This window comes from Ranitomeya imitator, chromosome 8 (assembly GCF_032444005.1).
Source record: "Ranitomeya imitator isolate aRanImi1 chromosome 8, aRanImi1.pri, whole genome shotgun sequence".
Taxonomy (NCBI): Eukaryota; Metazoa; Chordata; class Amphibia; order Anura; family Dendrobatidae; genus Ranitomeya; species Ranitomeya imitator.
In genome coordinates this window covers 179,497,155-179,609,687 of record NC_091289.1, presented here as the reverse complement: position 1 = coordinate 179,609,687, position 112,533 = coordinate 179,497,155, and the positions used below count along the sequence as shown (strand labels likewise).

At 46.1% G+C, this 112,533-nt stretch overlaps 3 protein-coding genes and 1 long non-coding RNA gene across 6 annotated transcripts; 2 read left to right on the top strand and 2 right to left on the bottom strand.

Moving 5' to 3' along the window:
- Positions 1 to 11,669: 11,669 nt before the first annotated feature.
- LOC138647538 (uncharacterized) lies at positions 11,670 to 14,649 on the top strand. Its single transcript, XR_011314992.1, has 3 exons — positions 11,670 to 11,723; positions 13,356 to 13,643; positions 13,801 to 14,649. It is a non-coding gene; the product is annotated as an uncharacterized lncRNA (long non-coding RNA).
- Positions 14,650 to 21,799: 7,150 nt separating this feature from the next.
- NASP (nuclear autoantigenic sperm protein) lies at positions 21,800 to 30,227 on the bottom strand. The gene is made up of 15 exons (XM_069738021.1): positions 30,037 to 30,227; positions 27,390 to 27,437; positions 27,203 to 27,313; positions 26,655 to 26,735; positions 26,473 to 26,579; positions 24,881 to 25,930; positions 24,648 to 24,688; positions 24,410 to 24,483; positions 24,033 to 24,106; positions 23,769 to 23,957; positions 23,520 to 23,677; positions 22,377 to 22,427; positions 22,220 to 22,300; positions 22,014 to 22,133; positions 21,800 to 21,935 (listed from the first exon to the last, which is right to left on the bottom strand). Exons 1-15 carry the CDS (start codon positions 30,075 to 30,077, stop codon positions 21,885 to 21,887), a joined length of 2,277 nt encoding a protein of 758 aa, XP_069594122.1. The 5' UTR covers positions 30,078 to 30,227; the 3' UTR covers positions 21,800 to 21,884.
- A 6,325-nt stretch (positions 30,228 to 36,552) lies between these two features.
- AKR1A1 (aldo-keto reductase family 1 member A1) lies at positions 36,553 to 70,644 on the bottom strand. Of its 2 annotated transcripts, XM_069738018.1 has the most exons (9): positions 70,506 to 70,644; positions 45,959 to 46,060; positions 42,494 to 42,613; positions 42,265 to 42,416; positions 41,383 to 41,578; positions 41,097 to 41,296; positions 39,553 to 39,625; positions 38,312 to 38,398; positions 36,553 to 36,794 (listed from the first exon to the last, which is right to left on the bottom strand). In XM_069738018.1, the coding sequence occupies exons 2-9, from the start codon at positions 46,046 to 46,048 to the stop codon at positions 36,729 to 36,731; spliced, it is 984 nt and encodes a 327-aa protein (XP_069594119.1). In that variant the 5' UTR covers positions 46,049 to 46,060; positions 70,506 to 70,644; the 3' UTR covers positions 36,553 to 36,728. The 2 variants fall into 2 exon arrangements, with proteins under 2 accessions (XP_069594119.1, XP_069594121.1); XM_069738020.1 differs by lacking the exon at positions 45,959 to 46,060 and having other exon boundaries at positions 36,607 to 36,794; positions 70,506 to 70,590.
- A 28,769-nt stretch (positions 70,645 to 99,413) lies between these two features.
- On the top strand, positions 99,414 to 110,536 carry PRDX1 (peroxiredoxin 1). Of its 2 annotated transcripts, none has more exons than XM_069738016.1 (6): positions 99,414 to 99,507; positions 105,245 to 105,361; positions 106,119 to 106,272; positions 107,190 to 107,312; positions 107,499 to 107,629; positions 110,262 to 110,536. In XM_069738016.1, the coding sequence occupies exons 2-6, from the start codon at positions 105,256 to 105,258 to the stop codon at positions 110,345 to 110,347; spliced, it is 600 nt and encodes a 199-aa protein (XP_069594117.1). In that variant the 5' UTR covers positions 99,414 to 99,507; positions 105,245 to 105,255; the 3' UTR covers positions 110,348 to 110,536. The 2 variants fall into 2 exon arrangements, with proteins under 2 accessions (XP_069594117.1, XP_069594118.1); XM_069738017.1 differs by lacking the exon at positions 99,414 to 99,507 and adding an exon at positions 102,896 to 103,066.
- Positions 110,537 to 112,533: the final 1,997 nt, after the last annotated feature.

The window sequence follows — 112,533 nt, the reverse complement described above, 5'->3', positions numbered from 1 at the left end:
AATATAACTACTATAATACTGCTCCTATGTACAAGAATATAACTACTATAATACTGCCCCTATGTACAAGAATATAACTACTATAATACTGCTCCTATGTACAAGAATATAACTACTATAATACTGCTCCTATGTACAAGAATATAACTACTATAATACTGCCCCTATGTACAAGAATATAACTACTATAATACTGCTCCTATGTACAAGAATATAACTACTATAATACTGCTCCTATGTACAAGAATATAACTACTATAATACTGCCCCTATGTACAAGAATATAACTACTATAATACTGCTCCTATGTACAAGAATATAACTACTACTAGATGGTGGCCCGATTCTAACGCATCGGGTATTCTAGAATATGCATGTCCATGTAGTATATTGCCCAACCACGTAGTATATTGCCCAGCCACGCAGTATATTGCACAGCCACGTAGTATATTGCCCAGCCACGTAGTATATTGCACAGCCACGTAGTATATTGCCCAGCCACGTAGTATATTGCCCAACCACGTAGTATATTGCCCAGCCACGTAGTATATTGCCCAGCCACGTAGTATATTGCACAGCCACGTAGTATATTGCCCAACCACGTAGTATATTGCCCAGCCATGTAGTATATTGCCCAACCACGTAGTATATTGCCCAACCACGTAGTATATTGCCCAGCCACGTAGTATATTGCACAGCCACGTAGTATATTGCCCAACCACGTAGTATATTGCCCAGCAACGTAGTATATTGCCCAGCCACGTATGTCTCAGGTAAAAAAAATAAACATATACTCACCTTCCAAGGGAGCCCTTGTAGTCATGTCGCCTGTGTGCGGTGCACGTGGCAGCTTCCGGTCCCAGAGTTGGATGAGCGCAGGACCTGTGATGATGTCGCGGTCACATGACCGTCACGTCATGGCAGGTCCTTGTCGCATACCATCCTTGCCACTGGAACCTGCCGCTTGCATGGAGCGGTTACCGGAGCGTCGCGAGGAGCGGGAAAGGCGGCGGAAGGTGAGTACTGTATTTTCCGGCGTATAAGACGACTTTTTAACCCCTAAAAATTGTCCCAAAAGTCGGGGGTCGTCTTATACGCCGGGTACGGCGTGTGCAGGGAGCGATCCTGGATGGTTCCCAGGGTCTGAAGGAGAGGAGACTCTCCTTCAGGCCCTGGGATCCATATTCATGTTAAAAATAAAGAATAAAAATAAAAAACATGGATATACTCACCCTCGGACGGGCCCTGGCTGTCACCGCTGCTAGCGTCTCCCTCTGTTCCTTAGAATGCAGAGTGAAGGACCGTGACGTCGCGGTCACATGAGCGGTCATGTGACCGCGACGTCACTGAAGGTCCTTCACTCACCACATTCTCAGGAACAGAGGGAGACGCTAGCAGCGGTGACAGCCAGGGCCCGTCCGAGGGTGAGTATATCCATGTTTTTTATTTTTATTCTTTATTTTTAACATGAATATGGATCCCAGGGCCTGAAGGAGAGTCTCCTCTTCTCCAGACCCTGGGAACCACACGCCGTATAAGACGACTGGGCGTATAAGATGACCCCCGTATATGGAAAAGTTGGGGGTCGTCTTATACGCCCAGTCGTCTTATACGCCAGAAAATATAATGATTTTTTATTTTTATTATTATTTTTAACATTAGATCCTTTTACTATTGACACTGCATGGGCAGCATCAATAGTAATAACTTGGTCACACAGGGTCAATAGCGGCGGTAATGGAGTGAGTTACCCGCTGGCATTAACCCTGTGTGAGCGGTGACTGTGGGGAGTACGGAGCGAGCACTGACTGCGGGGAGGAAGGAGCGGCCATGTTGCCGCCGGACTGCACCTGTCGCTGATTGGTCGTGGCAATGGTCGTGGGCGTTTTGCCACGACCAATCAGCGACTTGGATTCCATGACAGACAGAGGCCGCGACCAATGAATATCCGTGACAGACAGAAGGACAGACAGACGGAATTGACCCTCAGACAATTATATAGTAGATAATACTGCCCTCATGGGCAGGAATAATGTTGCCTAATAATAAGTGATGTTTGTTCCTGCAGGTAATTCGCACTGGTGGGAAGGGAATGTCCTGCATTATGTCGGCTGTCAGCTCTTCAGTCCAGAGCGGCTGCTTCATTTTCGGAGAACAGCAGGTAGCGTCTACATGGCGGTATTATGTTGTTTCTATGATGTGATGTGATATAATACCGTTATCAGAGTAATCTGCACTCGGTGCCTTGGATACGTCTCACTAGCAATTTACAGGAAATACATATTGATGAAAGATGTGGGCACAGTTTTAGGAAGAGACCCTCAGTACCCCCTTTTATGCGGTGCCCGGACCCCCATCTCTAGCACAGGGCAGGAACATTTCTCTGGAGATATCAGTGTGGTGAATGTTCCTATATTACATAATGTACAGGACAATGGCGCCCCTGGTGGCGAGTCCTCCTTCCCCCCAGTATCAGGTACATATTGCTGTTTTGCACTTCCAGGCGGTATTTGACAAGGTTGATCCGGAGGAGGATATGCTGCTGATGCTGCGGTTCTACCACTGGCCGGGAGGCAGCACCGCCTGGGCTCCATGGCAGTACCGGAAGAGTCTGCAGCCATTGCTGGCCACTGAAGAGTGGGCCGTAGCCTGGACGGTCGTCGGACTTACCAGACGTGGAGCAGGTGAATACGGGATTGTATCACACATCATAGGCTTAGATACACAACACTACAGACAGTATGACACATGATGGGCTTAGATACTTCAGAACAGCTGACGGTATCACACATGCTTGGATACATGGGCTCAGGGGACAGTATCCCATACGGTATAATGGGAGAACGAGCAGTGGGCTCAGGGGACGGTATCGCACAAGATTGGCTTAGATACATCAGTATCTGATAATCCTCATTGCTGATTTTTGATCTCCACCATCTTCAGGTTCTGCCGATTCTGGAAGCCGCCATATCGAGTGGAACACAGGAATTCACGATCTCCCCCTCTACCACAGTCCCGCGCCCCCGATGCCCCAGATCTCTGCCATGGTGAGTTTCATGGCTAATAATAATCCGACAGATAGGAATCTGATGTAATCTGTGTCCAGGCTGCGCTCAGCTCTGCTGCATCCCGGCCCGGGCTCTTCATGTTATTACTGAGCTGACATTGAGGTTCAATGCAAGATTTTTGGGCCCTGATACTAAATCTTTGCAACTAGACTATCACCATATTACTAGCCTGCTAACAGAGCAGCGGGGCACTGTAAAGCATGGGGGAGAGGCACAACATGCCAGGACCGAGTCGCTATCACTGGTCCGTACACCTCATCATTCACACCCCAGTGTAAAATAGCGCCATCTGCCTGTGTACTCAGGTCATTGTCTTCTTCCGTCTTAGCGGTCAGACGGCTACGGGGAGATGTTTGAGCCGTATGGTGGCGCCAGGATAAAGCTCTACATGTTCAGCACAATTCCACCAGATTTCCCTTTTCCTGACGAGACTCCAATCGCCGATGACGAGGATGGCAGCGTCCTCCCGGAGGTGAGATCACCCGTCCTCCACCTCTTGTATCCCTTACTCCTATGGTGAGGAGTCTTAAGGCTGATTGTGGATGAAGCATTGCTAGGAGCTGGCGATCACCTGACCAACAAGAAAAATGCTCATTTGTCGGATAGAATTCTTTTTCCATTTGGTCAAAAGATCATCATTCTCGGCAGCACATCGTCCTGTGTAAACAGGACTCGTGCTGCCGAGAACAATGACAGCGTATGCCAACTGAACGGTCTATTGCAGATCCGTCAGCGCACGTCTGAAGCACAGTCCGCCTGTCACTGTAAATGCCCCCGACTCTTCCTCCACTTCTTGTATCTCCTCCAGACTGTAACCTCCAGTGGTCAAGAATGTTAAGATCCGTTTACACCAACGAACCATCGGCACTAATCCACCGCCGATCAGCGTCTGGATTGCTGATCAGTGCGCGTTTAATATTCTGTTTACACCAGCAGATGAATGATCTGTTATCGGCAGCACAGGTCTTGTTTACACAGGATCATGTGCTGCCGAGAACGATGAAGTTTGAGCAAACCCAAAGATGGTTTCTCTCAGTGAACGTGCATTTTGCTTGTGTGTCGGATGATTGGCGCCTTTTTTAGACAGAGACGAGTGTTTCTAGGATTGATTGTTCCGGATTTTCTCGCAGTGTAGATGAACCTTTAGGCTACGTTCACACGATGAGTTTTTTTACACTGCGTATTTTTGAAAAAAATGCAATTAACTTACTGAGTGCAGAAAATCTGCAACATTAAAGCCTCACCAAAAGCTCATTGTGTGAACGTGGCCTTACTCCTGCACCACCTCTGGCCATGACATTGACTTTCCTGCCTGTCTCTTGTATAGGGCGTGTACCTCCATCACTCCCGGAGCGTCCCCCCTGCAGAGTCTTACCGGCCTAATGACACCATCAGGCTCTTCGTTGACGGTGCGCGTTTCCTACCAGACGCTGTGACGGTCACTCGGGTCACTGGACGGATATTCGACAGGAACTATGACCAGTAAGCAGAGACTCCAGGATGGTGCCATATACGGCTGCCCCTCAGGGTGTCGTAGACCCCCAACCTCGTGATGTCACCTGAGCTCCAGGTGAAACCCCCAAAAGGACCAGCAGAACCCTCGCCTGATGTCTTATTCGCGGCATCTCTCTTCCCAGGATCGGGCCGGATATCTGTACCGGGATCGATTTAACCAGCGACATTGTCCATCCGTCCTATAATTACACCGTAGAGATTAATTCTCCGATCATCGCACCCACCGCCACCCTGCTATTAAAGGTACCAGACACGGCGTAGAGGGGGTGTCATTTGTGCAGTGTTTGGGGGTAACAGCCCCTGTATTGATTTTCTGTCCTTCTGTTTCCCAGGTTTATACCGTAGATCGCTTCACCAGGGATCCGGCGCTCATCGGTTGGGCAGCCATTAACCTCTTTGTTGAGTCTTGTTCCCTTGTAGCCCCAAAATCCGATACCGGAGACTTTCAGGTGACGTCTACATTTACATGGGCGAATGGGACAACTGCAGCGAGGCCTTCACAAGCCGCCATAGGGTCTTATATCATGGCGCCAGCTGCGGTGTAATGATCAGTTTATGGCGCCCTTACGCGCACAGTATAGCGGTATGTTTTGGGCACTACATATATGGTACGGTGTGTGATCCCAGTGGGCATTGTACACCCACACTAGTAAGTAAAATACTGCGACAATATCACAATGTCCTACGGTTAAAATAATAGTGCTATATAGTGACGGAGCGACAATGATACAATGTGACGGAGAAACAATGATACAATGTGACTCATCTTTGCTTTCAGTGAATAAGTGAATTGCTGCAAAACATCCTGACCCGGTCCTGCTCATACAACTGATCGGTTTGTGACAATGTGTCAGTGAGAGCCATTAATCTGGAGTCCGGGAGAGGAGATACCCAATTGTCCTTTTAGAGAAGCCAGGACAAGTGTTCGTAGGATATATCATTCCCCATGATCAGTGCCGCCACACACAAGATGAATGAGCAAAATGCTCGTTTGTCCGGTGCGATAATTTTTATGTTGGCACAAAAATAATTGTTCTCGGCAGCACATCCTCCCGTGTAAATGAGACGTGCTGCCGATAATGATGATATGCAGGGTGATCAAACAGACACATAAGGGCCATTACAGACCCCCCAGCTGTGTGAACAGGATTAGGGCCCGAACTCCCCTATATTTCCCATTCTGATGATCACATATCTTCCAGGTGTCTGTAAATGAAGGCGCGCACCAGATCCGTGTCTACCACCTTCCCCCTCCCACTGACCAGGCCTTCTCTGTGGAATCACTGACCTCCTCAGGACGGTGAGAATGATGAGAGTTGTAATCATAAGTAACGCACTAATGAGAGAACTGGCGATATGTGATATTACCTTGTGATCATGGGGGGAAGGGAGATATTTAGGGTCACTCATCCTATTAAAAAAAAACATAATACTTTTTCCGTGGCTGATAACAGGGAACAATAAATTGTATTCCATTTTTTTTTCTACTTTTGGACTAGGAGTACAGAAAAAGTTTTTATCCCTGTAATATAAGTCTTATGTTTGCCAACATCAGGCAGAGATCTATACAATGCTGAGAAAATTGGACCAGAAAGAACAGCGGGAGCAATCACATCTAACATGGGATTAAGGGGGCTGTCCGTCCCCTCTTTAATTAAGTGAATCGCCCTTGTAAAGTACAAATAACACATTCACCTCGGGTCTCCTGCATGAGCCCTGCAATCAGCGGCTGCTGCGCTCTCACCGCTTCCTACTGGCGGCCGCAGGGCTGGAGTCGCATCACAATGTCAGCGAGCCGCGGCGCCGACATCGCTGCAGAAGGCGACTGTATGTCACTTCATTTTCCAAGGGGGGAACTACTTATGTTAAAAAGGGGTTTCCAGGAACTGCACAATCCTGATATTAGGAAAATGCCAATTTCATGTTATTTCCCTTCCATGTTTGTGCAGTATCGTCCCCTGCGCCACATTATTACTCCGCATCATGAAGGCTGGAACCACAACCACCACTATGGAGCGTCCTGAATACTCTCAGGGGGTGTACTTATCCAGCACGGCGCACCCCACCGCAGGGGAGACGCAGCTGTACCGGGCAATGGGGAACAGGTAAGGTTATTACTTCACCAGCAGAATAGTGAGTGCAGCTCTGGGGTATAATACAGGATGTAACTCAGGATCAGCACAGGATCAGTAATGTAATGTATGTACACAGTGACTGCACCAGCAGAATAGTGAGTGCAGCTCTGGAGTATAATACAGGATGTAACTCAGGATCAGTAATGTAATGTATGTACACAGTGACTGCAACAGCAGAATAGTGAGTGCAGCTCTGGAGTAAAATCCAGGATGTAACTCAGGATCAGTAATGTATGTACACAGTGACTGCACCAGCAGAATAGTGAGTGCAGCTCTGGGGTATAATACAGGATGTAACTCAGGATCAGTAATGTAATATATGTACACAGTGATTGCACCAGCAGGATAGTGAGCGCAGCTCTGGGGTATAATACAGGATGTAACTCAGGATCAGTAATGTAATATATGTACACAGTGATTGCACCAGCAGAATAGTGAGTCCAGCTCTGGAGTATAATACAGGATGTAACTCAGGATCAGTAATGTAATGTATGTACACAGTGACTACACCAGCAGAATAGTGAGAGCAGCTCTGGAGTATAATACAGGATGTAACTTAGGATCAGTAATGTAATGTATGTACACAGTGACTACACCAGCAGAATAGTGAGTGCAGCTCTGGAGTATAATACAGGATTTAACTTAGGATCAGTAATGTAATGTATGTACACAGTGACTGCACCAGCAGAATAGTGAGTGCAGCTCTGGAGTATAATACAGGATGTAACTCAGGATCAGTAATGTAATATATGTACACAGTGATTGCACCAGCAGAATAGTGAGTGCAGCTCTGGGGTATAATACAGGATGTAACTCAGGATCAGTAATGTAATGTATGTACACAGTGATTGCACCAGCAGAATAGTGAGTGCAGCTCTGGGGTATAATACAGGATGTAACTCAGGATCAGTAATGTAATATATGTACACAGTGATTGCACCAGCAGAATAGTGAGAGCAGCTCTGGAGTATAATACAGGATGTAACTTAGGATCAGTAATGTAATGTATGTACACAGTGACTGCACCAGCAGAATAGTGAGTGCAGCTCTGGAGTATAATACAGGATGTAACTCAGGATCAGTAATGTAATGTATGTACACAGTGACTGCACCAGCAGAATAGTGAGTGCAGCTCTGGAGTATAATACAGGATCAGTACTGGATGATAAGTTTGGCACACACTCTGCTGTCCGCTCACCATCATCAGGCTTAGTTTTGTTCTTTAGTTTATTTAAAAAGTCACAATTCTTTTAGTACAAATATGGTGAATCCCAACATTTGCGGCTTTTCCGTCTCAGAAATCCGGTATAATTCTTTGCTAAAGTTCCACTATAGTTGTATCTGATGCTCGCATCTCCATGTGCCGTATGTTCGGTGTGTGCAGGTCGATGGTGCGCGTCAGGGAGGTGATTCCTCTGCTCGCCAGCAGCTCCGCTCAGGGTCTAGTGACAGACAAGCTACTTTCTGATTGGGTGTATAAAACTTTTGCTGAGATTAAGGAAGCCCCCCGACCCTTCCAGCTGTGCTGTGTCTCCCCCTATCTTGTCAAGTCAGGCATGAAGGTGAGATGTAACCAGTGATGAATCTATACACAACTTTCCAGAGTCTGACACTGGGGGTTGTGTTGTAATGACCGGAGTGTAAAAATAATCCTCATGTTTATTTTCCCATCACTCCAGGTCTCAGTAGACGCAGCCCAGAATTTGCCATGGTTGGGTTTCACCTTTGCTCACGTTTGCTTCAGCCCACCAGCAGCCTATTATTACGGGCACCCGTGGATGCGGTACGACCGCGCCACCACCGTACACGACATCGATCTGAGCAGTGATCAGAGGTGTCCGGTGTGGCAAGATGGATTCATGGTGAGTTGGATGCAAGTTCTGTTCAGCTGTGACGTTACATCTGGTTATCCACTGCCCGGAAATCTGCAATAAACCCGCTTCCTAGCGACCTATTGAAAAATCTGCTTTTTCACTGCCCTTCTAATCTGCTATAATCCTTCTCTCCATCTCCCTTGCTAATCTCCCACCTTCCTACTTGTTTAGTGCCCAGTAGATCCGCCATCATGTCCGCTATCCTTGTACCCTGTAGATCCGCCCTCATCTCCGCTATCCTTATGCCCTGTAGATCCACTATCATCTCCATTATCCTCGTGCCCTGTAGATCCGCCATCATCTCCGCTATCCTCGTGCCCTGTAGATCCGCCATCATCTCCGCTATCCTTGTGCCCTGTAGATACACTATCATCTCCATTATCCTTGTGCCCTGTAGATCCACCATCATCTCCGCTATCCTTGTGCCCTGTAGATCCGCCATCATCTCCGCTATCCTTGTGCCCTGTAGATCCACCATCATCTCTGCTGTCCCTGTGCCCTGTAGATCCGCCATCATCTCCGCTATCCTCGTGCCCTGTAGATCCGCCATCATCTCCGCTATCCTTGTGCCCTGTAGATACACTATCATCTCCATTATCCTTGTGCCCTGTAGATCCACCATCATCTCCGCTATCCTTGTGCCCTGTAGATCCGCCATCATCTCCGCTATCCTTGTGCCCTGTAGATCCACCATCATCTCTGCTGTCCCTGTGCCCTGTAGATCCGCCATCATCTCCGCTATCCTTGTGCCCTTTAGATCCGCCCTCATCTCCGCTATCCTTGTGCCCTGTAGATCCGCCATCATCTCCGCTATCCTTATGCCCTGTAGATCCACTATCATCTCCATTATCCTCGTGCCCTGTAGATCCGCCATCATCTCCGCTATCCTCGTGCCCTGTAGATCCGCCATCATCTCCGCTATCCTTGTGCCCTGTAGATACACTATGATCTCCATTATCCTTGTGCCCTGTAGATCCGCCATCATCTCCGCTATCCTTGTGCCCTGTAGATCCGCCATCATCTCCGCTATCCTCGTGCCCTGTAGATCCGCCATCATCTCCGCTATCCTTGTGCCCTGTAGATACACTATCATCTCCATTATCCTTGTGCCCTGTAGATCCATCATCTCCGCTATCCTTGTGCCCTGTAGATCCGCCATCATCTCCGCTATCCTTGTGCCCTGTAGATCCACCATCATCTCTGCTGTCCCTGTGCCCTGTAGATCCACCATCATCTCCGCTATTCTTGTGCCCTGTAGATCCACCATCATCTCCGCTATCCTTGTGCCCTTTAGATCCGCCCTCATCTCCGCTATCCTTGTGCCCTGTAGATCCACCATCATCTCCGCTATCCTTGTGCCCTGTAGATCCGCCATCATCTCCGCTATCCTTGTGCCCTGTAGATCCACCATCATCTCTGCTGTCCCTGTGCCCTGTAGATCCACCATCATCTCCGCTATCCTTGTGCCCTGTAGATCCGCCATCATCTCTGCTATCCTTGTGCCCTGTAGATCCACCATCATCTCTGCTGTCCCTGTGCCCTGTAGATCCGCCATCATCTCCACTGTCCTTGTGCCCTGTAGATCCACCATCATCTCCGCTGTCCCTGTAGATCCGCCATCATCCCTTTGTCTCTACCCTGTAGATCTGCCATCATCCATGTCTCTGTTGATCTGCCATCATCCCTTTGCCTCTACCCTGTAGATCCGCCATCATCCCTCTGTCCCTGTAGATCCGTTATCATCCCTGTCTCTACCCTGTAGATCCGTTATCATCCCTGTCTCTACCCTGTAGCGCCACCATCATCCCTCTGTCTCTACCCTGTAGATCTGCCATCATCCCTTTGCCTCTACCCTGTAGATCCGCCATCATCCCTCTGTCCCTGTAGATCCGCCATCATCCCTTTGTGTCTACCCTGTAGATCCGCCATCATCCCTTTGTGTCTACCCTGTAGATCCGCCATCATCCCTCTGTCCCTGTAGATCCGTTATCATCCCTGTCTCTACCCTGTAGCGCCACCATCATCCCTCTGTCTCTACCCTGTAGATCTGCCATCATCCCTTTGCCTCTACCCTGTAGATCCGCCATCATCCCTCTGTCCCTGTAGATCCGCCATCATCCCTTTGTCTCTACCCTGTAGATCCGCCATCATCCCTGTCTCTACCGTGTAGCGCCACCATCATCCCTCTTTCCCTGTAGATCCGCCATCATCTCTGTCTCTACCCTGTCAATCCGCCATCATCCCTTTGTCTCTACCCTGTAGGTCTGCCATCATCCCTCTGTCTCTACCCTGTAGGTCCGCCATCATCCCTCTGTCTCTACCCTGTAGATCCGCCATCATCCCTTTGTCTCTACCCTGTAGGTCCGCCATCATCCCTCTGTCTCTACCCTGTAGATCCGCCATCATCCCTTTGTCTCTACCCTGTAGGTCCGCCATCATCCCTCTGTCTCTACCTTGTAGCGCTGCCATCCTCGCGCTGTCAATAAAACAAGAATTTTATATAGCAAGCCATAAAAAAGACAAACAGGGTTAAAAAACGGATGCGTTTCTGGCGTCCAGGACACCCTTAATCTATTTTCCATCTGTTGTCTCATCGCGTAGACCTTCACCCGCAGAATATTCCATAAACATCTTACCATCATTATCCACCTGCATGAGATCGTGACACAAGAATCGGAGGTGAACGTCTCAGGCTCTGAACAGACGCGGCCTGAAGTATCATCGCAGCGATCAGTACCAGTGTTCAGACCAGTGTCACAGGCATGGACGGCACTGGGTGTCTTCTACAAAAGTTACTGTAACCTGGGGGTGTACCAGCTGCCGCTGTACCAAGGAGCCCCCAGCCAGGTAACGACAACCCATCTAATTACTGTCATCACCACAACCCACCAAAGAAAATCTACTACTAAAATCTACGGCAATCTGTGGTCTGATCGAAACGTAAAGCATTAACTGTGGATTTCACCTGTAAATAAAACTACAACTTTCTACAAGTTCCAAGTTTTCCAAAATCGGCATCACAAGGATCAGCTATTTCTAATTTGTGACCTCTCCCACCTTAGGCTGTGTTGCGCGCCCTGCTGTCAGGAAATTGTAGAGAAAAATTGCAGGAGTTGGAAGAGAAGAACACGGTAAGGAAAGCTCCTCGGGGCCGAGGGGCACGGACTGCTCTGCGGAGGTTGGTTTAATAATTTGTATTAAAAAAAAGTGACGTATAAGGACGGATAGCAATACTATAATATCATATTCAAATATGTCCAACTATCTACCTCTAATGGTACTTCCTCAGTACATGCAAATAACCACAAGATGGCAGTAAAATAACTGTCACCTTAAAGAAGCCAACCATACATAAAAATTAGAATAAATTTTATTTAAAGAAACAAAATAATAACAATACACAAATGTATAAAAAAGCTACTATAAACTTTCCAGGTCATACCCCTAGGTTAAAGCCAGGAGAAGCACACCATTATGAACCAATAAGATACAAATATCCCAGACAGAGAAACAGCACATAGCCTATATATAGGGTATAATACGTCTCCCCTTACTAATGCCCGTGTCTCATGTTTTCTAAGGCAGCTCTAAAATGTCATTACTTCCTATACGGTTTAACAGAAGCTAGCCATTATCTGGGCCACATTCGGATAAATCCCATACCACCAATACTCATATTATTACCTGAAGCGGATCTTTCTGTAGTGTGCCTCCTCTCCTGGCTTTTCCCTGCGCCCCGACGCGTGTTTCGCCCTAGCTTCTTCCGGGGGCGTGTCTAATGCCCGGCATAGTGACGTATATATAGTATAGCTACACCAATCCCCAGCCGCTGCCATTATGAATATTACCGCCCGTTCCGCATGACCTTCCGGCGCATGCGCAGATCTCCTCCACTCCGGATACAATGTCACTTCGGCACATCCGCCCGGTGGACCGCAAGCTGCATGGCATGATTGTGCGCATGCGTGGGTCCCTCTCTCTGTACGCTTCGGGCAGCGCCAATGGTGGTATCGGCTTGCGTTGCAGCTTGCGGTCCACCGGGCGGATGTGCCGAAGTGACATTGTATCCGGAGTGGAGGAGATCTGCGCATGCGCCAGAAGGTCATGCGGAACGGGCGGTAATATTCGTAATGGCAGCGGCTGGGGATTGGTGTAGCTATACTATATATACGTCACTATGCCGGGCATTAGACACGCCCCCGGAAGAAGCTAGGGCGAAACGCGCGTCGGGGCGCAGGGAAAAGCCAGGAGAGGAGGCACACTACAGAAAGATCCGCTTCAGGTAATAATATGAGTATTGGTGGTATGGGATTTATCCGAATGTGGCCCAGATAATGGCTAGCTTCTGTTAAACCGGATAGGAAGTAATGACATTTTAGAGCTGCCTTAGAAAACATGAGACACGGGCATTAGTAAGGGGAGACGTATTATACCCTATATATAGGCTATGTGCTGTTTCTCTGTCTGGGATATTTGTATCTTATTGGTTCATAATGGTGTGCTTCTCCTGGCTTTAACCTAGGGGTATGACCTGGAAAGTTTATAGTAGCTTTTTTTATACATTTGTGTATTGTTATTATTTTGTTTCTTTAAATAAAATTTATTCTAATTTTTATGTATGGTTGGCTTCTTTAAGGTGACAGTTATTTTACTGCCATCTTGTGGTTATTTGCTTATACTATAATATCAGCCTAGAGGGAACGCGTGGTTAATCTGGCGGCTTAGTAGTAGCAGGCTATAAGAAGCCATATTGCCCGTTACAGGTTGTCAGGTTAGCGGCAGCGTCTGTCATTGTGCGGATCGCAGATGGTCGACGCCAGGAGGAGGTGACAACCTACAATCCGCAGGTAAGGACAGAAGACATTGCGAGTCACATGGCGAGCGACTTCTCACGCTGTGCGCTCCTATAGGATGTAAACCGGACGTACTTACCAGAGGACGCCATCGCCTCGTACACGGCACAGCCGAGCGGCAGGAGCGTAGCGGAGCTCGTCCCAGGTACGCAGCAGCCAGACGCTTTCAAGAGCCTCCTAGTGAGATGGTACCGGAAGGTAAGAGGAGCAAAAAAATAAATGATCTGCCTGTATTATGTCATATCTAAGCCTGCTATTGTGATAAGTGCATGCTGGGGCTTGTAGTGCTATGTGGATCTGCAATGTGATACATGATTGCAGAATATATCACTATTGATTTGTAATCTTGTTTCAGTACGTGACGGAAGCCGCCACAGATCAGTTCTCTAGTGGATCGCAAAGTGAACCACTAACACCCCCCAAACAGTGACCATGAATCTGCTCCCATCAGCTATTGCCTGTTTACTCCCAACTCTGGCAGAAGATTCTCATGTTTGCTGCAGAAAATGTGTAGATTACTGCACCACAGCTCATTTATACCCACCTTCCCTGGCGCCTAGTGGTAATGGTAGCCTGGGCCCTAAAGCCAGAGGACAGACTGACATTCTGCAGGAACCACAGGGACGGAGTTAGTTTCTCTGATGAAGGCCCCTTCAGACTGTTCAGATCAGTCTTCCAGTTGTCCAAAAGAAAATGTGTGCACTACCAGGAGTCCTGTATCATCCGATATTAAAGCATGCCGAGACGATGGGTGTAGGCTTCTCATCCATGGAGCCACAAAGAATGGGATCTACCGTAAATGTTCTCCAAGAGCAACTACTCCAGCGATCCAGAAGCAGCGTGGTGGTGAACCGGGCTTTTCCACCATGATAGTGACAATGTCACAAGGCAAAAGTGATAACCAAGTGGTGGGGTGAATCAGAAGTGACTTTTTTTTTTCTTTTGAGTCCAAGACAATTTAGCTCATATCCCAATTTGAGAACCTGCAGTCCATCCTCAAAAAGCAGAAGTTTCACAGCTGTCATGGCAAAAAGGAACGTCTTGAAAAATAAGGAACACTAAGTATTGAGTCTTCGTATTAACTATTATTATTATTATTATTATTATACATTTTTATAGCGCCATTTATTCCATGGCGCTTTACATGTGAATACGGGGCAAATATAGACAAATACATTAAACATGAGCAGATAACAAGGCACACGAGTACATAAGGAGGGAGGACCCTGCCCGCGAGGGCTCACAGTCTGCAGGGGGTGGGTGAGGATACACTAGGAGAGGGAAAAGCTGGCTGTGCGGCTGTTCAGTAGGTTGAGGATCACTGCAGGCTGTAGGCTTGTCGGAAGAGATGAGTCTTCAGGTTCTTTTTGAAGGTTTCTATGGTAGGCGCAAGTCTGATGTGTTGGGGTAGAGAGTTCCAGAGTATGGGGGAAGCACGGGAGAAGTCTTGGATGCGGTTATGGGAAGAAGAGATGAGAGGGGAGTAGAGAAGGAGGTCTTGGGAGGATCGGAGGTCGCGTGTAGGTAGGTACCGGGAGACCATGTCACAGATGTATGGAGGAGACAGGTTGTGGATGGCTTTGTATGTCAGTGTGAGGGTTTTGAACTGGAGTCTCTGGGCGATAGGAAGCCAGTGAAGGGCTTGACACAGGGGAGAGGCTGGGGAATAGCGGGGGGACAGGTGGATTAGTCGGGCAGCAGAGTGTAGGATGGATTGGAGTGGTGCCAGAGTGCTAGAGGGGAGTCCAGAGAGTAGGAGGTTGCAGTAGTCGAGGCGGGAGATGATAAGGGCATGCACTAGCGTTTTTGCAGTGTTGCGGTCAAGGAAAGCACGGATCCGGGAAATATTTTTGAGTTTGAGACGACAGGAGGAGGCAAGGGCTTGGATATGTGGCTTGAAAGAGAGGGCAGAGTCGAGGATCACCCCGAGGCACCGGGCGTGTGGGACTGGGGATAGTGAGCAGCCATTGACATTGATGGATAGGTCTGGTGGAGGGATAGAGTGAGATGGGGGAAAGATGATGAATTCTGTTTTGTCCATGTTCAGTTGTAGAAAGCGAGCAGAAAAGAAGGCTGAAATGGCAGACAGACAGTGCGGGATTTTGGTAAGCAAGGAGGAGAGGTCAGGTCCGGAGAGGTAGATCTGCGTGTCGTCAGCGTAGAGATGGTACTGCATACCGTGGGATTCTATGAGCTGTCCCAGGCCGAAAGTGTAGATGGAGAAGAGTAGGGGTCCTAGAACAGAGCCTTGAGGAACACCGACTGACAAGGGGCGAAGTGAGGAGGTGGTGTGGGGGAGGGAGACACTGAATGTTCGGTCTGTCAGATATGACGAGATCCAGGAAAGGGCCAAGTCTGTGATGCCAAGGGATGAGAGGATTTGTAGCAAAAGAGAGTGGTCTACAGTGTCAAAGGCAGAAGACAAGTCCAGGAGAAGGAGGACAGAGTAGTGTCGCTTGCTCCTGGCAGTTAGTAGGTCATTGGTGACTTTAGTTAGGGCAGTTTCAGTTGAGTGATGGGAACGGAAGCCTGATTGTAACCGATCAAAGAGGGAGCAGGAGGAGAAGTGGGAGGACAGTTCAAGATGGACGTGTTGCTCCAGCAATTTGGAGGCATAAGGGAGAAGAGATATTGGGCGATAGCTAGACACAGAGGATGGGTCGAGGGAGGGCTTTTTGAGGATGGGTGTGATCTTGGCATGCTTGAAGGATGAGGGAAAGACACCTGTTGTGAGTGAGAGGTTGAAGAGGTGCGTTAGGGTTGGGATGAAGACCGTGGAAAGGTTAGGGATGAGGTGGGATGGGAGCGGGTCAAGCGTGCAGGTGGTGAGGTGTGATCTTGACAGGAGGGTGGAGAGCTGATCTTCTGTCATGGTGGAGAAGCTGGTTTTGGAGGAGCAGGGTTGAGCAGCTAAGAGGGGCAGTGGGCGCTGTGGGCCAAAGCTTTCTCTGATCGTATCGATCTTCTGTTTAAAGAAAGAGGCGAAGTCATCAGCAGAAATGAGGGGGGAAGGAGGAGGTGCGGGGGGACGGAGTAGAGAATTGAAAGTGTTGAAAAGCTGTTTAGGGTTGTGGGACAGGGAGGATATGAGGGATGAGAAGTAAGTTTGTTTTGCGGCAGTGAGCGCAGACTTGAAGCTGGCGAGGGACTGCTTGTATGCAGTGAAGTGGTCGGCAGAGTGGGATCGCTTCCATCTCCGCTCAGCAATCCTGGAAGCCCGTCTCAATTCTTTGGTCAGGCTGGTCAGCCAGGGCTGCCTGTTAATTGTACGAGTTTTACTATGCATGAGTGGGGTAGCCGAATCGAGTGTTGTTGTTATTGTGGTGTTATAAAAAGTGGCAGCAGCATCTGTGTCATGAAGGGAGGCTATGTCTGTGAGAGGGAGAAGGGACTCCGAGAGTGATTGTAAGTTGAGATGTTTGAGATTTCTGCGAGGGTGAGTGAGTTTGTGGAGTGGGGGTTGCACACTAGGAGAGGAGAGGGACGAGAATGTCAGTAGGTTGTGGTCAGACAGGGGGAGGGGTGTGTTAGTGAGATTAGTAAGGGAGCAGAGGCGGGTGAAGATGAGGTCCAGCGTGTGGCCATCTTTGTGAGTGGCCTCAGAGGACCATTGAGTGAGGCCAAAGGAGGCAGTCAGTGATAAAAGTTTAGAGGTAGCTGAGGTGAAAGTGTCAATGGGGACATTGAAATCACCCATGATGATAGTGGGGATGTCAACAGAGAGGAAATGAAGTAGCCAGGTGGTGAAGTGGTCGAGAAAGGTGGAGATGGCTAGTTCTGGGGGGCGGTAGATGACAGCCAGCTGGAGGTTGGAGGGGGAATAGATGCGGACAGAGTGCACCTCAAACGAGGGAAGAGTAGCGGAGGGTGGTAGCGGGATTGGAGTAAAGGAGCAGGTGTCGGACAGGAGCAAGCCAACTCCTCCACCGCGTTTGTTGCTGGGGCGAGGGGTGTGAGAGAGGTGGAATCCGCCATAGGAGAGCGCAGCTGGAGAGGCCGAGTCAGAGGGGGTGAGCCAGGTTTCAGTGAGGCCGAGGAAGGAGAGTTTGTTGGTGATGAAGGGGTCATGGATAAATGGCAGTTTGTTGCAGATGGAGCGTGCGTTCCATAGTGCTCCAAGTAGGGGGAGCGGGGGAGTGGGGGCTGGATGAATGGGTATGAGGTTGTCGTGGTTGGGAAAACGTGCGGAGGATCGTGGCAGGGGGTTAGAAACGAGTGTGGGGATGAATTGGGGAGGGCCGGGATTTGGGGATATGTCACCAGCAATGAGGAGTAACAGACAGATCATTAGAAGGTGGGAGCAGGATAGGACATGATGTGGCCGTGTGTGTCTGGATAAAAAGGATTGTATGTGGAGGAACAGTTCTGAGGGGAAGGTGAGATGGCTGGGGAGTATGCAATTCATCAATTAATTTCAACTTATTATTATACATTTTTATAGCACCATTTATTCCATGGCGCTTTACATGTGAAAACAGGGGCAAATATAGACAAATACATTAAACATCAGCAAAGAACAAGGCACACAGGTACATGAGGGAAGACCCTGCCCGCCAGGGCTCAGTCTGCAGGGGATGGGTGAGGATACACTAGTGTTGAGGGAGGATCCGAAGTGACCCTTCACGGTTGACTCAGTCATTTTCAAATTATGGTAATCCACAGAGTTTTGCCGGCAACTGAAAATGACCAGACAGAGACGTGCGGTTTTTTTTTTTTTGGGGGGGGGGGCGGGGAGGGGGAGAGAGAATCAAGCAGATCTGTTCTCTGACCCCTGTTTATTGTGTCGCACTTTTCATAATCTTAAGTTATACTTCAACCAATAAACATAAGAACACGCTCACAGTTCTTAACCTATAAGAATGCAGGAACAGTCTTCACGTCAAGGTCTCGTAGAACAATACACCTTCATGCTCATGTCTTGTTCAGGTTGAAACAATCAAGGTCTCATAACTATGAACTTTTACCTAGCAACAAAATTTCTCTCAAAACAACAAGATGGAGTCGAAAAGCACAAAATGAAGCCTGCTTTAATTTTTTCTTAGTTTAACCCTTCACAGTAGCAGAGTTGATTGTGCAGCGGTTCAGTAGGTTGAGGATCACTGCAGGCTTGTTGGAAGAGGTGAGTCTTCAGGATCAATTTTAAGGTTTCTGTGGTAGACGAGAGTCTGGTGTGTTGAGGTAGAGAGTTCCAGAGTATAGGGGAAGCACGGAAGAAGTCTTGTATACGATTGTGGGAAGAAGAGATAAGAGGGGAGTAGAGAAGGAGATCTTGAGAGGATCGGAGGTTGTGTGTAGGTAAGTACCGGGAGATGAGGTCATAGATGTATGGAGGAGACAGGTTGTGGATGGCTTTCTATGCAATTGTAAGGGTTTTGAACTGGAGTTTGGTCAATAAGGAGGGGAGGTCCGAATAGGTAGATCTGCGTGTCATCAGCGTAGAATTGATACTACAAACCATGGGATTCTATGATATGTCCCAGGCCGAAGGTGTAGATGGAGAAGAGTAGGGGTCCTAGAACAGAGACTTGAGGAACACTGACAGACAAGGGGCAAAGTGAGGAGGTGGTGGGGGAGGGAGACACTGAATGTTCGGTCTGTCAGATATGATGAGATCCAGGATAGGGCCAAGTCTGATGCCAAGAGATGAGAGGATCCGTAGCAGATGGGAGTGGTCCAGTGTCAAAGGCAGAAGACAGACAGTAGTGTTGCTTGCTCTTGGCGGTTAGTAGGTCATTGGTGACTTTAGTTAGGGCAGTTTCAGTTGAGGGATGAAGCTGGAAGCCACATTGTCTTCTGAAAATGTTTATAGTTGTACTTCAGAAATAAGAGGTCTCATATAGAAGTGGTAGACACTGGATGTATTGAGCACCCCTTAATGAGCAGCTGTGGCTTTTGTTCCCTGGAGGAACCATCTAGCCTTCTGCCAGATATATACATCCTCCTACACATTGTTCATGGCTTGAGAGCGGAAAGACATTTATATGAAAGGTATGTGAATTCTTAAATTTAAGCTGCCATTCCCTTTATCTCTTTTAACATGACACTATCGTGTGTCAGTCCATGTGGGCTCAAAAGTGCAAGAATGGAAGATTGTCTCTTTGGATAGAGTTCAGGCCTGATCCAATGGCTAGGTGGATCTTATCTAGAGTAAGGGTACCGTCTCAGTGAAATTTCGATCGCTACGATTCGTGACGTTCCAGCGATATCCCTACGATCTTGCTGTGTCTGACACGCAGCAGCGATCAGGGACCCCGCTGAGAATCGTACGTCGTAGCAGATCGTTTGAAACTTTATTTCGTCGCTGGATCTCCCACTGAATCGGCGTGTGTGACGCCGATTCAGCGATGTCTTCACTGGTAACCAGGGTAAACATCGGGTTACTAAGCGCAGGGCCACGCTTAGTAACCCGATGGTTACCCGGGGGCTTCGGATCGTTGGTTGCTGCAGAGCTGTATGTGTGACAGCTCTCCAGCGACGCTGCAGCGATCGGCATTGTTGTTGTATCGCTGCAGCGTCGTTTCAGTGTGACGGTACCCTAAGGCATACCTGCATCCTGGCGCCACTACCAGTTCTAAGTTTATACAGTTTGTCTGATGACTGGGGCCAGGTAATGGGAAGTTGTCTCCACTGTCAGGAGGGTCTGAAACTTTAGATACTACTAAAGGTTTTCCCAAAGTTCAATTTAAATCAATAAACTTGAGTTGTTTCCACAGTTGGATTGAGTAAATGCAAATGTTCTCAGAGGGAGAAAAAAAAAAAAGTTGTGTAAACTATATGAAGTAGCAATGCTAAAAGTAAATATTGACCAATGAGCCATGTCACAACTTAAGGTACCGTCACACTTAGCGACGCTGCAGCGATACCGATCCGGATCGCTGCAGCGTCGCTGTTTGGTCGCTGGAGAGAGCTGTCACACAGACCGCTCTCCAGCGACCAACGATCCCCGGTAACCAGGGTAAACATCGGGTAACTAAGCGCAGGGCCGCACTTAATAACCCGATGTTTACCCTGGTTACCAGCGTAAAAAAACAAACAGTACATACTTACATTCAGCTGTCTGTCCCTTGCCGTCTGGTTCCTGCACTGACTGCTGGCCGTAAAGTGAAAGTGAAAGCACAGCGGTGAGTCACACAGCGGTGACTCACCGCTGTGGCTGTGCTCTGCTTTCACTTTACGGCCAGCAGTCAGTGCAGGAACCAGACGGCAAGGGACAGACAGCTGAATGTAAGTATGTACTGTTTGTTTTTTTACGCTGGTAACCAGGGTAAACATCGCTGAATCGGTGTCACACGCCGATTCAGCGATGTCTACGGGGAGTCCAGCGACGAAATAAAGTTCTGGACTTTCTTCCCCGACCAGCGATCTCCCAGCAGGGGCCTGATCGCTGCTGCCTGTCACACTGGACGATATCGCTAGCGAGGACGCTGCAACGTCACGGATCGCTAGCGATATCGTCTAGTGTGACAGTACCTTTAGAATAAAAGCCCAAATCAGTCTTCAGACTGTCAAGAGTAATGCCCCCCCCATCAGTGCAGAGTGAGACCTGGCTCATCTAGGTGACAGTAGTCTTAGGCTATGTGCACACGTAGGAAATGTGGTGCAGAATTTTTTGCACTAAATCTGCATCTCCTGACAGAATCCGTAGGTGCGTTTAGGTTTTGTGCGCAGATTTTACCACTGTGGATTTCTATAACGGAGGGGTGCAGAAATGCTGCAGAACTGCACAAAAGTAGTGACATGCACTTTGAAATCTGCAGCGTTTCTGTGCAGATTTTTGTGCACAGCTTTTTTTTTTCACATTGTACTGTAAATCAGTGCATTTCTGCTGCGGAAAAATCTGCTGCAGTTCTGCACTAAATCTGCATTGTGTGCACATACCCTTACAGGGATCCTTTGGGGGTGTAATGCTCCTCCATGCAGAAAGGATCATGTCAGCATTTTCCCCTTGAACAAACTTTAGTTCTACTGTACAGGAATTCAGATAAAATCCCGCTGCACATGGGACTTGCTATCCCAACTTCAGTTCCTCTTGACTCCAGAAGTTAAAGGACCTTTAGTGGCATCATGGTCACATGCCTGAGATGTCACCAGAAGGTCCATAAGAAGTCTTAACCTTGGAATTGCTGTGGGGTCTGGGCAATAGCCGAGTCCCAACCAAGGCTTGTAGTCAGATCCTGTAACATGCTAGGTTTATTTTGGGGGTGACCGCTAGGTGCATCCCACACCCTGCTAATTGTTCCCCTACATGTACTTTTACAGGCGAGTCTCTGGACCCTTTAGCTTTGATGTGTCCGCACTCTAATTTTGTACAAATAGTTATCACCACAGATGTGAAGATGACACAGGCCGCTACAGACATTGTTTAACGCTTTATTTGTTTTACAAAAAGATGCTCAAAACCAAAAGTGTGAATCTATATACAGTGTGATGAGGTAATAATCATGCAGTGCTCTCCACTGTGGCTGTGTCCATGGGAGTCTGGTTCTCTGCCTGCAGGTGGGAGATAAAGGCTGGTTACTACAGGACAGGTCTAATGGAGGGGCCCAGATGGCACAGCCCTGCACCCACCTCTGCCTTCTCCACCTGCTCGTTCGTGGGCACCACAGCATCGCCGTTGCTAGATCCATTCTCGACAGGCTCAGATTTGCACTTCTTGGCTTCTTTCACAGGACTCTCCTCAGGTTTCCTCTTCAGAATTAAAGGCAGTTAGTGCTCAGCCCCCATTTACCACCACCCAGCGTTCACCAGCTCTACAGATGTAGAGGAGCATTTACCTTCTTTCTTACGAGATGAGAAATGTCAGATACACAGTTGGTTACTGGTACGGTGCAGTCCCCGCTCTTCTCTGCTTCAGCCTGGAAAGACAGAGGCTCAGTCCCAGGGAACAACATCTGACATTAATCTATAGGGATAATCCTCATTGTTACTTACAGATGTGGATGTGCTACCATTCTCCTTTGGAAAGCTTGATGATGTGCCACCCTGTAAGAAATATTGGCTGTCACCATGACTGTGCCAGACACTGAGCAGTCATGGACTTAGACTGGTATTTCATACGAGGGCCTCAAAGGAATAAGATGGGCATGCCTTATAATAGCATGGGCCTCAATGAAGATTGGTATAATGCTCTTAAAGGGTTTGTCCATTACCTGGACAACTTAAAGCAATCCCCTTGTAATAGAGCCAGCTACTCCCTTTCCAGCAATTTGAGCCAGGTCTCAAGTGACATTATGCTCCCTCATTGTTGGAATGAGTACAGCTGGGGAAGGAGTGAATCTTCAATACGGGGAGGGCCGACTACTTCATTTAAAAGCCAGTTGTACAGGTAGTGACAACCCCTTTAAAAGGAATTTACTTTCCCTCGATTGAGATGATTGCTATTAGATGCTGCTGAAGGGTGGGAGTCACGACCATATAACTCAGATGGGGATTGTAATGCAGTGCTCAGACTAACCGACAGCTGCAGACTTAAATGAAGGTGTCCTGCTCAGGTGAGTCACGGACAGTCTGAACCTTGCACCAGATCCATTTTATATGGCCACCTGAATCTTCCAAGCATTAGCAATGCAGGTTTGTTAGCTGTGCTCCATACCATTTGCAGTGTGACAAGCTGCATCTTAAGATCCTCTTAAGGCTTTTCACACTTGTCGGTATGGGGCCGTCAGTAAGCGTCAGTGCAACGCACCGACGGACGTTGTGCAAATTCTGCACAGTGTGGGCAGCGGATGCAGTGTTTCAACGTGCCCACTGTAAAGTCCCAGGGAGGAGGGACGGAGTTCCAACTGCACATGCACGATAGGAAATGCAGGACACAATGTACAAAAACACGTTCCCTTGAACGTTTTGATACGACGGCCTGCCAGATACCGACACATCCAGTGCACAATGCATGGAACGTGTGTCCATATGTTGCTATGTGTCAGTAATACAAGTCTATGCAAAAAACGCATCCTGCGGGGATGCGTTTTTTTCCACAGAACGACGCATTGCGATGGCCCCTAAACGATGGAAGTGTGAAAGAGGCCCAACATTCACAACTGCTGTCTCAGCCATGTCAGTGCAGTGACTACTAACCAGAGTCTCCTTAAGCACTTTGACCGTGTCTTCCATCGATTTCTGTGCTTCTTTGGAATCTTCAATCTTTTCCTTAATATCAGGCAGGAGACCCTTCAATTCTTCCATTTCCTTCTGTGACTCTTCCTTAGACTCCTCTGCAGCCTTCTCAAGCTGTTCTGTAGTGACCATTGAAAAATTTTGAGTGTTCCATTGTTACCCAGAGGATTAGTTTGGGGGCTGTACAATATATACCCTGTGACTGCTCACCCATTTTCTTCTCTATCACCGCTATGGACTGGTTGAAGTGAGAGATGGCTTCGTCGTGTTTGCTGCTATACTGATAGGCCAACCCCAGCTGGTAGTGAGTCTCTGCAAGTAGTCTGTTATGTTCTACTAGATGCTCCTTCTGGATGGCGAGACACACCAGGAAGTCTTCCACAGCTTGGATGTAGTTCTCTGCAGACAGAGTGAATGTCAGTGACCATTGTAGAAGGATGTTAGCTGCAGTAAAGCCTCAAGGCGAGCACTCACCTGACTCAATGCTGACTTCTCCCAGCTTCAGATAAGCCTGTGCTGCCTTCAGCTGTGATTCCTTGTCCTCCTGCCTGTGGATGGATCAAGACATTTGTTAAATTGAAAGCGAACCCTCATATTGCTTTAGTTGCACAACATCCCTCAGCACGAACACCGGGAATTTGTTTTGCAAAAACTGGAGCCATGTTGTCCACAGCTCATCTTAAATTCAAAAAAAAAAAAAAAAAAATAGATATGCAACACAGGAGTCTTGCTGGATGACAGCAATCTGATCTGGACCTGACGTGGTGCAATAGTGACCCCCAAAACTTCTAAAAGCACATCTATGGAGAAGACTGACAAGTTTGTATCTGCACAACATGGAGTCCCCTTACCTTTTAAATATCATCTTTGACAAATCCAGCATCTCCCAGGCCAGCTGCAGGTTATCAACTTCCTCTTCGTTTTCCTGGAACAGGACAGATGTCATCACCTAAACAGTAGTATAGAGCCCCAACATGCAAAAAACCCTGTACAGCTGCACTGATCTGTGCCAGCTCCAGAGCAAGAACAAGATTTTCTTCATTTTTTTAACCCACCCATTGGGGCTACAAACATCTGCAGCGAATTTACCTTCTCGTCTGTCTCTTCATTGTCAGATTCAGCATCTTCCTCTAGTAAAATAAATAAATGTCAGTCTCTGTGTGCGGGGTGCAGAGTGAAGCATCATGCATGCAGTGTGCAGAGAGCCATCGTGCCACCACCAGACTGGTACGACCAGTATCTCAGACTCAGGTGCAGGAACACTCCAGACCATCGCTGCCAGGTCACTAGATAATTGCGCCCAAGTCTACCACCCCTGTTACCTTCTGCCCCTTCCATAGGCTCTGCTTCATCACATGCAGTTTGATCTTCCTTCTCTACAGCTGTTGCAGTTTCTTCAGGTTTAGCTGCAGTGTCAGAGTTCTCAGTGTCTTTGGGTTGGTCATCAGTCTTGTCCTCTGGCTTCTCAGATTCCTGGGCAGAGCCAGTCTCTACATCTTCAGTCTTGTTCTTCACAGCTTCAGTTGAGACCTCAGCTTCTGGTGAGACCTCTGGTTTGGTCTCTACCACTTCCATGGCTTTTTCCACCTCTGCAGAATCACCTTCAGCCTTCTCTTGAGTCTCCGCTTCACCTTTCTCTTGGGTCCCTGAAGAGTCACCTTCAGCTTTGTTCTCTGCAGTGTTACCTTCAGCCTTCTCCTGGGTCTCAGCTTCAGCTTTCTCTTCAGTCTCAGCAGCATCACCTTTAGCCTTGTCTTGGGTCTCTGCAGCTTCATCATCAACTTTCTCTTGGGTCTCAGCAGAGTCACCTTCAGCCTTGTCTTGGGTCTCCACAGCAACATCTTTCTCTTGGGTCTCAGCAGCATCACCTTTCTCTTGGGTCTCAGCAGCATCACCTTCAGCCTTGTCTTGGGTCTCAGCAGCAACATCTTCAGCTTTGTCTTGGGTCTCCGCAGCAACATCTTTGTCTTGGGTCTCTGCAGCATCACCTTTAGCCTGGTCTTTGGTCTCTGTAGCAGCAACATCCTTCTCTTGGGTCTCTGTAGCAGCACCATTAGTTTTTGCATCATCACCTTCAGCATTGTCTTTGGTCTCTGTAGCAGCAACATCCTTCTCTTGGGTCTCTGTAGCAGCACCATTAGTTTTTGCATCACCACCTTCAGCCTCGTCTTGGGGCTCAGCAGCACCATCTATCTTCACAGTGTCACCTTCAGTTTTTTTGTCTTGGATCTCTGGAGCTTCAGAGGATTGCTCACACTCCATCTCTTCAGTATCAGGTTCTTTGGAGTCTTCACCATTCTCCTTTTCAGATTTTTCCTCCTTTTCTGCCATGGCGTCATATACCTGCTCTCTTAACTCCTCCCTTTCTTTCTCTAGGGGGTTTGAGAAAAATCCCTCAGTTTTAGTGAGAGCCATGAGCATTACACATCTTCAGTAACGTTACATCTTCTAACAGTAAGTGATGGTTGTGGGACATTAGTGAGTCTGATCACTGCATACAGTTGTACTACACTCTGCTTATTCATATCACTATTAGCAGGACTAAATATTACAGCATAGCTGCACTTTAGGCATCTCTAAAGCTGAACCCATAAGACATCCCTGGTAGACTGAATAACCAGATCAATCTTAATGACTTGTGAGTAAGAAACCAAGCAATACCCAACGCCATATGTATTTACACTATCCACAGGGATCTCTAATGGGTGCAGGTGTAAGGCAGCCTGGTACTGTAGATGGGACACCTAAGCAGAAAGCAAGCAAGCAAAAATAGCAGACTTGGTGTGACTTCAGCTTTTGGCTGAAAGTGGAGGACTACCCAACTATGGTTGCCATAAGATGCAGACCAGGCAACAGAGCTCCAAGACACCGCCAAAAGCTGAATTCTCAGAGTCACTTTTCTGAGGATACATACCATCAAGGTTGGACGCACTGGGGACAACAGGGTCCTCCTTTTCGGAGTCTTCATCTTCCTCTTCTGGCATCCCCTCCAGAGCATTTCCCAGGACATTACTCTCCATTCTGCATGTATGAGTTAGAAGGGTCAAAGATAAGGAAGATAACTAGTTACCCCCTCACTAGGTTATGACCCCTTACCTTGCCATCTCCAGGAGAGTTGTGCCATAGAGGTAGAAGGCATCTGCACACTGGTCGGCAGTCTCACCATACTTCTTCCCACTATGGAGAACAGAAGGTCCCATTAGAGACCACATCTGAAGGGGGAAGGACCTGACCAGCTGCCTTGCATGCACAGCAGGGAGAGGACCATTGGCAATATAATAGAAGTGGGCAACACTTCAGTTTTACATCCAGAGGCAATGCAGACAATGAAAGAAGCATCAATGCAGAAATCAATCTTAGGTGCCTCCCACCTCATAAGTTGGCCCAGATTTGTGCAGATATTCCACATGTAAAGTCTGTATCATCTCTAATGCCCCATTGGGAACTTGAACCTGTGATCATCTGGTGTCACAGTATATAGAATTAATCAAAGAATTTCTGTATGCAGAGAAAACTGCGGTGTCCCATGATGATCGCAAAGCCAGTTTTCATTTAGAGCTGGAAGTTACAAGCTCCTCAATGAAAAGGCTGACAACAGGGAGCAATAGTACACATTACAAGAGCCACGGCCAGTCTCCACTTACAGAATGCTGCTGGCCTCCTGGAAGGCATTGACGGCAGAGCGGATGTCCTTCATGACTAGATTCCTTTTGCCCACTCCCATCAGCCGCTTCACTTCAGCATCCGCATCATCCCTGCAGAGGAAGAAACATCATTCATTGCATGTGACAAGACACCAGGGCCCCACAGATGCCAAAACATAGATCTTACCCATCAGCTTGTTCTGCGGATGTTGAAGGCTCAGAAATTTCTTCCATCCTAACAGAAAAGGAAAAACAAAAAGTTACCTCCAACATCACCCGGTCATCCTATAACCCCTAGATGCATGTACTGAAGTAGCGATGATCGGTGCTGCAGGTTGTAACCCTGTAAAGGGAAGGATCAGAAGCAGCTGCTGGTGTCACTGACAGCCACCACAAACGTCAGTGTTATAGGTCAGGTACTACTCATTTAGACTCCAAAACAAATTCCCTCCCAGTTGAGTTTGTTACAATTCTCCATATGGCAAACAGCACTTGTTACAATGTATCCAACTAGAACAGACACAGTAGTAACAAGTCCTCATTATGGCACCAGTAGTGTTTCTCACAGATGTCTGATGGGCATTGCAGACCCCATTATATATGGGATCCACTGGGAACCAGTGCCAGGCATGGAATGGATCCAGCATCAGCTATCCACATCACTGCAGGGAGTGGATTGCAGGAGGAGCTACAGGGACCCAGATCAGCCTGCTTATACATGTAGGAGGCCCAGGGTGGTCGTTTTATACTACACTTGATGCCCCTAAAGAAGAGAAAGTGCAACTTCTGCTTACAGAGCGAGGAGAACCAGAGCCCACCCAAATTGTGAGCATGGAGCAAACGTGAGGCACCGACGGTCAGCTGGGGCCAGGCAGACATCCTACAATGGGGCCCTTACAATCATCATACAAGAGGGCGCGACTGCGCAGGAGGGGTGCAGACACCAGTCACACCTGGACCGGGTCAGAAGCTTCCCAGTGAGTGAATGTCAGATATCGTGCTGCTGACTAGAGGACACCGTGCACCTCTGGGGAAGGAGAACAGGACATTGTACCAGGAAGGAGGAAGCTGGTAAATGAGGGCATTCATGTCTATGCAGCGCCCCAGAGTCCTGGTCGTTGCAGTAATGTTGTTCTTCCACCAGGGGGAGTGATGTTACGTCTGAGGGCAATGAAGGAGATCTTCTGTCCAGGCATCACAACCACAATACACACTTCAGGCCACCATGGGGAGCCATGCTTCTATCTATTAGGGCACTCCTCACATTTAAGTAAAATTGGTAGTCTGAGCAGAAAGTGAGAAGGAGAGCAGACGGAGGTCTGTGGGAGAACGAAAGTTCACAGAGGTGCGGCAGCATCCAGAGAAAGACATTGAAAGGAATTGCGTTGCAGTGAGAGAAACGGTCATAGCAAAGGAATGGAATATCAGGGAGACCAGCTAGAAGCAGGTTGCCTCCTTCTGAGGCACAGTAACCGGTAGCATGAACACCGAGGGAGTAAGGATCTCTGTGCCATTACTTCAGAGACTGGCAGGACAGTTAGCTGCCCGACCATTTACCCAGGAGGCACGGTGGCAACTTGTGGGGGCCAGGGAGTCTCTAGGGTCCCTATAAAAAGCCTCAGGCCACCAGTCATATGGATTTGTCCAGTCCGTCAAGGGGACAGAGACATTACATCTAAGATAGTTGTGAGGACCTCACTGAGGAGCTCAGCAGGGAGGAACTACAACACCCAGGCGCTAGAGGAAGGCTATTGAATTCCTCCTGGATAAGGGGACTCTGGATTTGCCTTCAGACCAGCCGGACTCTGCCTGCCCTGTGGTCCCTACCCTGGACTGTGGACGCTGAAGTCTTCAGTAAAGGTAAAGAGACTGCAACCTTGTGTCCTCATTCTTCTCTGCGCCTCACACCATCCACACTCTGGGAAGCCCTGGGGATATACTTCACCTGTGGGAAGGTATACCATCTAGCTGCCATAACATCACCCCAGCGAACCCCTAAGCAGCATCGGTCACTCTGACCGAATACCACAGGTGGCGTCACAAACATTATCCCTTTAAAGACCTACTCCACCCCCCCCCCCATTTATTAATGAACATCCCCTAGGGCCACAGACCGGGTCAGCCACCGTGAAACCCCCGCAGAGAACCGAAGGGCCCGACTCCAAGTACTCCATTGGCCTAGTGTGGGGGCGATCCAAATCTACATAGGCTCCTACATCTGACCGACATACAGGTGGGGGCCAGGCCTCACACAGGCCCATCTGGCTCCAGCTCCGAGTAGGAGCCCCACCAGGGCAGAGGTGAGGACTAGGTGGCATGATGAAGCACCGCGGCCCCCCACAGGAGGAGGAGCAGGCGCCAGGGACCACCACAAAGGAGCGCAGGCGCCAGGGACCACCACAAAGGAGCGCAGGCGCCAGGGACCACCACAAAGGAGCGCAGGCGCCAGGGACCACCACAAAGGAGCGCAGGCGCCAGGGACCACCACAAAGGAGCGCAGGAACTGGCGCCAACCTCGCTGCCACTGTCACCTGGTCACACACAAAGCAGAGCGCGCGAAGGTTCAAGCAACCAATGAGAAGGCGAGCTGTCGGCGGGCCTGTCTGCCGCGGCCAATCGGATAACGAGGATCGGCTCTGTTGCCAGGAAAGCCCCGAGCCCCGCCCCTATCACTATGTGGCCGGAATAAACGATAGAAACAAAACACGGAACTCCCGGTAACACCGGACAAGACGGAGACTCGTCTCCCAGGAGACGTCCGCCGCCTCCCGTCCTCCATGTGTCCCGTACACCTCTCCGCCTTCACACACACTGATTCACCAAACCCGCCTTACTTCTCTGCCTCGGTCGGTACCGTCGCTGTGTTTTCGGCCATGATGACTGGAATCCACTGGCTGCGCTCCGCCGACCACGACTGGAGGAGAGAAGATGGCAGATCGTATCCCCCGCGCCGGGCGCTGCTCTTATACCGCCTGCCTTTAGCCCCGCCCCGCGTCACGTCCCCGCCCCCCGGCTTCCGAGGACCTCTGACCTCTGAGCAGTTTCCCGCGCTCCCGGCTGCCTATTGTCTGCGGGTCACGTGACGCGCAGACCGGAAGTGGCGGCTGCCTGCCCCTAGTGGCTCTAGTCACGTCCTCACCATTCCCAGCCTCTGCTTCCTGTCACTGAATAGACTTGTGAATGAGCATTTTCTGGGGATTTCTTCTTCTTGCTTATTAATAACTATTATTATTACTTCAGAAAGGTCCACACTCGGGACTGAAACGTTGCACATGGGCCAATAAACTGCACTTGTTTTTTCATTTATTGGTGTGCTGCCTTCATTTCCCTGGATTTATTATTATTATTACTGGTGGCCCAATAACCCCTATTATATGGGGCCGGGGCGACATTGGCTGCTCATGCGCCATCACAGGTGAAAAGAGTTGTATTGTCACACAATAGCCACCTGGTTCTGATGATTTGCAATTTCCTTGTCCGTAGGAGGACTACAAGGCCCAGACTGACCTCGCAGCTCCTGACTCGGGCTTATGGCCTCAGAGGCACATATAAGGCTGTACGACCTGGTTTGCAGACTCGCGGTAGCACTGGACACCGCCGTCCGTGTACAAACCGTAAAATGCGCCTGTCTGAACACGGCCCTATGATAGGAGACGCTTCCGAGACCTTCCCGATATACGTCACTTTCTGGCTGAAAAAAATCAATAAATATATACAACACTGCAGGATGCTATGTGCACACGTTGCGGATCCGCAGCGTTTTTTGCGGTGCAGAAACTGCAGATCCGCAATTGATTTACAGTACAATGTAAATTAATGAGAAAAAATGTTGTGCACACTTTGCCGAAAATCCGCTGCGGAAACGCTGCTGTTTAAAAGAAGTAGCATGTCACTTCTTTTTTTGTGAATCTGCAGCGTTTTTGTACCCATTTCATCATAGAAAACCGCAGCAAAAACGCACAAAAAACGCTGCGGAACTGCACAAAAAACGCGACAAATCCGCAGCTGCGTTTTCTGCCAGGAGAGGCAGAATCCGCACCAGAAATTCCTAAGGCTAATCCGCAACGTGTGCACATAGCCTAAAAAGAAGGATTTTTTGCTGTGTAGGGGGCAGTTTTCCTGCTTCATTTGAGGCAGTAGTAAAATTTGGAGAGATTATTTTTTTCCAAAATAAACGGACTTAAGAAGTGACATTTTGCTTCTTTTCCTCATTGAAAGTATTTTAAATCATTTCTCCTGTAGATTTTACAGATAAATTTGCTCCATAATCCACATAAAAAAAACAACTTCTAATATTCTTTGATGTGGATATCGAAGAGGATCCATCTTGGAAATACACATAAAAATAAAGCTCCCAGAAGATCGAATCTACTAGTGATGAGCGAACGTGCTGGGATAAGGTGTTATCTGAGCATGCTCAGGTGCAAACAGAATATCTTCGGCGTGCTCAAATAATATGTTCGATTCCCCGCGGCTGTTAGGCAATCCCTGCATATGTTGCGGCTGTGAAACATCTGCAAGACATGCAGCCGCAGGGACTCGAACATATTATTCGAGCACGCAGAAGACACTGTTAGCACCCGAGCATGCTCATATAACACCGTATCTGATCATGTTCATTCATACATTGTGAGACCTTCAGCTCTCAGCATCTGTATTAGAATTCTCGGACGACGTCAGTTTTCTGGCGGTCAGAATATCACGGCGTGCCGCAGTGTTGTATCCAGTGATTCATAAATCAAGTGATTCGTAGATAAAGGGGTGTCACTATTATGAGATACTACATGCCAAAATATAATCACCAGCACTGAAGATAAATGATTGGTGTGAGTGTTGAATGATGGACCCCCATCTATCTGATAGTCATAATGTAGCTTAAGGAAAAATCCTGGAGAATCCAATCTACTATATAATTGTCTAAGGGTCACTTCTGTCTGTCCTTCTGTCTGTCACGGATATTCATTGGTCGTGGCCTCTGTCTGTCAAGGAAATCCAAGTCGCTGATTGGTCGCGGCAAAACAGCCACAACCAATCAGCGACGGGCACAGTCCGGAAGAAAATGGCCGCTCCTTACTCCCCGCAGTCAGTGCCCAGCGCCCGCATACTCCCCTCCGGCCACCGCTCACACAGGGTTAATGCCGGCGGTAACGGACCGCGTTATGCCGCGGGTAACGCACTCTGTTACCGCCGGTATTAACCCTGTGTGTCCCCAACTTTTTACTATTGATGCTGCCTATGCGGCATCAATAGTAAAAAAATGTCATGTTAAAAATAATTAAAAAAAACAAAAAAAAACTGCTATACTCACCCTCCGTAGTCCGCTGAGCCGCGCATGGCCTCTGCCATCTTCCATTCCCATAGATGCATTGCGAAATTACCCAGAATACTTAGCGGTCTCGCGAGACCGCTAAGTCATCTGGGTAATTTCGCAATGCATCCTGGGAACGGAAGATGGCGGCAGCCGTGCGCGTATCGCCGGAGCTTCGGTGGATCCCGCCAGAGGGTGAGTATATAACTATTTTTTATTTTAATTATTTTTTTAACAGGGATATGATGCCCACACTGCTGTATACTACGTGGGCGGTGTTACATACCGCGTGGCTCTGTGCTGTATAGTACATAGGCAGTGTTATATACTATGTGGGCTGTGTGATATACTCCGTGGTCTGTGCTATATATTACGTGGCCACTGTTATATACTACGTGGCTGGGCAATATACTACGTGGCTCTGTGCTGCATACTACGTGGCTCTGTGCTGCATACTACGTGGCTGGGCAATATACTACGTGGCTGGGCAATATACTACGTGGCTGGGCAATATACTACGTGGATGGGCAATATACTACGTGGCTGGGCAATATGCTACGTGACTGGGCAATATACTACGTGACTGGGCAATATACTACGTGGCTGGGCAATATACTACGTGGATGGGCAATATACTACGTGGCTGGGCAATATGCTACGTGACTGGGCAATATACTACGTGACTGGGCAATATACTAAGTGGCTGGGCAATATACTACGTCACTGTGCAATATACTACGTGGCTGGGCAATATACTACGTGGCTGGGCAATATACTACGTGACTGGGCAATATACTACGTCGCTGGGCAATATACTATGTGACTGGGCAATATACTACGTGGCCGGGCAATATACTACGTGAGCTGTGCAATATACTATGTGACTGGGCAATATACTACGTCGCTGTGCAATATACTACGTGACTGGGCAATATACTACGTCGCTGGGCAATATACTATGTGACTGGGCAATATACTACGTGGCCGGGCAATATACTATGTGAGCTGTGCAATATACTATGTGACTGGGCAATATACTACGTCGCTGTGCAATATACTACGTCGCTGTGCAATATACTACGTGGCTGGGCAATATACTACGTGACTGGGCAATATACTACGTCGCTGGGCAATATACTACGTGAGCTGTGCAATATACTATGTGACTGGGCAATATACTACGTCGCTGTGCAATATACTACGTGAGCTGTGCAATATACTATGTGACTGGGCAATATACTACGTCGCTGTGCAATATACTATGTAGCTGGGCAATATACTACGTGACTGGGCAATATACTACGTCGCTGGGCAATATACTACGTTGTTGGGCAATATACTACGTGGCCGGGCAATATACTACGTGAGCTGTGCAATATACTATGTGACTGGGCAATATACTACGTCGCTGTGCAATATACTACGTGAGCTGTGCAATATACTACGTGACTGGACAATATACTACGTGAGCTGTGCAATATACTACGTGAGCTGTGCAATATACTATGTGACTGGGCAATATACTACGTGGCTGGGCAATATACTACGTGGCTGGGCAATATACTACGTGGACATGCATATTCTAGAATACCCGATGCGTTAGAATCGGGCCACCATCTAGTGTAAATATAATACTGTCCGTAGCTCTGCAGCCAAATAAAGCCCAATCCTAAAAGTCAATATCGATTACTAGCCAAATCAGATCTCCTGCTTTGCACTGAGGAGGGGAAACATCCCCGAAAGACGAGTCTTCAAATGGAGTATCTGCTTCTGATCCTAAGTCATGTGGCCAGGCTCGGTGAGAATTGCTACATCCATTAGGTGGCGCCGGAGATAAAGTCTTCTTCCTTCTGAAGTGGCTATTTGCATATTTATATTCCCAGAGGGTCATTGCATGGCCTATAAGTCTCTACAAAGTGGGGAGAACCCCATAGAAATCCCTCTCTATCAAACTTAGCTTTTATTAGTATTTACATTATATTATGATGGCTAAAGGTAGAAAATATTGTCCCTAATCAGCCTCAAATTATTATTTTAATAGTTATCACTTGTGTATGTACATTTGATGACACCCTGGGGGTCCACCACCTATATAGCAGACTAGGGTAATCAATACTTATATCACAAGTCCCCCAAATGAACACATACAAGCGATAACTATGAAAATAATTTGAGGCAGATTAGGGACAAGATTTTATACCCTTATGCATTTTACTATAATAAAAATACTAATAAAGCTAAGTTTTGTGGTTTGATAGAGATTTTTAGGGAGTTATTCTCACTTTGCTAATATTTAATATATTCCTCCCAAGCCATGTTTGGCCTATAAGTCTCCTTACACCGGCTTGGCATTCTCTGCAAGGAGAAACGTTGCCCCTTTAAAAAGTAATAATGCTCCAAGTGATTCCTGTAAAGTAATAATGCCCTTTCAGTGCCCCTTATCAAGTGATATTGTCCCTAGTGACCCTTCAATGCTATAAGGCTATGTGCACACGTATAGAGCTCCTCTGCGGATTTTTCCGCATCGGATTTGATAAATCCGCAGCGGTTGTCCCTGCGGATTTATTGCATTTTCTATTGCGGATTCCGCTGCGGATTTACATCTGCAGTTTTATATTGGAGCAGATGTAAAAACGCTGCGGATTCCGCACAAAGAATTGACATGCTGCGGAAAATAAAACGCTGTGTTTCCGCACGTTTTTTTCCGCAGCATGAGCACAGCCTTTTTGGTTTCCCATAGGTTTACATTGTACTGTAAACTCATGGGAAACTGCTGCGGATAATAATCTTTATCCGCAGCTGCGGATCCGCAGCAAAATCTGCATCGTGTGCACATACCCTAACAGCTCCCGCTCTTCTGGGAAGAGTTTCTACAAGATTTTGGAGGCGGCTGTGTGAATTTTTGCCCCTTCATTCAGAAGAGCATTTGTGAGGTCAGACACTGAGGTTAGGGTCAAGAGCCGGCTCACAATCTCTGTTCTAGTTCATCCCAAAACTGATGGATGAGGCTGAGATCTGGGCTCCTCCATGTCTGTACGGACCTGGTGCACTGGACACAGTCATGGGGAACAGAAAATGGTTTTCCCCAAACTGTTCCCTCAATGCTAAAGCTAGTCGTCCACAATGTATTATGATGGAAGCTTTAGGCTATGTGCACACGTTCCGGATTATTCGCACGTTTTTTTCGGCGGCTTTCCGCGGCAAAACGTATACATTAAGCATCCCATCATTTTTAATGGTTTCAGCAATTTTTGTGCACATGTTGCGGTTTTTTTTTTCCACAAAAAAAAACGCATGCGGAAAAATACGCAGCATGTTTATTAATTTTATGGATTTTAAGAGGATTTCCCACTATATTATTGCATTGGGAACCTCCGGAAAAAAACCGCGAAAAATCTGCACAAAAAAAAAAAGAGCAAAATACGCGATAAAAACGCGTGCAGAATTCCTGCAGAAATCCTCAGGATTTTCTGCATACTTTCCGGACGTGTGCACATAGCCTTAAGGTGTCACTGGAACTAAGGGGCCAAGGCCGCCCCCTGATAACAGCCTATAGCATTATCCTCTACCATCTGTACAGCCGGCACAATGCAGTCAGGAGGGTAACCTCCTGGAATCACCAAAATCAGACGCCAAAATGGAGAAGTGGGATCCATCACTGCATAGAACACATCTCCTCCAGAGCCCTGTGCTGGCGGTTTTACACCACTCCATCCAACGCTCAGCATTGTGCTTGGTGATGTACGGCAGCTGCTCGGCCATGAAGCTCCCGGCGGGGGCGCAGTGTTTGTGCTGATGTTATACCAGAGGTCTGGACGCTGCAGTTATGGAGTTAGTACAGCGTTGGTGACTTTTCTGCCCTTTGCTCCTGCTAGAGATCTGAACAGAATCACTGCTTCACAGAAGTCTTTGTTTCTGAGGATCCAGCACAGACAATGCTCTGTGAGGATTGTTATGGTGCATTAGTTTTCGTACATCTGTCATTTTTCTGTTGTGGTAATATACAAGGAGCAGAAATATCAACTGCACCCGTCCCCAGAATAATTTACAGCAAGGTGATTTTTAATTGAATTAAATTATACGACCACAACAAGTTTTTTTTTTTTTTTCATACAAAGCTCAAGATTTATTACAAAGCGTTGAACATTATGACCTAAGACTGCTGCACAGAAAACGGCGGAGACTGGCAAAGCCAGTGCAGATTTCGGGTGACGCCACTTAGTACGGGTCATTGAACGGATACATGGGGTGTCCAGCATCCCGGGCAACAGACTTTCCATCAACCTGCAAAAGATAAAATAAAATCTGGTGTGACTCTAAATATATGGCAATGAATACTGCGAGAAGGACCGACAGACATTGGTCACTACAGGGCATGAAATGTCTGACCGGGCAGGGAAATTGCATTATGAGCGAGTCCCAAATATAGGATTGTAGCGGTTATTTTCACATATTTTATAAATCTTAACATTTCCGCACAGCCACAAAGGTTTGTTGGACTCTCTGCAGCTGTAAAAGAAGTAATTTGGATGATATTGTGAAATTGTCCAATTTTCCAATATGATCCCTAAAGGATCTCCAAAAATAAGTTTCCATTACTCCAATAAATAAGATAATAAAAATGAAGGTGGCTCACAGCATTCCAATATTGGACAATTACAAAGGGCACATAGTCAAAAAAAGTTCCAATTCAGGTGAAAAAAAAAACGTCATGGTTCCATTTATTCTGCTATAGATGCTATTTATGGCAGAATAAATGGAACATGTACGGTTTTTTCAACTGACTTGGACTCTATCTCTTTCTTCCAATAAATAAAGAGTCAGATCCTGAAAATAAGGGTGATACATACAGTAAGGCTGTGTGCACACGATGCGGATTTATTGCGGATCCGCAGCGTTTTTCCGCGCAGAAACGCTGCAGATCCGCAAAGTGATTTACAGCACAATGTAAATCAATAGGAAAAAAAAAATGCTGTGCTAATGGTGTGGAAACGTCCGCATGAAAAACACTGCGGATCAAAAGAAGGAGCATGTCACTTCTTTTGTGCGGATCTGCAGCGTTTCTGCACCCTTCTATTATAGAAATCCGCAGTGGTAAAAAACGCATGTAATTCGCACAAAATCCGCAACAAAAAAAAGCACAAAATCAGCATTAAAAAAAACGCATCAAATCTGCACTTGCGTTTTCTGCCAGGAGATGCAGATTTTGTGCAGAAAATTCTGCACCCCAATCCGCAACGTGTGCACACAACCCCTTCTGCTACATTTAGGCTGTGTGTCACTATAATTGAGAAGAGCTTGTCATGATGCAGCCTGTTCTCCAAAGGACAGTAGGTAAAAACCCGGTAAAGTGCATAATCATAACTCCATTATTGGATTAGGATTTAATGACTAGGTGTAAGGGTATATGCACACTTTCAATATGTGCACACTTCTGCAAATCTGATGTGTTGGGATAAAAAAAAAACGCAACATAAAATACTTGTCTCTTTTGCATGCCTTCTTATGCATTTTTCCCACTCATTAGTATGGGTAAAATCTGCAGCAAAAACACTGAAAGGATTGACATACTGTAGATTTAAATGTGCATCAAATCTGCAAGTGAAAAATAAGCAACTAGTGCATGAGACTGCAGGAATCTCACTTTGCTTGTACTAGGAAATCCTTCAGGTTTTGTGGCAAATCTGGGCAGAAAAAAAAAAAAATACATGATAAAAACGTAACGTGTGCACAGACCACAGTGTCACCTCATTTCTCACACAGTGTCCCCCACAACCTGGCCATGATCTCAGCAGACTCACAGTGATTAGAGGAATGATGTATCTCCAGTTCTTGTTGAGGGCTCCAATCTGCTTCATCTCTTCTTCTGTCAGACTGAAATCAAAGACCTGGCCGGGAAACAAGATACGGTAAATAAAAATCACCATCCGCATTAATGTCCACCCATATCAGCCAGGCAGGATGTAGATACGGTATCTATGTATCTCCGTAAGTCTCCATCCCTTTAATGTTCTGACATAAGAAAGGTTAAATTAACCCAATGTATACAGTGCCCAAATCATGATCATCACTGAAATGCCAGCGGCGATCCGACTCATATTGACCCACATAAACATGTACACTGCTCAGTGTGAACCTGCTTTCATCTGTGAAGAGCACAGGGCGCCAGTGGTGAATTTGACAATCCTTGTGTTCTGTGGCAAATGCCAAGCGTCCTGCACGGTGTTGGGCTGTGAGCACAACCCCCATCTGTGGACGTCGGGCACTCAGACCTTCCTCATGGAGTCAGTTTCTAACCATTTGTGCAGACACATGCACATTTGTGACCTGCTGGAGGTCATTTTGCAGGGCTCTGGTAGTGCTTCTCCTGTTCCTCCTTGCACAAAGGCGGAGGTAGCCGTCCTGCTGCTGGGATGTTGCCTCCTTCAGCCCCCTCCACGTCTCCTGGTGTACTGGCCTGTCTCCTGGTAGCGCCTCCAGCGTCTTGACACTACACTGACAGACACAGCAAACCTTCTTGCCATAGCTCGCATTGATGTGCCATCTTGGATGAGCTGCACTACCTGAGCCACTTGTGTGGGTTGTAGAGTCCGTCTCATGCTACCACGAGTGTGAAAGCACAACCAACATTCAAAAGTGACCAAAACATCAGCCAGAAAGCATTGGTACTGAGATGTGGTCTGTGGTCCCCACCTGCAGAACCACTCCTTTATTGAGGGTGTCTTGATAATTGCCAATAATTTTCATTTGTTGTCTATTCCATTTGCACAACAGGATGTGAAATTGATTGTCAATCAGTGTTGCTTCCTAAGTGGACAGTTTGATTTCACAGAAGTTTGATTTACTTGGAGTTATATTCTGTTGTTTAAGTGTTCCCTTTATTTTTTTGAGCAGTGTGTTTGTTCCTCTGATTCTTCAGATGCTGTGAAATTAACTCCAATTTGTTCTTATAGTGACATGACTTGCTGGGATTTGTAGTTTCACAGCCACTGCAGAGACCTCCGAGTCATATACTGAATATAATATACAGATGTTTGCTCACCTGAAAATTCTGAAGGATCCGGGAAGGGGTGACGCTTTTTGGGATGGTAACGACTCTCCTCTGCACCTGAAACCTGGAATATAAAGACGGCCGCTATAGTAATTAAACATCTGTAGTTCACTACATCCCAGGGGATCAAATATCGATGTGTTGATAAAAATCACATATATTTTGTGAATGTTCTAAACCAAATATCCATAGGAGGAGAAAAAAAAATATTTACCGCCTCGGCTAGGCAACTGGGTGCAGGTATGGGACCCCAAAGTACAACGGCCAATAGCAATTATAGTATTAATAAGGACTATACAGTGCCTTGCAAAAGTATTCGGCCCCCTTAAACTTTTTTACCTTTTCCCACATATCATGCTTCAAGCCTAAACATACCAAATGTAAATTTTTGGTGAAAAATCAACAACAAGTGGAACACAATTGTGAAGTACGAAATTTATTGGTTATTTAAAATTTTTGTGGAAATTCAAAAACTGAAAAGTGGGGCGTGCAATATTATTCGGCCCCTTTACTTTCAGTGCAGCAAACTCACTCCAGAAGTTCATTGTGGATCTCTGAATGATCCAATGTTGTCCTAAATGGCTAGTGATGATAAATATAATCCACCTGTGTGTAATCAAGTCTCCGTATAAATGCACCTGCTCTGTGATAGTCTCAGGGTTCTGTATGAAGCACAGAGAGCATCATGAAGACCATGGAACACAACAGGCAGGTCCGTGATACTGTTGTGGAGAAGTTTAAAGCCGGATTTGGATACAAAATGATTTCCAAAACTTTAAACATCCCAAAGAGCACTGTGCAAGCGATCATATTGAAATGGAAGGAGTATCATACCACTGCAAATCTACCAAGACCCGACCGTCCCTCTAAACTTTCATCTCAAACAAGGAGAAGACTAATACAGGACCAATCTTGAAGAAAACCTGTTGGAGTCTGCAAAAGACCCGAGACTGGGATGGAGATTTGTCTTCCAACAAGACAATGATCCCAAACATAAAGCAAAATCTACAATGGAATGGTTCACAAATAAACGTATCCAGGTGTTAGAATGGCCGAGTCAGAGTCCAGACCTCAATCCAATCGAGAATCTGTGGAAAGAGCTGAAAACTGCTGTTCACAAACGATCTCCATCAAACCTCACTGAGCTCGAGCTGTTTGCCAAGGAAGAATGGGCGAGAATTTCAGTCTCTCGATGTACAAACCTGATAGAGACATACCCCAAGAGACTTGCAGCTGTAATTGCAGCAAAAGGTGGCGCAACAAAGAATTAAGTTAAAGGGGCCGAATAATATTGCACCCCACGCTTTTCAGTTTTTGAATTTCCACAAAAATGTTAAATAACCAATAAATTTTGTTCAACTTCACAATTGTGTTCCACTTGTTGATTCTTCACCAAAAATTTACATTTGGTGTCTTTATGTTTGAAGCATGATATGTGGGAAGAGGTTGAAAAGTTCCAGGGGGCCAAGTACTTTTGCAAGGCACTGTAGATGCACGGAGCTACAGGTAATGTTTCTTGTCCTCTTGTCGTGTACCTGAGAAGGATCTGGGCCTCGGATTTGGAGTATTTCTTTGCCATCTCCAAGATGCAGGGCTCCTCCAGCAGAACCGGGTCCTCGGGTTTCCTCCAGCTGCGGTCAGGAGATCCGAGTGGACTGTAACCAATGAAGACGAGACCGTTCTTGTGGCAGAAGGCGATGAGCTCGTTCTGAGCCAGGTACGGGTGACACTCCACCTGCACACAAAAAAAATTTACATGACGTTAAAGGCCAAATACCAGACACGGATCCGGGGCCACATGAGGCCTTACCAAGTTTATACCTGCAGCACAGCCGGCTTCACAGCAGCGATGCTCAGGATGTCCTCAATCTGCCTCTTGTTGAAGTTGGACAGACCGATGGCCTTGGTCAGACCCTTCTCCACCAGCTTCTCCATGGCCTTCCACGTGTCTTTGTAGTCGGTGTAGTCATACTGCAGGGAGCCGTCTGGGTTTTGTGGAAAGATATTATCTCCTCTCCTGTAGCAAAGGAGGTGATGATGTAGCCGAGGATCACTGCATTGTGCTGCAATACCTCTGATCTGTACAACAAGTACATTACCTCCAGACAATGCAGCCGACCTCACCACTGCCGCCATCCACAACCAGTCCATGCTCACCACATATGTCTGTCTATCCTATACATACTCTACTCCATCTTCTAACCTAGACAATTAAGCCATCCTCTACTCCTAGCTCATGCATCCCCACCCCCAACCTTTCCATTCTCCACCCCTTCTATACATTTATCTATACATCCTACACATTGAGTTCATCTATCCATCCTCTAATCCATTGCTCCATGTACCCTAGCCCATCATACCCTCTAACCTCCGTTCAACCATCACCCCCAGCCCATTGATCCACTCTTCACCCCTAGCCCATTAATTCCATCCTCAAACCCTATACCACTGATTCTTCCTTCACCCCTCGGCCATTGATCCATCCTCTACCCTAAGCCCGTTGATCCATCCTCCACCCAGAGCTCACTGATCCATCCTTCACCTCCATCTCATGGATCCATCTTCCACCCCTATCCAATTGATTCTATCTTTGCCCATTGATTTATCCTTCACCCCAAGCCAAATGATCCCTCCTTTATTCCAGCCCATTGATCCCTTCTTCGCCCCCTCCATCTTCCACCCTTAGCCTATGTACTCACTTACTTGAAGGCATAAGGCCAGTGCATGAGGTACAGGTCCAGATATTCAAGCTGCAGATCTTCCAGGGTCTTCGTCAAAGCTCCTTCTACATCTTCAGGGTGATGCTTGTTATTCCACAGCTTGGAGGTTACAAATATGTCTTCTCTTTTTAGGCCCTGCAAGCAATAGCCGGGACAATGATATTTTCTGGGTAACAAAAAATATCAGAGAACTGTAAATCCCCAAATTTTACCTGATCAGAGCAGAGACTCATTTTTATGGCTTCTCCCACTTCTGTCTCATTTCCATACACAGAGGCGCAGTCTATGTGGCGATATCCAACTCCTAGTGCATATTTTACTGCATCTCTCACCTGTCAGCAAGAAAACTGTCATTAATACGCAGGAACATTTTGGGGGTTATCAGAAGGCCATAAACATAGACAAACACTGCAATGCTCTCGTGTAGATCTGTATGTGCTACATGGTGTGTATTCAACGGAAAGGCTAATGTTGGACATGAGTATTAGCAGCCAACACGTCCTCTGCAATGCCAGAGATGGTCGCTGCTCCACATCACTGCAGTGATGTTATCTAGGGCACAACTTTACTACTGTGATGGCGGTTGGGGAGCACCAGTAATAAAAGAGGTGATGCTTCTGGAGGTGAAAATGCAATGATGTAGTACATGCGTTTCTCCACCAGAGGGCGCCTGCATGATGACTAATCTCCAGAGCAGTCACTGATTTGGGGACCCTATTATCACAACAAATCTAAGAAACTTTATATAGAGAATACCCCATAGAAAAGGGACACTGGAACCCAACAAAATAAAACATAGATCCGTGTAGTCAATCATATTCGTTTATTCTAAACATAAAATGCACTTTTTTTTCCCTTCATTGAAAAGCATCAATGTGAATGTGATTCATCATCACCGACTGCAAGAGGATAAAAGACAATGAGAAAGACATTCTACAGAAAGCAATGGAATTGGTGGACTGAACAAAAAAAAAAAAAAAAAATACTCCAGGATCATTGAAGGTTGCAGTTTTCTGCTTTCTTGTTATGTCATATTTAATTCACCTCCAGAGCTGCACTCAAAATTCTGCTGATTAAATACACGGAAGAACCACACAGCGCACTATAAGATAAAAGCGGGAAAATGTGCGTTCTAGGCTGACATGCACCAGTCTTCTGATCATCACCTCTACTGGCAAATCTGTGGGTAAGGCCGGAGTCACATTACCGTAGAATACAGGTGAGTGATATGTGAGAAAACATCGCACAGTACTCGGACCAGTGTTAATCTATGGGGCAGCTCACATCATCGTAATTGTTTTCAGGCATATTAGACGTGCGTGTGAAATCGCAGAATTGTGTGATTGTACGCATATATCGTCCAAGAATCGCCAATGCAAGCCTATGGGTGCGAGAAAAACTCGGACACCACACGGACCATTCGTCTAGCTTGCGACAAATACGCACACATTTTCCTCATTTCAGCCCATTAAGCCATTAAATTCAATGAGGAAAAGCAGTGAGAATGTAAAGTCATACAGAGGTCATACAGATACATAGGAGCGAGAAAATCGCACCATCGCATTGCAAACGTATAACACACGGATGACCATACGGAGAACACTTGTGCGACTCTCGGCAGGGAGACTCAGACCGATTTTCCATACATTAAGGCTATGTGTACACGTCCGGAATTACCGCGGAAATTTCCGCGGCAATTCCGCAACTGTGCTGCGGGTAAAACGCATGCGGAATTGGCATGCGTTTTCCCACTAAACACTAGCATTTTACAAGCGTAACTAGCTTGCAGAATGCTAGCGTTTTCCAAGCGATCTGTAGCATCGATTGGAAAACTGATTGACAGGTTGGTCACACTTGTCAAACATAGTGATTGACAAATGTGACCAACTTTTTACGATTGATGCTGCCTATGTAACATCAATAGTAAAAAGATCTAATGTTAAAAATAATAAAAAAAAAAAATCATGATATTCTCACCTTCCGGCGTCCCCGGCAGCCTTCCCGCTCCTCGCGATGATCCCGTTCCCAGTAATACCTCGCGGCAATGACCTCAGATGACATAGCGGTCTCACGAGACCCACGTAATCACAGGTCATTGCCGCAAACCATTACTGGGAACGAAGCATCGCAATGAGCGGAAAGGCTGCCGGGGACGCCGGAAGGTGAGAATATCACGATTTATTTTATTTTTTTTTAACAATTATATGGTTCCCAGGGCCTGGAGGAGAGTCTCCTCTCCTCCACCCTGGGTACCAACCGCACATGATCCACTTACTTCCCGCATGGTGGGCATAGCCACATGTGGAAAGTGAGCAGATCAATGCATTCCTATGTGTGCGGAATCCCTGCAATTTTTTTCCGCAATGCGATTCCGCCGCGGAAAAAAAACGCAACATGTGCACAAAAATTGCGGATTGCATTCTAATAGGATGCTTAATGTATGCTTTTTTTTAGCGGTTTTATCACGTTTTTATAGCGAAAAACGCAAAAAAAAAAGTGAAAATTCCTGAACGTGTGCACATAGCCCTAGTGTGACCCCGACATAAGAAGAAGCTCATGTAACGTATGAACACAGTACCTGCCAAATAGTGAGTGCAGCTCTGGGGTATAATACAGGATGTAACTCAGGATTAGTAATGTATGTACACAGTGACTGCACCAGCAGAACAGTGAGTGCAGCTCTGGAGTATAATACAGGATGTAACTCAGGATCAGTAATGTAATGTATGTACACAGTGACTGCACCAGCACAATAGTGAGTGCAGCTCTGGAGTAGAATACAGGATGTAACTCAGGATTAGTAATGTAATGTATGTACACAGTGACTGCACCAGCAGAACAGTGAGTGCAGCTCTGGAGTATAATACAGGATGTAACTCAGGATCAGTAATGTAATGTATGTACACAGTGACTGCACCAGCACAATAGTGAGTGCAGCTCTGGAGTAGAATACAGGATGTAACTCAGGATTAGTAATGTAATGTATGTACACAGCGACTGCACCAGCAGAACAGTGAGTGCAGCTCTGGGGTATAATACAAGATAAGTAATGTATGTATACAGTGACTGCTGTTTATGGAGATTCATTTTGTATGTGATATGTAGGTGATAAATTAAAATGTTAATTTTTTTTTTATTAAAAAAAAAATAAAAAAATAAGTCCCTCAGCTCATAAATGGCCACAGCTCATTCACTCTACAGAATACAATGCAGGGTATGTTTTTGTTTTTTTTTCATTTTGTGCCTCTATAACACTGACCCCGCCATTGTGATGAACAGATGCGGCCCGCCAGACCCTCAGCATCAGAAACAGACATAATAAGGGGCTTCACTTCAGATCCTATTCATGCATTCCCCGCTCGCCATTGTGCGCCTCTCACCGGGATGATTGTGTCACTGATCTGTGCTCCGTATGTAGAGCCGACAGCTGCACTCACTGAATAAGGGCAGGAAACACTTTTCCTGAGATCAAAGCAAAAGACTGGAATAATCACCCCGCGCCAAAGTGAAAATATGATGAAAGCGACAATCACCTGGAAAGATTTCCTACAAGCTCACATACATTAGATCATGTATTCTCTTCCTGGGGAGATCCATCGCAGGGCATTCTGGAGATCACACTGCTTTCTAGGAGTCCAGAGAGGCAGATGATAGATACACCCTAGTCTAATCCTTACCTGGCCAGGTGCGCTCTTCCAGGTGCCCAGTCCGATAATGGGTATCTTCTGGCCGGTGTGTAAGGTCTCATATATAACTGCTGACGCCATGTTCACCTTGTACTGGGAAAAAAAGGGAGCAGAAACCAAAATCAAGAAGACGATCATATCGCAGAAAACTTAATACAGACTCCTGGGAAATCTTAGGTGAAAGGCAATATGGCCGCCATCTCCCTAAATATAAGGGTTGAGTGGTTGTAGTGATAGGATTAACTAAGACAGCGGAAGGTCCTGAGCCCCGATATTTCTTGACCTGCACTGCGGCAATGAGCAGTGCATAGAAAGGGTTAATAATGTCCGTTTTCCTCCTGAATACACATCACATGAGCGTCCAGACCTCACCCATCACTTCCCATTATACTAAATGGTGAGTCGCACGGCGCCCGCGGCCACTGTGTGGCACCGATGAATCAGGAGACGGTACCGAGCTGTGGTATGATGCCAAAGATTACGGCTTTAAAGGGACATTACAGCTGCACTGTTTACTGCACAGTTTAATACAACCTATTACTCCCTGTTATCAGCCATTTCATGTAGCAAAGAGGCAGATTGCAGAACAAGTGCATACAGCCTGTTGCTCCCTGTTATCAGCCATTTCAGGTTGTGGAGAGGTTGAATCTAATGTTCTTCAGCGCGATGAGTGATAGAAAGTGGAGCAATGCCCTGCCCTATAATCAGTTCCTTCGGGCTTGTGCAGACGACCGTATAACTTGGATGAGTTCTCTCTCTTGTTTTGACGGCTAATACTCGTCCCCATGTAATTCCATGGAGCTGTTCAGATGTGCGATGTTTTCATCAGACCAACTGACAAAGATTGCAGGATGCGCGATTCACCTCCGACATTCATATGGCACTCGCCTGTTCCAACTCTATGGGTCCACGGGGAAAAAAAAAAAAAAATAAACGGTCTGCACTCGGATGACATCTAAATGCAGACTGATTTTCACCAACTGATATTATACAGAAGTTAGAGAAACTTTTTTTCTCTCCACTTCTGAAAAAAAAAAAAAAAATCAGATTACACTGTGATCAGCATACTCGGACCGATTTTACAGAGAGGAGTACAAAGATTTGTGGGACCCTGCTCCGGCATCCACTTTGTTACTCCTTGGCAGCTGGACCGGGGCAGTGCACGCTTCCTTGGCTGGCACTCAAATGCTGGCATCCTGGGCGCTTCTTGCAAGGATTACTAGGCTGCCTCCGCAATGTGAAGACCTCGTCACTGGCACTCATGTGACATCTTGATGTGCCTCTTGTCAGCCGCTCCTTTTATAACGATCCAGCACTATTAAAGACATTGGGCTTAGTATGCTAGTGGCCCTTTAAAAAGTAAAATAAAATTAAATGGGCATCAGTGATGCAATCCTCCAGACTACACTTCCCATCATGCTCTAGCGTCTGTCCTGGCGTGCTACAGTCCATTATTGCATAACAACCTTAAGGCCACAAGTTCCCAGTTTTTTCCTCATTTCTGCTTCTTCTGTGCAAAATACTGAGTGCACACAAGTGCAGGAGGATTACAGGAGGGGCTTGTGTTACATAATGAGGGGAGTGCACCAAAACAACCGTTACATCTGTAGAGCTCATCCAGGAAACCCTACAGACTTTATCAATAAATCTTACAAAGTTAAAGATGAAAGAAAACAGATTCTGTACAAATCTACAAAACCTTTCATCCTGATTCATGAATAGAATGCCTGAAGTACAGTAAAGACTGACACTAGATAATATGTAATTTGTGTATATGTAATTCAGGACATGTAGAAAGCTTGGTGAGGAGCCATACAGGCACAGTAACTGGGAAGGAGTGGAAGCTTAGGCTCAGAGCCAGCCCTCGCCTATTATAACAGGATGGCGTCACTATGGCACTGACTATACACAGATACAGGACCGGTCTTGCCTGGCACAGGTGGGTGAATGTCAGTAGAGGAGGGGCAGCGGTGGCTGGGAGTGTCAGGTCATACCAGGTAACAAAACCACCAAAAATCCAGCAGAGTCAGGACAAAGGACTGATCAGAGAGAAAGCGCTGCCCGACGTGCCAGGCAAGCATTACCAGCATTGCTAGATGATGCCCAGCCCATCGGAGTAGGTGCAAATGCACATCCAAGTCTAAACCAGGAGTGGATCCTAAACACAGAGAAATAATGGAAACATTTACATGTTTTCTTTTCTCAAGAAAAATTCTGACCAAATCTGCAACGTGTGCATGAGGTCTGAGGGTGATCGTCCTGATCTCCTGTGCGGAAACACAGGGAAATAAACATGATCAGGGCCTTCCTGTCCAGAGATTGGGGGAAGGGAGGTCCAGCATGAGGACCCTGGTCATAATGAGAGCGTTGGAGCCCGCACTCCTCCTTGTGCTCCCCTCTAGGCTTCTCCTGTCCATCATTCGCTTATTTCCAACTCATGAAAATTTCATATTGCACAAGATCCCAGAAAAGGGTGAAATAAGACGAAAGTAGCAAGAATTCCTTACAGGAAAAAACAACATCCTGGCCATTCGCCACATATTTACTAAGGGTGGTTTCACACTTGCGTTTTTGTCTCCAGCGTTTTTTGCAAAAAAAACGCATGCGTTTTTTTCCCTATATTTAACATTGATAACGCATGCGTTTTTTGTTGTACGCGTTTGGTCGCGTTTTGAAACGGCATGCGTTCTTTTTCAGAAATGCAACTTGTAGTATTTTTGAGAGGCGTTTTTTTGACACATAAAAACGCATGCGTTTTCATGCGTTTTTTTGTGTCAAAAAATACATTGGAGTCAATGGAAACGCATGCGTTTTTATTTAAAAAAAAAAAAAAAACAGAAAACACACTGATATGCCACCCCCCACCATAAAGGTGATAAAGGGATCCTAACCCTAACCCTAAAGGGATCCTAACCCTAACCATAAAGGGATCCTAACCCTAACCCTAACGGGATCCTAACCCTATCCCTAGCCCTACCCCAAACCCTAAAGGGATCCTAACCCTACCCCTAACCCTAAAGGGATCCTAACCCTAACCCTACCCCTAATCCCTTTAGGGTTAGGATCCCTTTAGGCTTAGGGTTAGGATCCCTTTAGGCTTAGGGTTAGGATCCCTTTAGGCTTAGGCCGGCTTCACACTCAGCGTATGAAAATACGGTCCGTATATTACGGCCGTAATACGCTGAAATGTCCCGAAAATAGTGGTCCGTAGCTCCTCCGTAGGCAGGGTGTGTCAGCGTTTTTTGCGCATGGCATCCTCCGTATGTAATCCGTATGGCATCCGTACTGCGTGGTTTTCTCGCAGGCTTGCAAAACCAACATATCGCTATAGAAATGATCCATGTGTCCCAAAAAGAAAAAAAAAAAAAAAATATATATATATATATATATATATATATATATATATATATATATACTGTGTATGTATATGTATATATGTATGTATGTATGTATGTATGTATGTATGTATGTATGTATGTATATATATATATATATATATATATATATGTCATTAGACACATATATGTATATATATTAATATTTTTTCCAGCGCTATACAGCTTGAAAGCCGGTAATTCAATTACCGGCTTTTTCTTTCTCCTTCCTAAAACCCGACATGATTTGAGACATGGTTTACATACAGTAAACCATGTCTTCTCTCCATTTTTTTTGCAGATTCCACACTACTAATGTCAGTAGTGTGTATCTGCAAAATTTGGCCGTTCTAGCTCTTAAAATAAAGGGTTAAATGGCGGGAAAAATTGGCGTGGGCTCCCGCGCAATTTTCTCCGCCAGAGTAGTAAAGCCAGTGACTGAGGGCAGATATTAATAGCCTGGAGAGGGTCCACGGTTATTGGCCCCCCCTGGCTACAAATATCTGCCCCCAGCCACCCCAGAAAAGGCACATCTGGAAGATGCGCCTATTCTGGCACTTGGCCACTCTCTTCCCATTCCCGTGTAGCGGTGGGATATGGGGTAATGAAGGGTTAATGCCACCTTGCTATTGTAAGGTGACATTAAGCCTAATTAATAATGGAGAGGCGTCAATTATGACACCTATCCATTATTAATCCAATTGAATGAAAGGGTTAAATAAAACACAAACACATTATTTAAAATTATTTTAATGAAATAAAAACAATGGTTGTTGGAGTATTTTATTCTACGCCCAATCCAGTCACTGAAGACCCTCCTTCTGTGAAAGAAAAAACATAATAAACCAACAATATACTTACCCTCCGCAGATCTGTAACGTCCAACGATGTAAATCCTTCTGAAGGGGTTAAAACATTTTGCAGCAAGGAGCTTTGCTAATGCAATGCTACTCCTCGCTGCAAAACCCCGGGGAATGAGTCTAAATATAGATCAATGAGCTATATTTAGCTTCATTTGCGGTGAGGCGCCCTCTGCTGGCTGTTCATAGATCGTGGGAACTTTCCTAGAAAGCTCCCAGGCTTTCTAGGTAAGTTCCCACGATCTATGAACATCCAGCAGAGGGCGCCTCACCGCAGATGAAGCTAAATATAGATCATTGATCTATATTTAGACTCATTCCCCGGGGTTTTGCAGCGAGGAGTAGCATTGCATTAGCACAGCTCCTTGCTGCAAAATGTTTTAACCCCTTCAGAAGGATTTACATCGTTGGACGTTACAGATCTGCGGAGGGTAAGGATATTGTTGGTTTATTATGTTTTTTCTTTCACAGAAGGAGGGTCTTCAGTGACTGGATTGGGCGTAGAATAAAATACTCCAACAACCATTGTTTTTATTTCATTAAAATAATTTTAAATAATGTGTTTGTGTTTTATTTAACCCTTTACTACAATTGGATTAATAATGGATAGGTGTCATAATTGACGCCTCTCCATTATTAATTAGGCTTAATGTCACCTTACAATAGCAAGGTGGCATTAACCCTTCATTACCCCATATCCCACCGCTACACGGGAATGGGAAGAGAGTGGCCAAGTGCCAGAATAGGCGCATCTTCCAGATGTGCCTTTTCTGGGGTGGCTGGGGGCAGATATTTGTAGCCAGGGGGGGCCCAATAACCGTGGACCCTCTCCAGGCTATTAATATCTGCCCTCAGTCACTGGCTTTACTACTCTGGCGGAGAAAAGTGCGCGGGAGCCCACGCCAATTTTTTCCGCCATTTAACCCTTTATTTTAAGAGCTAGAACGGCCAAATTTTGCAGATACACACTACTGACATTAGTAGTGTGGAATCTGCAAAAAAAAAAAAATGGAGAGAAGACATGGTTTACTGTATGTAAACCATGTCTCAAATCATGTCGGGTTTTAGGAAGGAGAAAGAAAAAGCCGGTAATTGAATTACCGGCTTTCAAGCTGTATAGCGCTGGAATAAATATTAATATATATACATATATGTGTCTCACTGACATATATATATATATATACCTATTCTATGTGTACACATTTATTCTACCTATTCTACTGTAAGCTGTCAGTGTGATTTTACTGTACACCGCACTGAATTACCGGCTTTTCTCTCTAACAGCGCTGCGTATTTCTCGCAAGTCACACTGCTTGTCCGTGTGTAATCCGTATTTTTCACGCTTCCATAGACTTTCATTGGCGTATTTCTTGCGCAGTACGGTGACAAACGCAGCATGCTGCGATTTTGTACGGCCGTAGAAAGCCGTATAATACTGATCAGTAAAATACGGCAGATAGGAGCAGGGGCATAGAGAATAATTGTGCCGTATTTTTTGCGAGTTTTACGGATGTAGTTTCTGCGCTCTTACGTCCGTAAAACTCGCAAGTGTGAAGCCGGCCTTATGGTTAGGATCCCTTTAGGCTTAGGGTTAGGATCCCTTTAGGCTTAGGGCTCATCTCCACTTGCTAGGAAAACGGACGAGTGCAATCCGATAAAAAAATCGGATTGCACTCGGACCAATGTTAATCAATATGTGACACTCCATTTGCGATTTTTTTCCCAGCCGAAATCGGACTGAGAAAAATCTGTGTCGGCTGAGAAAAAAAAAAAATCGCAGCATGCTGCGTATTGCTGAGATTCTCGGACGAGACTCGCCAATGCAAGTCAATGGGTGCGAGAAAAAAAAACGCACAGCACTCGCACCATGCGAGTGCTGTCCGATTTTTACGCACCCGTGTCCTTAGAAAAGCCGGCAATTCAGCGCAGAGTACAGTAAAATCACACTGACAGGTTAGATGAGAGTAGATATATACACATAGAATAGGTATATATACATATATATATATATGTCAGGGAGACACCTATATATATATATTTATATTTAATGCAGCGTGAGATTGAATTACCAGCTTTAAAGCTATTACCGGCTTTTGCTTTCTCCTTCACAAACCCGACATGATATGAGACCTGGTTTACATACAGTAAACCATCTCATATCACCATTTTTTTTTGCATATTCCACACTACTAATGTTAGTAGTGTGTATATGCAAAATTTGGGCGTTCTAGCTATTATATTTAAGGGTTAAATGGCGGAAAAAATTGGCGTGGGCTCCCGCACAATTTTCTCCGCCAGAGTAGTAAAGCCAGTGACTGAGGGCAGATATTAATAGCCTGGAGAGGGTCCATGGTTATTGGCCCCCCCCCCTGGCTAAAAATATCTGCCCCCAGCCACCCCAGAAAAGGCACATCTGGAAGATGCGCCTATTCTGGCACTTGGCCACTCTCTTCCCATTCCCGTGTAGCGGTGGGATATGGGGTAATGAAGGGTTAATGCCACCTTGCTATTGTAAGGTGACATTAAGCCTAATTAATAATGGAGAGGCGTCAATTATGACACCTATCCATTATTAATCCAATTGAATGAAAGGGTTAAATAAAACACAAACACATTATTTAAAATTATTTTAATGAAATAAAAACAATGGTTGTTGGAGTATTTTATTCTACGCCCAATCCAATCACTGAAGACCCTCGTTCTGTGAAAGAAAAAACATAATAAACCAACAATATACTTACCCTCCGCAGATCTGTAACGTCCAACTATGTAAATCCTTCTGAAGGGGTTAAATCATTTTGCAGCAAGGATGTTTGCTAATGCAGGCTGCTCCTCGCTGCAAAACCCCGGGGAATGAGTCTAAATATAGATCAATGAGCTATATTTAGCTTCATTTGCGGTGAGGCGCCCTCTGCTGGCTGTTTATAGATCGTGGGAACTTGCCTAGAAAGCCTGGGAGCTTTCTAGGAAATTTCCCACGATCTATGAACAGCCAGCAGAGGGCGCCTCACCGCAAATGAAGCTAAATATAGCTCATTGATCTATATTTAGACTCATTCCCAGGGGTTTTGCAGCGAGAAGTAGCCTGCATTAGCAAAGCTCCTGGCTGCAAAATGTTTTAACCCCTTCAGAAGGATTTACATCGTTGGACTTTACAGATCTGTGGAAGGTAAGTATATTGTTGGTTTATTTTTTATTTTTTGTCACAGAACGAGGGTCTTCACTGAGTGGATTTGGCGTTAAATAAAAAATTACAACAACCTTTGTTTTTATTTCATTAAAATAATTTTTAACCCCTTAATCCCATATGACGTACTATCCCGTCCAGGTGACCTGGGACTTAATTCCCATGGACGGGATAGTACGTCATATGCGATCGGCCGCGCTCACGGGGGGAGCGCGGCCGATCGCGGCCGGGTGTCAGCTGCCTATCGCAGCTGACATCCGGCACTATGTGCCAGGAGCGGTCACGGACCGCTCCCGGCACATTAACCCCCGGCACACCGCGATCAAAGATGATCGCGGTGTGCCGGCGGTGCAGGGAAGCATCGCGCAGGGAGGGGGCTCCCTGCGGGCTTCCCTGAGACGATCGGTACACGGTGATGTGCTCACCGTGTACCGAGCATCTTCTCCCTGCAGTCCCCGGATCCAAAATGGCCGCCGGGCTGCATCCGGGTCCTGCAGGGAGCACTTCCGGGTCAGGATCAGGCTGCAGCTGCAGCTCTAATCCTGCCCGGCTGTATGTTAGATCACCGATCTAACAGAGTGCTGTGCACACTGTCAGATCGGTGATCTGTGATGTCCCCCCCTGGGACAAAGTGAAAAAGTAAAAAAAAAAATTTCCACACTTGTAAAAAAAAAAATAAAAAAAAAATTCCTAAATAAAGCAGAAAAAAAAAAATATTATTCCCATAAATACATTTCTTTACATAAAAAAAAAACAAAAAAACAATAAAAGTACACATATTTAGTATCGCCGCGTCCGTAACGACCCGACCTATAAAACTGGCCCACTAGTTAACCCCTTCAGTGAACACCGTAAGAAAAAAAAAAAAAAAACGAGCCAAAAAACAACGCTTTATTATCATAACGCTGAACAAAGAGTGGAATAACACGCGATCAAAAAGACGGATATAAATAACCATGGTACCTCTGAAAACGTCATCTTGTCCCGCAAAAAACGAGCCGCCATATAGCATCATAACCAAAAAAATAAAAAAGTTATAGTCCTCTGAATAAAGCGATGCCAAAATAATTATTTTTTCTATAAAATAGCTTTTATCGTATAAAAGCGCCAAAACATAAAAAAAATGATATAAATGAGGTGTCGCTGTAATCGTACTGACCCGAAGAATAAAACTGCTTCATCAATTTTACCAAACGCGGAACGGTATAAACGCCTCCCCCAAAAGAAATTCATGAATAGCTGGTTTTTGGTCATTCTGCCTCACAAAAAAATCGGAATAAAAAGCGATCAAAAACTGTCACGTGTCCGAAAATGTAACCGATAAAAACGTCAACTCGTCCCGCAAAAAACAAGACCTCACATGACTCTGTGGACCAAAATATGGAAAAATTATAGGTCTCAAAATGTGGAGACGCAAAAACTTTTTTGCTATAAAAAGCGTCTTTTAGTGTGTGACGGCTGCCAATCATAAAAATCCGCTAAAAAACTCGCTATAAAAGTAAATCAAACCCCCCTTCATCACCCCCTTAGTTAGGCTAGGTTCACATTGCGTTAATGGGTTAACGCTAACGGACAGCGTTGCACGGCGAAAATGTCACAATTAACGCCGTGCAACGGGTCCGTTAGCACAACCATTGACAGCAATGTGATTTTCAGGTGTAGCGCATCGCTAGAGCGTGCCATTTTCGGCTCGCGCTAGCAAGGTGCCATTCTTTTGTGGCGCGCCTCAGACGCTGCTTGCAGCGTCCGCGGCGCGCCCGAGGTCCGATCCCCGATCTTCCAGAGCGGGGACGTTAACGCGACCACTAAACACGACACCTAAAAAGACATTGTGTTAGCGCAATCCGCTAGTGCTAAACGGATTTCCCTAAGGCTAGGTTCACATTGCGTCAAGTACATGGCGTCAAACGGATGCGTTAAACGCATGTACAGAAACGGAGCAAAAATATGTGAAATTCGTCGTCACGGTAACGCTAGCGTTAACGCATGTGATCGCGTTTTTTCATTTTGATGTCCGTTTACGAAGTATCCGTTTGTCTGCGTTTGTCACTGTCAATAAAGTTGTTCTTTTTTTTTTTTTTTTTCCCTTTTGTCATTGTCGGGTGTGGGCACAGACTCATTCTCCATTTTGAAAGCATTGAGTGAACTTCTGCTAGCAAGATGTTTGTGTCTGAGCTCGTCAGATTTCGCTTGATGCGGTTGCGACTTCGGCAGAGAAAGCGTAGTTCGCAAAGGAGATATTGGATCCACGAAGTGAATTTCTTGCGGAGTACATATGGTGCCTTTCACACCCTGTATGTGCAGCTTCGGGATCATCCCTTCAAATTCCAACGCTATCTACGGATGTCCATTGAGACCTTTGATGTTCTGCTCTCACATGTGAAGGATGAGATACATCATCATCGCAGCACTTTTCGTGAAAGCATCAGTGCGGAGCAACGTTTAGTAGTGACTGTGAGGTAATTATACATTTTTTGTATCATTCTATTGACAAAGACTAGATCTCGGTATCGTGTGGCCTAATGTTCATTTTGCAATTGTATATTATATTGTCAACTAGCCTTTAGATGATCATTAAAATCCTAATTTTTTTTTTTTTGTTTTTGAATGTCAACAGATATCTGGCTACCGGAGAAACTTTTGCGTCACTGCATTACCAGTTTCGACTTGGGAAGTCAACAATTTGTCAACTGGTTCGGGAAACTTGTGATGCCATTTGGAACAACTTGCAACCACTTGTGCTACCAACACCAACATCAGAAATGTGGCTAGCAATTTCCCAACAGTTCGAGGATGTGGCTAATTTCCCCAATTGTATTGGTGCCGTGGACGGAAAGCACATTCGGATTCAGAAACCTGCACATAGTGGTTCCCTCTACTATAACTATAAGAAATACTTTTCTATAGTATTGATGGCGATTGCGGATGCCAGGTACCGTTTTGTTGCTGTGGATATTGGAGCTTATGGCCGGACTAACGATTCCAGAGTATTCAGAGACTCCAACATGGGCCAATGTTTGTACAACCAAAGTTTAAACATACCGTCATCACGACCTCTTCCGGGGACCGAAGGCCCAAGTTTGCCCTATGTTTTAGTTGGTGATGAGGCCTTCCAACTAGGACAAAATCTCCTCAAGCCCTACTCAAGCCGTAGTCTACACTCCAGCAGGCGCATTTTTAATTATCGCTTGAGCCGGGCTAGACGTTATGTGGAGTGTGCCTTTGGGATTTTGACATTAAAATGGCGGATTTTACTAACCTGCATGCAACTGCAACCAGACAATGTGGACCGTGTTGTGAAGGCATGCATCTGTCTGCACAATTTTGTGGCGAGACATGAACCCCAGTTGGTAGACCCCAATGATTGTGAGTCGAACCTCAGTAGCATTGAATCGACTACAGTTCGTTCTGCATCACAAATAATGAGGATTCGTGATCAATTTGCACACTACTTCACACATGAAGGCCAGGTTCCATGGCAAGACAGACACGTGTGAAAATAATTTAAAGTCTTCCTGATGTCGTGTAAAAAGTTACGTAGTGTAAAAAGTTATGTTGTTTAACCTGATGTCGTGTAAAAAGTTACGTAGTGTAAAAAGTTATGTTGTTTAACCTGATGTCGTGTAAAAAGTTACGTAGTGTAAAAAGTTATGTTGTTTAACCTGATGTCGTGTAAAAAGTTACGTAGTGTAAAAAGTTATGTTGTTTAACCTGATGTCGTGTAAAAAGTTACCTTATGTCGTGTAAAAAGTTAAAGTTAAAGTCATACAAGAATCTGAAATTTGAAACAGTTTACTAAATGTTTTTGTATTTTCCCAACAAACTGTTGGTACACAGGTGTAACATATGATATCCCATAGGGATGAAAAAAAAAAGGAAAATAGAAATTAACAACAAAACCCCCCCCCCAAAAAAAAAATTCCAACGCGGTAATTGCACCTGGCTGTGGACAGTGAACTGTACTAAAGACTTTGGTACTGCACGGGAGTATTGTCTGCCCAACTATATGATGGACTACTACATTGTCTTTGAGGTTCCACGCTCGTTTCACCCCGGCCTCTATATTGAGGGTTGTAGGGCGGCATGTCCAGTCTTCTTCTTCCCGATGGAGCGGGTTCCTCGGTGCCCACAAATTCCTCTACAAGCTCGTTAAGTCTTTGTCGAAACATAAGGTTTCTATGTGCCGGGATATTTTGTACTACAGGCACATAGGATAATAAAAGTAGCTTCCACTCATTAGCAGAGTAGACAGACTCGCGTGCTTGCAGCTCGGTAATTTCTCGTCTCAGGTCTTTGAGCTCACTGCGACACATGTCCTCTACCCGTTGGAGTCCATCCACGATAATTGCATCTGCTTCATCTTTTTGAGATGCTCGCTTGCGTCCACGCTGTGATTGCAACCGGGCACTCACACCTGCAGCAACAGTGCTTCTATCCGCAGATCGTGGCTCGGTGATGCCAGACACATCTTCAGGTTGCGTTGGTTCCACTGAAGAAGGCTCAAGTTCCTCTGCTGGTCTAGGAGCAGCGGTACTGCATATCGTGCTGTAACCCAAAAACAAAAATTACTTATTTTCCTTTAAACAATTTAGTCTCGCACACAGACCTTCTTGTACTTACGAGCGCTGAGACACTGTTTTCTGAAGAAAGAGCAGTTGGTCATAATGCACATACGGTGTCACCCGTTTGCCACTTGATCCGCTTGGTGCATTCTGACTGTTCCGGTAGTCACGGACAAAGCGATCGCGGATGGACTTCCAACGGGTATGGACAGCATCGGCTTTAAATTTAAAAAAAAAAAATATATATATAAAAATAGTAGATTGTGTTAAGATATAGGAAAAATTGTTCATAGTTTGCTACGATAGTTGATATATAAATAGTAGATAGATAGTTGTTAGATAAGAAATAGTGTAGAAATAGTGTATAGATAGATAGATATATAGTGTACAGATAGTTGATAATTGAGAGATAGATAGCAGACAACAAGTGGATAGGTTGATAGGATAGAAAATTTTTTTTTTTTTAAACATTTTCCGATGTTACGTCACCAATATTTACCAATTTTTTTCTTTGAGGTTGTCGACTTCTCCATGTATCGGGGATCAAAGTGACAGATTATTTGATCCCACAACTTCCGGTTCTTCACGATGTCATGGTGGGAGCTGTCGCTCTGGTCCCATATGGAGGGGTTGGCTTCCACAAGGTTAATAAGTGTCTCATTGTGGATAGTCAATGGCTCTTCGTCAACGACAATCCTTTTTTTTTTTGGCGCTGACTTGGACTATGTAAACACAAAACGTTATGTTGATAGTGTCAATTTCACTGGATGGCCATATTCATATATACAGAGATAGATAGATACATAGATATAGCAATATATAGATATATAGATAGATAGATAGATGTAGATAGATAGATATACATTGATAGATAGATAGATAGATACATAGATATTGATAGATAGATATATAGATAGATAGATAGATACATAGATATTGATAGATAGATATATAGATAGATAGATACATAGATAGATAGATAGATATAGATTGATAGATAGATATTGATAGATAGATATATAGATAGATAGATACATAGATATAGATAGATAGATAGATAGATACAAAGATATTGATAGATAGATATATAGATAGATACATAGATTTAGATAGATAGATATAGATAGATAGATACATAGATATTGATAGATAGATACATAGATATAGATAGACAAATAGATGGAGCGATAGATAGTTGATAGATAGTTTATAGGTATAGTAGATAGAAAGTGAATAGATAGATTGTTGGTAAATATTGGATAGAATATTTCTATTTTATATTTACCACTGGCAGTTGTGGCGACGACAGACGGCTAGGGACCTTTTTTCTTTTTTGTCCTCCTTGTGCCACAACCTATTGTGTATGTAAAATGTAAAAAAAAATATTTTAACATTAAATAATGTTAACATTCATTGGATCAATAAATTTATGCCTGAAAAATTCAACATGTGTGCTATGTACCTTTGTTGTTTTTGCGTGTTTTTTTGGGGGAGGTCTAACAGCCTTGGGCTCAGAAGACTCCTATTCACAATAAAACAATAAACAGGATTGTTATGCCTAGCTCAATACAATGGAGTTTCACACAACATGGTTTTTTAAAGTGCAAGCCTACCGACTCAGAAGAAAAAATCGCAGACACGCTGCTGCTGCTGACATCTGTATCCGACATCTGTGTGCAACAAAACAATACATTTTTAGTACACACACATCCGACGGACATTACAGACTCCCATGATGTATACAGAGATATATAATATATAGAAATGTACTTACAATTTAGCTACGGCAAAACACTCTGTCACGTGCAGGAGACTTTGTGTGAGTGGGATATTTTAATGGCCGAAGTCACATTTCCTGTCACATGACCACATGTGACCACCTTCAAAAGCTATTAAAACGTGTGGTTCTATTTGGAAATTTTTCATGATTTGCGTCTGACTGCGTTTGCCATAGCCTTCTATGGCAGAATGAACGCTTCCGTTAGTAGTGCGTTAGCTTGGCCGGACCCGAAAACGCTGCAAGCCGCGTTGAAGGTCCGTCAGAAAAAAAACGTTATGTGACAAACGCATACCAATTTAGGGATGCGTCACGATGCGTCAGACAATGCAAGTCTATGGGCGCGTTAGTATGTGCGTTACATTGCGTTTTTACTACTTAAAAACGAGTCCGTTAGACGGACACACCTAGCGCAATGTGAACCCAGCCTAACGCAATGTGAACCTAGCCTTAGGGAAAAATAATAAAATTAAAAAAAATGTATTTATTTCCATTTTCCGGTTAGGGTTAGGGTTAGGGCTAGGGTTGGGGCTAGGGTTAGGGTTTGGATTACATTTACGGTTGGGATTAGGGTTGGGATTAGAATTAGGGGTGTGTCTGGGTTAGGTGTGTGGTTAGGGTTACAGTTGGGATTAGGGTTAGTGGTGCGTTTGGATTAGGGTTTCATTTATAATTGGGGGGTTTCCACTGTTTAGACACATCAGGGGCTCTCCAAACGCGACATGGCGTCCGATCTCAATTCCAGCCAATTCTGCATTGAAAAAGTAAAACAGTGCTCCTTCACTTCCGAGCTCTCCCGTGCGCCCAAACAGGGGTTTACCCCAACATATGGGGTATCAGCGTACTCGAGACAAATTGGACAACAACTTTTTGGGTCCAAGTTCTCTTGTTATCCTTGGGAAAATAAAAATTTGGGGGGCTAAAAATCATTTTTGTGGGAAAAAAAAGGATTTTTATTTTCACGGCTCTGCGTTGTAAACTGTAGTGAAACACTTGGGGGTTCAAAGTTTTCACAACACATCTAGATAAGTTCCATGGGAGGTCTAGTTTCCAATATGGGGTCACTTGTGGGTGGTTTCTACTGTTTGGGTACATCAGGGGCTCTGCAAATGCAACGTGACGCCTGCAGACCAATCCATCTAAGTCTGCATTCCAAATGGCGCTCCTTCCCTTCCGAGCTCTGCCATGAGCCCAAACAGTGGTTCCCCCCCACATATGGGGTATCAGCGTACTCAGGACAAATTGAACAACAACTTTTGGGGTCCAATTTATTCTGTTACCCTTGTAAAAATACAAAGCTGGGGGCTAAAAAATCATTTTTGTGAAAAAAAAAAGAATTTTTATTTTCACGGGTCTGCGTTATAAACTGTAGTGAAACACTTAGGGGTTCAAAGTTCTCACAACACATCTAGATAAGTTCCATGGGAGGTCTAGTTTCTAATATGGGGTCACTTGTGGGGGGTTTGTACTGTTTGGGTACATCAGGGGCTCTGCAAATGCAACGTGACTCCTGCAGACCAATCCATCTAAGTCTGCATTCCAAATGGTGCTCCTTCCCTTCCGAGCTCTGCCATGCGCCCAAACAGTGGTTCCCCCCCACATATGGGGTATCAGCGTACTCAGGACAAATTGGACAACAACTTTTGGGGTCCAATTTATTATGTTACCCTTGTGAAAATACAAAACTGGGGGCTAAAAAATTTTTGCGAAAAAAAAATAAATTTATTTTAACGGCTCTGCGTTATAAACTGTAGTGAAACACTTGGGGGTTCAAAGCTCTCAAAACACATCTAGATAAGTTCCTTAGAGGGTCTAGTTTCCAAAATGGTGTCACTTGTGGGGGTTTTTAATGTTTAGGCACATCAGGGGCTCTCCAAACCAACATGGCGTCCCATCTTAATTCCAGTCAATTTTGCATTGAAAAGTCAAATGGCGCTCCTTCCCTTCCGAGCTCTGCTATGCACCCAAAAAGTGGTTTACCCCCACATATGGGGTATCGTCGCACTCAGGACAAATTGCACAACAACTTTTGTGGTCTAATTTCTTCTCTTACCCTTGGGAAAATAAAAAATTGGGGGCGAAAAGATCATTTTTGTGAAAAAATAAGATTTTTTATTTTTACGGCTCTGCATTATAAACTTCTGTGAAGCACTTGTTGGGTCAAAGTGCTCACCACACATCTAGATAAGTTCCTTAAGGGGTCTACTTTTCAAAATGGTGTCACTTGTGAGGGGTTCCAATGTTTAGGCACATCAGGGGCTCTCCAAACGCAACATGGCGTCCCATCTCAATTCCAGTCAATTTTGCATTGAAAAGTCAAATGGCGCTCCTTTCCTTCCGAGCTCTGCCATGCGCCCAAACAGTGGTTTACCCCCACATATGGGGTATCGTCGCACTCAGGACAAATTGCACAACAACTTTTGTGGTCTAATTTCTTCTCTTACCCTTGGGAAAATAAAAAATTGGTGGCGAAAAGATTATTTTTGTGAAAAAATATGATTTTTTATTTTTACGGCTCTGCATTATAAACTTCTGTGAAGCACTTGTTGGGTCAAAGTGCTCACCACACCTCTAGATAAGTTCCTTAAGGGGTCTACTTTCCAAAATGGTGTCACTTGTGGGGATTTCAATGTTTAGGCACATCAGGGGCTCTCCAAACGCAACATGGCATCCCATCTCAATTCCAGTCAATTTTGCATTGAAAAGTAAAATGGCGCTCCTTCCCTTCCGAGCTCTGCCATACGCCCAAACAATGGTTTACACCCATATACGGGGTATCAGCGTACTCAGGACAAATTGGCCAACAATTTTTGAGGTTCAATTTCTTCTCTTACTCTTGGGAAAATAAAAAATTGGGGGCGAAAAGATCATTTTTGTGAAAAAATATGATTTTTTATTTTTACGGCTCTGCATTATAAACTTCTGTGAAGCAATTGGTGGGTCAAAGTGGTCACCACACATCTAGATAAGTTCCTTAGGGTGTCTACTTTCCAAAATGGTGTCACTTGTGGGGGGTTTCGATGTTTAGGCACATCAGTGGCTCTCCAAACGCAACATGGTGTCCCATCTCAATTCCTGTCAATTTTGCATTTAAAAGTCAAATGGCGCTCCTTCCCTTCCGAGCTCTGCCATGCGCCCAAACAGTGGTTTACCCCCACATATGGGGTATCAGCGTACTCAGTACAGATTGTACAACAATGTTTGGCATCCATTTTATCCTGTTACCCTTGGTAAAATAAAACAAATTGGAGCTGAAATAAATTTTGTGTGAAAAAAAGTTAAATATTCATTTTTATTTAAACATTCCAAAAATTCCTGTGAAACCCCTGAAGGGTTAATAAACTTCTTGAATGTGGTTTTGAGCACCTTGAGGGGTGCAGTTTTTAGAATGGTGTCACACTTGGGTATTTTCTATCATATAGACCCCTCAAAATGACATCAAATGAGATGTGGTCCCTAAAAAAAAATGGTGTTGTAAAAATGAGAAATTGCTGGTCAACTTTGAACCCTTATAACTCCCTAACAAAAAAAAATTTTGGTTCCAAAATTGTGCTGATGTAAAGTAGACATGTGGGAAATGTTACTTATTAAGTATTTTGCGTGACATATCTCTGTGATTTAAGGGCATAAAAATTTAAAGTTGGAAAATTGCGAAATTTTCAAAATTTTCGCCAAATTTCCGTTTTTTTCACAAATAAACGCAAGTTATATCGAATAAATGTTACTACTAAAATGAAGTACAATATGTCACGAGAAAACAATGTCAGAATCGCCAAGATCCGTTGAAGCGTTCCAGAGTTATAACCTCATAAAGGGACAGTGGTCAGAATTGTAAAAATTGGCCCGGTCATTAACGTGCAAACCACCCTCGGGGCTTAAGGGGTTAATAATGTGTGTGTATTTTTTTAACCCTTTCTTTCAATTGGATTAATAATGGATAGGTGTCATAATTGACGCCTCTCCATTATTAATTAGGCTTAATGTCACCTTACAATTGCAAGGTGCCATTAACCCTTCATTACCCCATATCCCACCGCTACACGGGAATGGGAAGAGAGTGGCCAAGTGCCAGAATAGGCGCATCTTCCAGATGTGCCTTTTCTGGGGTGGCTGGGGGCAGGTGTTTTTAGCCAGGGGGGGGCCAATAACCATGGACCCTCTCCAGGCTATTAATATCTGCCCTCAGTCACTGGCTTTACTACTCTGGCGGAGAAAATTGTGCGGGAGCCCACGCCAATTTTTTCCGCCATTTAACCCTTAAATATAATAGCTAGAACGCCCAAATTTTGCATATACACACTACTAACATTAGTAGTGTGGAATATGCAAAAAAAATGGTGATATGAGATGGTTTACTGTATGTAAACCAGGTCTCATATCATGTCGGGTTTGTGAAGGAGAAAGCAAAAACCGGTAATTGAATTACCAGCTTTAAAGCTATCTAGCGCTGCATTAAATATAAATATATATATATATAGGTGTCTCCCTGACATATATATATGTATATATACCTATTCTATGTGTATATATCTACTCTAATCTAACCTGTCACTGTGATTTTACTGTACTCTGCGCTGAATTACCGGCTTTTCAAAGGAGACCCGTGCGTAAAAATCGGACAGCAATACGGATGTCATACGGATGTTGCGATAAAAAAAAAAAAAATCGCATGACACTCGCATGGCACTCGCAGACGTTACATCAGTTTTTTCGGTCCGTAAATCGGACCGTTTTTTTCTCACACAAGTGGAGATGAGCCTTTAGGGTTAGGATCCCTTTAGGCTTAGGGTTAGGATCCCTTTAGGCTTAGGGTTAGGATCCCTACCCCTAACTATTTCTGTTTATAGTGGGTTTTTTACTTTATTTTGATGATTGGCAGCTGTCACACATTTCTCAGCATGCGTTTAAAAAACGCAAACGCATGAAAAAACGCATGTAAACGTGTCAAAACGCTGCGTTTTTTTCACCACATGCAAAAACGCATGCGTAAAAAAAACGCAGCGTTTGCACGCTTTTACATGCGGTTTTTTTTTTTTTTAAATGCATGCGCTTTGAAACGCAAGTGTGAAACCAGCCTTACACCAAGGTCCCTCAAACTTCCCTGGATACACCTGGAGAAGCACATCTGCAAAAACTCTTCTTATTTTACAGCCTGTATTAAACGCCAGAGCTGCACTTACAATTCAGCAACCAAGCTGTGACAATGAAGGCAGGAGAGCTAAGTTTTTTTTTCTTACACTTTCCAGAATACAACTCACTAAAGGTAGCACAAAATACTGGGATGTTAAAGCTCCGAAGTCTACAGAATAGTGAGTGCAGCTCTGGGGTATAATACAGGATGTAACCCAGAATCAGTAATGTAATGTATGTACAAAGTGACTGCACCAGCAGAATAGTGAGTGCAGCTCTGGGGTATAATACAGGATGTAACTCAGGATCAGTAATGTAATGTATGTACACCGTGACTGCACCAGCAGAATAGTGAGTGCAGCTCTGGAGTATAATACAGGGTGTAATTCAGGATCAGTACAAGATAAGTAATGTAATGTATGTACACAGTGACTGCACCAGCAGAATAGTGAGTGCAGCTCTGGAGTATAATACAGGATGCAACTCAGGGTCAGTACAGGATCAGTAATGTAATGCATGTACACCGTGACTGCACCAGCAGAATGGTGAGTGCAGCTCTGGAGTATAATACAGGGTGTAATTCAGGATCAGTACAAGATAAGTAATGTAATGTATGTACACAGTGACTGCACCAGCAGAATAGTGAGTGCAGCTCTGGGGTATACTACAGGATGTAACTCAGGATCTGTACCTGTGCTCACAATTTACACTGTGACCAGTGTAACTTGGAAACTTGGGCTGAAAGGTGGCAGATGAGGTTTAACAATGATAAATGTAAGGTTATACACATGGGAAGAAGGAATCAATGTCACCATTACACACTGAATGGGAAACCACTGGGTAAATCTGACAGGGAGAAGGACTTGGGGATCCTAGTTAATGATAAACTTACCTGGAGCAGCCAGTGCCAGGCAGCAGCTGCCAAGGCAAACAGGATCATGGGGTGCATTAAAAGAGGTATGTATACACATGATGAGAGCATTATACTGCCTCTGTACAAATCCCTAGTTAGACCGCACATGGAGTACTGTGTCCAGTTTTGGGCACCGGTGCTCAGGAAGGATATAATGGAACTAGAGAGAGTACAAAGGAGGGCAACAAAATTAATAAAGGGGATGGGAGAACTACAATACCCAGATAGATTAGCGAAATTAGGATTATTTAGTCTAGAAAAAAGACGACTGAGGGGCGATCTAATAACCATGTATAAGTATATAAGGGGACAATACAAATATCTCGCTGAGGATCTGTTTATACCAAGGAAGGTGACGGGCACAAGGGGGCATTCTTTGCGTCTGGAGGAGAGAAGGTTTTTCCACCAACATAGAAGAGGATTCTTTACTGTTAGGGCAGTGAGAATCTGGAATTGCTTGCCTGAGGAGGTGGTGATGGTGAACTCAGTCGAGGGGTTCAAGAGAGGCCTGGATGTCTTCCTGGAGCAGAACAATATTGTATCATACAATTATTAGGTTCTGTAGAAGGACGTAGATCTGGGGATTTATTATGATGGAATATAGGCTGAACTGGATGGACAAATGTCTTTTTTCGGCCTTACTAAGGCTACGTTCACATTAGCGTTTCCCGACGCAGCGTCGGGAAACGCAGCGGCGACGCACGCGTCATGCGCCCCTATGTTTAACATGGGGGACGCATGCGTTTTTCGCGTTGCGTTTTCCGACATGTGCGTCGTTTTTGACGCTAGCGTCGGACGCAAGAAAATGCAACAAGTTGCATTTTTCTTGCGTCCGATTTTCGTCAAAAAACGACGCACGCGTCGCAAAACGCAGCGTTTTTGCGTGCGTTTGCACGCGTTTTTGCGTGCGTCGTGCGTTGCGTCGCCGACGCAGCGGCGCGCAACGCTAATGTGAACGTAGCCTAACTATGTTACTATGTTACTATGACCATACATTCTTATGGTTACTGCTAGTTTCATCTATTGAGACCCATTACTGCTCATTACAATGAGGATGTCAGAGCCTTGCCGCCATTTTAATTATATTGTAATTGCAGATGTAGAACTATTACGAGTTAATAATTGGACATTTACTTCAGGAGTCCAGGTATATGCTGACACATCACCATCTTGTTCCACTGTCCTCACACAGGAACTTCTGTTGGTCTCGGACAAGTGATTTTCCTGATAAACCTGCTGATCTGGATTTCTGGGCGGTGGACTCTCAACATCATCACATAATTATTAACCTCTCCAAGCCCAGTCTCATCCCATGGGCATGAAAATTGCTGAGTAAGAGGAAAATGTGCACAAGGGCAGCAGATATCACTGAATACGGTTAGAAGGAAACCAGCAGATGAAAGCCACCAGTACCATCAGGTTACCAGAGGCAACATCTCCGTCCTGTCAGATTGTCATGAGCGCCATAACTATGACTAGGCTAATATGACCACTAGATTGCAATGATAATAATATGGAGATTACAGCTTTCCCTGATAATACGGCCGCAGTCTCTTCCACCCCAGGAGTCTCTATAAGTAGGTGTCATGGTTTTATGGAAACCTAGGCCTCAAATATCACAGTTGCCATGTTGGCCATAGCAACCAATCACACTGCAGCTTTCATCTTTCCAGAGCAGAGTAAGCCATGAAAGCTAAGCTCTGATTGGTTGCTATACGTAACATGGCCTACTCTTTATCTCAACAGGCCAGATTACCACAGTTTGTACTATGAGGCTGTTAGTTCAGGTTATTTTGTCCCCCACTACTAAGAGAATATTGATACGAGTTATTATTGTGGCATTTGTTTTCACTGTTTTTAGGTATTTACATGATCACAGCAACACCATGGCAGTTTTTACAAACATGACACTATTTTGCCTCAATTACGAAAATCACAGCAAAAAAAACAAACAAACATAAAAATCCCTCATGAGAATCTATCCAAAGGAAGATTAATTAGGCTATGTGCCCACGTTCCGGATTTTTAGCTTTTTTTTAGCGTTTTTGCGGTGGTTTTCCACCACAAAAACGCTTTAAAAATGCTTACATAAAGCATCCCATTATTTTAATGCATTCCGCAAATTTTGTGCACATGCTGCGTTTTTTTTTCCATAAAAAACAGCATCGCGGGAAAAAAAAACACAGCATGTTCATTAATTTTGCGGAAAATCTGCGGATTTGCTGCTATATTATTGTATTGGGACGCTCTGGAAAAAAAATGCGAAAAAAAATTAGCGAAAAAAGGTGAACAGATTTCTTGAGAAAGGAGTCCGGTTTTGATCAGGAAAATTCTGCGAACATTCTGCAACATGGGCACATAGCCTAAGACTATTTATATCACTGAAATACCCCCAAACTTAAATAAGAGGTTATCAGTGCCCCTCCAAAAACACTGGTGACCTTCAAACTAATTAGGAGGTAATCAGCGCCCCCTCCAGAACACTAATGACCCTCAAGCCTATTATAACTGATCAGTTCCCCCTCCAGGATACTAGAGACCACAAACCTAATTTATGAGATTATTAGTGCCCCCTCCACAGCACCAGTGACCCCCAAAGCTAATATAGCAGATCAGAGCCTCCTCCAGAACACTAGAGAGACCGCCAAACCTGTTATCAGATCCCCCTCCAGAACACTAGAGACCACCAAACCTGTTATCAGAGCCCCCTCCAGAACACTAGAGAGACCACCAAACCTGTTATCAGAGCCCCCTCCAGAACACTAGAGACCACCAAACCTGTTATCAGAGCCTCCTCCAGAACACTAGAGAGACCGCCAAACCTGTTATCAGAGCCTCCTCCAGAACACTAGAGACCACCAAACCTGTTATCAGAGCCCCCTCCAGAAGACTAGAGAGACCACCAAACCTGTTATCAGAGCCCCCTCCAGAACACTAGAGAGACCACCAAACCTGTTATCAGATCCCCCTCCAGAACACTAGAGACCACCAAACCTGTTATCAGCGCCCCCTCCAGAACACTAGAGAGACCGCCAAACCTGTTATCAGAGCCTCCTCCAGAACACTAGAGACCGCAAAACCTGTTATCAGAGCCTCCTCCAGAACACTAGAGACCACCAAACCTGTTATCAGAGCCCCCTCCAGAACACTAGAGACCGCAAAACCTGTTATCAGAGCCTCCTCCAGAACACTAGAGAGACCACCAAACCTGTTATCAGAGCCCCCTCCAGAACACTAGAGAGACCACCAAACCTGTTATCAGAGCCCCCTCCAGAACACTAGAGAGACCGCCAAACCTGTTATCAGAGCCCCCTCCAGAACACTAGAGACCACCAAACCTGTTATCAGAGCCCCCTCCAGAACACTAGAGACCACCAAACCTGTTATCAGAGCCTCCTCCAGAACACTAGAGAGACCACCAAACCTGTTATCAGAGCCCCCTCCAGAACACTAGAGAGACCACCAAACCTGTTACAGAGCCCCCTCCAGAACACTAGAGACCGCCAAACCTGTTATCAGAGCCCCCTCCAGAACACTAGAGAGACCACCAAACCTGTTATCAGAGCCCCCTCCAGAACACTAGAGAGACCACCAAACCTGTTATCAGAGCCCCCTCCAGAACACTAGAGACCACCAAACCTGTTATCAGAGCCTCCTCCAGAACACTAGAGAGACCACCAAACCTGTTATCAGAGCCCCCTCCAGAACACTAGAGAGACCACCAAACCTGTTATCAGAGCCCCCTCCAGAACACTAGAGACCACCAAACCTGTTATCAGAGCCCCCTCCAGAACACTAGAGACCGCAAAACCTGTTATCAGAGCCTCCTCCAGAACACTAGAGAGACCACCAAACCTGTTATCAGAGCCCCCTCCAGAACACTAGAGAGACCACCAAACCTGTTATCAGAGCCCCCTCCAGAACACTAGAGAGACCGCCAAACCTGTTATCAGAGCCCCCTCCAGAACACTAGAGACCACCAAACCTGTTATCAGAGCCCCCTCCAGAACACTAGAGACCACCAAACCTGTTATCAGAGCCTCCTCCAGAACACTAGAGAGACCACCAAACCTGTTATCAGAGCCCCCTCCAGAACACTAGAGAGACCACCAAACCTGTTATCAGAGCCCCCTCCAGAACACTAGAGAGACCACCAAACCTGTTATCAGAGCCCCCTCCAGAACACTAGAGAGACCACCAAACCTGTTATCAGAGCCCCCTCCAGAACACTAGAGACCGCCAAACCTGTTATCAGAGCCCCCTCCAGAAGACTAGAGACCACCAAACCTGTTATCAGAGCCCCCTCCAGTTGTAAAGAAATAACGATCCCACTCTCCAAAGTAACAAAACAAGCAGAGCAGGAAGTGTCTGACGCCCCTCACCCGGCACACAGGTGGTCCCAAAACCCAAAACTGCACAGAACCGCGCCTCAGTAATAGCGGAGATGCCTGCTCTTCCAGGGGACCCCAAAACTTCATAAAAGAGCCCCCGTAAAATAATAAATAGCTGCCCCCTCCCCAGCTGTGAGAACCGCCTCTTCTCAGGACACCATGCGCCCCTCATCCTGGAGCCGTCCCCTGCTGCGCCCTTCCTTCCAGGACCCGGGCCCCTGCACCCTTCCTTCCAGGACCCGGGCCCCTGCACCCTTCCTTCCAGGACCCGGGCCCCTGCGCCCTTCCTTCCAGGACCCGGGCCCCTGCGCCCTTCCTTCCAGGACCCGGGCCCCTGCACTCACCGTCCGGGCACTGCAGCCTGGTGTTGCGCTCCCAGCACTCGGCCGTCACTGTGCCAGGCTGCTGCAAGGAGCCCGTAGATATGAGGGCACGGAGGGTGTGGAGACAGCAGGGGGAGGGAAGCCCCAAAACGGCGCCCACATCCTGCACATAATATTAATCCCAAAATGTTACATTGTAACCAAGGCCGAGTAACCCCTGCCTGCCCGGCCAGCTCATCATCCCTTCCTGCAACAGTACCAGCTACTACCAGCTCCAGTATGTTAGGAGAACTACAAGTCCCAAGCACACTGTGAGGAATTACAAATCCCATCATGTTCTGGGCTTGAGGAATTGAATCCACCCGTGGTCTGTCTGTAAGGAACTACAAGTCCCAGCATGTTTTACCTGTAAGGGTACTTTCACACTAGCGTTTTTTTGTAAATCCGTCACAATGCGTCGTTTTGCAGAAAAAACGCATCCTGCAAAAGTGCTTGCAGGATGCGTTTTTTCCCCATAGACTTCTATTGGCGACGCATTTGCGACGGATTTGCACACTTCGCATCCGTCTTGCGACGGATGCGTCGTGCTTTGGCAGACCGTCGGGGAAAAAAAAACCCTACATGTAACGTTTTATTCTCCCGACGGACCACTTTTTCCGACCGCGCATGCGCGGCCGGAACTCCGCCCCCACCTCCCCGCACCTTACAATGGGGCAGCGGATGCGCCGGAAAAATGCATCCGCTGCACCCATTGTGCAAAGCGTTAAACGCTAGCGTCGGAATCTCTCCCCGACGCATTGCGACGGGGAGATTCCGACGCTAGTGTGAAAGAAGCCTTAGACCTTCTCCACACGTCCGTTTTTCAAGGACCGCAGATACAGACATACGCACTCGCTGTATTCAATGGTGATGCGCACATGTTAGATTTCTCACACGATGTGTCCACGTGAAAAGTCTGCAGACATCTCAGGGGTTTTTTGCGCAGCACGACAAAATGCGTCCCGCACACGTGCAAACTGATGACGTATGGATGACGTGTGTGTGTCCTCAGCGTGACACGTACCAGCGCCTGGGAGGAAGCAGGACAGTTCACCCTGTTCCCTAGTACCAGCCGGCTGCTGATGGCATCTCATCATTGTCTCCTGCTCTCAGCACGACCAGGTGACAATGATGGGGGTTGTATTCAGCAGCAGCTGGGTAATTCCTGAGTTAAGTAAAGAAATAGCAAAAAATAGGTAATTCTTTATTTTACACAGCCGCTATACAGCACTGTTTTTCCCAGGCGCCGCCACTTGTCACACGAACACACAGACGGCACACGGACAGCACACGTATACACGGATGTCACACCCCCGACATATGGATATCACATGGACATGGATCTCACCAGTACTCGTTTTTCCTGTACAGGAATCACCAGGACGTGCGAAGAAGGCCTAAGGTTGTGGAATATTTCATTTCTTTCATTTTGCCTGGGGGGGCTTATGTTACAGAAAGTACAAAACATTTCAATCTTCACCTATTTTTTCCTAGTCTAGGTTCAACTGGAACCTTGTAAAAGCCTCCAGGTACCATGTAAAATACTGGGATCTTCTTGTAGTAGAGGGGAATTTAAACCGGGTGCAACATGACTTAAAGGGAACCTGTCACCCCAAAAATCGTATATGAGCTGCGGCCACCGGCATCAGGGGCTTATCTACAGCATTCTAGAATACTGTAGATAAGCCCCCGATGTATCCTGAAAGATGAGAAAAAACAGGTTATATTATACTCACCCATGGGCGGTCCCGGTCCGGGTCTGATGTGTGTCGCGGTGTGGTCCAGGGCCTCCCATCTTCTTACGATGACGTCCTCTTCTTGTCTTCACGCTGCGGCTCCGGCGTACTTTGTCCTGTTGAGGGCAGAGCAAAGTACTGCAGTGCGCAGGTGCTGGGCCTCTCTGACCTTTCCCGGCATCTGTGCACTGCAGCGCACAATCGTACCGGGACCACCCCTGGGTGAGTATAATCTAACCTCTTTTTCTTATCTTTCAGGTTACATCCGGGGCTTATCTAAAGCATTACAGAATGCTATAGATAAGCCCCTGATCCCGGTGGCCGCAGCTCATCTTCGATTTTTGGGCTGACAGGTTCCCTTTAAGTGCATCCACTTCTTAATAACACTGCAGCCCCTGTGGAGACCCCATCACAATTCTGTAGCATGGACCACCAGTGCCCGAAGTAAATTAAAGGAGTTTTCTCAAGTTTGGAAGTTATTCCCCATTCATAGAAAAGGGACTATCTTCCCAACCAGTGGGACCCCCACCGATTCTGAGAATCCCCACTAATCTGAAGAGTACCAGGTGAATTATTATTATTATTATTATTATTATTTATTGTTATAGCGCCATTTATTCCATGGCGCTTTACATGTGAGGAGGGGTATACATAATAAAAACAAGTACAATAATCTTAAACAATACAAGTCATAACTGGTACAGTAGGAGAGAGGACCCTGCCCGCGAGGGCTCACAATCTACAAGGGATGGGTAGAGCTGGTCATGCAGCGGTTTGGTCGATCGGTGATTACTGCAGGTTGTAGGCTTGTCGGAAGAGGTAGGTACTGTAGGTAGGTCGTTCATTCTTAGACTGTCAGAGATAACTGACAGCAGCGTTCAGCTGGTCTTCAGCACTCCCATAAGAATGAATGGGGCATGATCGACCACTGCTTCATTCATATGGGGTTTTTCAGAACCACAATTCTATGGATTGGCGGGGTCACAGCAGTCGGACCCCAAGCAATTGGGAAGTTATAACTTCCAAATTTGAAACTACCCCTTTAAGTATTTAAGACTGTCTTGCACCTCTTATCCCCCAAAAACATGTATTGTATTTTATCATTATAATTTACATTCCAACATGAAATTTAGATGGCAAAAATATGTCCCATCCCCTGATGACACCACTAGCGCGGTGAAACTTGTTGGGGGAACGCTGGTGCTAAAATTTGTTGTCCTGTTCTGCCAATATGTATTAGCATCCCGGGTGCTATACACTATATAAATATAAATCAGCAGGAATACTGCATAAAATAACTGGAGATTTTTGAGACAGATTAGGCACAAAACATGTTATACCCTTTGTATATACTTTATTTTAATTAATAGAAATAAAAGTTAAATTTTATGGTCTTCTAGTGAGGGTTTATTTGGGGTTCTCCCCGATTTGGAAATTTTCAACTTGCAATTTTAAATATTTGACAGTTCTAAATCGTTTTATATATATATATATATATATATATATATATATATATATATATATATATATATATGACTGTGTTATTACCCTAGCCCCATATCTAACCCTATCACCAACTTTAGGGTTTGAAAAAGTATGGACAAATATTAAATTTATTGGTGGATTTGGGGGACATCGCACTTTATATAGGGGTCTGTTGTGGACATCATACTGTGTATATTGGGGGGCTGTGGTGACAATCTTACTGTGTGAGGGGCTGTGGGGCATCATACTTTGTGTAAGGTGTGTGGGGCAATCATACCATGGGGGGTCATCATACTTTGTGGGGGCATAATACTCTATGGGGTCATGAAAGGGGTATTGTAGTGAGTGAGACCACTTAGGGGCTTCAGTAGGGGCAAAATAAGTGTCTGTGTTCTGCAATACATTGACTTTTCTTTGTCTGGACTTTTCACCTGTTATTTCTATGCATGACCCTGCTAAGGAGCATTATTACAAAACAAAGGCACTGAGGGTTTTTATTATAAGGCACGATAGGGGGATCGTTATCATTTTTAGGGGAAGCTAGGAGTCATTATTATTAGGCCGGAGTCACACTAGAGCATAATACAGAGCATAACACTAGAGCATAAAAAATCGTATAGCACTCAGACCGATGTTAATCTATGGGGCAGCTCCTATCATCCGTTGTTTTTTCGGCCGTATAATATGTGCGTACGAAATCGCAGCATGCTGCGTTTGTCACCGTATTACGCCCAAAATATGCCAATGCAAGTCTATGGGTGCGAGAAAAACTTGCACACCACACGGACCATCAGTGTGACTTGTGAGAAATACGCACATGTGTCCTATAGAAAAGTCGGCAATTCAGTGCGGTGTACAGTAAAATCACGCTGATGGGTTAAAAATAGATAAAATAAATGTCTACACATTTTATAGGTAGATATATATATATATATATATATATATATATATATATATATATATATATATATATATGTGTAAGTGACACATATCTATATACATAATTGTCTAAGGGGTACTTCCGTCTGTCTGTCCTTCTGTCACGGTTATTCATTCGCTGATTGGTCTCGGCAGCTGCCTGTCATGGCTGCCGCGACCAATCAGCGACGGCCACAGTCCGATTAGTTCCTCCCCTACTCCCCTGCACTCACTGCCCGGCCCCCGCTCCATAATCCCCTCCACTCACCGCTCACACAGGGTTAATGGCAGCGGTAACGGCCCGCGGTGTAACGCCCTCCGTTACCGCTGCTATTAACCCTGTGTGTCCCCAACTATTTACTATTGATGCTGCCTATGCAGCATCAATAGTAAAAATAGGTCATGTTAAAAATAATTTAAAAAAAACAAAAAACCTGCTATACTCACCCTCCGCCGCCTTTCTCGCTCCTCGCCACGCTCCCGGGACCGCTCCATTGCAAGCGGCAGCTTCTAGTGAGGTCCCGTCCCAGGGCTGGTGTGCGACAAGGACCTGCCGTGACGTCACGGTCATGTGACCGCGACGTCATCACAGGTCCTGCTCACACCAGCAATGGCACCGAAAGCTGCCGCTTGCAATGGAGCGGTCCCAGGAACGTGGCTAGGAGCGGGAAAGGCGGCGGATGGTGAGTATAGCAGGACTTCAACGGGCTATAGGTGAGTATATGTTTTGTTTTTTTTTAAGTCTCTATACTACGTGGCTCTGTGCTGGCCAATATACTACATGACTCTGCTATATACTACGTGGCTCTGTGCTGTATACTACGTGACTGCGATATACTACGTGGCTGGGCAATATACTACGTGGCTGGGCAATATACTACGTGGCTCTGTGCTGTATACTACGTGACTGCGATATACTACGTGGCTGGGCAATATACTATGTGGCTGGGCAATATACTATGTCGCTGGGCAATATACTATGTCGTTGGGCAATATACTATGTCGCTGGGCAATATACTACGTGGCTAGGCAATATACTACGTGGCTGGGTAATATACTACGTGACTGGGTAATATACTACGTGACTGGGCAATATACTACGTGGCTCTGTGCTGTATACTACGTCGCTGGGCAATATACTACGTGACTGGGCAGTATACTATGTGGCTGGGCAATATACTATGTCGCTGGGCAATATACTATGTCGCTGGGCAATATACTATGTCGCTGGGCAATATACTATGTCGCTGGGCAATATACTATGTCGCTGGGCAATATACTACGTGGCTGGGCAATATACTACGTGGCTGGGCAATATACTACGTGACTGGGCAATATACTACGTGGCTGGGCAATATACTACGTGGTTGGGCAATATACTGCGTGGACATGCATATTCTAGAATACCCGATGCGTTAGAATCGGGCCACCATCTAGTATATATATATATATATATATTTATATTTCATACAGAGCTAGATAGCAGACAAGCCGGTAATTCAATTATCGGCTTTTGCTAAATCATTATCGAATCTGACAGGATATGAGAAATGGTTTACATGCAGTAAACCATTTCATATCCGCTCTATTTTTACATATTCCTCACTAATAATGTTAGCAGTCTGTGTGTGTAAAATTTGGGAGCTGTAGGTGTCAAATTAAAGGGTTAATTCACGGAAAAAACTGGTGTGGGTCCTGCGCCATTTTCTCCGCCAGAGTGGGAAAGCCAGGGACCGAGGGCAGATCTTAGTGGCCTAGAGAGGGACCATAGTTATTGCCCCCCCCCCTCCCCCGGCTAAAAACCTGTAATCTGTAAGATGTGCCTATTCTGGCACTTAGCCACTCTCTTCCCACTGCCCTGTGGCATTGGCATATGGGGTAATAAAGAGTTAATGTCACCTTGCTATTGTAAGGTGACATTAAGCCTGGCTAATAATGGAAAGATGTCAATAAGACACCTATCAATTATTAATCCAATAGTAGGAAAGGGTTAAAAATACACACACATTAAGAATAAAGTATTTTATTGAAAGAAAGAAACACGCAGGTTTTTAATATGTTTATTGTACGCTCAATCCACCTGAAGACCCTCGTTCTCCTGTAAAAAAAATCCAAAATAAAAAAGTAGCAATATCCCATACCTGTCCGCCGTACAGTCATGTCCCACGCTGTAAATCCATCTCAACGGGTTAATACAGTTACAACCTGGAGCGCTGCTAATGCTGCCGCTCCCGGCTGTAAAAGACTGGGGAATGAATGAAATGCAGGAGGCAGAGCTTCGGTGAATAGCGGTGACGTCAACTAAGCTCCGCCCCCTGGCGGCATGAACTCATATCAACTGCAGCATGGGAAAATATTCAGAAACAGTTATCATTGGCTGTAAGCCATAATCATCAACATTAACAGAAATAAAGACGTGAAATAGATCACTCTGTTTGTAATGACTCTACACCGTGTTCCAAATTATTATGCGAATTGTTTTTAAGTGTCATAAAGATTTAATTGTTTTGTTTTTCAAACAAACTCATGGATGGTATTGTGTCTCAGGACTCAATGGATCACTGAAATCAATCTTAAACACATGTGATAATTAGTTTTCCAGGTGATTCTAATTAAAGGAAAACTTAAAAATGATGTTCCTTGTTATTAAGCAGGCCACTGGTTTCAAGCAATATGGGAAATAAAAAGGATCTCTCTGCTGCTGAAAAGCGTTAAATAATGAAATGCCTTGAGCAAGGTATGAAAACATTAGATATTTCACGAAAAGTTAAGAGTGATCATCGTACTGTTAAGAGATTTGTGGCTGAATCTGAGCACAGGCAGAGTTCATGCAGATAAAGGCATAATGAGGAAGGTTTCTGCCAGACAAATTCATTGGATTAAGAGAGCAGCTGCCAAAATACCATTACAAAGCAACAAATGGTTATTTGAAGCTGCTGGTGCCTCTGGAGTCCCTGGAACCTCAAGGTGTAGGATCCTTCAAAGGCTTGCCGTGGTGCATAAACCTAATATTTGGCCACCACTAAACAGTGTTCACAAGCAGAAATGGTTGCAGTGGGCCCAGACATACATGAAGACTAATTTCCAAACAGTATTTTTTACTGATGAGTGTCGAGCAACCCTGGATGGTCCAGATGGATGGAGTAGTGGATGGTTGGTGGAGGCCACCATGTCCCAGCAAGGCTGTGATGTCAGCAAGGAGGTGGAGGAGTCATGTTTTGGGCCGGAATCATGGGGAAACAGCTGGTAGGGCCATTTAAGGTTCCTGAAGATGTGAAAATGACCTCTGCAAAGTATATATAGTTTCTGACTGACAACTTTCTTCCTTGGTATAAAAAGCAGAAACGTGCCTTCAGGAGCAAAATCATCTTCATGCTGACAATGCCCCATCTCATGCTGCAAAGAATCCCTCTGAGTCATTGGCTGCTATGGGCATAAAAGGAGATAAACTCATGGTGCGGCCACCATCTTCCCCTGACTTCAACCCTATAGAGAACCTTTGGAGTATCATCAAGCAAAAGATCTATGAGGGTGAGAGGCCGTTCACATCAAAACAGCAGCTCTGGGAGGGAAGAAATACAAGCAGAAACTCTCCAAAAACTCACAAGTTCAATGGATGCAAGAATTGTGAAGGTGATATCAAAGAAGGGGTCTTATGTTAACATGTAACTTGGCCGTTTAGGATGTTCTGGAGTTAAATAGTGATGACTTTTATTAGACTGACTGCCATTTGCACCGACCATTTAGGAAAATTCAAGAAAAATATCATTTGCATAATAATTTTGAAAATGGTCTATATAATATATGAGCTTCACTTTTTGTATTGAAGAACTGAAATAAATTAACTTTTTGATGATATTCTAATATTGTGAGAAGTACCTGTATAAGGTCTGCAGAGCGCTGGTGTAAACCTGATATCACCATTATATGGTCACTGTATGGCGGTAATATCAATCTTAGTACCAGGGCCGGCGTCAGCACCCGGCGTACCCGGGCAAGTGCGAGACAGGGGGTCCCATTCAAGGCCGGCGTTAGGGGCAGGCAGCTGCCAGTGCCTAGGACCACCGCTCCCCCAGGGGCCCTCAGCTAACGGCACATCACGGAGCTGACTCGGCGGGGAGGGGGAGCGGCCGGGGGCTGTCTAATTATACTCACCTACTCCTGGCGGCTGGCGTGGTCCCTGCAGGTCCCCGGCTCCCCAGCTTCCTCCTGTACTGAGCGGTCACATGGTACCGCTCATTACAGTAATGAATATGCGGCTCCACCTCCCATAAGGGTGGAGCCGCATATTCATTACTGTAATGAGCGGTAACGGTGACCGCTAAATACAGGAAGAAGCTGCCGGCGCCAGGAAGCAGGGACTGCACAGCACCAGGAACAGGTGAGTATAACGGGGAGGGGAGCGCAGCGCTGTGCGATATTCGCCTGCTCCCCGTTCCAGCCGCCGCTCCGTCTTCCACGTCCTCTGCAGTGACGCTGAGGTTAGAGGGCGCAGTTACGTGGTTAGTGCGCGCTCTCTGCCTGAACGTCAGTGCAGAAGACGCTGAAGAAGATGGAGCGGCGCAAATGGGGCAAGTGTCTGTATGGAGCATCTTATGGGGCAATAACATTTGTGCAGCACTATATGGGGCAAGTGGCTGTATGGAGCATCTATGGGGCCATAACGTTTGCGTAGCACTATATGGGGCAAGTGTCTCTATATACTACATGGCTGTTCTATATACTACGTGGGCCGTGTTATATACTTCGTGGCTGTGCTATATACTATATGGACTGTGCTATATACTACATGGCTGTGTTATATGCTACGTGGCTGTGCTATATACTACGTGGGCTGTGTTATATACTACATGGCTGTGTTTATATGCGATCATGAATCGTGGTATGTGTTAAAGGGGGGGCCCACTGAGACTCTTTCGCCCGGGGCCCTCAAAAACCTGGAGCCGGCCCTGCTTAGTGCAGTGTTTTTGGTTAAAGTAGTTGTCCAAGTTTGAAGTTAAAGTCCACAGTGACTCTATGTGACTGCGGACTTCTGAATCTTCACAGGGGGTACACATTGCACGCTGTGAGGATTCTCTGATGGTGGCGCTGGGAGTTAGTAATCATGTGCAGTGGAGTAACATGAACAGCATGTGCCCCAAAGCAAAAGATCTAATGGGCCCAATTATTGCAAGTCTTTAATAGCATTGGTCTTCTTATATAGGCCAAAGGGACTTTTGTGGCCCCCTAAGCTGCAACCCCTGTATCTACTGTAGTTATGCCAATGATTATGTTACCGCAAGTATAAGATTTGCATTCATGCCATCACGTGCTAACTAGACGTGCACAGTCTCGCTCAGTACTTGTGAAATCAGCAAAGTAGTCAGAATGTGGCCGGAGGTGTGAAAATCGCATATTACGGTCACATGATGGCTGCTCCAAAGTCGGCTCCGGAGAATCCTCACAGTGTGCGATATCAGGATCCAGAGTTACAGAGACTTTAACCTCAACTTCTTTAATGATCAGTACAGTGGTATTATCAATACTGTACATGATGGTAATATTTGTTTATGGTTTGTTGGTATTTGTCTGTATTATTGCAATATTATTATTTTGATATTATAATTATTTAATCTTATATAGCAATAGTATTGACGTTATTAGAAATAGAACTCTAGTGCCACCTATTGGAAGTAGCAATCCTAACAGTCAGTGTCGACACTTTAACGAGTCTTGTCACATGACTTAGGATAAAAGCCAAACCAGATCTCCACTTTGCACTGACGAGGGACAGTGCCCCGAAACACAGTGTCTGCAAACTGAGATCTGGTTTCAAGGCTCCTTAAAGCAGGGGTGTCAAACTGCATTCCTCGAGGGCCGCAAACCATGCGTGTTTTCAAGATTTCCTTAGCATTGCACAAGGTGCTGCAATCATTATGTGTGTAGGTGATTAAATCATCACCTGTGCAGTACAAGGAAATCCTGAAAACATGACCTGTTTGCAGCCCTTGAGGAATGCAGTTTGACACCCCTGCCTTAAGGGTATGTTCACACTTTGCAGATTCCACTGCGGATTTTTCCGCAGCAGAATTCCAAAATCCGCAGTGAAAACCCGTCGCGGTTTTTACTGCGGATTTAGCGCGGTTTTTACTGCGGTTTCTTCTGCGGATTTTCATCTGCAGTTTTCTATTGGAGCAGGTGAAAATCCGCAGAAAAGAAGTGACATGCTGCGGAATGTAATCCGCAGCGTTTCCGCGCGGTTTTTTCCGCAGCATGTGCACTGCGTTTTTTGTTTCCCATAGGTTTACATTGTTCTGTAAACTCATGGGAAACTGCTGCAGATCCGCAGCGGTCAAATCCGCTGCGGATCCGCAGCAAAATCCGCAAAGTGTGAATATAGCCTTAAGGGTCGACACTGACTGTTAGGATTGCTACTTCCAATAGGTGGCACTAGAGTTCTAGTCCTCTTCCTCTCTGAAGAGACAATTTGCAGAATTCTGGCATGAAATGTTTGATTAATTTGCCCCATTGTTTTGACCCCTGGCAGCAACATTTTCCTTTATCCTTATCCTACAAGTTTTATTAGGTGGCTTCATCTTTACTAGCATATCTCATGTGATGTGTATTTATAGCTAATTTTTTCCATGGAAAACTATATAGTCTGGCCATATAAAATCCGCCTTTCTGCACCCCGTCTGTGACATGGAGTCGTCCTATAGGAATATAATCACATACTGGAGATTTGCTGCAGTGATTTTTGCTACTGCAAAATCCCTTCCAGACATCCGACTGGGGTTGTTTCTGCAGCAGGTGCATGGATTTTTGAAACGTATCAGGCGGGTGTGATAATATAAGTATATTACATAGAAGGCCTGTAGAGATAATGTATCTGTCCTGCTCACAGAGCCCCAACAGCCACTTATAGAGCGCACCCCATTGGGTAGTGATATCGCTGCGCCACCTGCTGGCAGTAAAAAGACCAGGAATGCACAGGAAGTTCTTAGGCTACGTTCACATTAGCGTTTTGCGCGGTTGCATCGGGCGCACCCGCGGCGACGCATGCGTCATGCGCCCCTATATTTAACACGGGGGGCGCATGGACATGTGTTGTGCTGCGTTTTGCGACGCATGCGTTTTTTTGGCCGCAAGCGTAGGGCGCAGAGGACGCAGCAAGTTGCATTTTTTTTGCATCCATTTTTCGGCAAAAAAGGACGCATGCGTCGGAAAACGCAGCGTTTTAGCGTGCGTTTTGTTGCGTTTTTGTTTGCGTTGTGCGGTGCGTCGCCGACGCAGCCCCGCACAACGCAAATGTGAACGTACCCTTAGCTGGTGCTCCACTCCGCAACAGAGACACCTGGTGGCTGCTCAGCAGAATGCACTTACAGTCCATGACAATTATATCATGCGATGCAGCGAAAGGGTCATGGAAACTGCAGAGATTTATCTTTTATTTATATCCAAGCTAAACATTCACAAAATTCCATTGCACAGCTGCATCTATATTTCCTCCACTGCACAAAAGAGGCAAGAAAGAGAAGGCTAATGTGCAACAATCATTACATTCTTTCAGAGGCGCAACTAGGGTTTTGGTTCAGGGGAGCGAAACTTCTGAGTGCCCCCTAACCAGGTAAGCTTGATTACAACTGGGTGATGCACCATTATAGTGGAGAGAACCTCAGGAGATGACCGCACTGTTGCTGAAAATAATCTCTATACAAAGACCAACACTGATATTACCGCCATAAGGTCAGTGGTAGATACCAGTCCTGCAGAACATATAAGAGATCACAGCACAGTTATAGATGGTGGCTTACCGCTGACGTTCTCTGATGGAATTGTTAACTTTTCCTGTCTTTTACATCTGGCCCAGACCGACATGACAACTTCTCCAGCCAGGACTCGGCTGCAAAGAATATAACAGAGACACATTTCACTTCTCATATTCCAGCCCCATCACCATCTATTCCCAACCTGCACAAACTCCTCATCCTACTGATACCCCAGTACTGAGCCGCTGCTGCCGCATGTGTCCCTATTACTGCCCCTGATACCCCAATACTGAGCCACTGCTGCCGTATGTGACCCTATTAGTGCACCTAATACCCCAATACTGAGCCGCTGCTGCCATATGTGTCCCTATTACTGCACCTGATACCCCAATACTGAGCCGCTGCTGCTGTATGTATCTCTATTACTGCACCCGATACCCCAATACTGAGCCGCTGCTGCCTTATGTGTCCCTATTACTGCACCTGATACCCAAATACTGAGCCGCTGCTGCCGTATGTGTCCCTATTACTGCACCTGATACCCCAATACTGAGCCGCTGCTGCCGTATATGTCCCTATTACTGCACCTGATACCCCAATACTGAGCCGCTGCTGCCATATGTGTCCCTATTACTGCACCTGATACCCCAATACTGAGCCGCTGCTGCCATATGTGTCCCTATTACTGCAGCTGATACCCCAATACTGAGCCGCTGCTGCCATATGTGTCCCTATTACTGCACCTGATAGTCCAATACTGAGCTGCTGCTGCTATATGTGTCCCTATTACTGCACCTGATACCCCAATACTGAGCCTCTGCTGCCGTATGTGTCCCTATTACTGCACCTGATACCACAATACTGAGCCGCTGCTGCCGTATGTGTCCCTATTACTGCACCTTATACCACAATACTGAGCCGCTGCTGCCGTATGTGTCCCTATTACTGCACCTGATACCCTGATACTGAGCCGCTGCTGCCGTATGTGTCCCTATTACTGCTCCTGATACCCAATACTGAGCCGCTGCTGCCGTATGTGACCCTATTACTGCCCCTGATACCCCAATACTGAGCCGCTGCTGCCATATGTGTCCCTATTACTGCACCTGATACCCCAATACTGAGCCGCTGCTGCCGTATGTGTCCCTATTACTGCACCTGATACCCCAATACTGAGCCGCTGCTGCCGTATATGTCCCTATTACTGCACCTGATACCCCGATACTGAGCCGCTGCTGCCGTATGTGTCCCTATTACTGCTCCTGATACCCAATACTGAGCCGCTGCTGCCGTATGTGACCCTATTACTGCCCCTGATACCCCAATACTGAGCCGCTGCTGCCGTATGTGTCCCTATTACTGCACCTGATACCCCAACACTGAGCCGCTGCTGCCATATGTGTCCCTATTACTGCACCTGATACCCCAATACTGAGCCGCTGCTGCCGTATGTGTCCCTATTACTGCACCTGATACCCCAATACTGAGCCGCTGCTGCCGTATGTGTCCCTATTACTGCACCTGATACCCCAATACTGAGCCGCTGCTGCCGTATGTGACCCTATTACTGCCCCTGATATCCCAATACTGAGCCGCTGCTGCCGTATGTGACCCTATTACTGCCCCTGATACTCCAATACTGAGCCGCTGCTGCCGTATGTGTCCCTATTACTGCACCTGATACCCCAACACTGAGCCGCTGCTGCTGTATGTGTCCCTATTACTGCACCTGATACCCCAATACTGAGCCGCTGCTGCCGTATGTGTCCCTATTACTGCACCTGATTCCCCAACACTGAGCCGCTGCTGCCGTATGTGTCCCTATTACTGCACCTGATACCCCAATACTGAGCCGCTGCTGCCATATGTGTCCCTATTACTGCACCTGATACCCCAATACTGAGCCGCTGCTGCCGTATGTGTCCCTATTACTGCACCTGCTGTGTGCCCCTAGCTTATAAAAAAAAACCTCTATAATATAGTATTGCCGGGTGCAAGTGTCCTAGAAACAGTGCCCACATTTTGCACCCCTAGAAAGTAGTAATGCCCTCTGTGTACCCCTTTGACAGTCACAGTAACCTGAGTTCCCCTATTTCAATAAGTGCCCACTATACATTTAATAATGTCCCGAGTCTCCCCTTGTACAGCTCCTCTCTACACAGTATGATGCTCTCTTATACACAGTAAAATGCCCCCTCACTGTGTAGTAGTAACCCCCACACAGTGTACTGACCCCTTAGTAGACCTCAAACTGTTTGATCGCTCCAACACTATACAAAAACCCTATATTATCTCCAACACTGTATGATGGCCCCCTCATTGTAATCCCCACACTGTATGATGGCCCCCTATATAGCCTCCATATATAACCACACAAAGCAAAAACAAAGAGCAAAAAAAGTCCTAAAATTAAATACAATATTCAAAAAACATACACAACACAAATAAAAGTAGTAATGGTCAGTTGAGAACAAAAGTGAAATAGATTTCACAGGTGTAAAAACACTGAGTCTACCAGAACTGTCAGTGGAAGGGGGAGCAGAGAGTAGCAGCAAATCAGATAAAATGCAAGTACAGCTCGAAAATGGGTATTCCCATCATAGTATACGTATAGCCTCCATATAGTATAATGCACCAGATAGTCCTCCATATAGTATAATGCACTCCTCATAGGCCTCTATAGTATAATGCACTCCCCATAGGAAGACTCTATATAGTATAATGCACTCCCATAGGCACACTCTATATACATAGTAACATAGTTAGTAAGGCCGAAAAAAGACATTTGTCCATCCAGTTCAGCCATCCAGTGTAATGCACTCCACATAGGAAGACTCTATATAGTATAATGCACTCCTCATAGGCCTCCCTAGTATAATGCACCCCCATAGGCAGACTCTATATAGTATAATGCACTCCTCATAGGCCTCTATAGTATAATGCACCCCCATAGGCAGACTCTATATAGTATAATGCACTCCTCATAGGCCTCTATAGTATAATGCACCCCCATAGGCAGACTCTATATAGTATAATGCACTCCCCTAGGCCTCAATATAGTATAATGCACCTTCCAATAGGCAGACTCCATATTGTATAATGCACCCCATAACAAAAAAAATACAATACTCACCACTCCTCCTCATTCGCCTGCTGCTCCGTGCACCCACACATCTCAGGACAGCGGGCGCCAAGTAATGACGTCATCGCGCCTGCTGTCAGCGTCTGCGTCAGTGACGTCATACGGTGATTGATGGGAGAGGGAGTGTAACGCTCCGTCTCACTAATGCGGTCAACTGTATCGGCATCCATCAAATACAGTTGAACTTTCTATGATGAGTGGGGGGGGGGGCGTTTCGGGCACCGGCCTCCCCACCAGGTCACGGGCCCCATAGCGGCCGGGTGGCAGAGCAGAAAGATCGAATCTCCCTGCTCTGCTGCAGAATGTAACTGTATTGACACGCTGTGCACGTCAATACAGCTGCAGTAGCTTAGCTTCGGGTGGGCCCCTCGGAGAGCGGGGCCCGGGGAAACCGCCCCTTCTGCCCCCCGGTAGCTACATTACTGCATTCTCTCCAGTGGCAGACACAGACAGGAGAGGGCCACTGTGTAAAGACAATATTGGGGCCCTCTGCTCATTATAAAGCACAATCCCACCTGCTTTGGAGGTGGACGTGGCCCCTTACCTCCTGCAGGATGCCCCAATCACACGTCCGCCCCTGATTCTGGGCTCTCTCCTTCTGTAATCTGTCACCTTTATGCTTGCAATAGTTTTGCTTTGATAATCTTTATGGTTCCAAATTACTAAATGATGATGCTGCACCCGTAATAATCACCATTATAAAATAATTCAATACAGGCTGGAATGTGCATTTCTTCCTAGAAGGTGGGCTCACTTCAATGCCCTTAGCTGCTGCGGGGTATTTATGCTCTTAAGTTATATGTCTGATAGTGTCAAAGTCTGGATAGATGCCTGTCATACATGGGCTGCAATGGTACCTGGGCCCTGGAGCCTAGGGGGCCCAAAAGGCCCTATTGGGCCATATGACAATATTAATATTAAAGGCCTGCAATATTTGGGGTCCCTGTTGGAACTTTGCATTGCAGCCCACAAGCTTCATGCTATTGCTGGCATGTGCACACCTGTCTTCTAGCTCAATTTAGATTGTCCCCCATTCATTGGTATTGAGGGGCTTCTTGTGACTTTATGTGCTACAATTCTTGCACTTTGCAGGGCTCTTGAGAATTTATTGGACGCCACAATATTCAATGACGTCGATGCTACATACCAGGGTTACAGCGCAATCCAAGACCCCTGATCTTTGTGGGTCCTTTATTACGATTTTTCCATTGGATCCCAGGAGCTTCACACTCTATAATGGATGGATCATTATTATTATTTGTTGGCTCCAGTGCAGACAGTGGACGTGCAGCATTAATTTACATAAAGAGACATAAAGAATATTACTTTACAGACTTCTCATATGAGCCCAGACACAACCCCCATATTATCTAGGTGCCCCCGCGGACGGGCGCAGGTGGCAAGTTCACACCTCCTCCCGGCCAACACATCCCCCGAGGATTCTGCTTGTTTCATCATGACAAGACAAGGAGCAAATGGCATCTGAACCCCGAGTCCTGGGAATAAACTGAACCCAGAGCAAGAGAGGAAACAAAGTAACAGAAGATTATTATCTGCGGAATGACAAACAGCAGAGCCCTCATTATAAAGTCCTGTGATTCCTGGCAAGGAACCATTCACTGGCTCATCTGCTGAAACAATACCTGCCCGATGCATTGTGTAAAAGAAGCAAATAACGGCCACCACTGCGGCACCGAGAATTGTATAGGGGATGGTATCGATCCATTTCCCCTGCAATACCCAGTGTTTTATAGGGTGATAAAGAGAATTGGTGGAAATAGATTTGTAGGACTTGGGCCAGCTGCCATGTCAGTAATCTGTGGTCGCTGGACGAGAGCCCCGAGAACTGACTCCTACATGACGACATCTGCAGTTCTTCTTTTGATTAACTGGCCTGGCATGACAGAGTGGAGGACATTATACCAATATGGGGACATTATATCAGGATGGAGGACATTATACCAGGATGGGGACATTATACCAGGATGGGGGACATTATGCCAGGATGGGGACATTATACCAATATGGGGACATTATATCAGGATGGAGGACATTATACCAGGATGGGGACATTATACCAGGATGGGGGACATTATGCCAGGATGGGGACATTATACCAGGATGGGGACATTATACCAGGATGGGGGACATTATGCCAGGATGGGGACATTATACCAATACTAGATTGTGGCCCGATTCTAACGCATCGGGTATTCTAGAATATGCATGTCCCCGTAGTATATGGACAATGATGATTCCAGAATTCGCGGCAGACTTTGACTGTCGCTGATTGGTCGAGGCAACCTTTATGACATTATTGTCTCCATGGCAACCATTATGACATCATCATCGCTGTGCCCGTTGCTGATTGGTCGAGACCTGGAGGCTTCGACCAATCAGACGCGGGGTGTCTACGTCCTTTATGACATCATCGTCCCTGTGCCTGTCGCTGATTGGTCGAGGCCTGGCGGCCTCGACCAATCAGAGAGGCGGGATTTCCAGGACAGACAGACAGACAGAAAGACAGACAGACAGACAGACGGAAAAACCCTTAGGCAATTATATATATAGACTAGATTGTGGCCCGATTCTAACGCATCGGGTATTCTAGAATATGCATGTCCCCGTAGTATATGGACAATGATGATTCCAGAATTCACGGCAGACTGTGTCCGTCGCTGATTGATCAAGGCAACCTTTATGACATCACCGTCGCCATGGCAACCATTATGACATCATCGTCGCCGTGCCCGTTGCTGATTGGTCGATTGTGGCCCGATTCTAACGCATCGGGTATTCTAGAATATGCATGTCCCCGTAGTATATGGACAATGATGATTCCAGAATTCGCGGCAGACTGTGCCCGTCGCTGATTGGTCGAGGCAACCTTTATGACATCATCGTCGCCATGGCAACCATTATGACATCTATGTCGATACTGTGCCCGTCGCTGAATCAGAAACGTGAGATGTCTACGTCCTTTATGACATCATCGTCGCTGTGCCCGTTGCTGATTGGTCGAGGCCTGGCGATGCTGTGCCGCCAGGCCTCGACCAATCAGAGAGCTGGGATTTCCAGGACAGACAGACAGACAGACGGAAAAACCCTTAGACAATTATATATATAGACTAGATTGTGGCCCGATTCTAACGCATCGGGTATTCTAGAATATGCATGTCCCCGTAGTATATGGACAATGATGATTCCAGAATTCGCGGCAGACTGTGCCCGTCGCTGATTGGTCGAGGCAACCTTTGACATCATCGTCGCCATGGCAACCATTATGACATCATCGTCGCTGTACCCGTTGCTGATTGGTCAAGGCCTGGCGGCCTCGACCAATCAGACGCGGGATATCTACGTCCTTTATGACATCATCGTCGCTGTGCCCGTCGCTGATTGGTCGAGGCCTGGCGGCCTCGACCAATCAGAGACGCGGGATTTCTACGTCGATGCTGTGCCGGTCTCTGATTGGTCGAGGCCTGGCGGCCTCGACCAATCAGAGAGCCGGGATTTCCAGGACAGACAGACAGACAGACAGACAGAAAGACAGACAGACAGACAGACGGAAAAACCCTTAGACAATTATATATATAGATGGGGACATTATATCAGGATGGGGGACATTATATCAGGATGGAGGACATTATACCAGGATGGGGGATATTATGCCAGGATGGGGGACATTATACCAGGATGGAGGACATTATACCAGGATGGGGGACATTATGCCAGGATGGGGGACATTATGCCAGGATGGGGATCTTATGCCAGGATGGGGACATTATGCCAGGATGGGGGACATTATATCAGGATGGGGATATTATGCCAGGATGGGAAGCATTATACCATTACGGGGACTTTATACCAGGATGGAGGACATTATACCAGAATGGGGGACATTATACCAGAATGAGGGACATTATACCAGGATGGGGACATTATACCAGAATGGGGGACATTATAATAATAATAATCTTTATTTAATAATAATCTTTATTTATATAGCGCCAACATATTCCGCAGCGCTTTACAGTTTAACAGTTTCAAACACAAAAGTCATAAGTAACAACGTTAACAATACAATAATTAAAGCAAAATAAGACGACCCTGCTCGTGAGAGCTTACAATCTACAATGAGGTGTGGGAGATACAAAGTACAAGTGTGTATTTACAATGATGTATTTACAATCATGGTCCAGCCATCTTCAGGGGTTGGGGAATAGATGGGGATAGTGAATAGGCTACACACAAACATAACATAACTTTGATTAGTGAACGTGATAGGCCGCTCTGAACAAATGTGTTTTGAGCGAGCGCCTAAAACTATGCAAATTATGGATGGTCCTAATATCTTGGGGTAGAGCATTCCAGAGGATTGGCGCAGCACGGGAGAAGTCTTGGAGTCGGGTGTGGGAGGCCCATTATACCAGAATGAGGGACATTATACCAGGATGGGGACATTATACCAGAATGGGGGACAATATACCAGAATGAGGGACATTATACCAGGAATTAGCCCATGATGGAGGATAAACATGTATGTTTTTATAGGATCTAGGATGCTACAAGGGCCCATACATCGGATGAACATGTAGGTGGGGGCCAAGGTCCAAATTTTGCAATGAGGCCCACTGGACTCTAGTTACACCACTGTCTGTGGCTTAGGAAAGATACATCATAATCATACTCTACAAAATGCTTTCTGCTGCATGAGCAATACATTGTAACTTGTAGGGTAAGCTAATAGTGATTCAATAGAAGATTTACTATAAATTTCCTTTTTTCATTCAAATCCTTGCTCATTTGGGGCTTAGGAGTCCAGTGGGCGGTCCTCATCAGCGATTGACGGTGATCTCTTTATGTACACTTACACAGGAAAGCCTCTCGTTCATTGACTAGGACCGCCCACTGGACTCCTAAGCCCAGGATGAGCAGGGATGTCAATGAATCAATGCAAGTTATATTGCATCTTCTCCAATAAACCCATATATCAATCTGCTGTGCTCTTCCTGTTCTATAACATGCTGCAGACAGCATGGGACAGGTTCACTGTAAGGTAATCCCTGTCCATATGCCTGGATATATAGATATTGGAGTGTGTATAGCACCTTGGTAGCTCCTCATACTGGTGTTTGAGATTTCTTTGTGTCGCTGTTGGATATTATTTTTGGCACGCTGTCTGAGAGGAAATGAAATCCTGACGGTTATTAGACACGACTGGTCTGACGTCGGATGATGGGAGTCTGACCTGCGTCTGCTGTTATCCTGAGATCCGTATCCCTGGTAAGACAGCGGACGCTCATTATGGGATCACACCTCGTACTCGTTAATCTTGTATAATATTAACAGCAGGTGATGGCTTGATACAAAGACAATGACTTGAGTATCATGAGAATATACTAATTGTTTAATTAACACATTTTTGAGGACCAGCATGGTCCCCGATAGCCTAATTTAAATATGTAATAAAGGATAAAAAATTTTGAATTAATAAATATAGAGATAATAAAGTATGATGCCAACAAAAGTGCCCCCCAAACACAGTATGATACCCCCCCAGTGAATTCCTCCATAGCACACTCCACACACATGGTATGATGACCCTACTGTACTCACCCCAGCAAAGTATGGTTACCCAAACAAAGTATGATTGCCCAACTGTGATGCCCACGCATGCCTCCATACAGTATAATAGACCCCGCATAGTCCTCCATACAGTATAATGGGCCTGCATAGTCCTCCATACAGTATAATTAACTCCACATAGTCCTCCTTACAGTATAATGGGCCCCGCATATCCCTCAATAAAGTATAATGGGCCCCACATAGCTCTTCATACAGTATAATGGCCACACATAGTCCTCCATACAGAATAATGTGCCTCACATAGTCCTCTATACAGTATAATGGGCCCCACATAGTCCTTCATACAGTATATTGGACCACACATAATCCTCCATACAGTATAATGGCCTCACATAGTCCTCCGTACAGTATAATGGGCCCCACATAGCCCTCCATACAGTGAAATAGGCCCACATAGTCCTCCATACAGTATAATGGGCCCCACATAGTCCTTCATACAGTATAATGGACCACACATAATCCTGCATACAGTATAATGGCCTCACATAGTCCTCTGTACAGTATAATGGGCCCCACATAGTCCTCTATACAGTATAATAGCTCCACATAGTCCTGCATGCAGTATAATGGCCCCACATAGTCCTCTATACAGTATAATGGCTCCACATAGTCCTCCATACAGTACAATGGGTCCCACATAGCCCTCCATACAGTGAAATAGGCCCACATAGTCCTCCATACAGTATAATGGGCCCCACATAGTCCTTCATACAGTATAATGGACCACACATAATCCTGCATACAGTATAATGGCCTCACATAGTCCTCTGTACAGCATAATGGGCCCCACATTGTCCTCTATACAGTATAATAGCTCCACATAGTCCTGCATGCAGTATAATGGCCCCACATAGTCCTCTATACAGTATAATGGCCCCACATAGTCCTCTATACAGTATAATGGGCCCCACATAGTCCTCCATACAGTATAATGGGCCCTGCATTACAAAAATAAAGAAATATTCATCTCTCCTCATTCCCCACTGCTCTGTTCTTGGCAGCGAGCGCTCTGAAGCTCTTCACTGGTTGGCACAGCGGGCATGAAATAGAGACATCATTGCGCCTGTTGCGCTGAGACATCAAACTCAGAAGAAGAATGGTGGGGGAGACGTCTTTCCTCTTCCATCATTGCTTTCAATCGTATCGGCATCCACTATGTGTAGTACAGAACCAGGCAGATTTGGACCCCTGGACAGCAGGGTGGCTGCAGATTTAAGACTTGAAAGATTGTATCGGCCATGATGAGCACCTCCCAGTATACAATGCATCAGATCCATGACTGCAGCTCCGGGCCCAGGTGAGGTTGGCCCTGGCATTCCGGCAGAAATAATTTGGCATCATTATGAAGATTCCCAAGAAGTTCTTGGGAATAAACACAGTTAGATCAGATAAGATTATTTGCAGTGACAAGTCGATCACAGCCTTCCCGCCCGCCAGTGGGTTGAGAATTCTGCCCCCTGGAAAGACAATGGCGACATTCTGCTCCTTGAAACCTCGATTTTCTCTCTTTTGTTGATCTTTTCAGTTCCTGAAATATTTCAGTGCTGACAATGGCAGCGGAGTCACACAATGGAGGCATTCATCCGAGCTAATGCCAAGCAAATCTACATGGGATCAGTGCTGAGCCGAGGCCGGACATCACGTTTCATCCCTAAATTACTTCTATAGTTAGAATCAATGGAAACGGTGCAACTACAATGGGTACAGGGGTTGTACTTGTCCCCGGACCATTGAGCCAATACGAGCCCAAAAGGTCCCTTTGGCCTATATAAGACTGATTCTATTAAAGACCGGTGATAGTTGGGGCGTTGATGGAGATTTTGCTTTGGGGCTTGTAGTTACACCAATGAATGGACACAAATATAGCCTCTTGTATATAATGGCAGCTCAGATAGGGGTAGTATTACTATGCCTAAATAATAATAATAATTAAATAAATAATAATGCCTAGAGCTATGGGAGGGCATGATATTATGACCAGGGTTAGGGGTCAAAGTGCAAAGGTTGCAATGGCATCTGGAGCCTGAAGGGGGCCTCATACGATGAGACTAAGGGCATAGTCAGATGGCTGTATAAATCGGGGCCAGATCATATCACAGTGCACGGACTGGCTGGCAGCTCTCCTCACCCAAGTGAGACAGCCAGGGGCATCACAACAATAGGGTCAGGGATTGCAATCATACCTGGGCCCTGGAACCTAGGGGGCCACTTTTCAACCTATATGAAAAAAGACTTGCAAAAATTGGGGTCCATGAGCTTCATGTTTTACGCCAAATATACAGTATTTTTATGCAGCTGTCGCGCTCGGGTCGGGAGAGCCGCCGGCCAGTCCGAGCATTGTGATCCGATCTCAGTCCGATTTATACGGCCATCTGACTGCGCCCTATAAGTGATGTCTCATGGGGCCCTATTGGCTACCAGTCATTGCTCGGATCCTTGGTAAGCTGGGTGACAATCCCTGTTGGCAGCCATTCCGGTTATCACCCAGTTTTCCATGGAACAGATATGATCTTTAGTAACCTCGCAGAAGATGCGACTCCAGGACTTATTTTTATCGTTATATCCTGATCCACAGACAATGAAAGCTAACAGGGAAATTATCTGCAGCTAATGATATAAAACAGGTTTTTCAGCTTTCCCAGAGACGCTCGTAAGAACAAGCCGCGACAGGTTGAGGATCTTCTCTAGAAAAGTCACAATATCGTAATATTTGTATGACGCAATGGAGGAAATAATGTGTGAATTCTCCTGCGGAGCAAGGCACGTACTGGAGGCCGCAGCAGCAAAGTGCCAAGTCATGCTGGCTGTGCAGGCCGAGAGCCATCAGGAGGGAGAGGATAGTGGGGGGCACTTCCCTGAGGAAGGAGAGGATAGTGGGGGGCACTTCCCTGAGGAAGGAGAGGATAGTGGGGGGCACTTCCCTGAGGAAGGAGAGGATAGTGGGGGGCACTTCCCTGAGGAAGGAATGGAGACGCTCTGCAGACACCATGACACTGCACAAGAGCTGACACTCACACAAAGACACAGAATGCAGCATATGTTCTGTCAATGAACTAGTAATGGAAATTCTCGGGTTTGTATGATTTTGAGGTCGGTCATTGGTATTTTCATGTTCTCCATCCTCTTACTGAGAGCAGAATGAATGGGAGTTGTGGAAACCATGAGCAATGCTGTATAAAGTGTCTTAAAGTTCTGACTCATCAAGGTTCCTTAAAGGGCCAGTAACCGTACATTGCTGGGGGTTGTAAGAGGAACGGCTGATATCAGTCACATGTATGGATGTAAATATGCCTGCAAGCTCTTAGCACTTGAGATTTGTGATATATATTGGGGGGATCGCGGGGGATCTACACTTCGTATTCATCTAATTAAAGAATATTACAGTCAGTCTCTCATCAAAATGAAATGGTTGATAATAGAAGGCAAACAATTTTCCATCTTCTCCATTCCGTCAGTCCGTGAAAATCAGACTGCACCCAGATGGCATCGGAGTGCAGTCCAATGGTTTCCACAAACTCATTGATTTGCATGGATGAGTGTGAGTGATCCGAATAGCCGATCAATCTAGGGCTTGCTGCCATTTTTTCCGGTTTCACACGTCCTGATATTTCCGGTACTGGAATAACTGGTACCAGAGATATTTGTGTACTTGTGTGTAATACTTGTGGCACACGTGTGCCGCCCGTTTACTGCATCAGTACCACGCTCACCAGTGCCAGGGAAGAAGACGTACTGTTAGCGCTGTTCCCCGGCACCGGGTGCTGAAGACGGCTCTCATCATTCTCAGCGCTCTGATGGTGCTCAGCGCTAGCAGGGGAGAATGATTAGCGCTATTTCCAACTGATACCAGCGACAGCAGGCTGTGGTTAATGGGACTATTACTCCCATCGGCCTGCACCTGCTGCCGCTAATAACAGTGAGAGCAGGCGGGGGCTGATGAGAGTATTTATCACTTGCTGCCTGCGATATAAATAATGAAAAATCCGGCGTGGGTTCCCCTGTATTTTCTATAACCAGCCAGGCAAAACTGACAGATGTCAGCTTCAGCTAGGCTGGTTATCAAGAATAGAGGGGTCCCCACACTGTGAGATTTGATCTGCGGTGAACTCACGGCGTGGGGTCCACCCTTTTTTGACAACCAGCCTTGCTAAAGCTGACAGCTGGGGCTGGTATTCTCAGGCTGGTAAGGGGCCATGAGTATTGAACCCCCCAGCCTAAAAACAGCAGCCCACAGCCGTTCCATAAAAGGCACGTCTATTGGATGTGCCAATTCTGGAGCTTCGCCCGGCTCTTCACACTTGCTCTGTAGCGGTGGCAAGTGGGGTTCATATTTGTGGGTTTGATGTCACCTTTGTATTGTCCGGTGACATCAAGCCCATGGATTAGTAATGGAGCGGTGTCTATCGGACACCTATCCATTACTAATCCTATTGTTATATAGTAAATAAAGACACAGCCAGAATGAAGTCCTTAATTAGAAATAAAACAAAACACAGTTTTCCATTTTTATTTTAAAATAACAAACACAATTATACTGACCTAACGCCCATTCCACTGAAACTCTCGTCTCCTGTAATAAAGCAAAAATAAAATAATATCTCCACCTATCCATTGTTCTGTCCCATGCCGTAATCCATGTCTGGGGATAAATAGTTTTCAACCTGGACCATGCCAAAATGCGACGGTCCAGGCTGAGAACCACTGGTGATTGAGCTGCTGCCAGCGCAGCATCAGTGACCAGTGGTGACATCATCGAGGTTACTGCCGGTCACTGAGGCTGCGTTCCCAGCAGGTCTGAACAGCGTTGACCTCAGCACTGTGGGAAAAAATCACTGAGTTCACCACAAATCAATTCTCATGGCGTGGGGACCCCTCTAATCTTGATAACCAGCATTGCTGAAGCTGACTGCTGAGGGTTGCAGCCTACAGCTGCCAGTTTTTGCTGGCTGGCTATAGAAAATACAGGGGAACCCACGCCGGATTTTTTTGGTGATGATACTCCCATCAGCAGCTCCAGCTCTCACTGTTATAAGCGGCAGCAGGAGTAGGCTGATGGGAGTAATAGTCCCATTAGCTCTCTTTATTACTTGAATACAACTGTCATCATTCTCCACTGCTCGCGCTGGCAGAGCAAGGGAGAAAAATGAGAGCCGTTTTCAGCATCTGGCGCCGGGGAACAGCACTAACTGTACCGCTGCTTCTCAGGCGCCACTGTGTGTCACACAGATGACATCCATGTGTGTTGTCGGCGTGCGGGGACGTTTTGCGACCCGTGCTGCTGGTAAAAATGGTCCGGGGAAACACACTGACATGTGCACAGACCATTCACTTCAATGGGTCTATGTTTGTCTGTGTCTCTGGTACGTGTGAAAGCTGTCAGCACACATACCTGGCACACTGATGTATGAAAGAGGCTTAACAGCATGTATGTATCACCCTTTTATGGTAATTAAATCCTTACCTTGCTTCTAGAATTTCATTCTGAAGTTTTAGGGAAATCCATTATTTAAATGTCATGCTAATGAGCTGCAAGTGCAGCGGGGCGGGCACTGCACTCACAGCTCTCCTGCACTCTCGCCCTTTTCCTCATCTGCCGGCTGCCTCCAGTTTTTGATTGACAGGTCACTCTTGCGTCAGAGACCGGCCTCCCCTGCACTTGCAGGTCGTTAGCATAACATTTAAACACTGAATTTCTCTAAAATGAAGTTCTACAAGCAAAGTAACTAGTTAATCAGCGTTAAATTGTAATTACACACATAGTGCTAGTTAGGGGTATAATATCCGGATGTCGGGCCCCTTTTAATCAGATTGATATCTAGTACGTGAGGCCCTATAGCTCCTTCCCCATATCCTATTTGGGCACTGCACCACGTTATATGGGCACTCTCGGAATGATATTACCTGGGCTTTTCATGATACAATGTGAGCGCGGTGGGAACGATTCATTCAGCATTGAAGTCAATATTTATCTGCCTGTTTGGGCTCTTACAGCTGCAGGGCCAAGTGGCAGCAGTCAGTGTCAACGAGAAATGCATAGGCAGCAAATATAATGTTATCTGTCTGGAAATATATTGTTAGGTCTCATCATGAATGTGGGGAAAAATGGTAAGGGGGATTCAAAGATGGTCACAAGAGTAATACATGGGATGTTCAGTACCCTAGACCACCAGGGATGTTAGCATTATCCCCTTCAGTACCCTAGACCACCAGGGGTGTTAGCATTATCCCCTTTCAGTACCCTAGACCACCAGGGATGTTAGCATTATCCCCTTCAGTACCCTAGACCACCAGGGATGTTAGCATTATCCCCTTCAGTACCCTAGACCACCAGGGATGTTAGCATTGTCCCCATCAGTACCATAGACCACCAGGGATGTTAGCATTGTCCCCATCAGTACCATAGACCACCAGGGATGTTAGCATTGTCCCCTTCAGTACCCTAGACCACCAGGGATGTTAGCATTGTCCCCATCAGTACCATAGACCACGAGGGATGTTAGCATTATCCCCTTCAGTACCCTAGACCACCAGGGATGTTAGCACTATCCCCTTCAGTACCCTAGACCACCAGGGATGTTAGCATTATCCCCTTCAGTACCCTAGACCAGGGGTCCCCAACTCCAGTCCTCAAGGCCCACCAACATGTCATGTTTTCAGGATTTCCTTAGTCTTGCCCAGGTAATAATTGCATCACCTGTGCAATGCAAAGGAAATCCTGAAAACATGACCTGTTGGTGGGCCTTGAGGACTGGAGTTGGGGACCTCTGCCCTAGACCACCAGGGATGTTAGTATTGTCCCCTTCAGTACCCTAGACCACCAGGGATGTTAGTATTGTCCCCTTCAGTACCATAGACCACCAGGGATGTTAGTATTGTCCCCTTCAGTACCCTAGACCACCAGGGATGTTAGTATTGTCCCCTTCAGTACCCTAGACCACCAGGGATGTTAGTATTGTCCCCTTCAGTACCCTAGACCACCAGGGATGTTAGTATTGTCCCCTTCAGTACCCTAGACCACCAGGGATGTTAGCATTATCCCCTTCAGTACAATAGACCACCAGGGATGTTAGCATTATCACCTTCAGTACAATAGACCACCAGGGATGTTAGCATTATCCCCATCAGTACAATAGACCAGCAGGCATGTTAGAAATTAACCTATTTATTATCCTAGATCTCCGAGGATCTTAGCATTAACTCTTTTACTACTGTAGACCACCAGGGAGGTTAGAATTATCCCCTTAATGGGATGTTTTTATTAATAATTACAATCTTAATTTATATAACGCTGGCATATTACGCCGCAATTAACACTTCATAGGAAACATGTACAAACACAACCAGACATTACATTGTATCCCTGATCATACACACAAGGCGTGGGGACACAAGAGCTGGCGATCCTTAAAGCCCCAAATCACCGGGATGTGAGCGTTATAGGCGAGGTCTAATGATGGCAATGAGGACAATGATGGCGATGAGGACAATGATGGCGATGAGGACAATGATGGCAATGAGGACAATGATGGCGATGAGGACAATGATGGCGATGAGGACAATGATGGCAATGAGGACAATGATGGCGATGAGGACAATGATGGCGATGAGGACAATGATGGCGATGAGGGCAATGAGGACAGCGGCCCCAGAGAAAGCAATCCGCAGGATTTATGTCTGTAATGTAAGGCACATGCAACCTCTGCCTGTACAGAGGGGAGAGATGGGGGTCCACACACTGGTCTGCCACAGGGGGCTTCAGTTGTTGCTGTCCATCCTGGGGAGAGATATTATACAGCTGGAAAAAAGGTGAGATGCTCTGCAATAAGAAGACCAGGGTGAAATAATCTGCAGAAGAAAAAGACTAAAATAGGCTGCAGAGGGAAGATGAGATGGTCTGCAACAAGAAGACAAGGGTGAAATAATCTGCAGAAGAAAAAAACTAACTAGGCTGCAGATGGAAGATAAGCTGGTCTGCAACAAGAAGACAAGGGTGAAATAATCTGCCGAGGAGAGAAGAGTAAATAGGCTGCAGATGGAAGATGAGATGTTCTGCACTAGAATGAGATGCTCTGCAGTAAGAACACAAGGGTGAGCTGCTCAGGAACAGGAGGAAGATGTGTTTTTTTATATTAGTTTTTATTGTAGGAGAGGCAGGGGAAGCCGAGATTGTTCATACTGGAGCCGGGAGGGAGAGATGCTCTGCAGAGGGGGCGGAGCCGCCCGGGGGGCGGGGCCAGGCATCAGCAGGATATAAGGAGCTCCCGCCGCTTCTCCTCCGCCTGCTGCACCGACCGAGCACCCGCACCGTAAGTGGCACACCGGGGTCCCCGGACCGCCAGGGCCGCAGAGCCGGGGATGGGGAGCACTTGTGTGGGGTGGGGGAGGTTTCCGTCCTTCATCTTGCGGCACGTGTCTGTGTCCTCCCCGGCTCATCCGTCTCCTCTTCCGCGCTCTGCGCCTTGTTTGCACCTGTCCTGGCGCAGAGAAGACGCAGCCTCCACACACACAGAGCCCATTGTCCGGGGCTGCGGCTTCAGCTCACATTCCTGCACTCCCCGCTCCTGCCTCCAGCCATAGGCCGGCACACGAGGGGTTAATGATGTCAGTCCACCATCATCATCATCATCCCCGGCCCCTCCCTACTGCTCCTGTGTGTGGTGACATCCGCATGAATGACTGATGTGATTTGTGGCTCAGCTTCCTCTAACTCTATAGTGTCCTGTATATAGGAGACGTGTGCCCTCACCCGCCCCGTATAGTGATATCTCCTGTATACTAGTGACCTGTCCTGTATCACTCGCCCCGTATACGGGGAGACGTGTGCCCCCACCCGCCTCGTATACGGGGAGACGTGTGCCCCCACCCGCCCCGTATACGGGGAGACGTGTGCCCTCACCCGCCCCACATACGGGGAGACGTGTGCCCTCACCCGCCCCACATACGGGGAGACGTGTGCCCTCACCCGCCCCACATACGGGGAGAGAGACGTGTGCCCCCACTCACCCCGTATACGGGGAGACGTGTGCCCTCACCCGCCCCGTATACGCGGAGACGTGTGCCCTCACCCGCCCCGTATACGGGGAGACGTGTGCCCTCACCCGCCCCGTATACGCGGAGACGTGTGCCCTCACCCGCCCCGTATACGGGGAGACGTGTGCCCTCACCCGCCCCGTATACGGGGAGACGTGTGCCCTCACCCGCCCCGTATACAGTGATATCTCCTGTATACTAGTGACCTGTCCTGTATACAGGGAGACGTGTGCCCTCACTCACCCCACATACAGGGAGACGTGTGCCCTCACCCACCCCGTATAGTGATATCTCCTGTATACTAGTGACCTGTCCTGTATACAGGGAGACGTGTGCCCTCACCCACCCCACATACAGGGAGACGTGTGCCCTCACCCACCCCACATACAGGGAGACGTGTGCCCTCACCCACCCCACATACAGGGAGACGTGTGCCCTCACCCACCCCACATACAGGGAGACGTGTGCCCTCACCCACCCCACATACAGGGAGACGTGTGCCCTCACCCACCCCACATACAGGGAGACGTGTGCCCTCACCCACCCCACATACAGGGAGACGTGTGCCCTCACCCACCCCACATACAGGGAGACGTGTGCCCTCACCCACCCCACATACAGGGAGACGTGTGCCCTCACCCACCCCACATACAGGGAGACGTGTGCCCTCACCCACCCCACATACAGGGAGACGTGTGCCCTCACCCACCCCACATACAGGGAGACGTGTGCCCTCACCCACCCCACATACAGGGAGACGTGTGCCCTCACCCACCCCACATACAGGGAGACGTGTGCCCTCACCCACCCCACATACAGGGAGACGTGTGCCCTCACCCACCCCACATACAGGGAGACGTGTGCCCTCACCCACCCCACATACAGGGAGACGTGTGCCCTCACCCACCCCACATACAGGGAGACGTGTGCCCTCACCCACCCCACATACAGGGAGACGTGTGCCCTCACCCACCCCACATACAGGGAGACGTGTGCCCTCACCCACCCCACATACAGGGAGACGTGTGCCCTCACCCACCCCACATACAGGGAGACGTGTGCCCTCACCCACCCCACATACAGGGAGACGTGTGCCCTCACCCACCCCACATACAGGGAGACGTGTGCCCTCACCCACCCCACATACAGGGAGACGTGTGCCCTCACCCACCCCACATACAGGGAGACGTGTGCCCTCACCCACCCCACATACAGGGAGACGTGTGCCCTCACCCACCCCACATACAGGGAGACGTGTGCCCTCACCCACCCCACATACAGGGAGACGTGTGCCCTCACCCACCCCACATACAGGGAGACGTGTGCCCTCACCCACCCCACATACAGGGAGACGTGTGCCCTCACCCACCCCACATACAGGGAGACGTGTGCCCTCACCCACCCCACATACAGGGAGACGTGTGCCCTCACCCACCCCACATACAGGGAGACGTGTGCCCTCACCCACCCCACATACAGGGAGACGTGTGCCCTCACCCACCCCACATACAGGGAGACGTGTGCCCTCACCCACCCCACATACAGGGAGACGTGTGCCCTCACCCACCCCACATACAGGGAGACGTGTGCCCTCACCCACCCCGTACACAGGGAGACGTGTGCCCTCACCCACCCCGTACACAGTGATGATGTGTGTGTGTGTATATATATATATTCCCTCTATGTACTAACCCATATAGTCACAGGTCTCCCCCTATAGTGTACACTAATGATCTGTCCTGTGCCCCTCACTTTAAATAGTCAAGTCTCCATTTATACTAGTGACCTGCCCTGTATGGAGACCCTCATACTAGATACCTATATACAGGAAGGGCTGGTGTGGCCCTTGTCCTATAAAGGCACAGATGATTGGCCTCGAGGAGACCAAAACATCCAACACCGCGGAGACACCATCACGTGTTTCTCAACGCAAGCAGTGAATAGCCAGGTCTTTCACCGGGAAGGAACAACCACGGGAAGGGCAGCATCCTATGAAGGAAAGCCACCTATGCCAAGCATGGTATCCATCCACAGACAGCTGTTTCAGGGTTTTTGCCCCTCATCAGTGTGGAGTAGGAATCTGGCTATTAGGAGCAGTGCCTAGTAAAAAGGCTATAAAGGCCCTTGTCCTATAGTCACATGCCCACTGTATATTACTGACCTGTGTCTATAGGGAATGCGATATATACTCTCATGTGCCTCTATGTACTACAGTCACACGTTTCCTACATGCCACCATCTCGTCTATAGTAGTGAGTCTTGTGTATACCAGTCACCTGTCCTGTATACTGTCTCCCTCCTCTCCTGTATATAATGTGGATTAGTTACATTACTGTTTATATACCATCTCTGGATACTATGATACCTGCCACCTGTTATGAAGCTGCGGCTCCCTGTATGTTACTGTCAGAGCATGCTGGGAGTTATAGTGTCTGCAGAACCTCCTGTAAGCTCAGAGGCAAGTTTCTTGCCCAAAAGAATCTGCAGCCGGAAATTTGCCCTATAAACCTAATCTTCAGATAAGAGACTTCCAAACGGGTGAGGTCATTGTCAGTCTACACCCCCAGTGCGGATGTATAATTACTATATCACATTCCATGATTCACAAACTGTGGGGGAGGGGAGGCAGACTGCACCTTACTGCTCCGCATGTTGTGTGCCGGTATAATGAGTATCCGGGGGCCCCAGGGTGCTGCTCTGGGACGGGGCCCGCTCCATCCACTGATAACGCTGCTACTTCTGGCTCTACACAGATACTTGGTTCCAGTGATGCTGATGACACTGAATTTGGCAGGAAACTGGGATTGAGGAATTCCCTTCACTGTCTGCAGCGAGGTCACTGGAGAGTTCAGTTACATTGTATCTAATACTGTTTATAAACACCGCGGCTGTGACATTGTATCAGGATGTATGTTTATATAGTATTGTCTATAGGTTCCGTGATAGTGTTACATTGTATCAGGATGTGTGTTTATATAGTATTGTCTATAGGTTCCGTGATAGTGTTACATTGTATCAGGATGTGTGTTTATATAGTATTGTCTATAGGTTCCGTGATGTGTATAGTTCGGTGTTACATTGTATCCATGTGTAGTATTACCAGCCATGTGTGTGGGATTATGGCCAGATCTCGGCTGTATCTGGATTATCTTCCTACTCGTCACCTTTTGACTATTGGTAACTGAATATGAAGTGACTGTAACACTGATTCCTGGAGAGGAGGATTATAGGTTTACAAGACTTTGATTCTTGGGCTGTTTTCAGTTTACATTGTGACTGGGGGAGATTAGTGAGATTTTCTCCCTGGGGGTAAATGCAGTTTACCTACTGGCAATCATTTTACATAATGCTACTTGGTGAAACGTTTTCCAACTGTTCATTGTTCACCTCTGCTTGCTGTCAGGGAATGGAAATACTTCTTAACATCAAGGCAAACTTCTTCTGATCAGTAAAACAGAAACTGATACTAACTTTAAAAAATAAATAAATTAAAAATGAAAAATCCTAGAAAGATTTGAACTTGGTTGTATAAGCCTGATCAATCCATCCTTGGCTACATCGCTGCTGTACGGTTCATTGTAGAGACGTCTGATCCTAGATCTTAGCATGTCTGTAATTCCCTTAGACTTTATCAGGGCGATCAGTGGCAGGTCAGGCCTTCTATCTGCTTCATGATCAGTTGGGTATTTATGACTTATTCTATGGATATTGATAAATCTGTATGGTTTGCACACCCCTATAGGATTTTACACGACAGATCTCCAATACTTCTAGCATCTGTGATCAGGACCACGGCGCCCATGATTTTGATTCACCGCCATTAAGCAGATAATGAGGAAGTGAAACACGAAGTTGCAGAACATCTTGGTAGAAGTTACTTAACATTTAAAGGGGGTTTCTACTTTTATCATCTTTGTGCTTTTCCACTTCTCACTTGCGTCCACATGACCCCATTTACTGGGATGTCCAGGCTCGGGGGGGGGGGGGGGGGGGGGGTGTCAGGTTTTGTGTTCGCCCCTTGGAATCAAGAATGCCAATATTAATGCTTAGAATATGTAAAGGCGGAAGACGTGAACCTTGACCGTAAGTTTAAGTTAATAAATGACTTCCTATGCGGCATGAAATGCATAGACTGCAATTACCGCCAGCGCTGACGCTTCACATTTCGATGCTGCAAGGTTCCAACGTAACATTGGTTCTTGGAGACATCACGACTCCTGTCCCACAATCGGTATCAAACGGGTAGACCGCGGTTTTGTGAAAAATAATCAATTCTCAAAATGCTGAGAAAATATTTGCGCCATGACTTTCCATACCTTTCCCAGAATCTTCTCTTGCCTGTGATTTATAGAGGGGCCTCTCTGGAGCTTCTATGGGGGCAACACAACGGGAACATGGATTAGAGAATAAGAGGGTCCTGGGAAAGGGACTGTGTACAAACTTACAAGAGGGGTCTACATCATAGCGGACAGCTGTGTACTGTCTACAGCCAGACACTATGCATTTTCCAATAGTGACATGGAGATTGTTTCTACAACTTGTTGAGCGTTGCTGGAGATGGAATTTATACAGTAAGGGGGGGCACATATACATGGACCATAAAGCACTCGCCCTCTGCAGAGTGAATATGTCCAGTACAAAAGACCAATAATGAAAGGTCCGCACATCCCTGACTGCCGGAGAATCCTGTTTAATAAACAATCTGTTGCTCTGGTTATAACTGCCATTCATTTATGTTGGCGGGCGCTGTGCCTTTTAAATGCTCCCCCCCCAAGATCTGGTTTCCAGTGATAATTTAGGGAATAATGAATGATCTCTTCTGTGTCCAGGATGGAGCACCGCTTTACATCTTGCAACTCCAGATCCTGAAACTTCAGCCGCTTCCTCATTCTCATCCTTGGGTTGCATGTTCCCTATTAATTTAGCAGAATTGCATTTTAATGAAGATTATTTGAGCGCTGATTCAACTATAGAGTGAATTGAATTATGTAATTTATTTATTTTTCTTCCTAGATTAAGTCATCATGTCTGCCGGAAACGCTAAGATTGGTAAACTCGCTCCTGACTTCAAAGCAAAAGCTGTGATGCCCGATGGACAATTCAAAGAGCTGAAGCTCTCGGATTACAGAGGTGTGTGGATTACAAAGGGTTAATGCAGTAAATGGGCAGCGACTGGTGGAAATGGATTTGTCCCTGACATGGCTCCTTCCCTTAGTACATATAATAATCTTTATTTTTATATAGCGCTAACATATTACGCAGCGCTTTACAGTTTGCACACATTTTCATCCCTGTCCCCGTTGGGGCTCACAATCTAGGTTCCCTATCAGTATGTCTTATATGGCTGTGATGGTTCCCATAGATTAGTAGAGGCTGGACCCAATTTGGGGACCTGCCTCATCCTAATGATTACCCTCCTATAACGAGGGGCATAGTATATAAAGTAGAGTTTGTTCATCCTGCTCAGACAACCTGAGCTCAAATCTAATGGTGCACAGGAGTTGTCTGTCCCCTTCCCCCATACACAAGCCAAAGATAACCATCAGGGTGAATTTACCAGTTATTCCAGTACATAGGAGTGAGGGGGAAATGCACACAGATCCTGTTTAGCTATTTTTTTTTTTTTTTTTTTTCACCTGTACTGCAGGTCTGGGGGGTGCAGTAGGTGCTGGCCTTGACCGGTGCATACACGTGGCATCTTGTCCCCTATATCGATGGGGACACAGAGCCAGTCATGTTCCCAATTTCCAGATCTGGCTGCCCCGAGTGTCACACTGCCGGTCTGATCTTAACCTTACAAGTTTCCCAAAGAGTGCAGAGCTGTGTATATTGCAGATGGCGCCACGTTAGTGGGCAGAGGTAATCTTAAGTTGTCTTCCATCTGTAGGAAAGTATGTCGTGTTCTTCTTCTACCCCTTGGACTTCACATTCGTCTGCCCCACGGAGATCATCGCTTTCAGTGACCGTGTGGAGGATTTTAAGAAGTTAAACTGTGAGGTCATCGCTGCGTCGGTGGACTCTCACTTCTGCCACTTGGCCTGGTAAGTTGAATGGTGAAGGGTCATGTCTGAGTTCTGGATGTCTTGAGATGATGCTGAAGTCTGTGCTCTAACCCGTACAGGGCTTGTGTCACTCTTCTGCAAGTAACAGGCTACTCCTGGAAGTTATCCACGGAGCACGAGCCTCTACTTTCTCCAACAGACCCAATGAATGGGGCAGAACCTAAATGTGCAGACCTGTTCCGTTCAGGACTGGTCCGCACTGCCTGTTCTTGGCGTTCCAGAAAACCTTTATTAAAGGGACTGTCACCTGAATTTGGCGGGACTGGTTTTGGGTCATATGGGCGGAGTTTTCAGGTGTTTGATTCACCCTTTCCTTACCCGCTGGCTGCATGCTGGCTGCAATATTGGATTGAAGTTCATTCTCTGTCCTCCATAGTACACGCCTGCGCAAAACAATCTTGCCTTGTGCAGGCGTGTACTATGGAGGACAGAGAATGAACTTCAATCCAATATTGCAGCCAGCGGGTAAGGAAAGGGTGAATCAAACACCTGAAAACTCCGCCCATATGACCCAAAACCAGTCCCTCCAAATTCAGGTGACAGGTTCCCTTTAAGATTGCTGGGATACCCAGCGATCATCCCAGCAATCAGTTAGTTGGCTCCTATCCTTAAGATTAGGGGTAACTTGTGATTTTGGGAATGACCCTCTGGTTTGCAGCTTTCCAGCACTGTCTTGTATTTTCTTAAGGCCATGTGCTTGCTGTCAGTAAAGGTTATATTGTTTTGTCCACACTGAAGATTTTCTGCACACAGCTGACGACTTGTTACAGTGTGCAGGTCCACTTGTGGCTTCACCGATTGGTCACTTCACATCTCTTCTTGTAACATTTATTTTCAGACCTTTTCATTTCAAGTTTCATAAACTCTAAAACTTTTTCTTAACTTTTGCTACTCAGGACCAACAGTTCCCGGAAGGATGGCGGTTTGGGCCCCATGAACATCCCCCTGGTAGCCGACACTCTGCGCACAATCTCTACAGACTACGGTGTTCTCAAGGAAGACGAGGGCATTGCCTATAGGTAAGAAGAACGTCAGGTGACGCTGTTCTGCAGCAGCTGTGCCTCTGGGGTCTAGTTCTGGTAGTCAGGCCTGCGGTAACCTCTGAAGGTGTTTGATACCAGGTGCTCTTCTGAGAGGAGTTAAAATAAGGTGGTACCACTACTCCATGTCTTGTGTAACCCTCTCCTTGCTGTTCTCTGGTCCAGAGGCCTCTTCATAATTGATGATAAGGGAATCCTGCGTCAGATCACCATTAACGATCTGCCCGTCGGCCGCGACGTAGACGAGACCCTACGGCTGGTTCAGGCCTTCCAGCACACAGACAAGTATGGAGAAGGTGAGTGGACCGTGCCTGTCGAACAGCGGACTGGGTGGGTGCTACATATAAATCCGCCACAGATACAGGCAGAGGGACCCCCAGACTTAGCTGGGACCCTCCCACCCATAATTGGCTGCATGTTTGCAGTGATTTCTATGGGGATACTGTGGAACGTACTTTAGTCTTTATTTGCATGCCTCTGGGTGAGGATGGGTGTGACCGGCGCACAGTACCGATCTCCTTAGAATAAAGCCTGTACCTCCTTAGAATAAAGCCTGTACCTCCAGAAACTCTTTAATCTTCCAGCTCTGGCGGTGTGTGAAGTACCGGACAGACAGTCTGATAGGGTAACGGCCACTAACTAAAAATGGACCATAAATCTAAAATAATGATCAATCTCTCTGACCGTCCCAGTCCATGGAATGGAAACACTTATCACTTTGAGACATCCTTTAACAATTTGTTTGCTGTGGGTGAATAAATCCAGCTGTCTGCCATTGTGCTCAGTCTAGAGTGATACATTGGAGGCAAATGAGGATATTTAGCTCTGAGCACCAAAAAATAATTCTTAATCACTAACCGCAAATGGGGAAGAATTAAGAAAGTTGTAAAAACATTTATTGACTTAAAAAAAAAAAAATCCCATATGCTTCATTCACACGCAATGACCATGTGCCACTGGTCTGCAAGGAACAAGTAAATCACTCAGGTCTTCCAAGAGAAACTGCTATTTCCTATGCAAGATTATCATTATGGCCGCACATGTCTGCAGGCGAATCAGGAATTGTGCTGGGAGTAAAAATCTGCTGCATGTGAATATGGCCCCCAAAAAAGATCTGTCTCCTGATGGAAGCATTGGGTCTATTATACTAAATAAGTAACTAAAGCTCTGCAGAGGGGCTCATGTGGGGGAGAATCTGGCTGGGTCCCATCCATAGAGCAGCCTGTATTAGACGGTCAGGGCATCTTCAGATGTTCCTGGCACCTTGGCATTTCTTTAGCTGCAGCCTCTGGAGGCCTGGGACGGTCAGAAATAAGAAATTGTTCACTACTAAAATGCTGAAGGTCACCAAATTAAGAGAACCTATACTTTCTGGAGACTGGTACCATTGTTTGTATCTCCTGGCAGTTGTGACATTATATCTCATGGGTGCTGAGGGGCTACAGCAATGCCAGGAGATGCATTGTGGGGTCTTTAGCATATAAGAAGGGGGTGGTTCAGTATTGGGCATCCCCTTATAACTATGTAGCTGCATGCATACCTCCAGCAGAGGGAACAGTGGCCATTTGTGGGGCGGTACTAAACCCAACCTGATCTGGAGCCATGAAGATAAAATTGGGGTATGGCCCCCATACCCGACACTTGTAACAGATGCTGTAAATGTCCCATAATTTAGTACACGTCCCTGGTAATTAATCTGTGTGACATATGGCCGCCCAGTCCTGTTCAACATACTATTCAATAACTGTTTAATTTCCTTTTAAAATGATACAGATCTCCGCTTGCTGTCAGTGAACAGATCACTGCTTCTAGTCCAAGGCTAAATGCCGCATCCTGACCACCTTGCATCTGATGGTTTGTTTCATTCTGTCCAGTTTCTATATGATGCTGTGAGCCCCGTGCTACAGCGGCCAGAATGCTTCTTGTCCGGATTCTTTTTGGGTTATATCCATCCAAGATGTAAACTGGGCATAAAGGAAATCCACAAATTACATCCAGATTGGGAACAAGTGAAAACTCCACTAAACGGAGCTCATTTCATGACAGCAAGCGGAGATCTTAAAGCCGCTCTCCTCCTCCCATCAAATTATTCTCCATATATTGCCATAATCATATTATACAGCTGTGTACTTTGGTTAGGTGCACACTGTCGGTAAATTCTGCATACTTGGCAGCGTTTCAAGAAATCCCATGCAAACTATGCATCCAGAGACACCTGCAGAGACTGACATGCAGCGCGTCTCTCCAGACCGCAGCATGTCTATTTATCTTGAAGAGACGCGAGCCTCCAAGAGAAATTTCACCTGTACGATGTATTGGATGCAGTGAATCTGCCCGTTTCAATGAACACATGCAGAATCTCCTGCGTTCAATAGACGGCAGCGCTTGGGACGCAGTGGACATGTGCTGTATCCAAAGTGCTGCCAATTACTGAACGTCTGCACATACCCTTACAATTGCTAATTTTTTGCCTTGCTACCCAGCTAACTCTTTTTTTTTTTTTTTTTTCTTTCCATTTGGTCTGCCATCATTGACTAGCTGAATCATTCTAAGCTCTATCTAGGAACAGGAGGTCAATTTTCTCTGCACAAGTCATGAGTCACTGCAAAAGTTCCTGGCAGCGGGAGAAGGGAGCAGCTGGGTGAGGAGTTGAAACAGGAGAATGTTAAATGCAGGGACAAGAGACTTCCTGTTTCTACACAGAGCAGAGAAAAGGGGTAGAAAGGCAAAATGAGCAATTGTAAGTACAAAGTGCTGTATGATATGATGGCTGCAATATATTAAGAGGATACAAACTTTGATGGGAAGAGTGCTTTAAATGATCAGGAAGTGACCATTTAAAGTTGCAGTAGCTTTGCTGAATCTTGTATCGTGACTCCCCTGATGTAACCTCTTACACTAAGTTTTTTTTTTTTTTCTTTTTTGCAGTCTGCCCAGCCGGATGGAAGCCCGGAAGCGACACCATCAAGCCTGACGTCAAGAAGAGCAAGGAGTATTTCTCCAAGCAGAAGTAAAGGCAGGAGGTGCTGCCCGTCGTAGTTGGGGCCTTGTCTCCATATCAAATGTTTAATGTATTTTAGGATCCTTTTCTAATGTAGAGCAGAGTGCCCGTCTGCAGGGTGGCATTACGTCTGTGTTGTAACATTCCTTGTCACTGACTGGCAACTATTGTAAAGACAAATTAAAGTTTCTCTTGGGAATGACCTGGTGTCTGTCGCTCTCTGCACACGGTGGTCCGGCTACTGCAGTAGTATGAGACTGTCTAATATGTTTAATAGAGGTGTGGGGGGGAATCATACACACAATACAGATCATGATTTTTTTTTTTTTTTTTTTTTATTCTGGGGGAATTTTCATAATACCGCCAAACAAAGCAGAATAAAAAAAAAAACAAATGTCATAGCTAAAAGCAGCTTTTTTTTTTTTTGCTGGACAAGATGTATTACAGCTTCAGTGGAAAAATGGTTATAGTTCTCAAAATTAGAGGTGCAAAACATTTTTCTATACAACTTTTATTGTGTAAAGGTACCAACAAAGTGGTTTCGCTGTAATCCTACTGACACAAATAATAAAACTGCCTTTTTTTTTTCTACCACTGAAAAAAAAAAAAAAAAAATTGCTGGCTTTTGTTTGTTCTAATTCCCAAAATTCAGAATATACTGCGATCAAAAACTAATACCAATTAAAAAAAAAAAAAATAAAATTTCATATTGCAAAATGCAGGCCCTTGCATGACTGTTAGCGGAAATAAGGAAATTATATATCTCAAGATATGGTGATGAATTTTTAGACAAGAAAAAAAAAAATGGTAGTTACCTGCCGATAACGGTATTTCTCTGATCCCATGATGGCACCACGGAGAGAGGGGTCCGCCCCCAGGGACAGGAAACCTACAGATGAAAAAGGGCGTACCTCTCTCCCACATCAGTTGGATTACAGAGCCTTATACAGAACTTCAGCTGCAACTCAATATTTGTACAAATTAAACTTAACCTATTTAACTTAACAGAGGCACCGTGACTAAAACTAATTAGTAGTACATTATCAAGTGCACACCTGTGTGTGAAAAGGGAGGGAATATACGGGTGCCATCATGGGATCAGAGAAATACCGTTATCGGCAGGTAACTACCATTTTCTCTATCCCCATGATGGCACCACGGAGAGATTTGAATAGATAGAGCTATTAGGGAGGGACCACTGCCTCTAGAACCCTTCGCCCAAAGGTAGTATCAGAGGAGGTCAAGTCTAAGCGGTAATGCTTGAAAAATGTAGACTGGGAAGACCAAGTGGCCGCTCTACATATCTGTTGTATTGAAGCGCCAGCTCTCTCCGCCCAGGATGATGCCACTGCTCTGGTCGAGTGAGCTTTTATGTTCTCTGGGATGGCTGTCCCACAGGATGAGTAGGATAGGGCGATGGCGTCTCTTATCCATCTTGCTAACGTGGCTTTCGATGCTTTTTGTCCTTTGCGTGGACCCTGGAAGCAGACAGAGCCCTATCCTTCCTGCACTCCCTAGTGGCTGATAGATATTGGACCAGACATCTTTTTACGTCTAGGGTATGCAGTGTTTTTTTCCCCCTCATTTTTAGGGTTGGGACAAAAGGAGGGTAAAGAAATTTCTTGCATTCTGTGAAACTGTGACGCTATTTTAGGGAGATAAGCCGGGTCAGTTTTTAGAATGACTCTGTCATCAAGTATCTGATTAAAGGGCGGGCATGAAGATAACGCTTGTATATCGCTGACACGACGAGCTGAGGTTAGGGTTACTAGGAGTGTGGTTTTTAGAGATAAGATCTTTAAAGGAACTTCTGTCAGGGGCTCAAAGGGAGGTTTGGTTAGAGCGTTTAGTACGAGGTTTAGATCCCATGGGGGAGAGTTGTGGAGAGGAATAGGTCTGGACCTAGATGAGGCTTTAATAAATCGCATGACCCAACGATTTCTGGCCAGATCATAATTATACAGTGCTGCTACCTGAACCTTCAGAGTGCTTGTAGCCAACCCTCTTTCCAGACCTTTCTGTAAAAATTCAAGGACTTTCCTTATGGGAACTTCCCCATACGGGTCTGCCCCCGATACTGACATGAATTTTTTCCACACTTTCCCATATATTCTAGTGGTTACGGGTTTTCTACTTTGTAATAGAGTGGACACCAAGTTAGGAGAGAACCCTTTGTCCCTCAGCAACCTCCTTTCAAAA

Excerpts from the sequence above, each read along its gene's own strand:
- NASP (XM_069738021.1), bottom strand. The coding sequence starts at position 30,077 with ATGGCCGAAAACACAGCGACGGTACCGACCGAGGCAGAGAA. Across the intron at positions 27,438-30,036 it reads GTACCGACCGAGGCAGAGAA|GATGGAAGAAATTTCTGAGC; the intron begins GTAAGGCGGGTT and ends CTTTTCTGTTAG. Across the intron at positions 21,936-22,013 it reads AGCAGGTGGAGAAGGCAGAG|GCAGAGAACCAGACTCCCAT; the intron begins GTGGGTGCAGGG and ends TCCCACCTGCAG.
- AKR1A1 (XM_069738018.1), bottom strand. The coding sequence starts at position 46,048 with ATGGCGTCAGCAGTTATATATGAGACCTTACACACCGGCCAGAAGATA. Across the intron at positions 42,417-42,493 it reads TGAGTCTCTGCTCTGATCAG|GGCCTAAAAAGAGAAGACAT; the intron begins GTAAAATTTGGG and ends TATTGCTTGCAG. Across the intron at positions 38,399-39,552 it reads GGATCCTTCAGAATTTTCAG|GTCTTTGATTTCAGTCTGAC; the intron begins GTGAGCAAACAT and ends TTTCCCGGCCAG.
- PRDX1 (XM_069738016.1), top strand. The coding sequence starts at position 105,256 with ATGTCTGCCGGAAACGCTAAGATTGGTAAACTCGCTCCTGACTTCAAA. Across the intron at positions 107,313-107,498 it reads GACGAGGGCATTGCCTATAG|AGGCCTCTTCATAATTGATG; the intron begins GTAAGAAGAACG and ends TCTCTGGTCCAG. Across the intron at positions 107,630-110,261 it reads CACAGACAAGTATGGAGAAG|TCTGCCCAGCCGGATGGAAG; the intron begins GTGAGTGGACCG and ends TCTTTTTTGCAG.